Source organism: Cnephaeus nilssonii, assembly GCF_951640355.1.
Source record: "Cnephaeus nilssonii genome assembly, chromosome: 9".
NCBI lineage: Eukaryota > Metazoa > Chordata > Mammalia > Chiroptera > Vespertilionidae > Cnephaeus > Cnephaeus nilssonii.
The window spans coordinates 14674608-14808541 of NC_137080.1; the positions used below are offsets into that span (position 1 = coordinate 14674608).

General features: G+C 39.8%; 2 protein-coding genes across 3 annotated transcripts; both read left to right on the top strand.

The window, feature by feature from the left end:
• Positions 1–4756: 4756 nt before the first annotated feature.
• Positions 4757–79466, top strand: PKIB (cAMP-dependent protein kinase inhibitor beta). Of its 2 annotated transcripts, none has more exons than XM_079779658.1 (3): positions 4757–4937; positions 74986–75162; positions 78702–79466. In XM_079779658.1, the coding sequence occupies exons 2-3, from the start codon at positions 74994–74996 to the stop codon at positions 78767–78769; spliced, it is 237 nt and encodes a 78-aa protein (XP_079635784.1). In that variant the 5' UTR covers positions 4757–4937; positions 74986–74993; the 3' UTR covers positions 78770–79466. The 2 variants fall into 2 exon arrangements, with proteins under 2 accessions (XP_079635784.1, XP_079635785.1); XM_079779659.1 differs by lacking the exon at positions 4757–4937 and adding an exon at positions 18119–18225.
• Positions 79467–117924: 38458 nt separating this feature from the next.
• Positions 117925–121897, top strand: FABP7 (fatty acid binding protein 7; the record flags this gene model as incomplete). Its single annotated transcript, XM_079780646.1, has 4 exons — positions 117925–117997; positions 118422–118594; positions 119268–119369; positions 121847–121897. The coding sequence occupies 4 exons, from the start codon at positions 117925–117927 to the stop codon at positions 121895–121897; spliced, it is 399 nt and encodes a 132-aa protein (XP_079636772.1).
• Positions 121898–133934: the final 12037 nt, after the last annotated feature.

Below are 133934 nucleotides of genomic sequence, written 5' to 3' on the forward strand. Positions count from 1 at the left end.
GTGGTGACTTCATCACATGATTCCCAGAGCATGACATGGTATTAGATCCCTTGTTGATAATGAATAGCTTATAAAAGATAACATTCACAATTGTCAAGGTCCTTCAAAAGCAAGATAGATTTCCATTTAATCCTAATTAAGTCTGTCCTTGTTTGAATCTAATGTAAAAACATTTCTTAATTTTAGAGAAGAATGTCAACATCCAGTACCATTTTATATGAAAATTTAGGTGTAAAAAGTTAAGGCAATAGAAATTGTCACATCAGAGTTCCTCCACTAAGTTCTCCAGGCAAATTTTCCTCTGAGAAGAATGTAAGTGAAAAGAATTTCCCTTTTTTCTTTAAGATGTACTTCATGCAATCCAAAGTATTTATAAAATGTCCCTTATGTGCACTGAACTATTACTAAGTGTTTTTTGGAAAAGCATTTATATGAAAAATGAAACAAAACTAAAAGGCAAAAACAAATTACTAAATGGACTTCTGCTTCTAAGCAGGAAGGTGGAATAGGGACCAGATTTGATCTCCTGCCTGAAATTACTTAAAATCACCAGTACAAGGGGTCTCCACCCAGCTTCCCTTTTGTATGACACAAAATCAAAACAATGCCCCTTTGTGTGTACAATTAAAGCGAGGTTTCTGGCTTGTGTGGACACCAAAGAAAGGGTGTCACTACTATCACTACTTGCCCCCAGTAGAGGTGCAGAAAATGTAACTAAGACCTTGTCTATATAAAAAGAAATGAACAGCCAGTTTGAAAGGGAATTGCCATGGACTAGAACAAAGAATATCCTTACATGATATTATTCTACACTGTCATTAAATTTTTTCCCAGATTTGGATCACCCTCAGTACTTATAATAGTTCCTCGCACCCTTGGGGGGGAAAAAAATTATCTGTTTGGTGCTTGGAGACAAACTTAACACATCTCTTGATACTTTAGAATTACAACAGCATAATATACAATTATCCCAAGCAAACTTACTAATTCTTTGAATGTCTGGCAGCAAGTTAAAAAGGACATGTAAGGATTTAATCCTTTTCATTGTGTAGAGGGCCTCCTGGGAAGGCACCTGAGCATTCTATATTGGTCCCTCTTACCCTTTAGGCCAAGAGAGACCCTCTTCTCACAATTCAATTGCTCACAGCTGTTGCATGAGCTCTCTGTTCATGTCGAGATTGAAGTCTCGTGATGACTGGTGCCATGGATCTGTCTCTCACCTAGTGGGGCGAACTGAGCCCTCCCTGGAGAAGAAACCCGGGTTCCAAAAGATATGTGATCAGTGCTGGGGCCCCGCCAGCAGGCGAGGGGATCCCAAGGCAGGTGCTGGGCATGGAGGCCACGGGGACATAGGCTACCAAGGAGACAAAACTGAACCTCATGTCACCCTGCTTGGCCCCGGAGGATGGCTGGTTAGCCAGAGACGGGTAAGATTCCTCAAGGAAGGAACAACCTAAGACAGGCACAGTCACAGAGGGGCCATCAGGATAGAATTTGGGGATCAACAGAGGTGGGGCACAGACCCTCACCCCCCCCCAACATTGCAGGGGCCTGAATCCTAGCCCCTTCTGAGGGAGGTCTCCTGCCCCCATGGCTGCTTCGTGCTTCCCATGCCCAGCTCAGATCAGGACCCAGGTGACCGACAGAGACTTGGCCGACAGCAGCTGCCCTCTTACTCCAACAAGAATTGTTTGAGTTGTCTTGTACCCATGGTGTGGGGAAGTGGGTTTACGATATCTAAATCCAGCCTACCACCAGGAATGCTCAGGACCTACTCAAGAAGGCAAATAATCCCTTCCACTAATATTTACAGGGTAAAATAAGATTGTTGTTAGAGTAATAAATTTGACAGTAAAATAGTAATCAAGTTTTCAGGCAAATTTAAATTGGCTAGTTGAAACAAGCGAATATTCTAGAAAAATTAATTGTACTGGACAAAAAGGTGTTCCTAAAGTGTTAACTAAAATTTTTATTGGTACTTCATCTCATGATAAAATTGTGCACCATGTAATGAACCTAAAACAGTAATATTATAGTGCAAAAAATTAAAATGTAAAAGCCATCAAGACTACATTATAAAATTTTCAAAAGCCTCCTAACGTTTAAATAAAAAAAGGAGGGTATAGTAGAAGAATATCACGTAAGGAAAAATAACCTGTAAGTAAATTACATCTAGAAAATTAATACTTTAGAAAATTAACTATAAGGCTAAAAGCAAGACACCCATGAAAAACACACAAGGTGTCAAAACAAGCCAGAGGAAAATCATTTGGGCAAAAAATGAAATAGGATCCCAAGTCAAATTTATAGAAAATATTCCTTTATTAACTTTTGGTCGAGAATATGTTTGTATATTTTCAGAAAACAACTCCGAGACCATGTGGATTCCAGCAACAGAGAGGAATCGACAGGACTACTCCAGCCATGAAGACAGAAGAGAAGCAGTCCAGAGATGGAAGACGCTGACGTGGCCTTCCCATACTAGCAGTTAGCAGCTGTGCATCACTGCAGGTTGCCCAGGACCAAACCAGAGAGAGTCGGACCTGCATTACCACCATTTGTCCACCATCCAGAACTGTAATGTCAGTGCTGACATGTACACATAAGGAACTGTTGGACATTGAAATTGGGTCTCAAAAGAACTGTTGGCCCAGAAAGAAACTCACTACAGAAACTCACTACTCACTACATTTCCTGTCACCATAACCATTATTGCTTGTCTCATTTTCGGTTCTTATAAGTGTATTTCTAATAGCACATGATCTCACTCATCTAGTGGAAATAATGAACAACATAGACTGATAAACAAGAACAGACCCAGAAACAAGGAGGCACGGATCAGACTGTCGGGCCTCAGAGGGAGGGGAGGGGAGGGTGGGAGTAAAGGGGAGAGATCAACCAAAGGACTTGTGTGCAAGCATATGCGCCTAACCAGCAGTTGGGGACAACAGGGGGGTGGGGGCATGTGTGGGGAGGGGTGTGGGATGGAAATTGGGGGATGAGGACAAATATGTGATACCTTAATCAATAAAGAAATTAAAAAATAAATAAATAAAATAAAAAATTAAAATAAAATAAAATAAAGAACAAAGAAAAAAATAAAATAATAAAATCACCAGTACAAGAAAATCTTAACAGATAATAACTGTCATAGTTTGTACATAGGACAAAGTACAATAACTTTTTTAAAGTATTGAGGGGAAAATCCTTTCAACTTAGAATTCTGTATCAAAGTCCTCTTTTTTACTCAAAAGGTGTGCCGAGCCACCCCATCCATGGGTGAACCTGATGGGAGACGGTGAAGGATTAAAGAAGACAGACAAGATAATAAAGCTGGGCCTAGGTGGGATGCTGCTCTCTGGTTAGAGAGACAGCGCCGCGGCCTGCAAGCCGAGTCTTTATTTTATAGCCAGATTCCACGAGGCAAAGTAAGGGCATGGTCAATATGTTTACAATGTTCTCATGCGTTTTGAATCTACTCAATTACATGCACCTAAACTCTATCAAGCCCACATCACTAAGCCACGTGGGACCACATGTTCGGACCATAAGGTCAAGCTTACAACTATAGCCTTTGGCTATAATTGTGCTGGGACTTGCACGCGGCTTTGCCATGAGAGGACCGGGTGCCCGCTCATTAGTCCGAGGCTGGAACCTTTCCAAACACTGTGGCCGCTGTCCACAAAAAGGAATCTTTATTTTGGAATAAGTGAGGAAAGCATGGGCCTTGTCTGGTAAAGCTTCAGTCGTTCCCTCTTCTTTCCTTCCAAATCTCTCCCTTCCTTACCTTATCAATATCTTATGCATATGTATTAATTGGTAATGCTAAGGTCTGATTTGTAAAGGGCCTTTGAAGATGTAATGACCATCACGAGCTCCAGCTGAGACCACACTGAATGAATGGGGTGGATCCCAAATCCAACAAGTGTTTTTATAAGAGGAGGGTACAGACAATAGACAAGAAACACAGAGAATATGAGCAGGTGTAGCCGTTGCCTAAAAAGGAATTTGGGAGCAGTCAGTAGTAAATTGCAGCTCTCCGGGGCTCTGAATAGGAGGCCAGAGCACGGTATCAATGAGCTCACTGGTGTTAAGAAGACTTTGAACACTAAGAAGGACACCAGAGTTCTTGTGAGGGAGGACAAGCCACCTTCTCAGGCAGCAGAGAAGAGCACCTTAATGTTTGCAGCCGTATCTTAGCCATTTAATACGGGGTTTGAAGGACCTCCTTTTCCTTGTGAGAACTTGAAAGCGAAACTTGATAGGCATTGTTTTCTGCTTTGCCTTGCCCCAAAGTTGTCAGCACTGCATGTTGCTTCCCCATCTGTTGATTCCAGGTGCAGATGAGAAAATTATGCAATTCCCACCTTCTCCAAACAGCCACCGTTGGATCGAAGGGCAACCTTATGACTCCTGGAGAGCAAAAACCTCGGGGAGCGCGCGCATCGGTCGGAGGGTCCAGTTGCAGCGTCTGGGAGCAGGGAGCGAAGCGAAATTCCCGCAGTCACAACAAGCAACTTCTTGACAGAACCTGAACAATAATCACCCAGAGAAACTGAGCATGGCCGGCGGACGGGGGGGGAGGACTCGGGTTCTGCGAGGATCACGGCTGATGAGTTGTCTGTTGATGCGCTCGCAGGAAAAAGAGTCCTGCACGAGGCGCCCACAGGGAAGAGCTGCCGTTGCGCCGGCCGTGAGAGCTCCCGGCGACCCGGGCCGCAGGCAGAGCGCGACTCCGCGTGGGAAAGCGCGCTCGGAGCTCGGGGGCGGGTCCCTGCGGCCGCTCCCTCCGCCCCCGGAGTCATCGCCCCCGTCCGGCTGCGCCGCGGCCCCGCAGCTCAGACGTCGCCGCATCCCTCTCCCGGCTGTAGAGGCGGCAGCGAGCGGGAGCGCAGGACACCTGGCCCCGGCTCGGCGGGAAGCTCTGCGCGCAGCTGGTGCGTCCCCGGTGCGGGGCGGCGGGAGCGGGTGTCGCGGGTGCAGGTGGAGGGAAAGGGCTTGGGGAGTTGCGGGGAGACTGAGCCAGCGGAAAGGCGGTAAGTGCAACTTTCCCATTTTGCGCCCGTCGGCCTTGGCACGGGGTGGGGGTGGTGGGGGGGCGGGAGGGAGTTCATTGCCGATGCCCCTTTTGCTTCGGGGACCACACCATGCACATGCACTTTTAGGGCACTTTAGAGTGGAAGGGGGCGCTGGGGTCTAGGAACATAACTGGGGAGGTCTGGCCACCTGCTCTTTGCCCACTCTGACCTGAAGGGGGACACTGGTGACCTCCTGTCCTGAGTGGCTGAGCCCCTCGCCCCTCGCGCAGGCCGGGCCACGTCGTTTTCCTGGGGTTGCGCGTTCCCACCCCCCAGGCAGCTGCTCGCGACGGCGGGGGTCGCAGAGACCTGCGTGTCTTTAGCCAGGTCACCTCACCTCACCGGAGTGCGTTCATTCTTTGATAAGATATGGGGGTGATTAGACCGGATGGTCCCCAGGGTCCCCGGCAGCTGTGGGGTTTTACCGGAGCCCAGGACTCCGGCGGGCGCCAGGGAGACACGCGTCTGTAACGTGGCCGCAGAGGCTCAGGAGAGTGGGGGGCTTGGGTCCTGACAGCTGCTGCTCCTCCTCACTCCCCCCCCCCCCCCGCCCCAGGAAGCTCCTGAAAGTGCCTCCCGGGAGGGGGTGAGCGAGGGGGATGAGTGTTCTTTACCCGCTGCCCTGGCTGGGCGGCAGGTCCCTGCTGCGGGCGGCTGAGCCGGACCCGCCAGTCCCATCTCCCCGGAGCTGATCCCAGGAGCGCAGCCCAACCCGGTTCCTTTGGAAAGCGCTTGGCCCGAGTGGGGGCACACGGGAAACATTTAAAAATATATAAAGAGAGAAACCCCAACACGGCAGGTGTTGTTGTTAGAGTCCGTCCAGGACTGGAAGGCGGAGATTCGAGCCTGATGACCACTTAAACATTCACCTGGGGGGGGGGGGCGGGAAGGGGACCCCAAAACAAAAAACCCCGAAAACTTATATTAATGCTTCGGATACTGGAAGAGTATTGGATTAGATTGAGTATTGCATTTCGCTTTGTGTGCATGTAGATTCAAAATCCAAGATGCCTTCTTTATTGACATTGCTTGCTACACATTTAAAAAAAATTGTTCTGGGATTTACTATTCCAAAGCTCAGAATTCGGATTATTAAAATGAGATGTGATGGCCATAAACTGACAAGAAGTAAGGGGTAGGTTCTGAGTCAAGGTTGGTTAAGACCAGCATTGTGAAAACCCTGTTTGTTTTCTGTTAGTAAGTATGTCCCCTGCTGGTCAGTGATAATCAGAAATTTCAGAATCATATTAAGAAAATAAGTTCACCTATATTTATTTTCACCATTAATTATAAAATTCTTTGCTTTATCTGTAGTTTTTCTTAAAAACAAAAGTAATGTCATAGATATGCTTTATTTCCCAATTAAGAAATCATCTTAATATATCTTTCATAGAAAATCATACTTTTAATGGCTGTATGGTGTTCTATTAAATTTTTAACTTATCCCTTTTGGTAAGTATGCAAAATTTCTCCAAGTTTGGTTTTACAAACAATATCATAGTAGATAACTATTCATAATTTTATACACTGCACAGAACTATTTGATTATTTTCTTTAAGTAAATTTCCATAGAATTGCTATGTAAGAGCATATTCACTTTTTAAAGACTTGTGATACATTCTGCAAATTATTTTTCAGAAGTCCTATAGCTATTTCTACTCAAAATACCATTTTTATTAACATACTAATACTGTGTCAACATTTTAAAATTTAGAAATCAGTGAGAAAAGAAAGCTCTTATTTTTATTTATTTGGTTGCTAATGAGGCTGAATATTTTTAGTTGGCCAAAATGTTTAACAGATATTTTGGATTTACTTTTATGAATTGCTTTTCTATATTCTTTGCCTATTTTTTTAATCCTTTTTTGTTTATTTGTTTCAAGAGCTTTTTATTCATAAGGATATTAACTCTGTATATCTATTATGTTGCAATTTTTGAATCAGTTGATTTTTGCCATTAACTATTTGGTGCACATTGCTTTGCAGGATCCTTAAATTTGATCGATGTCAAAGCTGCTATCAATTTCTTCTCTCATTCTGATTTTGTTAAGCTTGAGAAGGACTTTCCCACTTGTAAAAATATTCATCTACACTTTTGAAAGTACTTTTGATGTCTTATTTAACATTTTTACCCTTTGGAAGTTAATTTAGTAGGTTATCTAACTTTATAATTGCTATTTTTTAATGGCTAGTCATCTCAAATACACTTGTTCCATAACTGATTCCTTCCCCACTAATCTATATATATAAAAGGCTAAGTGACCAACCGCCTGTCTGATCGTCCGACCCACTGACCACCGGTACATATGACGTGCACTGGCAATTTAAAAATACACGTTGACTTGCACATGCACCATATTTGTCCCTGTCTGACACTGGCCTCCCATTTAAATTAATTCGAAGACAGTTTTCCATGATGACAGCATTTGCGATGACTATTAATAAATCACAAGGACAAACTCTAGACAGAGTAGGGATATTCCTACCTGAACCCGTTTTGGGACATGGTCAGTTTTATGTTGCTTTCTCTTGAGTTCAAGAGCGTGTGATGTTAAAGTTAAAGTTGTAAATACTTCATCACAAGGGAAATTAGTCAAGCACTCTGAAAGTGTTTTCAACTCTTAATGTGGTATACAGGGAGATATTAGAATAAGTTTAATCAATTTATCAGTCATTGTTTTTATCAGTGTTGTTTTTATATCATGTTTTTGTTTTTATTCATGCCTTTGTTGTTATATCATGTTGTTATTGTTTATTAATTTATATATTATTTCTGTACACATTTTACTAATTTTCTTTCATCTCTGACACTTCTGCAGCATTATAGAGAAAGGGCGAATAGTGATATCAAAATATTTCTTCTAATTAATTTCCTTTCAGTGTGCACGAATCCGTGCACCTCCTGTGCCCCTCACCCCTGCACCTCCTTGAAGCCAAACTTCCTCATAGCTGCCCCTACCGTTGTGAAGTCCCACAGACTTTCCACTCATAAGCTTTCCTGGCTGCAGCCTCTTTGATCGTCTCCCTACGATGCCTTGACACGCATCTGTCACTCACACCTTACCCCAGAAGTAAAAAGTATGCCATGTCCCATACCATAGCTGGTGGCTCTCCCTAAATTCCCACATTACCAGTTTTGGAACATATCATCTTGTTAGCCCTAAAAAACCTAATTTTCTAATGATTAAAATCTGTTTTTATCATTTGTCTACTTATTTTTTCTCTTTGCCTTGAAATATTATTATCCGTTGTGCTGCCTCTTTCTGATCTAATTTCTGTTCTTTATTCTTCCTTTAAAATCATTCCATCATGCATTTTGGAACACCTATTCAATCACAGTAAACTCCTCTTAACCTCCACTTTTTTCCCCTAGTCCTGACACTTGACTTTCCCCTGAGCATCCCACTTCCCCCTCTTTCTTGGCGACTGTTTATTATTTCATAGTTCATGAATCTCCAGGTTGGTCAAATGCCCTTCATGCACCTATATCCCAACTCTAGATCATTATTTCTCCACCATTTTACTCATCCCTGTTCCTTTAAGCCATCTGACTACACTATCCTCTACCATTGCTCATTCCTATTGTCTACTCACCACTTGAACAAACCACTCCTTCATTGAGCACTCCAGGAATTGATATGCAGTTTTCTTCTCCTGTCCTCAATCTGCGGGACTCCATATCTACATCCAAAGCCACAACCTATCAGTCTTTGAACTCCATAGCTCAAGCAGTAATTTTCTCTTTACTGCTCACTCAACCACTTCTGTAGCCACACCTTGGGCTTGCTATCATGTGAAATTGTTCCTTCCTAAAATTTCAAATTCAGAAACTCTCTGGGCATAGCATCCTATATATATTTTAACACCAATCCAAAGATTTACACCTACACTTGTTCATTGGGTTGGCCAATACTTTGACCCACCCATGCTCTTATTTCTTGAAGTCAGATATTTCTCAGTGGATTCCATTTTCATTACCACAAGTCAATGGAGAACCTAAGAATTCTGTGTGCTTCTGGAGAGTCCCTTAACACCCTCTCTCTTACAACTACAGTAACCTACAGTAACCTCAGTCTCACCACCACCTGCCTTGATTCCTCTATGACCTCATGACCCCTATCTTCTTGTTTGTGCAAATTATTGCAAAATCCTTATACTTCCAAGTAGCATGATCAACTGTTTTTGTTTCCCTGGGACTGGGGTGTTTCCCAGGATGCCAGGTGGAATAAGTCCTTGACATAAAGACTTGAAATTTTTGAAATTCATTATTTTTTTACACATCGCCTTTCAAGCTATAAGTTATTAGTTCATCTACTGTAAAGTACAGAAGATCCTTGAATGATATTATTTTGTTATAACTTTGATGAGGTACTGTGGGAACTTAATTCTTACTTATATCAATTATTGTATGGTAAAATTAGTTTCATTGTACTGTATGTTGTTTTGCTTAGTCTCAGAACCTATCTATGATGTTAAGTGAGGATTTATTTATGTGATGGCTCTTACTGTTCCTCCTCTTAGGAATGCTATAGTTGCCTATGATAGAAAATCAGCATCAGATTGGCTTGAGGAGATAGGGAGAATTTATCAGATGTATGTAAACCAGACTTCAGTCACAGGTTGATCTAGAACTCAAATTATTTTGTAACGACCCAATTTCTTTTTACTTTTTGGCTCTACTCTCTTTCAATTTGGCTTTATTCTTGGGCCCTGCTTAGTGACAAAACTGCTATCACCAGCTCCAGGTCTAACTTCTCAAGTTTAAATTCAAAGAGAAAAAAGTATCTTTACTTAGTAGGTTTGGCACGAGTCCTAAGATAGAGTAACTTACATCATGAACCCACTCTTTAAGCATTTGCTGGGTTGGAAAAACGTCCTAAGCTTGCTGGGATAGGTTTGAGTCACACACCACCTCTGAACTGATCACTGTGGCTACGGGCAGATATGGAACTCTGATTTGTCAGGTCTGGCTCTCAACTTCATTCTGGGAAACAACTGAATCACATGGAGTGAAAATAGGAGGGTCGTCTCTTCAAAAGGGAAGTGGATGTCGGACAGGCAAACTTTTTTTTTTAATATATTTTTATTGATTTCAGAGAGGAAGGGGGAGAGAGAGAGATAAACATCAATGATGAGAGAAAATCATTGATGGGTTGCCTCCTGCACGCCCTCTACTGGGGATCGAGCCCGCAACCTGGGCATGTGCCCTAGACTGGAATTGAACCCAGGATCCTTCAGTCTGCAAGCTGACTCTCTATCCACTGAACCAAATAGCTAGGGGCTGGCAAACTTTACTACCCTCCAAACTGGTGACAAACAAGGTAAAAACAAAACAGAGGCATAAACAGGCTCTGACTAAACCTGTAGCAATGTCTTATGAGTAAACAAGGTGAACATGATTAGTGTATAGGTTTTATGACATTTATTGTAACTGAACAGCAGTATTTTTTAATATCCTGATTCTTGACTATATTCTTTGTAGTTAAGTTGAAAAATAAGTAAGCTCTATGTAATTAAATTTTGTTCAATATAATTCTGTTTAATCACTATTAATGGATTTTTGTTTTAAATTCTGGCTATTCAAATAATATTTTGAAGATAAATAATAAATAAAAAGTTAATCTTTCTTTTTTACATAAACAATTTTGGAGCTAACATTTATAAAAACATATCAACAGATGATTTGAGTGGTAATAGTGGAACAGATAACTAAAGTAGCAATTTAAAAACTTTGTCATGAGGCCAATTCAACTTTTAAGTAGTCATGTGAATCTGAAGAAGTTTCCTAATCTCTTGAGATTCCAGTTTTTTGTCAACATAGTTACACCAGTATTTCTGAATTTGATTTTAGTTCTTCATTGTTAAATCAGTATATTGAACAAAGTACTTGCATTATTCTAATTAGAGTCTACAACTCCATATTTTAGTGCTATGTGTGTTCATTTATTTTTAGGTTCATTTCTGTGGATGCTTATAGATGTCCTTTATTTAAGTTTTTAATGAATTTCAGAACTCTATACATACCTATCTGAGATGAATGGTTACCAAATTCAAATAAGCAAATATTTATTTAAAAACACCCTCCTGAAAAAGAAAAAAAGCACCTTCCTGGATTTGGGTACTCATGTTAGTGATATAGTGCATATAAGAATGATTGACACTCCATCCTTTCTATAGGAAGCTTAGAATTCTATCCATTTGGGGGAGATGAAGGAAGATAATACACATAATAACATTTCTGCCAGGCTGATTGTCACAGGTGCCACAAAAGAAGTAAAAGGTGCTGTGGAGTTTCAAAGGAAAGAGAGATAAACTTAGAAATTGATCAGAAAGATTTTATAGAGGATGTAGTAATGAGGATGGTCTTTGAAGGACTGATGGAATTTCAATGAGTGGGCGAAACATTCCTGATTAGAAGAACAGTATGAACAAAGGTACAAATACAGGAAAGGAGGAGGCAGAGTTGTGTAGAATTTTAGGAAGTGGGAGAAGATAAGGGTAGAATGGTACATTGGAGCTGTAGTGAAGAATCTGAAATGCTGGGATGAAGACTTTAATGTTAAATTTGTAGCTACTTTGCATCCTTGAATGATTCTGAGTAGGGAGTTATATAATCAGTGGTGTACTTTATGAGTCAAAAAGTATTTGGGGGAAAAAGTATTTTGACAGTTTATGTGTAAATAAATACAACAGTTGTATACGTTTTTTGCTGATCTTATTTATTGCATTATTTCCTATTTCATTAATTTCTCCTCCTCTATCTAGCAATTTATTCCTCCAGCTTTGTTTTTTAAATTTTATTTCTCATTTACAGTTTACACTTAATATTATTTTGTATTAGCTTCAGGTGTACAGCATAGTAGTTGGACAGTCATATACTTTACAAAGTGTTCCCCCCTGCTATTTCCAGTCCCCACCTGCCACCATGCATAGTTTTTCCGATATTATTGACTGTATCCCCTATGCTGTATGTTACATCATCATGACTACTGTGTCACTACCAATTTGTATTTCTTAATCCTTTCAACTTTTCTCACTTGTCAACGTCTCTAAAGATCCAAGGATAGAGTTTAAAGTAAGGATTCATTCAAGGGTATCCCTCAGGGTAGGAGCTAGCTCTGGTCTGACTTTTATTTAGTGACAGTTGGAGAGCATTCCGAGGAGAGATGTGTCTAAGTTATGTAACTAGTCACTTAGGGCCCTTGGCCTCCTGCTAGCCTGGCCCTCTTGAGAGGCAGTGCTCTGGGAGCAGCTGGGTCAGACTCAGGGCTGTTGCCTAGCAGTCCCTGAGGACCAGTCATAAGGGGTTGTTGCTGAGCAACCAGGGGCTCATGGTGGCACATCATCCCCCATGCGGCTTTACAGCAGTTTCGGGCCTGCCCCCATGGGAGAAGCAGTACAATCTGGCCGGGGGCCAAGCCTCCCTCAGAGGCACAAGGGTTGCTAGCAGTAAGTATTTGACCTCAGAATCTAAGTCAATAACTTATGCTCTATGAACCTGCAAGCCATGTATGAGATTATTGATGGAAATTCAATTAACCATGAACTTGGTGCAAGGCAGGTAGTGGTGGCAGCTGGAGTTCTCATTTCAGGTCCTTTTCTTCCAGTTTCTTTCTCCTTCAGGCTGAGTTGCAAGGTAAATTTTCCGGGTCAATGGAAAGTACTTTTTCTGTATGCCACATTAAATATGTAACGTTTCCTATTAACATTATTTAGCCAAAGCAAATATTTACATTTGAGAAAAGCCAGCAAGCTAACTCTGGCCTTGTCAAGTGGGCTTACAATGGCAAATTATTTGACTCAATATCAAGGCAAGCACTTGCTGCTAATATTTGAGATAACTGCTTTGATTTTTTTTTCTATATAGAAAAGTCAAATGATCACTCACCAGGACCACATCTTATTTTGTTTTTAATATTTAACCTAGTCCGTAAGTGAGTCTTTGGGAGAGTTGGTAACATGTCGAAACTAACCAGCTCTTGAAAGGGGCTTGAGCTCTGCCTTCAGGACTCGGAGCTGCCGGTGTTGAGCAATGGCTTCTCCTGAAGATCTAGGCACATATTTGAACAGCCACAATGGAGCTCTTTCAGTGTCTTGGGAATAGCACACAGCTGCATCTGAGGCTAAATTGTAAAGCAGAGAAGCCTGCAACTGTTAGATTTGAGCAATAATTAGCATTGGCCAGCTAGAGGGACGTGGTATGGACCTTTCTTACCTCCTTCCCTCCCACTACCTTTTCAGCCAGTACTTCTGGCCTTGGGCGGTGACTGTCCGCTGATCCAAAGGGTTTGGGAGCCACGACTTTGTGAGGGTACAAAGGGGAAGCTTCTTTGTTGGCACTGGATCTATACTCTTGTATAGGGACCTATATTCTCTAAAAAAGAAAAACTAAAATTCTTCTGAAGAAGTACATACAGGTTTTTGTTTCACACACACATGCGTGCATACCCACTCATGTGCCTAAGTCATTCAATTAGAGTACTCCTGAGAAATCTAATAGTAATGGAACATTTAAATGTTTCTCTAAGATGCCTTATTCAAAGCTACTTAATATTTAAAAGTGATTTCTTTACTAATTGAATTATATATATATAATATATATATATATATAATTGGTAGGAGCATCCTATTTACTGTTGTTATTTAAGAGTATGAATAAATCTAAAACATATTAAGTACAGTATGTGTCAGACATTATTCTGTTTGACAAAGTATGTCATTTAAGCCTCCCAACAACTCTATGTAATAGGTATTAGTATTTTACATATGGGGAAGTCTAGTCCTGCCCAGAAAAGTTCAGTAACTACACAGTAAAAGATTTATAATCAGAAAGTGGACATAAATCTCACTTTTTTGAGAAACAGGTTTCTATGTGCTAATGACATATATCTATATATCCTTCTATATATCATATATATTTTATATACAGGGTAGGCAAAAGTAGGTTTACAGTTGTGAATACACAAGGCAGTTTATTCTTGTATTATTATTTATTTGTAAATTATTATGTTATTTGTTATTATTATTAACCTACTTTTGCCCACCCCTGTATAAAAATGGCATATATGTGACAATGATATATATAAATGACATCCATTGTGGAGGTGAATATGAATATATATATATATTTCTGTTTATACTTACATGTGTATATACTACATATACTATATAGACTATATATATAGCATATATACAGGGTGGGGCTAATGTAGGTTTGCAGTTATTCATAGGGAAAATAATACAATGATACAAGAATAAGCTTTGTGTTTTGCAATACTCACAACTGCAACCCTACTTTTTTTGCCCCACCCTGTATATACACTTTATATTGTACATACAGTATATATCTGTGTGTTTATATAGACCTGAGGCTATATTCATGTAGCAGTCTTAATAATTCACAAAAATTGTATTATGTCGGTAGGATTTGTGTTTGAGGCCACCCCAACCCCTCAGGGCTGCGTTCTCCCGCCTGGAGTGGAAGACTTGCTCCCTTATTGCAGCTCAGATGAGATCAGGGGACACAGAGTAAGCCTCAGCCTGGGTAAAGGCACTGACTTCCTCCTCCCGCTGTCGGATTTCCCTGAGAACAAAGCTCCAAGGGGACAGGAAAGAGTGGAAGACGTTACATTTGCTGTAGGCTCATTGCCTGGTTTTCTCAAAACAGTACAACTTTCCTGTTGACCCGCTGTGGTTTCATTTAGACAACGGCAGTGGGTTCATTTCCATGTGCTAGCGGAGCATTTCCACTGTCACGTCAACTTTTACATTTATGTCACTAGAGAATGTCTTCATTGAAATCTATCTTTTATTGTGAAGCAATTTCACACAAATAATTTTATCAGCAACATTTATATTTCTACATAACTAAAATATCCATACTAAGGAAAAATAGCAAGTAAATGATAAACATTAATTTTGTATTTATGGAAAATAAAGGTATAAAATGATTCATTGAATCTATTGCAGGGGGAGTGTATAGTAATTTATAAACATAATCTCATGTAATCCTCATAATAACTTCGTGAAGACTGTAAGGTGTGGCTATTCCCTGGGATAAAAATGCACCTTGCCAAGTGCACACATTTAGCTAGAGCAGTGGTGGCAAACTCATTAGTCAGCAGAGCCAAATACCAACAGTACAACGATTGAAATTTCTTTTGAGAGCCAAATTTTTTCAACTTAAACTATATAGGTAGGTACATTGTTATTAACTTAATGAGGGTACTCCTAAGCTGGCCTTTGCTAAAAACTCAAGGGGCCAAAGAGCCGCATGTGGCTCTCGAGCCGCAGTTTGCCGACCACTGAGCTAGTGGGTGTGAAGTTAGGATTGGAGCCTAATTTTGTCTGTCTTTGGTCAGTTTGGATAGGAAGATTTGGCAGGAGCTGAAATACTCTGTTTAGATGAGCAAACTATCTTTGTTTTCATCAGGTATTTATAATTAGTGATTTAAAAAATATCTTTAAGGAACATATTATTCCATACTCTATAAACGCTACATAGAGATGGAACTTTTTTATGATTTATTTAATGAAAAGCATAATGCTAGCAAACAAGGAAAAAAACTAATAAAAGTAGCACAAAAAAGAAAATCACAAAAATTCATTGAAATACTAGATACAGGAATATAGAAATGAACGAAATAGAATAATACAAAAATTATGTATATTCTATAAATGTAAAAATGGTTCAATATTGGGAAATTTATTAAAATAATTGTATAGTCAAGACAAAAGAATAAAACTTCTATTTTTTACTTCCTAATAGATTTTAAATAATATTTAATAAAATGAAATTGTATTTCTTTCTGTTTTAAAAATATGTTGTATTGATTTCAGAGAGGAAAGAGAGATAGAAACATCAACAATCAGAGAGAGCCACTGATCCTCTGCCTCCTGCACGCCCCCCACTGGGGATCAAGCCTGCAACCCAGAATTGAACCTGGGACCCTTCAGTCCGCAGGCCGATGCTCTATTCACTGAGCCAAACTGGCTAGGGTGCAGTTGCATTTCTTTTAAGAAAAAACACACACAACATAGTAATTTAGGAATAGAGAAATGTTATGAAATTGTGAAAAATCAATTTCAAGAAAACAGAAAAATGTTAGAGGCTTACTATATGCCCAACTCCATCATTTACAGTTAACATTCTATAAATTTCAGCCAATGCTGTACATTTTTTAAAAAGACTAACATTTAAAAAATTCTTTATTATATATCCTAGAAACAGTTCTAAATACTTGACAAATATTAACTCACTTAATCTTCACAAGAATCCTGGAGATATGGACTATCATTATCATTTTACAAATTAGAAAGCTGAGTCCCAGAGAAGCTAATAAGTGGTAGAGCTGAATTAAAACTCAAGTGTCTTAACTTGTGAGTCTTTAATCTTTAATAGTATAATATGCTGCCTCTCAAAAGTTACAATTATTTGAAAAGAAGTCGCATCTTCTTTTTCTTAAAAAATGTATTTTTTACTACAAAATGTCAAGAAAATCAACTAAAGAATTATTAGAATAAGAGACTTTAGTTAAGTAGCCATACAAGAAAATAAATATATTTAAATCAATTGACTTTCCTATTACAGCTACAAATTGAAAACGATGAAGAAATCCCATTTATCATAGCAATGAAATATCACATATTATATGAATAAAATATGTAAGAAATGTACAAGAATAACTAAAATAAAACATTTTCCTGAGAAACACAAAAGATTAGCTGTAATGTAGATGTGTGTTGTATTCCTGGATGAGAATAATAAATATCGTAAAAATGTAGTGTCCCCAAATTAATTTATAAAGTTAATGAAAGTCAATTTGAAACCAAAAGAGATTTTTATGGAGAGGTTGGCAAAATGGCTATTAAGATTCACCTGGAATAATGGACATCCTGGGAAAATAAAATTTTGAAAATAAAGATTAATGGCCCTAGCCGGTTTGGCTCAGTGGAGAGTGTCGGCCTGCAGACCAAAGAGTCCCAGTTTCCATTCTGGTCAAGGACATGAACCTTGGTTGCAGGCTTCTCCCTGGCCCGGACTCTGGTTAGGGGCTCATGCAGGAGGCAACCAATCGATGTATTTCTCCCACATCAATATTTCTCTCTGTCTTTCCCTCTCTCTACTACTCTCCCTAAAAATCAATGAAACATATCCTTGGGTGAGGATTAACAAAAACAAATAAGCAAACAGAAAATAAAGATTAATGAAGAAGGAACTTCTAATTCTAAGTATTACAAATATTATAAAGTTACAATCACTAAGACAATATGGTACTTTTTACTAAAATAGAAACTTAGAGGAGCTAAATCAGCTTGAAAATTCCCAAAACAGATTTAAGCAAAATAAAGATAGCATTTTATTTTACAATTATCTGTATATGCATGTTATTCATATGATATACAAATACATATCAGATTAATTAAGAAATTAAACATAATGAAACAACTGAAGGAAAATATATATTGGTGACTAATTTTATAATCATGTCTAATATGACATTAAAGGCAGAAACCATAGGTGAAGATTGTTAGACTCGAATATGGACATATTAGAACTTCTTCTATACATATAAACAGAAAGGAAACTCAAGTTGCATGCCTAACAATGTGTTTGAAAGTCCTTTTCTTGATGTTTGGGGGGATAGAACTAATAAACCATAAATTTCTGACTTATATTCCAAATGCACTACATTTTGAAGGTTTACTAAGCAAAGTCCTTCCTGGGCTAGGACTCTTATGGTATTTATTGTACCTGCTGCAGGCACAGAGCATCGCAGAAATGTTTGTAGGGTGAATATGTAGTATGCCCTTGTTAAAAATAAAGGTAGAGTTAGAGAGAAGACAATGTCTTAGAAATTAGGATTGTTTCACCTAAAAAGGTCAACTAAATTTGAGTTATAACATCCAGGAGAGTAAGGGATTTCAACTAGAGTTTTATACTTCTGGCACGTGCCAGAGCATCTCATTTCAGTAGAAGTTCTTTACAACATCATTGAGTAATACCTGAATTTTTATAATGCCTTAAAACATGTTATCACTAATAAAAATGAAATAATTCCAGTTTTCTGTCTTCAATTATGCAGTGGATACTTGGAGAGGAGTGCCACAATGATAACATTTGGAGAGAAGTATTTCCCGTTTTAAGGTAGAGTATGGTGCAGGAAAGATTGTTTTCTTAATCTCCTAGTGTAGCTCTGCTTTTTTAATGCTGGGACCCCAGAACAAGTGGGACAGGAAAATGTATCATGGTCAATGAACAATGAAATGAAGAGAAAAAGGTGGTTTTGTGTGTGTGTGTGTGTGTGTGTGTGTGTGTGTGTGTGTGTGATATCAGCATGGACTTTGACAATCAATTCACATGAACCCTAACAAAACAGTGATTTTTTTTTTGTCTTGGATTCTATTAGGAAAATTACTAGACTCCAAGTCCCAAAATAGCTCACGAAAAGGGTAACCAGCAGGCCCATGAACTTCCTGGTCTTCTTGTTTATATCCATTCTATCTCCATGTCCATTGGCAATGGGTTGATTCGTGGCCACTGCTGTTCCTCCTGAGGCCCCTCACTCTGTTCCAGGTCTTTCTGCTAGTGGTCTCTTGGCTGACATGGGCCAACCCCACCCCTGCCTCTGTTTCATCTGTGGTGCCCTTTAGTTCCCACGATCAAATTACCCAATGTTCTGCATTCAGCCACGTTTCCCCTCCTTTCTAACCTGACCATTGTCCTTGGATCAGGTTTGTTTCTTCAACTCTCTTTACCCATCAACTCTAAAGAGGTTCTTCCCTCTCTGACACAAGGACTAGGACTGTTAATAGGTGGCATTTTATCACGAAACTTAGAGGTCTTGGTCCTGGGTGTTGGCTAACAGCCATCATCAATGCTCTTTTTATAAGAATTCATGAAGTTACATCCTCGGCAGATCTATCCTGCTGGCTCATGAGACATGCCTGGAAAGGTCTGAATCTAAATAATAATAATAAATATTATTATTATTATAGAGTTTAGACCCTAGCTTCAACACCCCCCCCCTAACAAATACTGGTTTAAGCATGACTCTTTATTTGTGCAATAGATATCTATTTAGTTTTTATATTATTGACCATCCTCAGAAAAAAGGCCTAGATGTAGCCAAAAGAAATGTATAAAATGTTTTCTTCTCATGAGTAATAAAAGCAAAAGACAGGCTTAGACATTTTGTGTTAAATAAGAATAACAAAGTCAAACAAGCACAAACCTAGAGGTAAAGAAAGAAATCTTGTTAATTTTCATGCTAGCCCGGCTGTCACTTTTTGAAGACTGTTAAAGAACTATTTGAAAGTGGTGAGTTCTAGAGGGTAAAATGGGTGACAAAACAAAGAAAACAACCAGCAAACAGAAGAGCAGAACAGACAGCCCTTGCAAAGGAGAGGAAAACACAGATACAAAGAATGAAGGTGGTCCTTGATAGTGTAGCAGTAATTGGTAGTGATCACAACAGAATCGCCATTTAATGTTCTCAGTGTCTGCAAACCCTTTCTCATTCCTTTGTTCAGTAAGTATTTATTGAGCCCTTCCCCCGTTTACCCTGTGCCGGCACCTTTGGGAGCACTGCGGATACAGCGTGTAGATGCTTTGCACTAACCCAGGGTTTGTGAACTGGAGATGCTGACCAAGGAAAAAACTGACTACAGGTCTGTGAGGGACTGAAGAGAGCGTCATGTCAGGAGTGGCTGACTGATGGTTAGCACTTGGGGAAATCTTAGGGATGATATGCTAACTTTGTTCAATTATATGAGGAATATCACCTGTTCTGTGTGATTGAGAAGGCGAAGCTTGGTTGAGTGGATGGGAATGAGAGGAAGACACATTTTTGTTTAATCAGAGAAATGGCTGCCTGTAATTATAAGAAGCTACCTCTGGTAACAGAGATGGTTCCAGAAGCTTGGTACCGCTAGGAAGGAATGTGGCACAGGGGATTTATCTACGGGGGTGGGGGTGGTGACAGGTTGAGGATGGAAGGTTGGAAATGAACTCATCCCTGAGGACAAAGGTTCCAGGATATGTTATTGAGCTCATTCATGGGAGGGACTCCCCTGATGACAATATAATGAAGGACTCTCAGGCTGCTTTGGAGTCAAGCTGACCAGCTTTGCACTTCACTCTTAGACCTTGGCTAACTTTCTCATCTCTGAGTCTTAGTCCCTGCATCAGAAAAATGGGGATAGTAATAGTATATGTCTCACAGGACTGCAGTGAGAATTGAATAAAATAATGAGTGTAAATGAACTAATTTAAAATGTTTAGCCTATAATAGGCATGCAATAAATGGGACTGTTATGGGGACCTGGAGTCTCGTCTTGGGAAACACCTAGACTGCCTCAAACAATCCAGAAAGTTAAAATGATACCCATTAATGTAGTAAGGCCCTCTCTCCCTGTCTTGGGGTTTGTAAAAACAAAATATTTCTAAAATGTGCAGTGAGAAACAGTAAACACATGACATTAAAAAACAAATTGGGCCGCCTGGCCGGCGTGGCTCAGTGGTTGAGGGTAAACCTATGAACCAGAAGGTCACGGTTCGATTCCCAGTCAGGGCATGTGCTCAGGTTGTGGGATGGATCCCCAATGTGGGGTTGCAGGGGGTGCAGGAGGCATCCAATCAATGATTCTCTCTCATCATTGATGTTTCTATCTCTCTCTTTCTCTTCATCTCTGAAATCAATAAAAATATATTTAAAAACCCCAAAACAATTTGGGCCAATTGTTGCATTTTGTTAGTATTTGCTTATTATTTGTCTGTTGAAAGATTCCCTTTTTGCTCAGTCTATAGCTCTTTGAATTATGCTAGGGGACCTATATTGTCACCTTCCATTTGTTATATTGGAAAGGATTTGGGACAGTGTGCAAGGACCTGTTCAAAGAAAGCCTGCTCATGCACTTGGATGAATTTGAGTTGCTAGGGCTTTGGCTGTAACCAAGTATCTGTGTTGCAATCCGTTTCTGTGTTTTAGTCATGTTGTTGGTATTGGCCATTGAAGAATTTGAATTAGCCATTAAGAAAGCCAAAAGGGCCTCCATTGGTTGTGCTATATCCTGGTTATGCCAACACGAGCCAATGAAACAATTTGTGATTGCCTGTAGCCTCAACTCAAAGGACTGGCTGACTGCAAGTTGTGTTTACCAGCTGCAATAAATGAGCCATTTCCATACTCTGCTCACTTTCCCAGGTCTTTCTTGATTGGCTCCACCTTCTCTTTGATTCACTAGTCCATGTTCTGTTTTATATTATTGTATTTATATGTCAGACATTTAAGTCAGAGAAGAACAAGGAATAAAATCAACTCCCACCTCTCAGAACTGACACTCATTTTATTTTATAATATTTGCTTAAAGTATTTTTAAAGAAACAAAATCTTACAATTAGTTAAGTCTCCTTTCAGAAGCATCTATAAATTAGTGTACATTGTTCCAATCCATTTTATACTTTTGCCCATGTGTTTATGCAATCATTTGAATGTTTAGTCCTGGTTGTGTTTTTAAATTTTACAAAAATAATATCACATTGCTTTTTAACGACACGATGTTTTTGAGATCTGTGTAGTTATATATAGTTCCAGCTCTGTTCTCCCTGGTGAAATGTCTGTTTTCCTTGATAAGACATTTGCTATTCACATCTGGTGATCATGGATGACAGGATGTTATTGCTGGAAGAGTTAGGAGAAAACATCATTCTAATTTATGTCTTTATGTATTGTCAGCACTGAGAACTTTTGAAAATGACAAAAACTAAGCCAAATGGGAAGTTGGGAAAATGGAAGTAAACTAGGACTCTCCCAGGCAAGTCACAATGGAGGATTAGCCTGCATCTGAAGAAAACAAGGTTGTGGGAGTGAAATGACTTTCTGAGTAGCACAGTTGGTTTAATGCAGTCCTTGAAATACTCAGCCCAAGTCTCCAAAGCAAACAATTGCTTGGGGTAACATCCCGAAGATATATACCTTTCCAGCCCATTGTTTTTTTCATCATGCTCTTTCTTATGTTTAAAAATGATGTAGAATATGCATAGCCCATGGACATGAGCAGTAGGGTAGTGAAGACCTGGTTGGTGGGGGGGGGGGGGAGGGGGAGGAGGGCGTAGAAGCTAGGAGGAGGGGGGTAAAAGGGGGAAATTGGAGATATCTGTAATACTATCAACAATTAAATAAAATATTTAAATCACCCCCCCAAATAAAATACTAAAATATATATATATGCAGAGAAGTAAGATAATGGATTCTTAAGGCCACCTCATCAAGGAAATGTCTAATATCCTGCCTTCAGAATGGCTAGTTACAGTATGGCTTTAACCCATCATATTTTTCCTTATGCCTGCTTTCTCCCTGCTCAGATAAATCTAATTACTGCCTCTTTCCACTGGATCAAGTCCCATTTGTTGCAATAGGTAGCAAAGTGTGGCCAGGTAAGTCAGGTTTCCTTGGTGATCAGAAGTCATCTTTTTTCCACTGATTTGTCAGCTTGGCTTTGCCCTAGTTGTCTTGATAACAGCTGGCTAGCTGATGAATGTGACATATCTGTTTCTGCAAGGTTTGGGTGTGCCAAGATCGTATGGGAGACAGAGAACTGACTCATTCATTAACCAGGGGTTTCGGTTCCAACTCGGGTCTGCAGTTTCCTTCACCAGGTGTTTTTCATAGCAGGGTGATATTGTAATTATGTCATTGATAGTACATGGAGTTAGGGCAAATCAGTCATCATTTCATTTTTATTTTAAATTTCTAATACAACTCCTAGGATCAAAAGTCTTGCAAATAATTTTTAAACTTCACTAATTTCAAATTTGTTATTATTTTTAAAAGTTGTTTTATACATTTATAAGATAAACGAAACCAGTATTCTTGACTACCTGCTGGAAATGTAATTTAATTGCTAAAGTACTCTATGTAAGATACATCATACATTGAAAGTAAAGATTTAGCATGGGTTAAGTATCAAGTACCTAATTATGTACTTATAAAATTGGGGTAATTTGATTTCTTTACAAATAAATTCAGCCTGTAAAACCCTAATGTACAGAGGGTTGAGAACACATGCTATTTTTGATTGATGTCAACCTTTGATTCTACATTGTACATAGCATAGAAATTGTTAACTATAGTCATAAAAAATAAAAATCTGTCGGTGGGGGAGTATCCGTGCTTGTGGTTATTTTAAACACAACCCTGAAAGTCAAGAATATAACATTTGAAAAGATGAAACCACTGTCCAAAAGCTGCACATGAGCTGATTTTTGTTATTTGTCTCTGATGATGCATCTTTAAATTTCTGGAAGACATCATGGATACTTCAGCCGCTGATTATTATCAAAGCCATTCGTGTATAACAGTTCCATATGCGGAGGCCCGGCTGCTGCGGCGGGGCTGAAAGGACGATGTCCCTCAAAGTCATATAACCATTGTCTGTGTGTGAAGGCTCCTCTTTCGTTTAGTTTAGTTCGTGGTTGTATGTTATTTTTTAAAAAAATATATTTTATTGATTTTTTACAGAGAGGAAGAGAGAGGGATAGAGAGTTAGAAACATCGATGAGAGAGAAACATCGATCAGCTGCCTCCTGCACACCCCCAACTGGGGATGTGCCCGCAACCAAGGCACATGCCCTCGACTGGAATCAAACCTGGGACCCTTGAGTCCGTAGGCCGACGCTCTATCCACTGAGCCAAACCGGTTTCGGCTGGTTGTATGTTCTTTGTGTGTCATGTGCAACATGGCTTCACTTTGTGAGCTGACTGCTAGGGGGTCACTGAAAATGAGCCACTTCACTTAAAATGTATCCTTCATATTAGCTTTTGGTGTTTAAGTATTTAAATGCAAAATATAGCTTAATCACATCACATCAATTTGTAATTTCAACAAGTTCACTATTATAGTTCTTTGACTGTTTCTCTTACGGCAGTTTACGAGCCCATTATATGGGAGTTTATAGTCTTTCTGACACTAGGTGAATGTTTGAATGACACAAAAGATTTTGTTGAAAGAGCACCGGACGATGTAAGTTTAATCTCTGTTCTATACCTTGCTTCACCACCATCTAGCTACGTGAGTCTTAGGAAGTCATCCAGAGGTACAGAACGATGCACTGGATTGAATCACTGGTTGCCAAATTTGAGTCCCACTTATTAGCTGTTTAATAAGTGCCATTTATTAACTGTTGGTCCTCGGGCAAATTACTTCACCTCTCTGTCTCCAGGTTCCCATCTATAAAATAGAACTGACAATAGTACCTACCTTATAAAGTTATTAAGAAGATTAAATCAGTCTCTATTTGTAAAGCACTTAGCATAGTGCCTATATGACTGTTCAATAAAACTTTAATGTGATGGGATTTCATTGGATTTGATGTTTCTAAGAGTCCAGTTTGAAGATTCCATTATTTTAAGTTTCTGTTTCTTGCCTTTGTTTTGAACACACCTTTAACTTACTGAACTTATGCTGGTGAAGACATTGTTTCTCTGTAGAGTGGTAGTGGCTATATGTTTAACCATTGATCACTTTTTGTCATTTGTTTTAACTTAAGGCCTACGTGTAACTAAAAAAATTGCTTGGCAATGTAGGCAAAAATCTACATACAGTATCTCATAGTTGTGTAGATGTGAGAGCCCCGTAACTGTGCTTGGAACTTGTTTTCACGTTGTGTGGACATTTTGTTTACCTTCTAAAGGGTTAATGTCACTTATTTCATTTTTCAATTTCTGACTTTATAAATATCCTTTTGGGTGGCAGTCTGTTTGGAAAACAATGCTATGATTGCTTTTCACCCCTGTAGTGTCAGTGAAAATATTTCACTGTTTATCAGTTTTCTTTAGTACAGGTTGGTACACGACGTCTATCTTTTTGCCTTGTCACACACCCATAACTCTTTGTGATACAATCCACAGTCTCTTTTAATTGAGCTTGATACCTGTGAAGTTGAAATATTTCGTAGGACATATAGCAGTCTTCAGAATAAGAGATTGGTGGTAGATGGATGGATTCGTTTGTTTGTCAAAGACAGGACGTGCCCACCAGCGTGAAAGAGACCATTGAAACTGGAACTCATTTCAGCTGATGGGAGAAAGTCCAGCCAAGATAGTGGGCTTATTATTTAGAGAGAATGATGACGGCAACAGGAGGAGGCGGTCCTGGCAGGCAGGGGGTAGGAATCCAGGAAAGCCAGCAAGGTGTAACAGATGGTGTCCCAGCTTGTGGGCAGGCCCTGGTGACACAGAGTCTGGAAGCAGGCGTAGATATCCAGGCAGATAAACAGAGAGTCTGATCACAGATAGTGGGAGTCCAGGGTTGGGGCTGGGGCTGGGGCCTGATACTCAGAGGCCCATTTTGGAGGGAGTTGGAGAACATGGTAATCCCAGTGAACGAGCACTGACTTAATTTGGTGCGAAGTGAGCCCTTTGATCAGAGGCAATGCTGTGTGGAATACCATGATGATGAATTTTGGTATTCTGTAAATGTGTGGATAGCAGTTTTGGCAGCAGTAAAGAAAATTGATATCCAGAGTGTCCATTGCAGTACGAATAAAACTTCTCCCTTTCCATGATGGAAGCAGTCCAGGATAATCAATCTGCTACCAGATAGCTGGCTGATCATCCTTGTGCCATATTGGGAACTCAGTGTTGTATCTGCTGCTAGCAGATTGTACACTCAGCGGTGGCTGTGGCCAGGTCCACCTTGAGGAGAGCAATTCTGCGTTACTGAGCCCACGTATGATCTTCACCTCGGCCTTGATGACTATTATTCATATGCCCACTGGGCAATGACAGCAGTGTCTGGGGAAAAGTCACAGTATGCACAAAATAGGTCATCCTATCCATTTAATTATTAAAATCCTCCTGTGCTGAGGTGACCATTTGGTGAGCATCCACATAGGACACATATATGTTTATATTCTTTTCCCATTAAGAGTGGTCTATTCATATCTACACAATGGAATACTACGCCGCTATAAAAAAGAAGGAACTTTTACCACTTGCAACAGCAAGGATGGAACTGGAGAGCATTATGCTAAGCGAAATAAGCCAGTCAGAGAAAGATAAATATCATATGATCTCACTCATATGTGGGATATAATGACCAACATAAACTGATGAACGAAATTAGATCCAGAGACAAAATGGCAGGGGAGGTGGGGGGGGGGGCGGTTAAAAAGCAACCAAAGGATTTGTATGCATGTATATTAGCATAACCAATGGACACAGACACTGGGGTGGTGGGGGCTTGCCCAGGGTGGGAATGGCTGGGGGTGGGGATCAATCGGGAAAAAAGAAACATATGTAAAACTTTTGACAATAAAAAAAGAGTGGTCTATTTATATACCTCGTCCCCAAATTTTCTTTTCACCAAATTTCCAATTATTTTCTTTCCAAATTACTGACTATCCAGTCATGTCGTTGGCCACAGCCTGTAAGTTAGTACAGTTTTGTACCTCTGGCCATTTCTCTCTCCAATCAAATGAATACCTAGAATCATTGTTCAAAGTTCTCCCTGGGAGGATTTCCCTTCACCATTGTCCTTCAGGATGTCTGACAAAGGGGCTGGAATGCAACAACTGTCCACTTTCAGATGGTGCCCACACATTGTACAGAACCGGGCTCAAGTTTTCTCTTCCTCAGTCAACTAGTTTTGGGGAACTCCCCATGAGGCAATAGGAATGGGCTGATAGAGAGAAGGCAATGTAGTAGGAGAAGGAGCCATGGGCATTTGGGCCACTTTGATCATTTTCCTTTCTCCAATGCATAGTTACCTTAGTACAGCGGTCGGCAAACTCATTAGTCAACAGAGCGGCAAACCGCGCCTCGCGAGCCGCAGTTTGCCGACCACTGCCTTAATAAATAGTTGTTGCAGGCTCTTTTGGAGAAGGCTATAAGTAAGGTCAACAATGTGAATTTTTGACGGTATAGCAGGGTTTCAAAGGGAGCCAGCTTTCCCTTCATTTAAGGGGCTCTGGGTCTATAAATTAGGTCAGGTCTATGAATTGACTGAGAGGTTGTGACTCTGTTTTGATCATTCAAAATAGGCATCTGTTCAGTTGTCCTGAAACTCATATGCTTATACAGATCAAGTAAGAATTTTTTAAATTGCCCATCTGATTATTTTCTAGGGACACCATAATCAATTAGCCATACCCTTGGTCTCTCTTTGCAAGTCAGATTATTCTGATTATTGCTTTGACTCTGCTGTCCATTATAGTAACCACATCTACCTTGTCTTTGGTGATTAAGGGCTGCACCTTGGCCCCTGCCACCCAATTATCCCTATTGCATTCAGAAATCCAAGTTCAAGGGCAGCAGTTTTTACTGTAATTTCTGATCTGTAGAGAAGTGTGACCACAGAGATCCTCAAGGATGCTGGGGCTCTCTTCACAAATTCATTTCTTTCAGGATACTCTGGTCTAACATGATAAAGCCACTTTAGCATTTATTTTACAGTATACCAACGTGCTGAGTTTTGGCATTTTGACTTCCACAGTGATCCAACACCCTCACTATCCATGTACACACTTATTCCCCAGGTAGGTTTCTGTCTGTATAAATTGGAAAAACTATGCAGGTCTTCTGGCATTAAGCCCACTTCCTCATGGACCATGTATCTCACTCTTTGGGGTCTACTAGACAGAGTCTAGCTGTAATTCTAAAAGCAAAGAGGGGTGGCCCTGTTAGCTCCCAAGGAGACTCAGCATTGTCTTTCAGGTAGGGAGAGGCTAGTACAAGTTCTTCAGGCAAAGCAGGGGTCAACCTCCTCAGACAGAAGTGAAAAGGTGCCTTTTACTGGCAAAGATGACTCTCAGCAGAATTTAGGGGTTTGATATCTTCAGCTTCTTTGGGATTTTTCAGATGTCTCTATTCCAATTTTCAGATCCAGTTCTTTCCCACCCAATGCCCTCACTTTAACAAAAGCTGTTCTGCAAGATTGGGAATTCAGTTTGTGTTGTAATTCAACAATTTAGAGGATAAGTTTGGGGGTTTGAAATCTCAATCCTGCAGCTACAGGAAATACAGGCTTCTTTCTAGTTGGACATAGAAGCTTTCAGTCATTTATGTAGAGCTTGAGCTGAGAATGTCAAGTCCTGAGCTCATTGTTTTAGTTCCCCTTTTCTATAGAATGGTTAGGAGCAACAGGCCAAGGAAGAGATGATATGATTATGGTTTATGTGATTATGGAGGCTGGTTAGGCAAGTCCAAAATCCACAGGACTGGTTAGCAGGATGGAAAAATTCTGGCAGGAACTGAAGCCACAGTTGATAGGTGGCATTTCTTCTTCCTCAGGGAAACCACTGCTCTGTTCTTTCAACTGATTGGGTTAGGCCCACCCAGATTATTGAGGATAATCTCCCCTATTTAAACCAATTAATTATAGATGATAATCACATCTGTAAAATTTTTTTATAGCACCATCTAGATTAGTGTTTGAATAACTGGGGACTAGAGCCTAGCTGAGCTGACCAATCCAATAGCTAATCTTGTGACAACCAGCACCGCCCTCTTGCACTAGGTGCCTTTCCCTGCTTCCATTTGTGATCACCTCTGTCTTATTTTAGACCAAATAATCTTGGTGCCTGCGGCCAAATTCCTTCTGCTGCCTCTCCCAGGCTTTCCCAAGCTCTAATCCCGAAGATCTGAGGATATGGAACAAAAACGGAAATGGTACTTGCTGTCATGGGAGTTAATAGTCTAGTAGAGAAGACATATAATAAACATAGAAATAGCTGCTAATTGTCATGAATATTATGGGGGGAGGGGTAATGTGGATTGTTTGAAAGCATAAACTTACTACTTATAGTGCTAACAAAAGTAACTTAATTTTTTTTAAAAAATTGGATAACCGATATAAGAAAATTCATAGGAAAATAGTCATTTTAGGTTTTACTCTTCTATTTATAAAACATTGAGAAACATTTATGTTCTGTCCAGCTATAAGGCTTTGAAACTTAGAAACTAAAGAAGGTGCTTGAAATTGCAAAATTTGAGCTCAATGACAATAGTATTATATTTTTGTATTTTTGGTCTTCCCTTGATAGTAATTTATCTTATATGGCATTGTGAGTTTTTTGTTTGCCTGGGTTTGTAATATTCTTAGGAATTGGGTTTTTTCTTTCTTTTTAAATAAGAATTTCTGGTTTAGCACCTGCAAATGTTTACACCTAAAAACAATTGGTTATTGAGCTATTGTCTGTGCCAGCAGAATCTGACCAGTGTAAGGCTAATCGCCATTAAAGATAACAGATCCAGTAAGTCTGTTGCATAAAAGAATATTGTGTTGCAGAAATCATATCATCAAACTTTAAATGATCTTTTTAAAAATAGCAACAATAGCATAAATCTCATTTTTATTTTCAGTAAACCAAATACTAAGACTTTAAGCATATTTTTGAATAATTGGCAAGTATCAGTTCATAGGGAATTCAGTGAAATTTGTTTACTTAAATACATTTTAAATATAGTACTTGAATTTGAGAAAAATAAACTTGCCTAGCTATTGTGGTAAGAAATTGTTCCTATAACATCACAGAAAGCTCCTTAGACAAACTGATTTATCAGTGCTGAGATTTGTTCCTACGTATGTCAGCTGGCTGGTCTCACTCCTCTGACCCTGGCCATATGATGCAGCAGGACCACCAAGTTACAGCTTTATTTTTTTAAATTACTTTATTGATTAAGGTATCACATATTTGTCCTCATCCCCCCCATTCCCATCCAAACCCCACCCCACGCATGCCCCCACCCCCCTGTTGTCCGTGATCACTGGTTAGGCTCATATGGAAGCACACAAGTCCTTTGGTTGATCTATCTCCCTTATCCCCACCCTCCCCTACCTTCCCTCTGAGGTCTGACAGTCTGATCGATGCTGTTCTTGTTCATCAGTCTATGTTGTTCATCATTTCCCCTAGATGAGTGAGCTCATGTGATACTAGAAATACACTTATAAGAACCGAAAATGAGACAAGTTACAGCTTTAGACATGCAGCCCGCCAACCAGAAATCCAGCTGGGAGGAACGAGGGAGTAAGGAGGTTGATGGAGAAGTTGGGACTCTTGCTGGTGGAAGAGAAGGTAAACAAGAGCATCCCAACATTGTAAAATGTGATATTGAGAATGTAGAGGTAGAAATGGCATGTGGGTAAAAAAATATCATTTATCAATGAGGACAAGGTCACCAGCGATCCACATGTTTGCTCTAAGGCGCACAATATATTTGCCATGTATAGCTTCACTTGGTTCACCTCTTCAGAGAGGCTGTCTCTGATCTCTTCCCCTAATTTAGATTGTTCTTGAGTTCTCATTATTCTCTAGCAACTGATTTACCCCCTTAACAGCCTTCATGAAAACTGTAAAATATGTATTGGATCACTTATATATGTTCTATAATCTCCCTTAGTCTTTAGGTTCTTGTCTTTTTTGTTTACCACATTACCCTCTCTCCCCCATCCCCCCCCCCCCCACCCACACTAGCTTCTAGTTGTTCAGTACATATTTGTTAAATAAATAAATGACAATGAAAGCTTTCAATTGGTTGCTCTTGGCTTTTCCCTTTATCCAACTTACGTTTAACATTGCTGCTCTTGGCTACTTATTTCTTTGGAGCTCTCATAAAGGTCACCCAAATGTTCAGAAATGCTTGTGTTTGTTTTGTTTTCTGGAGTGGTTATTCAGTTGACTTGCAATAGATGTTGGTGATTGTTTACAGCCAAAATGAACCTATTCTTCATAATTTAGTATCGTGATTTATGTTCGTGTCAATAGTTACTTTTTATTGATAGCAATGACGGACGTTAAGATGATATTTTGGAGCTAATTTAGCTTTAGTTTTCAGGGTAATGTGTAGAATGAATAATGAGGGGAATTTATGAGAGGATGATTACGGAAAGTATTTGGATTGTCTCTTGCTTTGGGGATGTCTGCAGGCTGCTTCCTTTTCCATCAGAGTTAAGCAAGGACTGCATGGGATCTTCCTTACATTGATGTTTCCAGCAAACTGTATTGATATTTTATTGAGCTCTCTTCAGCTGTGTGTTTCTAAGCTTTGAAAGATTAAGGAGTAATTAAATTTAAACATTGGCTCTCACCCACATCTTAAAGTATTTATGCAACCAATAAAAGTCCTCTCACTACAGGCTCACAGATGCAGAAACCATGCAGCTCTTGCTAGAGCAATTAAAGGACATAACTAAAGATAAGGGCTTTGTCAAATGTCCAATATGTGCTGGTGTACATGTTAACCTTAAAAAAACACTCACAGATTCTAGTTCTCTGCTATTGTCCCAAATCTCTAGATTAAGCTCTTTACCTAATGTTGATTAGGATATGTATTAAAATTAAATTTAATAATCTTTCAGACAAATTTTAAAGAAAAACCTGCCAGGACCCTTAGTTTACTAATTGGGAATAATTAGAAATATTGTGTGCTTTTTATCTTCTAAAGGTCTCTAAATGTTTTTGGAATACATTGGTTTTGTGCTATGCTGGAGTACTTAGTAGGATATTAGACATAATATTAGATATTATGTGTGCAAAAGTGTTTTGGGTGAAGTCATTTATTATTATGCCGTGACAACATCTGCACATATGGGAGTTGGATTAGTTACTATATAATTATGGTAATTGAATGATCCTTACTAAATGATGAGTCAAATTCAATTTATAAATTCAGAAAAGTAATGATATGTATGATATTTATAACTTTTGGCTACTTATTACTCTAAAATGGAGTAGGAAATATATTGGCTTGGCTGAGTGCTTTAAAATTATGACTTAAATATTATCCCTTGAGGTACAATAAATCCAGTCACCCAACTTTTATGTTTCACTAATTGCCTTCATTCATTTGTACACTCATTTCACCTTTTTATCAAGCTTACAGTTATTGTTCTCATGATGTAATGTGGACATCACTATGGAAGTTTAATGAAGTTGAGCTCCTTAGTGCTAGGGGCCTTCTGTGTGAAGCACTCTTTATAAATGAACTAGAGGCTCAGTGCACAAAATTCATGCACTTGGGGGCAGAGGGAGGGCTCAGCCCAGATTGTAAGAGGGCGCAGGCCAGGCTAAGGAACCCCATTGGTGCACGATCGAGGCTGGGGAGGGACATGGGAGGTTGGCCAGCTGGGGAGGGACCACGGGAGGGCTCCAGGGCATGTCTGGCCCATCTCACTCAGTCCCAATCGGCCAGAACCCAGCAGCAAACTAACCCACTGGTCAGAGAGCCTGCCCCCTGGTGGTCAGTTCATGTCAAAGCAACTGGTCAACCGGTTGACTATCTGTCCCCTGGTGCTCAGTGCACGTCACAGCAACTGGTTGACCAGTCAACTGCCTGCCCCTGGTGGTCAGTGCACGTCATAGCGAGTGGTTGAGTGGCCTTAGCATATCATTAGCATATTATGCTTTGATTGGTTGAATGGATGACCGGACACTTAGCATATTAGGTTTTTATTATACAGGATGCCAGGGGAGGGCCTCATGTTCTTGGCAAGAGCAGACCTGACTCAGGACCATGGCTGGCTGTTACATCTTCTTACCTTTAATCTGAACCAGGGGTCACTAACAACAAGGTGTCTGGAGGAAACAGGAGTCTCTTCAATAGGGAAGCTTCAGCATTCATTCTAATTGTGCCTTTGCCTCTTCACAGTTCATCACAAAATAAAGAAAGGATATAGTGTAATCTCAGAAAAGTTGTGGGAATTAAGGAGATATTCTCATGAATGGATTTGGTCAACTTTGGATATGATAAAACAAGAACAGTGCAGTATCAGAACCATAAGGCACAAACATGACTAAAGGCAAATGGGAGGGTTTATATTCTATGAGGAGATGGAGTGAAAATAAATCAGATAACCATGAATGGATTTCTTATCCAGGAACCATTATTGAAACGGTCCCGGTGCTGTGTGCCCCTTCTTTCTTTGTTGCCTTGACGTGCTATTGAAATCACAGTCGCAAGGCTCAGAGAGAAAAGGCTGCTTTGGGGGAGTAGTTTCAGGAAAGCATCAATTCTAGTTTGCCAAGCTCTAGGAAAATCCTTATCTCCAGAAAGCAAGAAGTAGCAGTAATACTTGGTTTGTGTGTTTGAATTGGACTCAACACCTGAATTTGAGTCTTGACCCTAGCACTAACCAGCTTGTGGCTTGGCAACCTCTCCCAGCTTTAGCTTCTCATCAATGAAATGAGGACAGTCATATCTGCCTTGAGAATGTTATTATTATTACTATATTGTTGCTAGTACTAATAGTACTATTATTGTTCCTGTAAAACAGGGATTAAGCTCAGGCGCTGCAGTCAGGGAGAACTGGGGTTAAATCCCCAAACTTTCTAAATGGGCAACCTTGGGTATTTACTTAGCCTCTATGAATTTAGTTTCATGCATAAAATGGAGATGACATTGGTTCCTCCCCAATAGAGCTGTTTGAGGATAAAAGACAACAAAATAGAGAGTTTCTGGCTCATTTGAGGCACTTGGTAATGCTAGATATTTATATTAAAATGGCAGTTATTAATTTATTTAATATTCATTTGATGAAGTTTTATTAAGCACCTATTTACCATCTGCTTGGCACTCTTCTAGATACTGGAGACATAGTATTAAGTACAACAGAATCATGGCCTAATGGAACTAACATTTTATAAAAATAAACAGTAGGCTTGAATTTTTTAATCAAAACTATTTTTTATGAAGAATAAAAGCTAGACTTTGCCAAATAGAAGCCAGATGGACTTTTCAAATGAATAAAGATGTTTTATTTGTATATTATTTACATGGAAATGGATGCGCTTCTAAATACTTTAAAATAATTTTTTCTTGATGTTTGAAGATCTCTACCTCTCAGAATTTTATTTACTCTATTAATTTAAATAACAAAATTATTGAGGCTTTATATACACACATAAAATACATCTGTATATTTTTAAATTTCTAGCCAGAGAGTTAGTACACATTTTCAAAATCATTGGCATCGGAATATTGAGCCCTTATCATGCTGTTTCCCTCAGGGAAACATTGGGAATGATGAATCTATTAATAAATCAAACTAAGTACAAAATCATCCTGCAAGGCCCTTTGGATATTACATGATTTATCTTTAGGTACTTGATTTATTTCCCCACACAAGCATGGGATAAGCTTTAAGGATTATTCTGCCATCACTAAGGCTCATGGCAAGGATTTCACTTTAAAAAAAAATTAAAAATATATATATATAATTGATTTTTTTACAGAGAGGAAGGGAGAGGGAGAGAGAGTTAGAAACATCAATGAGAGAGAAACATCAATCAGCTGCCTCCTGCACACCCCACTACTGGGGATGTGCCCACAACCAAGGTATATGCCCTTGACCGGAATTGAACCTGGGACCCTTGAGTCTGCAGGCCGACGCTCTATCCACTGAGCCAAACCGGTTAGGGCAAGGATTTCACTTTTTGAAGGAAGACATTCTTAATTAGCATTTGAATTTCTAATTTAGTAAACTCAAGTCTCAAACCTTTTTGCCATAACGTTGTCTATGTATGTGACTAATTTTGATTTAATGAAGTAGCAAGAGGGGAATTTGTAAATGCAAAAGTAGAGTAACTGGCAAACCTATTAGCCGAGATATTTCTGCTTATGCTATCTTGAGAAGACACAAATAAAGAAAAAAGTAAAAACCAAGAACCTTTTACATAGAAAGACACAGAGAATGACAGTCAACAACAGAAAGAAAAAATGAAAAACAAGAAAGAATGAAAAACATTTATCCTGTGCAGCAAGATATTAAAATATTCTAAAGAACATGAAAATTAATCACCTTCAATTTTCCATGACAAATGAGTTGGAAATGTCAAACAAATTTCTGGATGAGTGAGAAGACTAAGCACTTACTCTTATTTAATTCCAAAATATTCATGCCTTTTAGGGATTCTAGTGATTACCATTCTGAACATATAATAAACTCTCTTGGCCATGAAGTCTAAGCAAAGAGGACATGACTGTGTCTGTGGAAGGGACGGCATTTGTAGAATTGATACTTAGTCCAGATTGATGAACTGAAATCAACAATATGAAATTTGTCAAGCCTTAAAAGTAAATAACTATATTTAGCTTCAATATTTTAACTGCTTAACAACAGATTGGAAAAGGTTTTGAAAATACCAAATTATGGGTAGTCAATATTTATTTTAGTTTGAGAAGCATGGAGGTGAGTGGAATCACTCTGCTGAAAATCAGGCTCTTTGCATTAAGCGTGAATGCTCCTTTCATCACTTCTCTCACCCAGGGTTGTATTGTCATGATTGCGTGGATTTCCTCATACGTGAAGGTCCACAAGATGATGTTATTTCAGCTAGCGCAGTCTGCTATGACAGCAGTAATCCTGCAATCCAAATATCGGCAACCACAAAATCAACCACCCGAGCAGAGGATGTGACTGAGCTAGCTGCGGCAATCAGCAAGTGATTGATGTGTGTAGCAGAGCTTCAGCAGCAGCTGCTTCGCTGAGAGCTGGTTTCTGTGAATCACCCCCGCAGCTGCCATTTCTCTCGGAGCCAGATAAATCCTGACACGAACAAGCTGCTGTTATAGGAGGTGTAAATTCAACTAGTAATTGCAAGTCACTGGCGTGTGAGACATGTAGTCATTCTCAAATTCAAAGAAGATCATTTTGGCATTCAATCTATTTTTGTTGAGTTTTTGTCCTGTCCATCATCTTTCTGTCTTGACGTAAAGTACATCTAAATAAATTAAATCATCTCTAAAAAGCAAATCTATTTAGTGTAAAGAACTTAGCGTGCCTAATAAACAGCACTCTAGGGAAAAAGACATCCTTGTAAAAAGTATGTTAAGACTTCCTTTCGTTCTAAATTTAGACTTTAATGACGTGAATAGTTTTTAAGTTCAGCTATGAGTGAGTGTCCCTTGGCCGACAATGTGGATGGCAGTTGTGAAGTGCGCAGTCTGTACGGCCTAAAGCAGTGGCCTGCTATAATTGCCTCTTCGGCTCTAAATGGACATGGATTAGAAAAGCGAACCCTCCCCCCCCCCCACCTTTTTTTTAGTTGACCCATTTGCCCAGATTTTTAAAAAAATCCTCAAAATGACTATGATGACAACAATAACAACGACAAGAAGAAACAAGGTTGGGCTGCATAACTAATGAAGACAAACAGGAAAACGAGGAATGAGCATTTCTGCCTGAGCCTCTGTTGATGAGCTCAGTATGAAATCTTAACTCCGTTTGCTTCTCAGAGAGTGTGCTTACAGATAGTGCCCAACACTCACTCTTCAACAGGCCCTTTAAAATGCATTGATCTCTAAATGCTATTTCAGATTATTTCTTTATGTGATTCAAAATCTGAAACTAACAGTCTGTACCTTATTTACAGAGACACATCTATATACACAGCATGTTAAATAGTTAGCAAGGAAACATGCCCCTAAATAAGATTCCTCCAATACCTTTCTCTCTCATGTCTGCTTTCTTTAGAGTACAGGAGAAAGAAATAGCAGTGACAGAATGTCAGGCAAAGTAGATTCAAGAGCCTTCAGTCAAAAACACACAGGAATTCAGAGTTAGTTTAGAAAGGAAGTGGAGGTCAGGAAAAGTGGAAAAAGTTGGCTGTAAAGTCAGTTCTATTAATGAACAACAACAACAAAAAAAGCATTGCAGAGCATTTGAAAATTTCACAGACCTACCTCTTCTGGTCCTGTGTTGGTAACATTATTTAGAGGCAATCTGGTTTCAGATGAAGCTGAGTTGGGACTCCCTATTCCCCAATAGCGAAATGGCCTGTGATCCCATTTAATCTTCTGAAGTGCAGTTTCTCCTTTAGTACAAAGAACATCCTCATAATGATTATTGTTTATTAAGCACCATGTTAGGCATTATACTAAGTGCTTTTCAGGCATTGTCTCATTTAATCTTTATAACGCTGTGAGGCTGAAGTTTTATTCCCACATTATAAATAAGGGAAGTTGGGCTGAAATTGCCCAAGTTATAGCTGTTACGCTCTAGCGCCAATCTGGGCCCAAAGCTCATGTGTACAGCATCACACGATCTTCAGTGTTAGAATCTCAACCAGTTTTAGCCTTCTCTGACAAGACCCTAAGGACTGTCTGACTTCCTTTACCCAGTGTTGTCACCGTTGACCCTGCCTCTTAACCAGACTCAAGAAAGTTAACCTTGCAAAAGCCCTTACAGCTCCTACAGGCCATCTGTGAAGGGACGGAAATTAAAGTCCAAAGAGTTTAATATTTTGTGAAAAAGTCATTATGTCCATTTTCTAAGAGCATCTTGCCCTAGTCTAGAGGGCACCACACTGTAATAATCTTTATTTTGAACACAATTTTAAAAATTGGGGATCTAAGTTATCTTTGTACTCCTCCCCACTGCCACCTCTGTTCCTCTAGGAGTATGTCAGACAACTTTCTGGAAAATATGCAAGATGACAGCACATTTAATGCTAGTCCTGAACTGCCAGCCTTCAAGGACGTGTCTGTACTTTTTAAACAATCCTGCAATTGAACAGGTTTCTGTTCTTATCGAGGTGGGTGGGGATGGAACATCGGGTGTTAAAATATAATGCTAATAGGAAGTCTTGTAAAAAATGACTCAGAAAAAAATGGGGCATGTCCAAGGTGACCTCTAAAGTAGAGTCATCAACTCTACTTTCCCTCGTGTCTGCTCTTTGCTGCTCTTATGGGTTGACTTATCGAGTACCACTACCATTACTGAGTCAGTATGACTGTGTCAGGCAGACCTGGGTTCTGCCTGGGCACTGGCTCTATGAAAACCTCAGGCTTCCTCAGGCATCCCATGCTATGGTATTACTGTTTACTTCTTAGGGCTTTTGTAAGGATTCAGTGAGAGAATAAGACATCTGGAAAATCAGGAGCACCCAGCAAAGTGTTTGCTCCCCCTACCCCCCTCACACACACAAGTTGGTATAGTCACTTTATTGTGTAGCAGTTTTCATTGGCTTTCTTTGGTGAGCATAAATGTTGGAACACCAGATCTAAATCTGCTAGTAGGAATATACCAGCCTGAGGGTTAGTACTTGAAACCCAACTCTATTTTATAATTAACATAAAAATTCCTTTATTAACTGTGATGCCTAACAGTTTTCTCTTTAGCCCCAGATATACCTGTTAAACTGTTCTGAGTCACATGGAACATATCTGAGGCATATGAGCTGATTTCCTGGTGTTTGAGGATTATGATATAAGCAAGAAAGGAATAAAGGCTAAGAAGTTTAATAGTGTTGGAAAAATTTTAAAGTTACTTCCTTTATTGAAGCCTTGCAAACAAACATTAAGAAGCAATGAGTAGTTTATAATAAATGTTCATTTGGTGCTTGGTGCTGTGGTTTTTATATGAAACATAGTAAGAGGGTAGAGAAAGGGGCTTTCCTGAGTGATGAGAGTGGCTTTCAAATTATATGTTAAATGCCAGGAATTTTAGAACCACACTAACTTTAAAAAAAAAGCTTTTTGTTTTTCCTTTCTCAAGCTAGTTTGATGGTGTACTGTAGCCTCTGTTAAGGTATGTTACAAACATTATAAAGGGAGGTCATTTTATTTTTATTTTTAAAAATATATTTTATTGATTTTTTACAGAGAGGAAGAGAGGGAGAGTTAGAAACATTGATCACCCCCTACTGGGGATGTGCCCGTAACCAAGGTACATGCCCTTGACCGGAATCGAACCTGGGACCCTTGAGTCTGCAGGCCGTTGGTCTGTCCACTGAGCCAAACCGGTCAGGACAAGGGAAGGTCATTTTAGAGCAGAACTTCCCACCCTGATTTACTTGGAGGAATGGATAGTGATTTCTGGTCATTATGTTAAAAAAAAAAAGGGGGGGTGGAATTCTAAAATTCAAGTCAGTATTAATAACTTAAAAAAGGAGGGATTAGGAAACTCAAGTATAACACTCAAAACAAGGACAAAAATTATCTCCAAAGCAGCTTAAAGACCATGGGTAATGCAATCACTCTGTGAAGAGGAAAAGGCAATTACTAGTACTAACAGACTTTTCTTCAAAGGAAAGGAGGGGAATATCAATTTCTCATACAAACGAATTACTATGATTGGTTTCAATGAGTATGTAATGGTAAAGAATCCTAGAATTTTCCCTGATGTCCGTAGGATGGCTCTAATGTACATTCTGCAGGCTAAAGCTAGAGAGAAAATAATCTTGAGAAAAAGCGAATATGGTAGGCTTCATCAATCTGTAGTGGACAGTGGGATGAAAAACAAATCTTTGGTCTGACTTTGTCCTAAAAAATGCCCTCCTGGTTGGGTGGGTGAGGCCAGGGGGAACAAGGACTGTTGGAGGGCATGGTACAGCATTGTTACCTGAGTATTATGGGATGCTGGAGACCTTACAGTATTAGTGATACAGGTGAATGCATCTGGCAAGTGATACAGATTTCCAAACTCTTGCTGCTGCTTTTTTTAAAAGTCTCTTATTTAATAATGGTTGTTTTAACTCATTTAAATACATGAAATGTAGGCACCAAATTGAAGCTGATCTAGAAAGATCACAAGATGTTCTGTGGATTATTGAAATTTCCATTTCTCCAAAACCATACCCTTAAATGGTCTTAATTGTACAAATTTAAGTGTTAAGAAAATGTCTAAATAATAAGTACAGTTAAAATAAAATGTTTATCTGTAAATTATATACAGAATACATTTTATTTTACAACAAGAAAATGGGAAGAAGAGCCATTACCGCTCTCTCTGTTGGAGATGGCCACCTTTCTCTGAATCAGAAGTACAAACCAGTTCAGATTTCCTATGTTGGAAAGGGAGAATTTGTAGCTAAATTAAAAGTGTTGTTACATTATTAGTTCACTTGGATACTGGCCATCTGCTAAAGAGTCATTTAAAAAAATTCCTCAGCTAAAATATCTATAATAATAAAAGTATAATATGCTAATTAGACCAGACGTCCTTCCAGACGACCTTCCGGAAGAAGCCAGGGCTGCCAGGGCCACGGTGGCTGCCACGGCAGGTGGGAGGCGAGGCAGAGGCGGTCGCTGCAGCAGCAGGGGCTGAGCCCCTTGCACAAATTTCGTGCATCAAGCCTCTAATATATACTATATATATATATATATATATATATATATATATATATATATATATATAGTGAGTGAAAATCACTGGACTAGATGATTTTCAAGATCTCTGTTAATTCACAACTCCAAGTGTGCATGTGTTTCTGATACGATGGATTTCTACTGATCCACCCACACCTTGCAAGGCACGCACCATCCTTTGGTGAGACCATTGGCCTTTTAACCTTGCTGTCTTGTAGCTGTCATAAAGAGAAACCAGGTTTTCTCTAGATTTAATTGTAGTTCCAAGATAATGGAGAGAGAATTAGACGTTGTGAAGTAGCAACATCTTGCAAATTCTGCATTCTGTATTAAAGTTCAGAAAGAACATATTAGAGCACTTAGTTATATTTATTGCATTTTAAGTTTCTGTTAATGTATTTAACATATATGACAATTATAATGTAACAAATTATATTAGTCTATTAGTATATTAATACTTATATAAAAATAAATATTCATATATAGGAGATGTGTGCCCGAAATGTCATTTTTTTAAAAAATATATTTTATTGATTTTTTACAGAGAGGAAGGGAGAGGGATAGAGAGTTAGAAACATTGATCAGCTGCCTCCTGCACACCCCCCACTGGGGATGTGCCCGCAACCAAGGTACATGCCCTTGACCGGAATCGAACCTGGGACCTTTCAGTCCGCAGGCTGACGCTCTATCCACTGAGCCAAACCGGTTTTGGCCGAAATGTCATTTTTTGTTTTAGAGGCATGCCACTGCTGAAAAACTTTTTCAGAAATTACTTGTTGTCAGTAAAATTTTCGGTAACTGATCATTTAAAAACTGAGTAGACTCTCTGTCTTTTAATCTTTAGCATATTTGGGTTTAGCATATCTAAATCTAAACTTTGATGTATGTGAGTAATCAAAATTATGTATGGAATATTATTTTCAAAGTCCATTGCATAAGTATATTTGGGTATAATATAAGTACGAAGAAGTGGAGAGGGAAAATATGTTATTCTATTTTTTGTTTTTTTTTTTCTATTTCTATGAGCAGAGTTAGGTGGAAATTTATAAAAGCAAAATGAATTTAATCATAGACTAGGTACCACAATTGTAGGGATTTATTTTTAAACACGCATTTTAAAGACACAAATAGCAATGCTTAGTTTTATCTAACTAACTTTAAACTAGATTCCTCTTGGTTGTCTCTACTATAGCTTTGATAAGAGTTGTATGCAAATGTGAAAAAAATTAGGACTATAAAATGTTTTCTTAATGTTGTTTCTTAGGGGTGCATATTTGCATTATATCACATAAACTTTGAAGTTTATAAATTTTTATTTTTGCTACTTCCCATGTGATTTTTTTTTTCATTTTTTTTTCTCTTCCTCTTTTCAGTTCCTTATATTCGGCCTGAACAAATAGAACTAAATTTAAGGGAAACAGAGTGAGAGGAACAGCGAAAACCATATGGGAAGCTGGGTAGGAATAAGGTTAAAAAAATATCTGCTTTTGATTTTAAATTCTCCCAAGATGATAGAGTGTGCATTCAGGCAGCTCAGAGTCTGAAAAGCACCTTGAAACTCAAACAGATATTTATTGCCTTCCTCCCACCGTGTGCAAAACACTGTGCAAGGTGAATGAGTCATGATCCATGCCCTCAAAAGGCTTAACAAAAACTTATGTGAGGTGGGGCCAGAAGGTGCAGGCAATGATCAGAAACTTATAATATATGTGATAACTTCAATAGTAGAGATACATTAGAGTATTTTAGAACCCAGAGGAGGGTACCTACCTAGCCTGTGGGGGCAGAGAAGGCTTCTGGGAAAGGGATGCCCAAGTGAACCCCGAATGGATGAGTAGATGTTAGCCAGGGGATGAGAAGGGGGGTGAGGGGGAAGAACTGCAGCCACAGAGACAATATAAACAAGCACCCGGGTGCCATTGACTGGGTGTGACTGCAGAGCTCTAGGATTCGTGCGGGTCGGGCCGAGGTGAAGATGAAGAGGGGTAGATGGGGTGGGGGCAACTCCTGGCACCATGCACCCTGTGAAGGAGTTTGGGATTGACCCTGGGATGGGGAGGCTGTGAAGGATTGATCATAGAATGATCATGAGTATATTTACTTTGCAATAATTCCACCTGCAATCTGTGGAAAGAAGGATTTATAGGAAGCAAGAATGAGTGCAAGAAAATCATTTTAGGATGTTGTTCAGTAGTCCAGGAAGAATGACTGGCGGGCGAAACCAGGGCGGTGGGAGTGTGGGGGAGGGAATTTGGGAAGTGCCCTATTTCCCTGAGTGGCTAATGTGAATACTTACTGATGGTTCATACTCCTAGTATTTTTCATCCTTCTTGTGTCGAGTGCTAAGCCCTGAGACACAGGGTTCATTCTGTGAACAAGAATTATATCTGTTCAGTTTATTTTGGTTTCCAGGAGCAAGATGATTGGATTTTTTTCCACGTGGTGGTTGTGGGTGCCGGGAATATTGGCAAAATGCCTCAGGGCATTGAAGGAAGATGCAACAAATGCAGAAATTCTCTATAGTCGAATTCCAAAAGTGGGATGTGTTTCTACAACCTTCCACATGTGTAGTCATGTCAAGTATTTTCTTTTTTTATATAGTATAGAATTACAAAATTTTATTTTCAGTAGACAAAATATCTGTTGAGCCCAGTATTTTCTTAGAGTCATTCTTCTATACCTATAAATGTTTGCTGTAATGGTCAGTCATTTTTAGGGAATGACTTTCTCAACTTACCATTAATCCCTAAAAGGATTGATGAAGTAATTATCCACTGCATTTTGTAGTTGGTAATTCTAGGTACTAACACCTGTGGCTTGAAATGAAGCCCTTTCGACTTTGTAAAACACTCGACAGGATATAACTATACAATCTTGAGTTGACATGCAAATTTTTTCTTGAGGATAAAACATACAAAAATCAGTCATTCAAAAGCAAAACAAAGAAATCAAAGCTGAGTCAGAAAACCTTCCATATCGCTCTTCAGCTAGTGAAGGATTGATTTATTTTTTGGCACGTTCTCTTCTTGATGTCATTTTCAATACTTCTTTCTCTTCGTGAAAATATCTTTGTGTCCACATATTTCAGAAAGCCTGTAACATCAATGGGGAGAAAGAGGAAAAGGGCAGGGTGTGAACACAGGAAAGGAAAACATTTGTATTCTGCTAAAAGTTATATGGCTTTGGGCAGCTTTGTATTTTCCATTAACACTTTCAGTGATTTTTTTTTTAAATTAATGCTTGGTCTCATAGCTAAGGTCCATTCAGTTTCATCATATTTGTGAAATACCTATTACTATGCTAAATCCCCAAATGGTCAACTCAGTAATAGGGACTCTGGGAGGCCCTTTCTATTTCAACTTAGCAAGAGATCAAGGCAAGGATCTTTCCACAAACAGGCATTTTATTAGATGAGTTGAGGAGAACCAGTGAGGGGAAGAAGAAAGGTTTGTTCTAAAAGTATATCTGGTAAAATGATTTGTTTTATGATTTATCCTCCATATCCAGTTTGGTTAGCCTGTTATGCAATATAAGTGAACTATCAGGTTTTTACTCTTGTGCCTTTTTATCATTAAAATTAACACAAGAATTGCAAATAACTAAATAAATAAAATAAAAATATATCTGTAGTAATAGCATTTTTATATTTTATTCCTTGAAACACATTTCAGGTAGAACGTAGTCCTCTTCTAGCACTAAGCAGAGGCAGTACATTGAGTTGAAGAGCGTGGAGTCTAAGACCCATGATATAAAGACAGATTAGGGAAGCAGAGTTAGGTAACTAAAGTCTGGAATTGGGTAGTTCCTCACAAGATGAGTAAGAGCTTAGACAGTTCTGGGCTTCTCAACTATCTTACCTAATAATAGAAAAACATGTAAATTAACCATACCTCCACTCCGCCCACAGCCAATCATGAGTGAATATGCAAATTAACCCAACAAAGATGGAGGGTTAATTTGAATATGCAGGCACGGAGCAGCCTGGAGGGGCGGGATGCCTGCTATGAGGGGGTGGGGGTGGCGGAGGGAGCTACAGGAGCAGTGCTCCGGCCAGGAGTGAGGACTTGCCGGCTCCCAGGCAGCCGGGAGCGAAGCCAGGGGAAGGAAGGCCTATTCTTGCACGAATATCGTGCAACAGGCCTCTAGTAATTAATATTTGTGTTTGAAAGTTGTTGACTAGAAATGATGACTCCCTTAGATGATTTTATGATTCCAGGAAGTCCCCAAAACATGGTTGCTTAGTAGTTAATAGTTATTTTATCTTGTTTAATATGGGATTACTGTAATGATATTAATATTTGTGTAGTAGCTAATAAAACCAACCAACAGGAACTCAGGCAGGATTCTAATATGCTTCATCAGATAAGATCTCAGAAAATTGTTTATTTGGAAGGTGTACTGAACTCTTAAGTACACATTCTATCAATATACTAGTAGGCTGTTTCTTAGCTATGTGGCATTAATTTTTTGTTCCAATGCATTTGCTTGTGAATCTTGTAGTTTTGAGCAAGTTATCCAATTCTCTAATACTTCAGTTTGTTGCAAAATGAGGGTAAAAGTGCCTATGGTATCAGGCATTTTTGTTACTGTGTTAACAGGTTTGTTATGGGGATTAAATAAAATGATGAAACAATATAATGTAATAATAATGAAATAAACCTATGCTACAATCATAATTTTTTCTCTTTAGTATATTGTTTCATAGATGTAACGTTTTGTCCACATGATGATCTCACTTGTCAGCATACATAAGCTATTTTATGGGTGAAATTGATGTTTATTAAAATGCAGATTCTTGGCCATATTACCAGATATTTTTAACAAACATCTTAGATAATTAACATGAAAGTGATCTACAGGTTACCCATTAAGAGACACTCATTTTTCTTTAAAAATGATCCCCCTGCCCTAGCTGGTTTGTCTCAGTGGATAGAGCGTCGGCCTGTGGACTGAAGGGTCCCAGGTTCGATTCCGGTCAAGGGCACATGCCTGGGTTGTGGGCTCGATCCCCAGTGGGGGGCGTGCAGGAGGCAGCCAATCAATGATCTCTCTCATCATTGATGTTTCTGTCTCTCTCTCCCTCTCCCTTCCTCTCTGAAATCAATAAAAATATATTTAAAAAAAAGAAATTACAAGGTTTAAAAAAATGATCCCCCAATTGCAGTAGTTGATTATCAAAATCACACACACACACACACACACACACACACACACATCCCTAGGGCTTCTCCTTGGAGATTCTGATTTGGTAGGCTTTGGAACTTGTGTTTTCAAAAAATTACCAGGCTGATTTTGATATTTGCAAACCACTGCTTTGCAGCCTCACTGAACCTCTAACATTCTATTGAGAAAGCTTTGACTGTACTTACCGTATATGGATGAGGGGAAATCATTATGGGTATGTGTTTTAGCTAGTCCAGATGAAGTTTACAGGAGTCCAAAGGGTGAGTTTGAATATCTGCAGACTGAGTTTTCTCACCCTTGGTTGTGTCACAGCTTTAAGGAAATATAAGTGCCAAGCCCATAAATTGAAGAACTCTTGAATAAGAAAGGGCTCTGAGAGACCATCTCTTTCAAACCTCTTCCTTCACGGAGGAGGAAAGAGTGGCTCCTAGATTTGCCCAAGACCACAGGACAAAACCTGGGATTATACTGGATTTCTGTCCCTAGCTCAGTTCCATTTTAGTACAATTGTTTGGCTTTAGTTCTGACATTTCAAGCACCTGCAGCACCTGTGAAACCAGCTTTTCCAGTGCTGGCTGTATTTTCCAGGCAGGCGTAGAGCTTCCCTACTTCATTGTCTAGCTGTCTGCCTGTGAGAGCTCTTTCCTTTCCACCTCCATCCAGTTCTCTGCCACGAAGGAAAAGAGGCAGGCAGGCCTCCGAGGGGGCGAAGGTACTAACCAGGAGAGGCAGCCTGTTCAAGCAGTGGCACCATCTTCTTCCTCACCTTCTTGATTCTTTTTCTTAGCCAGAGCTGTCCATGCCTTTTCTCCAAATTCCATGTTTCTCCATGACAAAGCCATCTTCATTTTAGTCTGTCTTCTTATTCTTACATAGTTTTTTTCATGGTGTTCCTTATATCACTTTACTTGCTCTTATTTTATTTTGTTTATTTTATATTTTTATTGATTTCAGAAAGGGAGAGAGAGATAGAAACATCAATGATGAGAGAAAATCATTGGTCAGCTGCCTTCTGCAGGCCCCCCACTGTGGATTGAGCCCGCAACCCAGGCATGTGCCCTGACCAGGAATCGAACCCGGGACCCTTCAGTCTGCAGGCCGATGCTTTATCCACTGAGCCAAACCAGCTAGGGATTGCCCTTATTTAGACACTATTCATCTTTGAGTACCATTGAGTTCAACAAATATTATGTACTATATCATCCCAAGAATGGTCTTGGGTACCAGAGATATCAAATGAATCCAGCATGGTCCTAGTTTCTGAAGAGTTCACAGTATCATGGGGAGGGAGACTGGTATGGAAAATGCTGCAGGAGCACTTGGTCCCCGGGAGCCTTGAGCCACTTCTTAGGGGAGTCCAAGAAGGCTTTGGCGAGAAGGCAACAAATGGTCTGTTCTGGGTTCTGAAGTCAAAACCCACAGTATACCTGGTCAATGTGTAACATGTTGAAACCATGCAGAACATGTTTCTAAGGCTTGATGAAGGCACCTGATGCAACTGAGATCTATAAGGCAGGTATCACCCTGATGGAGAGAGACACCGCAACGTGTGTCATGAGACTGGGTCTTCTCCTCATGCTTCCACCTCCAAGCTAGGTGACTGTCGGCAATCGGTCAGACTTTCCAGGCCTCATTCGGCTATTCATTCAATGTATTCAAATAGTGAAATTCATGTTATAGGTTGTCCTATATACAGAGTCAGGTGGAGGAAAAGTGCCTCCCAGATAAAGTGCTGTCTGGACAGAGGCCTCCGTTTTGAGAACTTGTTGACCTGGGGAAGAGAAGGTTCGAAAGGAGAGTGCTCCAGCCAGGAGGAGCTGCAGCCACCCATTGGCCTGAACCTGGAGGTGAACAGGTAGCAGTTTCCTTCAATTACTGCATCAGAAGGGAGTGAAGAAGGCGAGCCTGGGAAGCAAGCAGAGTGCAGATCATGTAGGAGTTGTTAGGCTAAGGAACTGGGTGACTTTTTCTGGCATATGGGGAGTGAACGAAAAACCAAATAGTGAAATTGCTCGGTTGTGTGAAATACGGCCTGGAGGGCAACAAGACTGAGGCAGGGTCATCAGTGAAGAGGATAATCTGATGCAGAGAGGCTGGTGACTTTAACTAGGAGAGAGAAAGAGGGTGAGCGGAGCAGTTGGCCCATCCGTTGAAGAGCTGTTTAGAGAAGAAAGTTTGTATGACTTGGTAACTATAAGGAGTGAGGGAGAAGCATACCTCCAGGGCTTTTGACTTGTGCATCGGGGTGGATTATACTGCTGTACACGGAGAAAGAAAACCAGGAGGAGGACCAGGTTTCAAAAGGAAGATGAAGATCTCTGACATGAGTGGATGAGACCAGCTGATCTCTCCTGGGGTTGTTCGATATTAACTCGCCTTCCACATGCTGAGAATATCACATGTTGTCATCCTTAATCTTCTCAACTGTGGGAGGTATTATTATGTGGCCTCAAAAGACGTGGAAGCTGAGACTCAGAGAGCTTAATGCCTTGCCTAAGGTCTCTTAGCTAATAAGTAGTGGAGCCAAAATTTCAGGCCAGTGTGCTGAGCCAGGTGTATTTCCTTCTACTGCACCTATACCTTTTATTATATCACTTTGCCTTCCGTTTAGCCCTGGCACATATAATTCTGTGAAAATAGGTCACTTGTAGAACACAGATAACTTCAGACTTTCTGGAGTGTTAAAATGAGGGCATAAACTCTAATTTCTAATTTTTCATTCTCTCTCACTTGGAATACTGCAATTGCCTCCAAACTCATCTTTTGAATCCTCTCTTCTTATTTTCCAAGGCTATCCCATTTGTTGCAGCCAAAGTGATCTTTTTAAAATTCAATTTTGATTGTCACGCCACAGCTTAAAAACCTTCCATGTCTTCCCAGCTACTATTAGGATAGACCAACTCCTTAGCACACCTTGGTGATGTGGCCCCTGCTAACTGATCTGCCCCATCTTGTGCCATGTTCTACCTTCTCTGTGCTCACAACACACTAGTCTTCCTTCAGTTCCTGGTCTGTCCTATGCTCTGTTTCTGTCTCTATACTAGCTAATGTCTTTTCTTGCTTTCTATCTCAGCTCCTATTGTCAATGAGTCAGGTTCTGATACACTCACACAACACTTTGTAATTTCTCATCTAAGACTTACCACAGTTTGTATTTATATGTGGATTCGTGCCAGGCACATAATTGGTACTCAGTAGATATATTTCAAGTAAATTAATACATTTATAAATGAATAAAAGTGACTTGGGATTAACTAATTTATATCTGACTGTTTATTTGGTAAATTCCTGTTTAGAATTGAAAATGGAATATTTTCTTTTATTCCTGTAAGATAAACTGACTTTCAGTCGTACACAATATTGTTTTTTAATACCTCAATGATATAGTATTTCCCCTGGTATTATGTTGTAATTGTTTTCCCTTTCTGAAGTCAATTTTGTTTTGCTCGATAAATGAAGCTAATTCCAACACCATAAGGGTAATTACCGAATTGACATTTTTTGAATTAAACCAAAGCAATTAAAAGTTGGAAATGGCAACTATAAAAGAACAATATGTCATCATTTAGTGTACCAATGAAGGGTGGAAATGTGTTCTAATTTGTTTTTAAATGTCACATCTTTATTACACTTGCTAATTAAATGAGACTTTTCTATCCTAGCCTTACTGAAAATAATTTATAATTAAATCAGGAGTGATATTTTGTGTTTTCTTTTTCAAGAATGGTTCTCTGTCATGTGACTATCAGAGTCTAACAAATGATGCTTGGATAAGGCCTAGGGAAGGATGCCACTAATGTGGCAGCCCAACCCCTAAAGTGAAGGTGGGCTGTCAGTGCTTAAAATTGGCTCCCAGGACTGTGGACTGAACAAATCATTGGACTGTGGGATGGAATTCAGCATGACAGATATTTGTATTCTATTCTCCAAGTAATATTGCGGACACCCTCTTGGAACTGTCTATGAACATTGACCATCATAATTACCTAGTCTTCCAATCTCTAAGAGCCAACAGAGAGAACTAAGCAATTTTTTTAGCTTGAATAATTTCTAATTCTAAATGGATAATGGGGTGAATTAAAAGTAGGTGGAAGAAGGCTTACATATTAGAGGTTAAAGTTATGGTTGTTACAGGGGACAGGATGCTGGCCACTAGGACCACGGTTTATGCTATAGTCCAGTGTTTGCCAACATGGGAATCCTGGTCTTCTAGGATTTTGTGCAATTATTAAAGGGGTCCACAAAGCCATGTATCTGTCTAAATAAAGATGGTCACATATCATATATACTAGCATTTTAAAAATACAGATTATTACTATAAAATAATAACTAATTTTAAAAAATATTTACTTCATAGTAACTTTTCACTTGTTATATATATTCTCAATCAACAGATATATTAAAAAAATAGGTTCTTGAAACTTGAGGGGTCATCTTGTGATTAAATCTTAATAAACATAGTTATGAATTCCATATCAGAATGTACATATTTTTTATCTTCTCCACACCTAGTATTTCTGAGAATCCCCAGATTATAATGCAGAAATGAGAAACCTAGAATTGGATATTCAACAGCATTACTACTAGTGTCTGTTAATTGTGCCTGTGCACAGGGACCCCCTACTGGTTGGCTCTCTCTTTAGCATCCAGCCTATCACCTTGTTTCATGTATCTTCCCACCTTCCATAGGCAGGGTGGCTTCAATTTTGTCATGTCTCCCTGGAATGTAGGCTAAAATTCCTCTCCTTGCACATAAATAAATCAGTATCTGTTAATCACTATTATATTCTGACAGTTATGCAATTCAGATTCCAATGAGCACAACTTTTAAATCACAACAGTAAGTAACTCTTTTTGTCTGAATTGCATCATTACAAAGTGGGATTCTCATTTCACCAAGACTCCTCCACCTCAACAATCTACTCCTAAATAAAAAAGCTTTGCCCTGCAAAGGAGTGACTTTTTTCATAAAACTTTAGAACACTGGTTGACTTCTTAGCAAGGCTCAAGGTCAAGATATGGACATGTCTTTCCCTAGTAGATCTCACAATCAGAAACCTTCCCCTAAGCACATGAAGGCCTGGCAGGACTACCCTTCCCCCTCCACCATCAGAAACTGGGCCTTTTCCCTTTACAAATTATATCCACCATGTCCACATAAGTGATCTGCTGTTAAAAAAGTGATTTTTAGCCTTAAAAAAATTATAACCATTATTGTGTGGGAAGTCCCGACCCAAATATCCAGTGACATGATGTTTAAACTTGATTCAGAAGTTAAGCAGATCTCTAGTGAAGCAGCAGTCTGGTCTCCTTTTCCTTATCTTTAAAATCAGGGTTGCTTTGTTTGTTTATTTATTAATATGTTGATGAGTAAAGTATTTTCTAGCTCCAAAATTCTCAGATATCTCCAAGTTACTTATGGATTGTCAATTGTTTTGTTTTTCTCTTGACTGTGTGTGTGTGTGTGTGTGTGTGTGTGTGTGTGTGTGTGTGAATTCTAGTGGTTTCAAAGACTTGTTTAATGTGCATTTGCTTTATTTCAAGGATTTCCTGCATTGTTCAAGACACTTTATATACTATATACTGAAAGTCTTTTGCACATGTTCTCTAACAATTCTCTCCTATTTACTGTTATTTCCTCAAAATTATTAGTTGTTTCTTGCAGTGTCCTATGATTGGCTTTCTGCTCTACTTACGGGACTTCCCCATATTGTACAAACAACTTTCTACACTCTGCTATGAAGTTGAGAAGCTATATACCCTTGTCTCCCAACTACATTTCTCTTGACTGTTTTTAATGGCATTGATTATTTTGACTTTGCATTAATTCCATTAAATTGTAAAATAGGAAAAAGAAACTGGATTAGGCATGCCTTGGTCAAGGACAAATAGACATTTGAGTTGTGCAAAACATTACATCTCAATCTTAAAAATTAGTCTATTAAAATATTTCTATGCAATTTTTTCTTAATCTGTTCACCTTTTCTACTCAGCCCCCCAATCCCCTCCCTCTGAGAGCTATCAGTCTGTTCTCTCTATCTATGAGCCTGTTTCTATTTTGTTAGTTTATTTTGTCCATTAGATTCCACATATAAGTGAAATCATATGGTACTTGTCTTTTTCTGACTGGCTTATTTCACTTAGCATAATACTCTCCAGGTTCATCCATGCTGTCACAAAGGGTAGTACAGGGGGGGATAAATGGTGATGGAATAAGACTTGTCTTGGGGTGATGAACACACAAGACAATATACAGATTATATATTATAGAACTGTACACCTGAAACCTATATAGTTTTATTAACCAATGTCACCCCAATAAATTCAACTTTAAAAATAAAATAAAAATAAATAAATACAAATATTTCTATATCTTTTTAAATTCAGAAAACATATTTGTTAATCTTCACCCAGCTACTGAACTTCACAGGTCATTAAAAATGTGTTATGAATAGCTAGTGACTTGCCCCCAGTTATAGATGGTGTTAGGAGCTGAATCATATGTTTCTGTCACTATCCTTAATTTAAAAAATGGAAGTCACCACTAAAATAAATTAGAGGGAGAGATTGTGCCAGAGTGCAGACAGTAATTTAAAATTGCAGTTTTTAAAAAGACTAAGAGATTCTATTTGTAGTTGTGGTTACTACTATGTATATGAAAAATAGAGATGAGAATGATTCAACATATGTTTCCCAGACATATGTTTCCCAGATAAATCCGGAGGCAATGTATAGATAGGACTAAAAGAAAGAGATGATTCTTAGGTTCAAAAAGTTTACCTCGTGTATAAACACTGCAGCGAAATGGCCAATCTGTGTGGCCTCAGTAGAACAAATGTTTACCAAAAAAATACTCAGTGAAAACATTCTGCTAAGCTCATATTAAATTAATAGTGCATCAAGGGAACATGGTGTTTTAGACTACAGAAAGCCTTCTGACTTACAATTTACTGGAAAACTGGGTTTGAATTTGAATCTTGGCAATTAATAATACTTTAAAATATAGAGGCTATTCAAGTTAACAGAAGATAGGCATCTTTGCTCTCTCTCCATGCTCCACTGAGATTTCCTGAGTAAATCAACACAAATAGGTAAAAACAAAACCTAGGAACATCTGTATCATTTTAAAATTATTTCCGCACCCATAATAGAGGCTTCTGAAAGTGCCAAAATGCTCCCCTCTCTGGACCCTGTGATGTATGATGATTGCTCAGAGTTTTTAATGCAAGTAAAACTTTTTTTTTTTAGTAATTTTTACTCATCTAGCCAAGGAAATTCAAAGTTTTGAGGTTATTGTAATGAATACACATAGTCCATAAGTCTTAAAATTGTGAATCCAGTAGGCTTTTAAATACTTACAGATGAATTAGAATATGCTTGGATTTACTACTTTCCTCCTTAGTTTCTGGCTATTTTTGAGGAATGATTGGGAAATTTAGATGGGGTTGATTTAAGCAGATTTGTGTGTACGGTAAGAGGAGTGAAAGAGGTTCAAAGCTGTTAGTCTGGGAATCTGCAATCGACCAGCGGCTGAGCCTGTTGTTGTAATGAAATTGTGCTCTAAAATGTGTTCTAGAGTGATCACGCTGTGTTGTCTCCCTTATTTCAATGCCTTTGTTATACTCATTCTCAGTATTTGTCCTATTACCAATAGCTGTTGTACAGTGATGGCATTTCAAAAAATTGCTTCGTATTTTTTATTCAGAAGATGAACATCTATCAATGATGACCCCAAATATTAGTTGAATTAAATGAGATTTTCAATCCTGCCTTTTTCTTAGTTCTTTTTTTTTTTTTTTAACAATCTCTGAGATACCCAGAGAGGTCTTAGATAATATCACTCAGGCTATTCTGGCCTCTCAGGCCCACTCTCCCGGGTAAAAAAAAAAAAAAAAAAAAAAAAAAAAAAAGCCTGAGTGAGCAATCCTTTCTGCTTTTTTCAGTGTATCCATGCTTACTTTTCTCCTCACCTACCCCTGCTAGTGAGTATCCCTGAGAATGTCTGCAATTATACTACATTTTTATTATTACAAACAGAATCAGTGTTTTAGTATTTTCTTCAGTTATTTTAATTATGATGGATTTGGGAGAGTTTTTCCAGCTGATGTTCTTCAGCATCCTTAATCAAATGGCAAAGAATAACAATGAGAAATTTGATGTGACATGACTAAGAATGGCAGGATGACTTGTAAGGTCTTTCCTCATTCAGGCATACTGCCAACTTAGGGTATTTGCTTAAAATAACAGACCTCTTTTATCCAGTTTGATAACATAAGCTTCCTATCCACACAGACAGGATCTGCAAATGATGTGGATGGCACGCTCAGTTCCACATGAAGTTTATTCAGAAAGCACTCATTGAACACCTACTGCCCATTGTCCACGCCTAGAGCCTATTAGCTCTTGCCTCCGAGGAGATATAGCCTTTGGGGAGGGGGGTGTTTAAAACAAGTCACATACATAGAATGTTTAGTGAACAACATATTAAACTCTTTTAGCGGTGAACTTCAGGGTTGGTTATCAGAGTGAGAGGAGAAAGAACCCAGGGATGACTGATGTAGCCAAGGCCATCAGTATATGTCCTGCTGGAGCAGGTCTGGACAGAACTAGTTTATAATTCATTTAATTTTTAATCTGCTCCAAGGAATTTTTTAATAAGGTCTGAAACTGGATGAGTAGATCTCCAGGGCTGTGTGTGTGTGCATTGATATTCTTTGCTAAAACGACCAGTTTATGGTTTATTCTTTCAGGTGATACATACTGTTAGACCATGAAGCAACATCATTTATGGTTTTATGTTTTTTAAAGTATATTAGAGGGAGATGGATGGAGGAGAACCTGACCTAACTTTTACTCTAATTCAGTTATTGTCAAACTTGTGTAGCTTCCTAGGGTACTTGCAATACATATGGTGCAAACACGCTGAATTGAAGGCTCTAGGGAAGGCACTAGGAGTCTGTATTGTTAACAGATGTCCTAGGTGAGCCTTTGAGCAGGCAATTTTGGGAAACACTGCTCTAGATCACCTGGAATAAGATTATAGGCTTTTTATCCACCCCTGCTCACTTTTTCTATTTCTCTCCTACTCCACTAAGATTTTAAAAAAATCTTTGGAAGCTAATTTGCTTTAAAGCTAATTTGCTTTAAATTCACTCTGTTAGACTGCAGGTGGACAAAGGTGAGAACTTTTTCCAGAGACCTCACTTTTTTGTCTTGTGCTTTCCACATTTTAATCAAGTGTTAAGGTGAAAAATCTAGTTTCTCTCGGTAGCATGGCTCATAAGACAGAAGAGGAATTAATTTACACTGCCTGGTGTCAGGATGTAATATGATTATGTTGGCAAAGCTATAAAAAGAAAATTCCAAAGCTTATAAAAAATTCGAAGGAGGTCACCGTTAGAGCAGATGGATGAAGCTGAGTGCCTGATCATGTAGCAGCTACTGAGCTAAAAGGATATTCGGGCCAAGATGTACATAGCTAGGGCAGCTTGGAGAAGGTCACCAAATTGTAATAGCTTTCAAAGGGAAGGTGCAAAATTTTATAGTAAAACTAGAGGCCTGATGCACAAAATTTGTGCAAGAGTAGGCCTTTGCAGCCTACAGATTCATGCACTGGTAGGATCCCTTGGCCTAGCCTGGTCCCTCTTGCAATCCAGGACCCCTCAGGGGATATCGGATAGCCAGTTTCAGCCTGATCCCCGCAGGCCTGATCCAGACAGGAGGGAGCCCGATCCTGTGCATTGAGCATCTGTCCCCTGGTGGTCAGTGTGCATCATAGCGACTGGTCAACCAGTCATTTGGTCATTTGGTCACTTTGGCTTTTATATATATAAATGCGAATTTATTTCTCTTACTCTATAAAAATAACTAAATGGTATGGCAAATACAATGCAACTGTCAATTACCTCCAGGGAGTCTAATAGTGGGTTTCCCTTGCTGCATTCTTTGGGGTCTTTTCTCCTTTGTTATTAGATACAGGGGTGTTCCTCAGCCCAGCCTGCACCCTCTCCAATCTGGGACCCCTCAGGGAATGTCCGACTGCTGGTTTAGGCCCACAGGGATCGGGCCTAAACTGGCAGTCAGACATCCCTCTCACAATATGGGACCACTGGCTCCCAACCGCTCGCCTGCCTGCCAGCCTGATCACCCTCTAACCACTCCCCTGCCAGCCTGATCGATGCCTAACTGCTCCCCTGCCGGCCCGATTGCCCCCAACTGCCCTCCCCTGCCAGCCTGGTTGCCCCTAACTGCCCTCCCCTGCTGGCCTATTCACCCACAACTACCCTTCCCTGCCGGCCATCTTGTGGTGGTCATCTTTGACCACATGGGGGCAGCCATCTTGTGTGAGGGTGTGAGGGTAAATTTGCATATTACTTTATTATATAGGATGTCTTTCCATCAAATGCAAACTTCTATCTATATAAAAGCCTAATATGCAAAGTGTCCCCTTGGGAGTTCGACCAACTGGGAGTTTGATCACTCGCTATGATGTGCGCTGACCACCAGGGGGCTGTGCAGAATGAAGGAAGGCCCCAGCCGGCAGCCAACAGCCACTAGGGACCCTACCCGTGCACAAATTTTGTGCACTGGGCCTCTAGTATTTTCATATTTAACAAAAAAACTACAAAGATAAAATTTAGCAATAAATAAAGTCTAAAATTAAACCAAAAAAATCTTTAAATATTTATTTAAACAATAGTTTATATTGACATCTTAAATATTTTCAATTCTAACTTCTGTGTCATTGCAGATAAGTTAGAAATTAAAACTATCATACCTGAAAATATCCATAGTTAAATTACACATCAAATTATACCACCAGCAATAGGACTTTGCTTCCATGTTATTCTGTGAAAGAATTTTAAGGCATGTTAATGTATGTTTTCACAGATTATATAGTTATACTGTCTATGTATTTTATATAATAGTTAATGAGAATTGTAAAGAAAACAAAAAATAATTTGTATTCAAAGTTATACTCATTATTTTATTCAGATGCTCTTCATTTTTAAGATTCAAAATTGAATATTTTGAGTTGGTTCAACATCATGGAGACTATGTGGTTCAATGAAAGAAAATATTCTTGCTGGAGTGATTCATGCATATGGTAGATGGCATAGTAAGTAAGTTTTAGGTGGCTTCTGAGTCCCTAAGTTTACACATAGGTATTTCTATGGTATTGTAATCTCTTCTAAATTTATAAGTGTCTATGACTCTAGAAGAGAGTCAATGTAATGAAATGATTAAAATCCCATGTATTGAAATCACATGTAGCAGGTCTTAAATCCTAATTAAGAGCATGTTCCTAAAACCTGGAAGACTTAATTTGTCATCTCACTTGAATTATGGAGAAAATCCCCCTCCCCCCCCCCCACCTTGTGTCTCTGACATTTGTGGTAAGGATTAAATAAAAAAAACTAATGTATCTAAAACAAGTGTACTACTTAGCTAAGTAAGGGCTCTATTAAAAGTAGCTTTTAAAATGTGTATAGATGATGAATATTTTCATTATCAGCTAAGAGTTAGTTTTATGTTTCTGGGAGGGAACTGAGTCATTGACTAGCTAGTGGGAGTAGAATTCAACCTGTGATGAGGCCCAAGCTTTGTTTGAGTCTCTGGGAAGGTGCCCAGGACCCAGGTTCATTGGATTGAGCCAGAGGGAGAGTAAATACTAGAAATTTGAATGGGATTAGGAAATTCAAGTGTAGAGAGGACTATGCCTTAATTCCAAGGAAAATGAGCATCTTAAAGAACTTCCATGTCTGATACAGCACTAGGAAGATAGAGAAGCAATGGTGAGGAGAAGTCCTTGGCACATGGGCCTGAGTGATGGATGCCTCAGGGGCTCCCAGGCCCTCAAAGGAGTGCAGGCAGGTGACTGAAATGACCCCAACAAGAGCAAAGAGTGGTTTATATAGACCATGGACCCTAAATATTCTAGAGTTGTAACAAATAAGATGCAGATGCACATACCTGAGGTTATACCTGAAACAATAGCAGTGAATCCCAGCGCACGAAGATGAAACAGAACAACCCTCCTTGCATCTCACCGGACACAGGACATATGTAAACCTAATGCTTGTCCTCCCTATACTTAAGCTCCCTTTCCGGAGAGAAAGGTAAGGAGTACTGGTAGTAGGATGTTTTAATTGCCTCCTATTTGCCTCATTGATGAAGGAGGGATTTGCAGCCTAGGGTTATGAGGAGGCATGACACCTGACACTGGACAGGTGAGATCAGATGAGATTGACAGCAATTTATTAGTCATGTATACTCACAGCCTTGGGGAGGAGGACCCCATGCAGGGCCAAGCAGGGGCTGCAGTTGGGAACAACCAGGGCTATGGGAAACATAGTATTAAGAGGGTGGGGCATGTCTTGGTTCCCGTGGGAGAATATGATTGGCTTGTTTAAATAACTCTGCATGCAGGCTGGGAACTGAACCCTGCTACTCAGCAATGAGCAGGAACTCGGCCTGGTGACTTTGGTGAGGAGGGTTGTTTGCTAAGGGACCTTATCCAAGAGGGGAAAAGTTGGGGTATGCCATTCAAGGCTTGTTTTACCAAATGTCAGGGTACCACATAATCCTTAATTTGTGGCCTTCTGCCACAGCTGACCCCTTGAAACATCAGTTTAAACTGAGAAGACTGAGACTTTTAGGGGTCAAAGTAGGCACTTGACCAGGAGGGAGAGGGCTACAGGGAGAAGTGGTTGTCAAAAATATGAACTGTAGCCCTAGCTGGTTTGGCTCAGTGGATAAAGCGTCAGCCTGCAGACTGAAGGGTCCCAGGTTCGATTCCAGTCAAGGGCATATGCCTGGTTTTGGGCTTGATTCCCAGTAGGGGGCATGCAGGAGGCAGCCGATCAATAATTCTCTCTCATCGTTGATGTTTCTCTCTCTCCCTTCCTCTATGAATCAATAAAAATATATTAAAAAATATATAAACTTTTTAAACTTTAGAAGTGTCCCAATTTACAGCCAGTAAAGACAATTGAGAGATCTGTGTGACATTGCTGTAGGAAGTGGGTATCCCCAGGATGTGGGCACTGGGGCCGCCAGGGGAAGTTTGATTGAATGCCTTCTTCAAGAGCCCAGCACCACACATTCTGAGAAGCAAAGTGAGCACATTGGTCACTATTAGTAGTGTCTAGAACTCCAAAAGGGATACAGGGAGTCCTAGAGAGGCCATGTGTTGTGGCCTTACCATATATAGAGAAATCCGTTACCTTGATTTATATTTTGGGTATCTGTAAAGCAAGAGATTCCCAGAGTTTTTTACCCTAAAGGGGGCAGCTCTTAGGTAATGGCCTAAGAATTTGTAATAATATACCGATGAGGCCAGTTGTTGATTGAAGTGTGCCAATTGTGCTGATCCTCGTATTCCAGGGATAGCCTTGTGTGTGTACCTTGAGTAATAAAGGCAAAGTGTTCCTGAGAGGTGATTGAAAATAGGCATAGAACAGAACATATTAGCCAAATTTGTAGAAGCAAAATATTTACCAGTTGCTCCTTGGATGGGATCGGCAATTTCAGTAATTAAGTTGTTGGGTGTAAAGCCCTTATGGGATAGGACCATGGTGTTAGGTTGCAGCAGTTCACTATGGGGCACCACTGATTTGTTTAAGAACAGGCCCAAATGGGCTGTAGAAACAGTAGGGTTAATTACCCTTCACACATTGCGTGTTATATAACACTTTTTAATCCTTGAAGAACCTGTTTTAAATTACACTGAGTCATGTTACTAGTTTAACCTATTTTAATGAGAGAAGGAGGAGTGTCATATCATTTTGTCAAGCCAAAAATGTGTCAAAGGCTTAATTTAATTACTTTTTTTTTATTGGGTCAGCGCGTCCATGCCCACTATAGGATATTTTAGGGCAATGAGAGCTATAACCATGGGTAATTTAAGCAAGAAGCATTCTCATGGTTAAAGTAAGGCATACCTATTTGTCCTCTATTCAGTAGTTCCCATTATGGAGAATGCCACGTTTAAATATGGTAGGATCCCTGATATAACTGTAATTTTAGCCCTAGTATCGGTTAAGGCCATGGTGGTTTGACCGTTGGTGGATTTTAGCAGGTATTAAAGTTAATTCAGAGCCTATGTTGTAGATGCACAAGAGACAATCAGTATTCTTTCTTTGTTTGCTGTATAAATTATTTTAGTAAATTTTGGATTTCCAATTAGGTCAAATTATGAGCATTTGTTTAAAGTGTTATTTGTTGGTTTTCCCTCTTTATATCCAGCCTTCTTTCTTTTCGTGTTTTATCTTGCTATTGTTTTTGGTCACTAGATATACTTGGTGGGGGGTGGGGGTGGGGAGGGGGTCTTTCTACTGCTATCATATTTATAACTTTCTTCCTCAGAGAACCTCAGATCAATATTATCAGAGTTAGGGTTCCCTCCCTTACCAATGGCTGATTTATAAAGTTTAAAGACCCTGAGCCTAAGCCATGTTTTAATTAACCTCTTCCTGGTGCCACCATGCGCCATGGGCGTTCCCCTGTAATCCTGAAGATCAGGATCTTTGTTGCAACAGAGGCGTAGATAGCAGAGTGGTGCAAGGGAAGAGAGCAGGGCCCACCACCAGCCTTGACGGATCAAAACCATCCTCCCGCTACGGACCCACCTTTTCTGTCATGTAGTCTTCCTTTTATCCCCCCTCTCTGCACAAATCCCTGCGAGTATTTAGGGCTTCTAGCCAGAGTGGCAGCTTTCAGTCTCTGTCTGCACAATCACCTGTGACTGTGTATATGGGGAAAGGTTCGGGAGCTTGGTAGCCCCTCTTGTAGGAGGCAGCCTCTTCCTCTAGGGAATGCCAGTCTCCCGGGGTCAGGGTCCACACTCAGTAACTCATTTTGTCTGTGGCCTGGGTGGAGGCCGCAGACAAACGATGGCAAGGTTAGCGCGTTAGTGGGCAGGGAAGCAGCCGTACTGAGCAGAGCTTAGGTGCATTGGCTATGGAATCTGCCTCAGGAGAGCAGTTGAGTACCAAATGCTCCTTCCTCCCCCTACCCTTTTTGTTTCCATCAGCCCCTGGGCCACAGGCCACCATGGATGTGCACCTCGGGGGTCAGGAGAGCGCAAGCAAGAGCAGCAAGGGAAGCGGCAGCACAGGAGATCAGCAAGGTCACTACCCTTGCGTGAAAAGCAACCACTGGGATGTCATGCTTAATTCTCGATGGGTTGGCGGTCTCCTTTTTCCCCCCCATTAGCCTCACAAAGAACTGTCTCTGGGCCCATTCCAAAGGGGCACAGTTACAGACAATGTCTGTACAGCTTCCCCAGGCAGCCAGTGATGGTCACCAGGCTAGATGCAGTGACTTAACCTAACCCTCGGTAAGCGGGACTGAAGCTCTGACTGGTCAAGTCACTGTGTTTTCACTGCCTTTGCCTGTGTGAGCCTCAAAGACCACCTGGCAAACACAGGCTAAACCTGACAGCACCCGGTTAGGCCAGGGAATATCAAATAACAACCATTCTTGTCTTGGGGACACGCGGGTTTTAGGGTGGAAGGAGATAGCAGTGGCTGACAAAGACAACAGAAGACCACACAGGACATAGCTCAAGTCCGCACAGCAATTAGTGGTTCCATCTCAGGCAGCCTCCACCATAGCACAAAAACCTGTTAAATTAGCCAAGGGCTGTTAATTAAAGCTGACCAGGTGTCCTTGTTCATGGCTGGGCGTGTCATGTGGTTTGTGACACCAGTGATTTTTATTGGCCCCTATTCACCCTGTTGGTGAGGGAGAGATTCCTGCCCTGGGGATACGGAGTTGGCTAAACACACAACACTTGACACTGGACAGATGAGATGACAGCAGTTTATTAGCCACAAATATTCACAGCCCAGGAAAGACAACATCGATCATGCAGGGCCACACGGGGATTGTACTCAGGAGCAGCGTAAATAACCAAGGGCTGTGGAAGGCAAATTGCATAGTAACAAGAGGGTGTGGTGCCTCCTGGTTCCCACAAGAAGATGTGATAGGCTCATTTGAATAATTCCACAGGCTGGCATGGAACTGAAAACCACTGCTCAGAAATAAGCAGGGACTGTGCCTGATGCCTTGGATACAAAAGGGGTTATTTAGCTAGGGTAAGTTATTCATGGGAGCAGAGCGAAGAGGGAACTTTTATTATTATTAAGATATGTGCTTTTTAAAAATGTATTTTGATTGATTTCAGAGAGGAAGGGAGAGAGAGAGAGAGAAAGATAAAAACATCAATAATAAGAGAGAATCATTGATCGGCTGCCTCCTGCACACCTCCTGGGATTCAAGCCCACAACCCCGGCATGTGTCCTAACCGGGAATTGAACCTTGACATCCTGGTTTATAGGTCAATGCTCAACCGCTGAGCCACACCGGCCGGGCTGGAGAGGGAATGTTTGAAGCACTCTCAATTTTACTAGATGTCAGGGCAGCATGTAATATTGCCCCCTAATTGGAGGCCGTACTCTACATGTGAGGAATGACTCTTGTGGATTAATGTGGAAGTGAATGATTTTGCTTTGAATCACAAGACTGCTTTTTGCTATGAAGGAAAAATGGGGCTCTGTGAGTTGAAGTAAGTTCTGTTAAAGAATAATGCAGTTACATTATTGCACATTGTTTTCTGTGACTCAAGGAAATGGATATCTTGAGTCTTATATACAAAAGTGTTGAACCTAGCTAGAACTTCCTTTTCTGGCACTATGGAAAACTTAATGTCCTTTAAAAAGCTCTAGTACACAACACACTAAAATGCAGAATAACATATTTTCTTTTTTAAAAAAAATATATTTTATTGATTTTTTACAGAGAGGAAGGGAGAGGGATAGAGAATTAGAAACATCGATGAGAGAGAAACATCGATCAGCTGCCTCCTGCACACCCCCTACTGGGGATGTGCCCACAACCAAGGTACATGCCTTTGACTGGAATCGAACCTGGGATCCTTCAGTCCGCAGGCCAATGTTCTATCCACTGAGCCAAACTGGTTAAGGAAGGATAACATATTTTCAAAACTCTTTTTATATGAATGTCTGTATTGGCAAATAACTAAGAAAATAACTGCATAAATCCAGGACAACAAGAAATCCAAAATCTAGAGGCTGGTGAGTGCTATACTCAGAGGCTTCCCTGAGTTCCCTAATGTCTCAGAACTGCTGTCTTAAAGAGTCATGTTCTTGGGACAAGGGAAGAAACTTAGGACCCACTCAAGATAGGGAATCAGCAAAAGACAGAATGCTGATGAGTGACATATTCAGCAAAGGATAATATGGCAAAACCTTAACCTTCAAAGAAAAACAGCAAGTTTTTATTTTTGCTATTTTGGCCTTGCCTTGGATAGAAAAGGTGGGGAAAAGCTCTACTCATCATTTATTACCACAGATAGAACCTCAAATGTTTAAAACTACAGTCTGTGTAGTCTGAATAATTTCATGTTAAGAATTTAAAGCTAACCAATTTGGTAGTGGCCCCAGACACCCAGTAGAGGCAAATTTGGAGCTCATGTAGAGGAAAACACTTTATCTCAGATCTCAAGTAACTTCAAGGAAGTTTAAAAAAAAAATAAGCTCACAACCCAAAATATATTTTTTAAAAATGCAAGGAAATAAGCTACCATGAGAGAGATTTTACAGAAACAATAAACAAGAGAATCAGACTATAAAGAATTTACATGTTGGAATTATATGAAATTTAAAAATATAGGCTTAATATATTTGGAAAGAATAAGTGAGGGTATTTTAATTATGTATGAATAAAGAATTAGATACTATAATACAATGAGGTAGACTTGAAAAAGAGCCAAATTGTCTAGAAATGAAAAATATAATTAGAAATAAAAACTTGATGTATACCTTATGGAGCAGATTAGACACAGATGAAGAAAGAACTAGAGAACAGGGAGATAGATCGGAAGACATTATACACAATGCAGTACAGAGGGACAAAGAAAATATGAAAGAAAGGTGTAAAGACATGGTCAATAGAATGAGAGTATTTATCTCATATGTCTAATTGGAATTTCCAATGAAATAATAGCAGAAAGGATAGAAAGTAATATTCAAAGAAATAATACCTGAGAATTTTCCAGAATTGATTAAAGTCTCAAATTTAGGAATCCTACCAAATACTAAGAAGAAGAAAAAAAAGGTATCCAGGTACCTTGTAATGACATTCAGAAACACCAAATATATTAAATCCTCAAAATATACCAGAAAAAAAACCCTCTATAAACCACAAAAACGACAATTGTATCTCAGTGTATTAGGGTGCTCCAGAGAAACAGAACCAATAGGATATATATTTATCTACTATAAGGAATTAGCTCAAGCTATGAATGAGACTAAGAAGTCCCAAGATCTGCAATCAGCAAGCTGGAGACCCAGGAGAGCCAATAGTATAATTTGGTTCCAAGTCTAAAGGCCTGAGAAACAGGACATCTGGTGATATTGTTTGAGTCTAAAGGCACCAGAAGACCAATGCTCTAGTTCTAAGACAGGCAGAGAGAGCAAATTCTCCCTTACTCAACTTTTTCTTCTATTCAGGACTTCATTGGATTGGATGATGCCCATCCACATTTGGATGTATAAATCTAACTTGTATAACTCCCTTGCAAATATTAAGGCCCAATATGTGTTCTATGGCTTCTGTGAAGTCGCTCTTAATTGCTCCCAAATTCAATAACGCCTACATTTTATAGCATTTTTGTTTATAGTACTTATTTGAGTATATCATATGTTGATTCCTATTTTTAGACTTCCTTTAATATGCATGTATTTAATTTGTACAATTGGGTCACACAATTTTGTGTTTCCCTACTATGTCCATCATATGTTTAGTCTTATTTGGCATTATTTCTTTATTATCTGGCAGAGTGAAAGATGTAGTAGAGCTACTAAAAATTAGTTGAATAAAGACTGAGTCTTTTTTCAACAGATATTTGGTGAGATATGCCAGAAAGAGCAATTAATGAGATCAGATGAAATGGGTTTTGGTCACGTCTCTGTCACTTGCTAACTGGGTTGCTTTAGCCAAACCATTTCTTATTGATCATCCTCAGTTTCCTCACGTTTAAAATGAAGATAGTAATGACTTCCCCAGTGTGAAGAACCACATGAGCTAATTCTCATTAAAGTGCTTTAAACAGTATGTACTCAACACATGTTAATGCTATTTTTATGTGTAAAAGTCTTTATTATAGAAATTTGGAAGACACAATAAAGGTCAGAGAAGAAAATAAAAATAATCTATAATAACACTACCAAGAAAGAACTACTGTTAAAATTTTGGTATATTCCCCTTACCATGTTTTTCTTTTCATATATTTTTAAAATTAATATTATATGTATACTCTTATTTTGAACTTTTTTTTATCTGTTATGTCTGTTGAATATATTTTATATATCATTTTTATTGTGTCTCTTTTTTTCTATTCAATTTATGTAATAGTAAATAAACACAGTAACAGAATTTATTTTTACAATAGGAATTTGTAAAAGGTAAATGCATTCATATCAACAATTTCACTTTGATTAACTTAATTATAGGTTAATACCAATATACATCATTTGCTGAACAAAAATATTTCAATGTCTTTTCTCTCTGAAGTTATTTTTTATTTGGTTGGGAATATTTTTACCTATATGACCCAGAAGAACCTCAAAACAACCTTAAAATTTTTGCTACTATAATTTTAATTGAATTTTGTGCTTGACGAAACACTAAAATGATTTCTTTTCTTCAAAGGAAAATAAAGTACTGAAGAGAATTTAGAAAACAAATCAGCGCTTGAAAGGCTCAATCATTTCCCCCCTTTTCTCGGCTGAAAGAAAAAAAAAAGATGAAAATTAAATCCACTCAAAAGAGGGACTAAGGGATATCCTAAAGAATTTTTCTTTAAATTAATGAAATAGAAGGAAAAAAAGACATTACTGGAACTTTTTAAGGGGTACACAGTCTTTTGTGTTCCTCCTGCATCTTACCTGTATATTAACTTTATCCAATTTAACTCAGGAAAGGTTTGTGGATTATTTCAGTTCTCAGCCATGTCCCTTACTTTTGTCATTGCATTTGGCCTTTGGCTGTGTATATTTTACATAGTATTTTACCCTGAAATATTAGCTTTCTCTATTTTTTTTTCAAAGCTTTCATTTAAAATTTAGAATTACCTTGGTCTGGAAAAGATTGTATTTTGAAGATATAATGAAATGATAGCAAATAAATATGACTTAGCTTCAAAATATGTATGTGTAAGATAAGTATGTGATAAACTTGTATATGTGAGCACTGAAAAAATTCTGGAAGTATATGCACCAGGATGATAGCAGTGCTGTCACTAAATAATGAGATATGAGGCAATTTGATTGTTTTCTTCATTAAGCCTTTCGGAATTGTCATTTCTTTTTCAACAGCGAGCATATGTTACTTTCATATGCAATCAGAAAGGGATTCATTTTGAAAAAGAAAAGTGGAACAGTAATTGTTTCATCCAGCAAACACCTTCTGTGGATTACCTGCTGAGGGGGTGCCAGGCTTGGCTTTTAATGCAACGAATACATCAGTGAAACAGAAACCTCTGCTTCTGCGGAGCTTACATTCTAGTGGAGGGAGACAGCTAGTAAGCAAACAGCAAATGCAGTCATAGTAAGTTATACGTGTTGAAGCTACTAAGTCCTGGGGGCAGGTAGAGCCAGGTGAGGGGGATCAAGAGCTCAGGGAGGAAACACTATTTTAAATGGGGTGGTCAGGGAGAGCCTCACTGAGAAAGCAGAGCTCTCTAGAAAATTCTGTGACCCTTCTTTCCTCACCATAGCATGTCATTACGTTATTATTCGAACTAAGAATTGTTGTTCAGGAATCATGAAGAAATTGAGAATTTTAATCCCATTTTAACTATGCGAGGAACACTTAAATATGTTTTTTGTGCAAAGGTTCGTGTTTAGGGAGAAACTCTGATGAGTGTTCAGGAAGATGCAGTCTTCCATGAGTTGCAGAAAGGCAGCCAAGTTTGTGGAGTGTGTGTGTGTGTTTGTGTGTGTGTGTGTGTGTGTGTGTGTGTGTGTGGTGGGGGGATTGTAAATGATTTTTAATGCTCTTCCCCCGCCCCCACCCTGAACACAAAATTTCCAGCACTGTCTCTTTGTGAATCTATTTTTGTCTTTATAACTCTTAAGCCACATCAACATCAGAATTTAACAAGATAATTGATGTTCATAACGATCACCTATTATGGTGCCTATAAATTAATATGACTGATTTCTAAACAAATTTCATTTGTGTGGTTGTTAACTAAGCACATTTATATCTGTTAGTTTGCTTGGTTTCAAGGTAGGAAAATAGGTAATGTTAGTGTAATATTAATCTCACTTTTGATAAATGTGGAACTTCACCAACAGAGAGATCTCAATGGAAGTCACAAGTCTGTTAGGAGGCAGGGCAGGGTCCAACTTCAGGAACGTTCGCTTTCAGTCAACCAGACTACCTGTTGCTCCATCCATGTAGACTGTTGAACACACACGAGGACGAGTTTAAAGGCCGTCATCTCAGGCTGTGTTCATGTAGTTCAGTAATCTCACTGCTCAACTCTCTGCTTTGACCTCTTCACTTGAAAACTTTTCTTCTGAATATACCCAAGTCTAAATTACTTATGGAAGCTTTGAAAAGAGCCTGAAGTTATACTTAGCTCAAAGAGATGGTGGTCAAATGAAACATACAGTTTTTTAAAAAAAATTATTATTTTTCCAGTACAGTTGACAATAAAATACAGCATTTTATTACTTTCAGGTGTAAAACAGTGATTAGACATAAAACAGTGATTAGACATTTATATAACAAAGTGGTCACCCCAGTAAGTCTAGTACCCACCTGACACCATGCATGACACCATCCATGGTGATAACGATGTATGGTGTTGGGACATAGAGTTTTTAATTAAAAACAGCTTAGTGTAAAATATAATGTTACATTTTAAATATAGTGTTACTCTTCCATTATGTTATCTATGAATATAAAGTCCATGTACCAGACAGAGACATTTCTAGCGTGACCACGTTGGTCAGAATTAACTTCCCCTTCTCTCCTTCCTACTGATGTCATTTTAAAACCACCGTCTCATGAAAGAAGGAACCGACCGCTCAGGTCTTGTGTCTAAACCCCCCTGCATAGGCAGGCTGTGTTCATTGTGAGACGGGAAGGGTGCAAGCAAACCACATGAGCCTCAAAATTGTAGCATTTTCTCACTAGTGCAAACTCAGTTCTTGGGCTTTTGTGAGCTTGGGGAATATTTGAGTTTCTTTGAACTCTAGGAGCACTGTGTCCTAAACAGTTGGCAAAGGGCAGAGATGAGAGAAATGGATGGTTTGAGAGCAGTTCTCCCTGGAATTTGCTTACTCCTTCTCTGGGACCCACTCGAATGCCATGTTCCCTGGGCAGCTCTGCTCCATTTCCCCGTGGAATTAACCACTCCCTCCTCTGTGCTGCGAGGAACCGCCTGGCACATAGCTTCCCAGCTGTGCAGTTGAGGCAGGGAAGTCCTTTCTTATTGTGGCTAATTCCATAGTAACTAGCACCATGTTGTGCACAGAGTTGGTGTTAAGTACTTTTTGAGTTGAATCCTAATACTTCCTTTCTTAAGCTCCAGGAGTTAATAAAATAAGAACACAGGGTAAATGGAGTCAGTGATGGGAAAGGATACTGTGAGAAATAAATGAGACTGGAGGAACATTCTCAAGCAGGAAGGGCTTGAGGTAGGTGGGGGGAAAATAAGAATGGCTCCTTCTAATCCATGCCAACTCCTCTCAATTCTGATGACTCAAAAAGATAGAAATGAAAAGGTGGAGGGTGGAAGGACAAAACTATGTAAGATGTAAGTAGGAAGGATGCTTTCTATGGCTTATAGCCATTTAGAATTATGCTCATTTAAAGGAAAACTGAAAATATTACTCTGTATCCTGGAGACCACCCACTACACACACACACACACACACACACACACACACACACACACACGCACGCACACACACAAATATAATGTACTAATAAATAGGGAAAGCTGTTTTGGAGATTGAGCAGAACGAGCCATGCTCATGGCAGAAAGAGTACTGTGGGAACTTAGGAGAAACTTGGACACAAACTGGCTGTGCTGCGTTAATGTATCCCTTAAGTATTAGGGTCTGGAAGGTTGCACTATAGGGTCCTTTCACATTAAAAATCCTGCAATAATGGGAAAAGTTTTATGGTCCTTTAAGGGAGTTGCAAAAGGTCAAGGAAGCCCCGTGACAGCCTAACTGCCAACAATCCTTTATGGAGGGTGTGGATTAAAGAAGTTTTTCTGGCAGGAAATTAAAGTAGAATGACCAGTTAAGTGTGGCCCTCATACTCAACGGGGTTACATAGCGTAATGCAATTAATCTTTTCCTCGTCTTTATTCACATCAGTCCATACTATTATTCTGAGTGCCATATCTTAGTATAGCAAGTGTCATTGTGCTGGGAAGATATTCAGATTTGTTCATTACTTTACCTGGAAGATTATGGGAAAAATCAATTGGCTTTGCATTTTGAATTTTATAAATTTAACCTGTCAAAAACTTTCTGTGGTAAAAATAACCTCCTTGTATCTACCAATTATCTGTTGAGGGGTCTGTTTAAGTTATCAAGCAAGAACCTAAGCATGAAAAAAAGAATAGGTGGGTCAACAGTAAAAAGGTAGGATTTCCTTTGGCTTATGCTTGAAGCACAGCAATGCCATATATGAAGGGATTTTTAAAAAGGGGAAGGTATCCATATTAAAAAATAATTTGTATGGATGTACACACATTCTATGTAAGTTCCATCTAGCCTAAAATGGCCTCACTACTTTTTAGTGAATAAGAGTTATGTTCAAGGACTCTCATTTTAGAGTGGATGCTTTTACTTGATTTGCAAAGAATAGGTTTTGAGTTCAAGAAAGGTCACAATGTGTTTGATCCTCACCAGACTGTGGGTTCCTCTTTGTAGCTTGGGAGCCTAGCACAGGGCCTGGCACTTAATTTCGTAGGAGCTCGATAGATGGTGACTAGGTAAGTAAGTAATTATCTGTTTCTGTCAGTATTAAGAGGCAGTTATTACAGTTTTTGTTTTGTTTTTTTTAAGAGGTTTGTATATTGCAAAGAGAAGATCATTCAGGAGAATGATCTGTAGGCAGAGAACTAAAAAAAAAATATCATATAATATTAAGATGTTAAAAGCTGGAGAAGCAGTTATCAGCTGAGACCAGTGTATGTCTATTCTTTCTGTCTTTTGGCCACGAGGAACACTGACTTTCCAAGATGCATGTTCTTTTTTCTTTATTTGTTACTTTAGTGTGTTTTTCAGATAGCCTGACTCATACCCCCAGAGACATAATTTAGCAGGTCAGAAGTTTATTTCCAGTTCTACATGCAGAATAAGTATTGATTTCACTGTGGGAGATGGGATATGTGATATGGATCCAGAGACTAGGAAAAGACCTCCTTGCAGGCTTGGCTTCAAGTAAGAAAGCTTCAGAAAAGAATGGGTGTGAGCCGAAAGGATGGGCTGTCTCCGTGGGGAAGGAAAGAGCTTGCAAATCCTTCTGTTTGTTTATAAGTGTGCTTATCACCTAATAACATACGCTTTTCTTAGCAGGCTCTTTCGAGCCCACTGAGAGCTGACTAGTGATTTTAAAAATATCTATGTTCCTCTAGTGCTCCATTGAGCTTAACCATCTTTGTCTGCTTCAGTGGTGCAGCCGTAGCGTTTTCAATATTTCGGATACTGAGAAGATGCTGGAATGTGTGTGTAAACATGCCTGGGTAGCGGTGTTTTGTTAAGCCATTCTAAAATTTGTGTATTTCAAATTTGCAAGATGGAAGTTTGTCCCAGGTGATGTAAACCACATTACCTTGCTATGGGCGTCCGAGGACTTCTGCAAAATCTCCAAATGTCCAAGTGGTTTCAGCTCCTGCAATCAGCCACAGTTGACAAAGCAGAACTCATCCAAATGTCTCTGCTAATTCTGTAGAAGAAAAAGGAAGAGTTGTTAGTGAGTCAGCTGCCTTGGTTAGCAAACAAACATAGCTTTTTAAGCCCAGAAAATTACAAGAACCCGAAAGTTATCTCTGTTTTTTTTTTTTTCTTATCAGTGCTTCCTCACCTTTCTATACGCTATATACTTTTTCAATGTCACAAAGCACTTGAATAGAGCAATTCTCATACACATATATAATCCCTTTAAAAATAAAGTCAAACATAGGCAATTACTGTTGCATAGGATAATAACAGACATGTAAGATGAGTATTTGGAGGACAGAGAAGCTGTTAGTTAGAGATACGCTATTTTTTGTTAAATTGCCAAAATGTTATTTATAGAACCTTTCTGTGCTAGAATATCTGTGTATTCATAATTTTGCCAGGTGAATGTTTTAATTCTTTGAAATACAAAAAGTAACATATGCTCATTATTACAAGCTAAAATATGTAAGGAGGTACTGAAAAATTGTAAATATTTGCCTTGCTCTCACATTTCCAACTAGGATTTTTATTCTTTTTACAAAGTTGAAATTACAGTATATTCAAGATCCCCCCTCCCCCATGCCACACACACACACACACACACACACACACACACACTGTAAATACTACTTTTAAAATTTGCTTTGTTTTACAAGGTGTCAAAGACACATCTCCATGGGTGGATCTAGTTGGATTTAATACATTCCTTACAATGGCAGGTAATAGAATCCGTACAGCTTTTTCAGACTTATTTTTCCTTCATGGGCTTTCGGATTATTTTCGATGCCGCGATAAGCCTCCTTGTAATGGAAAGAGCTCAGTTTAGAATCACCCTGTGGGTTCCAATGCTCCTGCCAGCGACCTCTAAATCACAGATACGTTCTGTCAGGAAGGCCAAGTGGCTGTCACTGTAGCGAGCTTCCTCCCCATAGCCCTGTGGGACCGGGCTGGCGGAAGTGCTCGTCTTGTGGTAGAGCATGGCATCCTGGCCGCTCAGTTTGGGTGATGAGCTTATTTTCTAGCATCTACCTAATAAAAGAGTAACATGCTAATTGACCGTACCTTTGTGACACCCACCAGGCAATCAGGAGTGTGTATGCAAATTAACCCAACAAAGATGGTGGGTTAATTTGCATATGCAGGCGCCCAGCCGCTCCAGGCCTCTGGTCAGCGTGGGAAGGCAGAAAGGTGGCTCCAGGCTGGTGCAGAAAGGCTGCTCAGGCCAGAGCGAAGGTGGTGCCAGCAGCCAGGGGAAGGAAGGCCCATTCTTGCACGAATCTTCGTGCATCGGGCCTCTAGTCAATTTATAAAAAAGGACTAATTTAGAAAAATAATAAAGGCAAAAGCAAAAACTTCCAAAATAGCAGCCAGTAGCAAAGAAACCTTGACATAAACTTGGAGACCAGAATCCCTTCTTCCATGTGGATGGCCTATTCCCAGCCACCTTTTAGAAGTTTTCTTTCAATGCACAAATGCTAACTCAGTACTCTTTTAACATATCCCCTTTTGCTGAAAAGAGTTTTCCCATTTTTATTTAACATAAATTATATAGTATATAATTATTCATCTTAATTGTTTATATTTGTCATTCTCTTCAATTTTTTAAATATATATTTTTCTTGATTTCAGAGAGGAAGGGAGAGGGAGAGATAGAAACATCAATGATGAGAGAGAATCATTGCTCGGCTGCCTTCTGTACACCCCCTGCTGGGGATCGAGCCCAAAACCTGGGCATGTGCCCTTGACCGGAATTGAACCCAGGACCCTTCAGTCCACAAGCTGACGCTCTATCCACTGAGGCAAACCAGCTAGGGCTTATCTTCAGTTTTAAGATTGGGACTACCAGGCCAGTAAGAATTAAGGTGTTCGAGCTCAGCATAGTTCATTTATTTCTAGTGATGCAGGAAGATGTTTCACAGAAATACTAGTACACATTCAATCATGGTCATGGCTTCTGATGTGATGGGAATTGGCTGAGGACAGAGTGGAGGGAGGCCTGCAAATGGTCTGTTTCCAAACTGGTGTCAGGTGCCACTCACAAGCTAGAGATCTCACAGGTAGAGAAGACATCTCTAATTGAAATTCACGCATCATAGGGGTGGTCACAAGGTAACTAAACATTTATATATATACTAGAGGCCTGATGCACGAAATCTGTGCAAGAGTAGGCCTTCCTTCCCCCGGCCGCCGGCACCGGCTTCCCTCTGGCACCTGGGACCCGGGCTTCCCTCTCAGCCCCGGCTTCATCTGGAAGGTCGTCCAGAAGGACATCTGGAAGGATGTCTGGTCTAATTAGCATATTGTGCTTTTATTATTATAGATTTTTCCTATTTAAAAGTAATGAAGGGCAGAATCTAAAGTAGCTGTTGTGTGGCTGTTTATATATATCTCCGAGACTTGGAAAGCTAATTTTGTGGTAACCTACATTGTCTTGTTTTCAGAGTAAGCTGAAACTAGATGCTAGATTAGCAGCTGTGCAACTCTAAGTAAGTCACTTAACGTTCCTGCGCCCCAGTTTCCATATCCACAGAGTGAGGGTGATTCCTCACTACCTCATAGGGTTAGTGGAAGGTTTAAGTGAGAATAATAGACATGAAAATGTTCATGCAGTGTTGAATGAATGCTGGTTTCTCTCTTAGAAAACTTAGGAGGTTTTCCAGGCGTAAGATATTTCTTGTTAGGATTAAAGTGGACACACAGGAGAATGGTAGAGTAAATAAAACTTAGTGAGACATGAGCAATAATGCCAGTAATCAACCATATAGTTTTATAGTTTCAAAGAGTTTCTATACGCTTTATCTTGTTAGTTTTTCTGCAAGAATTCTCTGAATCAGTCAGGCCATTTTTTTTAAATAGTGACTCAGATAAATTAAATGGATTAACCAATATAACCTTGTAAGCCTGGAATGTTCTGTTTGAATAATAGTCCAGTGCTCTTTACATTAATCTGTACTGTCTTTCAATGCCAGACAGTTGGTGAATATTAAACAATTAGAAGTCTAATTGAGCTCAAAATTATGTCTTAAATTTTAGCATTGTTCTCAAATTTTTCCTAATTCCTAGAAAAATGAAACTATCTGGAGAAGTAGCCTAGTTACTCCTGGATTCCTCAGGCCAACACTAAACTCAATGCGCATGCTCTGGGCCAAAAAGAGTTGCATTTTTAATATCAAATGCACATATTTTGTGACTGTTTCCCTTCATTTTCAGCATTTCCTGAATTGAAGCTCGCTGATTGGAAAGGGCTCTCCTCATGAACAGTTGGATTTGCTTTGTGTATATAGGCCAATGTTCACAAATTTCTATCCTCAAGTGCCACAAATGATTATCTCCATCCTTTGGTTGATACTCAGCACATTCTGTGTTGTTATCTGTGCTTGCATGTTTACCTTCTTTCTTCCCTTTGAGAGTGCAAGTCCCCTAAAAAGAGAGAATGTATCATTCCTCTGTCCTCTCGATGCCCAGCTGAGAGCCTAACACTTAATAGCTTCTCAATAAATTGTTCCTGCTCCTGCTGCGTTTGCGATACTGTTCGTTGTTGACTTCTTAGGAAAGATTCATTAGGATGCATCATATGAGAACATTTTAACGGTTGCCAGATGGGAGGAGAGTTGCGGGGGGGGGGGGGGGTGAAAAAGGAGAAGGGATTAAGAAGTACAAATTATAGTTACAAAATAGTCATGGGGATGTAATGTACACCATAGGAAATATAGTCAATATTGTAATAACTATATATGATGTCAGATGAATACTGGACTTACCAGGGGGGGATCACATTATAAATATATAATCATGTGGTTGTACACCATGAACTAATATGTTACTGTATGTTAACTGTTAATTAAACATTTTTTTAAAGGTGAAAAAAGAAAACATCATATGAAATAGTTTTAGAACAAGCAATATCTGCTACCTCTCTCCCTGTATAGTGAGTGATCTCTTGAGAATCTTTTTGTAGAGACCAACGATTGCTGGGAAGATGAAGGATGCTTTAGGAAAGCACTAGGAATTACCGTATCCATTTGAAGGCAAGAAAAGATAAAACGAGTCCTCCTCTCCCCAACAGAACATGCGGCATTGAAAATTAGGTCTGAGAAGAGCACAGAGAGAAATACACAGCTGTCACTGAGGGTGGGGGGTGGGGGGGAGCCTTTGAGATAAAGTTGAATTCCTTATTTCTAAAGAGCAGGAACAGCATGTATTTTGTTTGCTCCTCACAGATTATAGTGATTTGGTTTTAGGCTGAACAAACACTCAAAGCAAATCCTGGCAGGCAGAGTCTGTTTGGGAGTGGCCAAACAAGTCAGTGTTCATTTCCTTCCCAGCCCCCTTGGGCTGATCCTTCCATAGAAAAGCAGAACAAAAGGCAAGAGATTGCTGCACCCTAAAACATCCAAGTGGCTCTTTTGGCTCGGGGTTATTTTTAGCAATCTGGCTCGCTCTGAGAACTTCCTGCTCTATTCTGTGCAGATGGAAACTCTGGGACCAGAACAGTAGACATAGATGCAGAGTGGGAGCAGTGATTAGATTCCCCAAGCCGGTTGTGTTTTTGAGCAAGCCATGCCTTTCAGTCACCATTGTGAGTGTTTACCTCGGAACAGGCGCATCCTCTCCTTCACGTGCACATTCTATTTGTAGATGTGGCTATGAGGACAGATTCACCGGAAATGACTGATGTGGAGCTCGGGGTCGACAATTTTGCATCTTCAGCAAGGGCAGGCCGCCGGAATGCCGTCCCAGACATCCAGGGTTCAGCTGGGACAGGTGGGACTTCCGAGTTGCCCCTCAAACTGGAGACCCTCTCCATAAAGGAAGGTAACAGTAAATTTCTCTTAAAATCAGCAGCACTTCTCTCTGAACCAATTCTTTCCTCTGCAAGTCTCCCTGTTAAGTGCTGGTTTCTCCTACTGTTTACTAACACCTTTCATCTTTTGTGTTTATGGTCAAGTAGATTTTTCAGGCTTTCCGAAAGTGGACAATTTCATCTTTTTGCCTCATGGTGTTTTGTATGTGGAAACTGAGCATTTATGTATTCATTGGATGTGTATTGTCATACACAGTGCTGGTGATTGGGAGTAAAAGGACAGCACATATTATCCTTTCCCTCAAGGAGCTTACAAAATTGATTGAGATGTACTCAGAAAGAACATAATTTCTCTTCTGCCACCCACTGACAAATCACTTTAGGAGCCTCTGCTTCACGGCACTAATTTTTTAAAATATATTTTTATTGATTTCAGAGAGGAAGGGAGAGGGAGAGAGGGATGGAAACATCGATGATGACAGAGAATCATTGATTGGCTACCTCCCGCACACCCCACACTAGGGATCCAGCCCGCAACCAGGGCATGTGCCTGACTGGGAATAGAACCTTGACCTCCTGGCTCATAGGTCAAAACTCAACCACTGAGTGAGTCACGTCGGCCAGGCTCACTGCAGTATTCCATAAGCTTAGCTATTTCTCTTAGAGGAAGTTTATTATCAACTAGAGATGAGATCTTTAAGGCATTTGTATAAAAGGTGATCAGACTTCAACCAGTAGTTGAATTAAGAAAAAAAAAAAAGAGCTGTCAAGCAAATGAAGGAAAATTTTGGGTCTTTCTCCCCATGGATTACATATAGCCCATATAGCTTTTGCAGAGTTTAGTTTTCTGGGACTAAATGTAATAATAATTTCAATAAAGGTCTTTAAAAGTCCCTTCATTTGAAAACATTCAAAGTGGTTAAAGATAATTTCAGTTCCAAGTCTTTACCAAAATGCCTGTGCCATGTGCCCCATTTTATTTTTTTATTCCTTTTTTGTATTGAATTTATTGGGGTGACATTGTTTAATAAAACCATGTAGGTTTCAAGTGTACAATTCTATAGCACATCATCTGCATACGGCATTGGCGCTCACTACTCAAATCAAAATCTCTTTCCGCCACCATTTGTTTCCCCCATACCCTCTCCCGCCTCCCTCACCCCACTTTCCCTCTGGCTATCACCACACTGTGGTCTGTGTCTATATGTGTGTTTTTTTCTTCTTCTTAATCTCTTCACCTTTTTTTACCCAGCCTCCCAACCATCCCCCCTCTGACAGCTGTCAGTATGTTCTCTATATCTATGCTTCTGTTTCCATTTTGTTGGTTAGTTTAATTTTGTTCATTACATTCCACATATGAATGAAATCATATGGTACTTGTCTTTCTCTGACTAGCTTATTTCACTTAGCATAATGCTCTCCAGGCCCATCTATGCTATCACAAAAGGTAAGATTTCTTTCTTTTCACAGCCATGTAGTATTCCACTGTGCAAATGTGCCACAACTTTTGTACCCAATCATCTATTGCTTCCAAATCCTCACTATTGTTAATAGCACTGCAATGAACATAAATGTGCATATATTATTTCAAATTAGTGTTTCAGGTTTCTTCGGATATATTTCCAGAAGTGGAATCCCTGGGTCGTCCCATTTTAGATGTCAAGGTAGACTTCTGTGTGTGTGTGTGTGTGTGTGTGTGTGTGTGTGTGTGTGTGTGTGTGTAAAAATGTATTCCCGGTGAGAGTGAAGAATGAGAGAGCTAGAAGCTTCTTCACCTCTACCCCATTAATGGGAGCCCCAGAGAAGGCTCTTAGTTCTTTCCCTCAGGAGGTTATTTACTACCTGGTAAAGTTACAAATGTTCCTGCTTTGATTCCCATGAAATAAACATGCCATTGTTAGGCCAGGGGCCGTAGACAGATCCTGGAGTCCCATGGCTACCTCACTTTTTTCCAAAGGTCATTGCATTTCTCAAATGGGACACTATAAGTAAAAGTTACAAAGTATAAACATAAGCCCTGGCCAGTGTGGCTCAGTTGGTTGGGTGTCATTCTGTACATGGGAAGGTTGCTGGTTGCACATTCCCTGGTTTTCGGCTCAATCAGGAGGCAGCCGATTGATGTTTCTCTCCTACATGGATGTTTCTCTCTCTGCCTCTTCCTTCCTCTCTCTCTCTGAAACTAAATAAAAAAATCTTTTTTAAAAAAGTATACACATAAACAAAAAGTATACACATAAGATGAAAAAAAGATGAAAGAAATAAAAATAAAAGAAATAAAGCATATATAATGTTTTTTGGCTTTTTAAGTTTGAAAATGCCATATATAATAGACCTCCCTTATCCACAGGGGATATGTTCTAAGACTCCCAATAGATGCCTGAAACCGCAGATATTACCAAACCCTGCATATACTATGTTTTCTCCTATATATACATACCTACAGTAAAGTTTAATTTATAAATTAGGCACAGTAACAGAATAACAACAATGATAATAATAAAATAAAACAATTATAACAATATACTGGAATAAAATTATGTGGATGGCTTTGGGGCCATTTTAAGTAAAATAAGGGTCACTTAAACACAAACACTGCAAAATTGCAACAGTCCATCTGATAACCAAGACAGCTACCACATAACCAACGGGTGGGAAGTGTATGTGTACAGCCTGGAGACATTGGACAAAGGGATGACTCATGTCCCAGGTGGAACGGAGCAGGATGGCATGAGATTTCATCACAATTACTCAGAACAGTGTGCAATTTAAAACTTATGAATGTTTATATCTGGAATTTTCCATTTAATATTTTTGGACCATGGTAACTAAAACCGCAGAAAGTGAAACCATGGATAAGGGGGGACAACTGTATGATTATCAGAACATGATGTAGCTGTTGAATGGCCATCCCCAACTAATGAGGTAGAAAAGTTACTTGTTAATATAAAAGGTCTAATTAAAGTTTATAAACACACACACACACACACACACACACACACACACACACACACACCAAAATACATGTTGATATTACTCAGTTAAGGAAAAGAAAGCTAATATACTGGAAGAGAGTTAGTAGTCTTCATCATTTTATATTCTGATCACCAGAGAAGCTATTATCTGAAAGAATATTGCTACTATTTTTATATGATTCGTTAAATCGTTTTGAAATAAAGTCAAGGGCATCAACTAAGAAACTTAAAAGTACTAAAAATACAGTCAACATGTAACACCAGGTATTAAAGAATACTCAAAAGGAAACGCATTTACAGAGGTAGATGGCATAGACAATGTTTTATTAACAGAGCTATAAATAAGTGGATTTAAGGCCTATTTTCTTTTTAATTATCTAAGTACAAATATTATTGTTTAAAAAGTAATAGTTTCCAATTGCTAATCAAAAAAAAAGTTGGGGTCTGACTTTTCTTTGTGTAGTTTTCATGTCTGGACTGATGGCAAAGTATGTCGTAATCAAGTAGAAAATGACTAGGGTGCATAAAGGGAAATCTTAATATATTACACATATGAATGAAAATTATTTATTTTTTAGATGTAAAAAAGAAAGATGAAGGAAAAACACAAGACCAATCGGAAAAGCCCCCAAATGAAGGAAAATGAAGGCTCACAACCTATCAAGAGTGCTGAATTTCTGCAAGGTGAAAGACTTTAGTGGTTCTGCTTTCCTGAGATGTTCGATCCGGTAGTAACCATGGTAACACTGCAGCCCTAAGCAACATGTGTGTACTAGATAATTTTGTTGTGATGCTACTCACTTGGATTGCAACCATGAGGTCCCATGTAGGTCATTAAAAGGCAGATTACATCCAAATTGCACCCAAGGAAAAGATTAAGAATGTATGGTCATTTAAATACATATCATTGTCTATAAACCCAATAAAAACCCACTATTCTCTTTTAGACTTATTTAGCCAGATGTGTTTTTAATTCTGTTTTTATGGTAGTAGATAAAACATTTAAACCAAACACTACTAATGTATGGAATTTGGAGGAATTTGTTGGGTTTTGTTTTTTTTTGGTTTGGATGTTTGCTTTGGTAAGAAGGAATAATAGGTCAAAACCACAAGGATAGAATGTTTGTTTTTAACTAAAATTTTTTGGTCCCAAACCCTAAAAAGATTTGGAGGAAAAGTATAAACCTGACAACCTAAATATCTCCAGGATGTTTTTGTCTGATATACATTGCTTCTAGTCTATGTATACTGTGATTTTTCATGTGGACTCTTAAGATGCAAAATTTGTGATAAATTGTTTATATGTAATATGCCTATTAAATGAATTTTATTATCTTCCTTAACTTGGGTGTGTGTATGTGTATGTTTTTATTTAATGTGAATTATGCAAAAATACTTTATTAGTTGCTTTATAGTCTTTTCTTATTCTTAGGGCTTTTGTGTATATATGACTTGTTTCTAAAGTAATTTTCTCAGGAATGCAGACTTTAATTTTTATATCTGTCCTAAAATAGGTAACATAAGAGTAGGCATTTAAATATTTGAAGAATGAGGTGGGTATAAATAGCAAAATACTTGCTTTTAATATATATTTAAGTATGTTTTAAAATAAACAAAACCAAAGCCTTAGTAAATGTTGATTTATTAGACATTTTAGGAAAAGAATAGAATTCTGAATTTTAAAAAATTTACCAATAAATTATTTTTATTTTCAGACATATATGCATGATGTTTTACCTTATTTGATTGTAACTTAGGCCATGTCTGTATACAGTAATCAAATAAACTCTTTCACTCTTAAATCTGTTACCCACACAAGTCTCCTTCATTTTTATCTTCTAAAGTATACCAGGTGAAAAATGACAATACATTTTTTAAATTTTTTGACAACATATTTTAAAAGAGGAAATTAATAGTCTTTGTGATATAAAACACCTACTGATTATTATTTATGAAGTTTATATTTATACTAGAAGCCTGATGCACGAAGATTCGTGCTAGAATGGGCTTTCCTTTCCCTGGCTGCCGGCACCGCCTTTCCACTCCGGCCCAGCCCCTTTCCGCTCAGGCCTGGGAGCTGCCTCTTTCTGCTTTGGCCCCTCCTTCCCACACTGCCAGAGGCCCTCAGAGACTGGGAGTGGGGCAGATTAACCGCCATCTTTGTTGGGTTAATTTGCATATCACTCCTGATTGGCTGGTGGCGTAGTGGAGGTATGGTCAATTTACATGTTTGTCTATTATTAGGTAAGATCTAAAATACACCAAAAGGGTAGATTTCAAAGAACCTGATTGTTTTAAATTCTCAAATACAATTTTTTCTTTATAAATTAATTAAAAGTACTATTTTAGGTGTAGCACTTATTTAATATTCAATAAAACATATTTTAGCCATTAAAATTATATTTCTGAGTTGTTTAATAACACAATATTATATAAGGTACTCCAAACAATTTATACTTGGTACACATTTTAAATGATTATAAAGTCAGTGTTTATTAAGATACAGTTCACTTTCAAAATTTAGAAGAATCTACAGAAATGGATACATTTTTTTATCAATGCCTGTTTTCAAACTGATGACTGTTCTGGTCCAGGCACTGCTGAAAACAGGAAGCAATGGAATCACAAACATCAAGAATCATTTCTTGTGGTATTTGTGCACTCTCACTTCGTCAACGGTGGCCAGTTTTATACTGTAAACTTTATCTTTTATGTATCCCCATAAAAAAGTCTAGTGCATACATTTTCTTTGCTCAAAGCTTAGTCTGGCTTCAGCCTTTATTTCAAATCAGTTAAACCCGAAAAGGAGTGAAAATTAAGTGAGTTATCAGCTGTTAAAGTGTGTATGCATGTTTTTGGGACACCCTGTGTAGCCATTATAAAGATGGGTGAGAGTAGAACAGTGGTTTTCATCCTGGGGGAAGGGGCACTTTTGCCTCCTCAAGGACATTGGGCAGTGCCTGGATACATTTGGGGCTGCCATCAGCAGGAGAGTGGGCTGGGGAGAGAGGGTGCTACTGGCATCTAGTGGGCAGAGGCCAGGGGTGCTGCTAAACTGCTAAGCATCCTCAGTCCTACAGGGCAGACTCTTAAAGCAAAGAATGATCTGGCCATGTGTGTCCGTGGTGCTGTGGCTGGGAAACCCCGGAGTACAGTTTCACCAGTAAGCACATGAATTTTGGATTCAGATGGTCGGGGTTTGAATTCTAGCTCCGCTGCTCACAACCTGTGTGATCTTGGTCAGTTTACATCATGTCTCTCTGTCTCAGTGTACTCCTCTTGGAATGGCATTAACAATAGTGCGTATGTATGTATAGGGCTAGTGGAAGTAGTAAACAAGACAGTACAGCAGGACCTCAAATAAGGTGGTTTTGTTGCAATGTTGGTGAAGAGAAAAAGAATTCAATTCCAGGCCAGGGCCACTGCCTGTGTGGAGTTTTCTCTGGGTACTCCCGCTTCCTCCCACCCCCCGAAGGAAAGCACATTAGGTGAATTGAGTGTCTACCTTGTCCCACTCTGAGTGTGTGTGCCTGGCCCTGCGATGGGGCGTGTTGTCTAGGGTTGGTTCCCACCTTGTGCCCTGAGCTGCTGGGATAGGCTCCAGCCACCTGCAACCCTGACCTAGAACAAGCGAGTTGGAAAATAATTCTTACTTGTTTCAATTACTATTGGTTAGGTTTACGTATCACTCACATTTATTTCAATGTTTAATGTGAAAAGTGTTTTGGGTCTTGATATAGAAGTTTGGTGATATGTTTGTGACCAGAAATATGCCATTAAGAACGTTACTCTTGTTTCTATCAATTAGCCTAGGCCCTAGGGGTTTTGGTGGTGTTACACAGTTTCACTTAAAATTGCGGTTTCCTAGAATCTATTGATGGATGATGTTAAGTGGGGACTTACTGTGTATGTAAAACACTCGACTAATTCCGGGCAAAGAACAATTCAATAAATATTAGCTGTCATCACCATCATTTTTTATTCCAGATGCTTTTGCCATTATTCTCTGATAGTGAAGGTGGTGGGCAGCTGAATTTGTCCATTTGGCTGTCTTCTACCTTCCTCTGCAGTTTCACAAACATTCCCAATTCTTGGTGCTGGGAGAGGACACTATGATAGAAATCGACAATTCATGGTAATTACTACATTAGTGCCAATTCAGTCATGCTAATGAGCTGCTGACATCCTTTAACGATGAGTCACTCACTAGTGTTATGACAGTTACTGCAACAAAACAATTTTGTGTCAGTATCTAAATGAGTAACTTCTTCCATGAAAATGTGAAGAAAAAAAAGCAACCCATCTCTTGGGTCACAGTATTATTGGGTGCTTATCTCTCGTTTAGAAGCCAGAAATGAAGCCATGTTCTTCCTCATTATTGCTAGTGATGACATACATTCTGAGAGCTGTATATGCTAAATCACTTATTCATCACAATGCACACATAAATGCCCCATCATATACATATTTATAAGTATTTGTACAATACAGAGGGTATCAAGCTTGTTGAATATTTGCCAACAGATTTTTTTTTTCTGAGAAGGAATTCAGACAAAGAACAAGAGATCAATAGTTGAAAGACAAAGTTGAATCCATCTATCAATTTTTTAAAAATCAAGCTCTTTGGGGGAATGCATAGTAAAGTATTTTGTCATAGCAAGTAGACACTTTCAACAAAGCTACCCAGGTGGGGCTCATTAAGGAAAGTCTCCATGCCCATTTCTCCATTTTCTTTTTACAAACCTCTTGCTGTATTTAGTGGCTGTAAAGTCTTAATTAGTACTGTAAGATAAACCAAGACAAAAGGGGACAATTACACAGCTGTCTGGAAACTTGATGCTATGCAAAAGAGAAGAGAGAAGAAACAAAAAGAAACTGGTTTGTGTCATGTGCCCAAAGATATTTTTGTGATCTGGCTGCAAAGATTTGAACCTCTTTAGAATGTGAGTGACTGCAGGGGGAGGCAAAAGGAAATGGTGCATTTGCTTCAGTTTTGCTAGCTCAGGGGATTGGGCAGCTTGGGTAGGTGATGAAGAAAGAGAGAACAAGAGGAAGAATTACCAAAGCACACTAACCTGATGCCTTATCGGTGGAAACTGACTCCTCAAGTTCAAATTACAGCTTTGCCCTTTGCTCTCATGACTTTGGTTATTTTACTCTATGCTTCAACTTCTTCAATGTGCAAAATGGTGAATTGCTACGGAAATTAAATTAGTGAACACTGATAAATTGCTAAGGAAAGTGCCTGATACATAGCAAAAGTTATTATTATTAATTTTCTGAGAATAAAGGGTGGTGATGACTTTAAGGTGAATGTCCTACATTTGTTGATTTTTTTCCATGTTATTTGCCAATAACGTTTTCTGTGTCATTTTTCTATGGATTTTCCTTCTATTCCTTTTCTTTCTTTTCTTTCCACAAGCAGCAACTGCTTAGCTAAAACTAGGATTGATTAATGAGAGTGGGTTTTTCTCCCCGAGTTATTGATGACAACTCTAAGAACGAAAATCTGCAGCTATTTAAAATATAACAAAGGGCTAAGGCAAGGTTCTGTTGCTACCTGTTAAAAACCTAGAATGGATTTCTTACTGAGCACACCAATAGGAATAATTTTATTATTATAGCCACACTTTGTGTGACTGGTGATTACTCAGCACCCTCGTGGATCCTTTGAAGCTTCATAATAATAATCATACAAGATAGTTGTTAATGTTTCTCATTTTGTTAGGGGCAAAAATAGGATATTGGGGGACTAGCTTTGGTTATGGGAAATATTAATCATGCTCTGTTAACCATGATTGCCTTGTGTTGGTTAAAGAAAGGACATTCTGACCTGGCTGGGAGTTTACGCCCCCAGGACCTGGGAGTCATTCTTGTACCTGGGAGTCAACCTTGGACCTAGGAATCAACCTTGGAACCATTCTCATTGAAGAACTGCCTATTATCATGGAAAGATTAACAACCTTGTTGCCCAAACAATGGAGTCCCACCCCAGCCTCCTACTTTCCCATGTAATCCCTACTTCCCCATGTAATCCTTGTCCTACCCTATATAAGCAGCTGGCTTATGGGGGGCTGCAGAGCAGATTTTTGTGAATGACCTAATGATCTCCCATAATGCCAGCAGTATTGGAATAAATACTCATATATGATTCAACTGTGTCTCTGCTTAATTGGCTCAAGTAGTGACCGGCAGCACGAACCCATTGATTGTCCAGTTACAACTTTACAGTTGAAGAAAATGGATTTAGGTATCGCCTTTCAGAATTCACTCAAGAAAGTGGCAACCGTCATCTGAGACAGGGTCCTCAGATCCAGGACATGCTCTGCCTCACCTGCACCAAAAGGCCCTCTGCCCCAAACCATCACATCTATGAGCTTTGTTTTTGTAGATTTTTAATATTTCAATTTTTATTGAATTTATTAGGGTGGCATCCTATCTAATAAAAGAGCAATATGCAAATTAACCATCACTCTGCTACACCCACAAGCCACGCCTGCCAGCCAATCAGGAGCAAGTATGAAAATTAACCCAACCAAGATGGCTACAGCCACAGAGCAAGCAGGAGGCTTGGGTTTCCTTAGCAATGGAGGAAGCCAAGCTTTTCGCCTGCCCTGGCCTGCCTTGGCCTCCGCTTAAGGCTACAAAGTTTCAATCATAGAAGATTAATAAATCCCAGATACCAAGGCCTCCCTTTGGGTCCTCGGGGGGTGTGGCCAACCTGCAAACCACCACAGGCCCCTCACGCTGGCTGCCCCATGCCCCAAGGGAACCCCCACCCTGATCTGGGACACCCTTCAGGGCAAACCAGCCAGCCCCCACTAGGCCTCTAGCCTCTCCAATAAAAGAGCAATATGCAAATTGACCATCACTCCAACACACAAGATGATTGCCCCCATGTGGTCAAAGATGGCTGCTCCCATGTGGACACAAGATGGGCACCACAAGATGGCCAGCAGGAGAGAGCAGTTGGGAGGGACCAGGCCTGCAAGGGAGGGCAGTTGGGGCAATCAAGCCTGCAGGGGAGGGCAGTTAGGGGTGACCAGGCTGGCAGAGAAGGGAAGTTGGGGACGACTGGCCCTGTAAGGAAGGGCACTTGAGGGGGACCCAGGCCTGCAGGGGAGGGCAGCTGGGGGGAGGGGGGCAGGACTGCAGGGGAGGGCAGTTAGGGGTGACCAGGTTGGCAGGGGAGCAGTTAGGCATCAATCAGGCTGGCAGGAGAGTGGTTAGGGGGTGATCAGGCTGGCAGGCAGAAGCAGTTAGGGGCAATCAGGAAGGCAGGCAGGCGAGCAGTTGGGAGCCAGCAGTCCTGGATTGTGAGAGGGATGTCCGACTGCCTGATCCTACTGGGATCAGGCCTAAATGGGCAGTCAGACATCCCTCGAGGGGTCCCAGATTGGAGAGGGTGCAGGTGGGCTGAGGGACACCCCCCACCATGCACGAATTTTGTGCACTGAGCCTCTAGTTGTTTAATAAAATTATATATATTTCAGGTGTACAATTCTATAATACATCATCTATATATGGTATTGTGTGTTTGTTAGGGGCAAAAATAGAATATTGGGGGCTAGATATGGTTATGGAAAATATTAATCATGCTCTGTTAACCATGATTGAACTTGTGTTGGTTAAAGAAAGAACATTCTAACCTGGCTGGGAGTTGTACGCCCCCGGGACCTGGGAGTCAACCTTGGACCTGGGAGGCAATCTGGGACCCGGGAGTCCACCTTGGAATGTGGTCCAGCCTTATTCAAGATTGATTATCATGGAAAGATTAACATCCTATTTGCCCAAACAGTGGAGTCCCACCCTGGCCTGCTTTGCCTACTTCCCATGCCTATAATCCCTACTTCCCCATGTAATCTTTGTCCTCCCCTGTATTAGCAGCTGGTTTATGGGGGCCTACAGAGCAGATTTTTGTGGATGACTGCTCTCCCATACTGCCAGCAGTATTGGAATAAATGCTCATATATGATTCAACCCTGTCTCTGCTGAATTGTCTCAAGTAGTGACAGGCAGCCCGGACCCATTAGTTGTTCCATTTCATGTTCACTATCCGAAGTCAAGTTTCCTTCCGTCACCATTTACCCCCCTTTACCCTCTTCTACTAGCCCTTTCTGTTTCCCTCTGATAAATCACCATACTGTACTATTGTCTATGTCTATACAGTTCTTTTTTTTTTTAATTAATCCCTTCATTTTTTTCTCCCAGGCCTCCAACCCCCTCCCCTCTAACAGTTGTCAGTCTGTTTTATCTATGATTCTGTTTCTATTTTGTTTGTTAGTTTATTTTGTTCACTAGATTTCACATATGAGTGAAATTATGCTACTTGTCTTTTTCTGACTGGCTTATTTCAGTTGTTAAATTTGTCTGGATTCCACGGAAAATAAAGTTTTATATAGGCAGGATACCATATAAGCTATTACAAGGCATTTGTATCTTTGCAGAGCAATTTTATTTGTTTGTTTGTGTTTTTTTTTCATTCATTCACTCATATTTTTACCTTATTCCAGAAAAGATTTTCTCTGGTGAGTACAATTTGCCATTAACTTGCAGGACCCTGAAGGAATGGCAAAGTGGTGGGAGCCCGTGGATCCCCTGGGTGGGAGACGGTATCCAGAAGTGAGGCAAAGGGGATGGAAGCTGAACTGGAAAGAAGAGATGCCACCCCCAAGCTTGACTCCTTTCACATCGGTCCGGGTCCTGGCCGTGGCTGTGAAAAGGGCTCACTGACATTCTGTGGGAAACACGAAATGAATTAACTATAAATACCTTAAAAGGAGGGTCACATAGGCAAACATAATACCTTTTGTTCCATGTACTACAGAGGTCGAATATTACAGAGGTCAATACTGTTTGGCAGTACTGATTAGCAGAGAAGTACCGGAAGTACTAGATGGAGATTGCCTCTTCTTCTCAAAGCAAGAAACCAGAAAACAGTCTTGCCCCCCACTTACAGTATATGAAGTTGACTTCGGCACCTCTGTGAAGGCTCTCATAGTGCTTTAGACACACTAGACATTCAAATATTCCTGTTTTATAATAAAATTCCCACCTAAGTTAAATTTCTATTAGTAGAAGGGATTTGCTTTTTAAATATTTCCTTAATTGGATATTGTAGAGAATAATAATAATAATAATAATAATAATAATAATAATAATAATAAAACACCAGGAGACTCTCAGTCAATAAATGTGGATTTTGGCCTAAATTTAACCTAACCTGACTATGTGCCTTTGGGTAAATTGTTTCCCTCTTTAGTTTTCATTTTCGAGATTTACTCAAAATCGACACTAGGTGGTGCTGGCATTACACTTCTTACTGACATCCCCCAAAGTCAAATTTAATCAGATTTCTTGTTTCCAATTTGTTTGTTTTTTCAAACTTTATTGTTGAAAGTATTACATATGTCCGCTTTTCCCCCCATTGACTTCTTCTAATATGCCCCCACGTTCGCCCCAGGCCTTCACCACCCTATTGCTGTGTCCATGGTTATGCATCTATGCATACAAGTTCTTTGGTTGATCTCTTCCCACCCACCCACCCTCCCCTATCTTCCCTCTGAGATTCCACAGTCTGTTTTGCTTTACCAGTTCTGCTAGATGTGTTGACCAGGGTTATTGTAAAAAACAAATAAAAGAAACACAAACTATAGTATTTCAAGCACAATTTTTCTGAGAGGCTACTGTATGGAAAGGAAATTGTAATAGAAAGTGATAAAAAGTGTGTTAATCTTTGGCTTTTGATTATTTAGAATACCCTAGACTCTTAGGCCAGAAAAGAGAGTGCTCTAATGCATTTTTAAAATACATTTCTTAGGAATGCAAAGATAGAATGTTTACTTCCATGTGACAAAGAGTTCTTTTTTCTGTATAGCAGGGTCGACCGAATTTCTTTCCTATTTTAATTTAAAATAGTCATGCGCAAATCATTAAAATCAAGTTAAAAACAATTCTGAACTTTCTACAATCTTAGATTTAAAATTGGCCTTTGATGGTTCTCAGTTTAAAAGTACTCTTTTCCATTGTGACCTTGAGACTTTGAAAAGCCCCCTCCCCCCCCTGCACCTTGAGCCCAAGTAAATGGTATGTGAATGTATAGCTTTATTCTTGATTTAATTTAAATACCTCCGATCATTTAACAGTTTCCCCTTTCACTTTGGAGAAAGACGGGTCTCATGAAAACAGAATGGGGGTTAGCTAAGTGATTATTCCTGGTCTTCCAAGGGCAGGAATATAAAATAGGGAAAACGGTTCCCACAAATCCTGCTGTTCGTTGTGTGGGAAAGTGGAGTACACAAAGGAGATGCCGGCCAAGTAGTCTTGGCAAAGTACCTGTTGGGGGCAAGAGGTCCTGAGCACAGCTTCTCCTATCTCTGGAGTGCTGTCACTGGACAAGAAGTCCTGTATTCAGTGATGGACCACATGTGGGTGAGTAGGGAGGGGGAGGGAATAATGCTTAATATGCACTAATGGCTAACACTTAATATGCATTAAAGACGGTTCAGTGCTGAATGTGTTATTTATTTAGCCTCACAAAAGCCCTACACATGGGAACACAGGCCCAGAGAAGTCTTTGCCCAAGATTGAATCAAGAATCTGTGCTTTTAACCATTAACCTATATTATCCTATCTAATAAAGAGGGAATATGCTAATTTACTGTCACGCCCTCACAAAGATGGAAGGGCCCACAGCCAATAAGGAGGGAATATGTGAATTGACTGCCATGCCCTCAAAGATGGTGGCGCCCAGTCCCCTCAGCCCCGCCAGGGTGGCAGGTGCACGGCACAGCCGGGCCCGCCCCCAGGTGGGTCCAGGAGCTCCGCGCGCCTGCCTCTGGAGTCCCCCAGTCCCTTCAGCCCCCCCCAGCCATCCAGGGCCGGCTTGAGGCGCAGGCAAGCCTCGGATGGCAGCTGCCCAGCTACCCAGGGCCGCCCAAGGCTCAGGTAACCAGGGCCGGCCGAGGCTTGTGCTGCCAGCAGTGGCCCCAGCAGAGGTGTGATGGGGTGTCGCCTTCCCCTGATCTCCGGGTCGCCTCCCACCCCCGAGGGCTCCCAGACTGTGAGAGGGGGCAGGCCAAGCTGAGGGACCTCCCCCCTCCAGTGTATGAATTTTCATGCACTGGGCCTCTAGTCTCCCTAAATAAGAGCAAATGCTTCTACAGTGACTACTGGATACCAGATACTGATACTGTGATATGTGTTTTACCCATATTAATTCTTTTAATTCTCACAACCCCATGAGGTAGGTATTATTGTCCTCATTTTACAGCTGAGAAAACTGAGGTACAGATCAGTTAAAAGGTTAAGGGTGATGGAAGTTGAGTGTGTAATTAAAGATAAGACTGAAATAAAGTCCATTTGAAAGATACACAGCAGGTGTGGGTTTCAGCTCTGACCTCCTCCCCTTCTCCTTTTCCTGGAGGTTCTCTTACTTCCATTGATGGCCCCCTCCAGACTGCCCCGAGCCTCACTGCCTCTCTTTGGTGGCTTTGGTCTAAGCAGGAATGAGCTTCTTCTCTTGGTGCTTCTTGTCAAGGGTGGGATTTAAACAACAAAAAAAGAACAACAAGGCACGAAATACAGAGGGAGAACAGGAAACTAACTTCCTCTGCACTGAGCCCTAAACCCTGAGATACGGCCACTTTAGCAACAAGGTTCTGGGGCAAATTCACTGAAGCCTGCCTGCTTCTCAGCACCATCCTGCCCTCCAGGGGTGCATCTCTCTACCTCTCTTCAGCCCCTCCAACCCCCCCCCCCCCCCAGCCACGGCCTTGGACTCCTCAGTAAATGTTTGTTCCCTCTCCTTTAATTAACAACGTGAAGTCCACTCTTCCAGTGACAACACCTGCCTCCCTACAGCAATGGGTATTTAGATGCTTGGTCAGGAGATAGTGTGAGAGGGAGGTTGCTCCACCAAAGGTCAAAGACCCAGGGAGATAACGTGTTAGCTCACCTGTTAGCAGGAAACAAGGCCAAGTGGCCTGATGGTTCTGTCACTAGTGGTGACAGAAAACCCAAAAGAAGAAAGAGTGTTGTTGGTTATTTCCCCCATTTACAGGATCTTTTAAAATAAAAGGCATTTTTTTTTATTTCTTGGGACTTTGGTTTTCTGATGTGTAGAATGACATTACTGAAAAATCCTCTTAAATCTACCTGATTCTGATAGTCTCTGATTTTTGGACTAATTTTAAGAGATACTTTGAGAGAATAAAATTGAGAGAATAAAACTAGTAGCATAGGTACAAATTCTTATTTTATTTTGTTTGTTTTGTTTTTAATATATTTTTATTGATTTCAGAGAGGAAGGGAGAGGGAGAGAGAGATAGGAACATCAAAGATGAGAGAGAATCGTTGATTAACTGTCACCTGCATGCCCCTTACTGGGGATCGAGCCCGAAACCCAGGCATGTGCCCCTGACTGGAATCAAACCCAGGACCCTTCAGTCTGCAGGCCAATGTTCTACTCACTAAGCCAAATCGGCTAGGGTAAACAACTTTAAAACAAACAAAACAGCCCTAGCCGGTTTGGTTCGGTGGATAGAGTGTCAGCCTGCAGACTGAAGGGTCCCAGGTTTGATTCCCATTTAAGGGCACATGCCAGGGTTATGGGCTCAATCCCCAGTGGGGGGCCTGCAGGAGGTGGCCAATCAATGATTCTCTCTCATCTTTGATGTTCCCATCTCTCTCTCCCTCTCCCTTCCTCTCTGAAATCAATATAAAAAAAAAAAGTTTAAAAAAAATTTTTTTAAAAAGTTGTTTTCTGTGCTACTTATTTCAGTTTCCCAGCTAAGAAGAAACAGACTGGACATTGTGTGTGCAGTCTTCACAAATGCATCATCAACAAGTGGGTGGCAATATAAATTCTCAGTATTAAGTTGAAGAAATGATCAGAATCTGTACGGCAAGTAATGCAATATAAACCTTTCACTTACTCAACTTAATTAAAGTGTGTTGTCTCCTAATGCTGTCCTCACTCTCCTCTCCCTGCTTCTCCAAGAGGTAGAAATAGGCAGCTCTGCCTGACCGGTTTGGCTCAGTGGATAGAGCGTCAGCCTGCGGACTGAAGGGTCCTGGGTTCGATTCCGGTCAAGGGCATGTACCTTGGTTGCGGGCACATCCCCAGTTGGGGGTGTGCAGGAGGCAGCTGATCGATGTTTCTCTCATTGATGTTTCTAACTCTATCCCTTCCTCTCTGTAAAAAAATCAATAAAATATATTTTTAAAAAAAAGAAAAGAAAGAAATAGGCAGCTCCACCCTGACACCTGTCCGACCCCCAAATGTCCTGAAACACCATGTTATACTTGGTAAGGAGTCACCCCATCTCAGTGGTCAGTGACCATAAGGACATTTCTCTCCCGTATGAGTCTCATCCCTCGAAATAATCTTCTTGTTCCTCTCCATCTCATCATGTCCTTATTCTTAGTGGCTCTGGAGTTACCACATTTGAGGTCTTCTGGAAACAATGGTCAGAAAAGGGAGGAAGGGAAACTACCGTGGCTGCCTCTCTGGGTGCTCTCGCAGAGTATCTGCTTCCTCCCTGAATACAGGCCCAGCCGCAGGTGATGGACTATTAGTGAGACCGAGGAAGCATTTCAGATTGGACTAAGGGGCTGAGAGGAGGCAGATAGGCCCCAGGCATATTCGGAAAGAAATGGGCTGGTGTGGTTGGCATTAAGGTGCTGAGAGAAGTAGAGGGAGATATGGCAAGTAAGACAGAAATGAGATTCAGAATAGATTCTAGAGACTTGGGAAAGGTAGGGGAAGGCATCTGGACCTCATCTGTAGGCAATAAGAAGGCTTGAAAAAAATGGTTTTGAGTAGTGAAGCAATGAGATTCAGTCCATCCAACATCTATAGATTTTTAAGTTATATAAATGAAAATATTTCATATCTTAATCATAGTCAATAAATGAGAAATGGGTGGCACCTAACAAAAATTAGCCAACTCCATCAAAAAGATCTTCACATCAGAGAACAAGGTCTGGATGCTGTGAGAAAGCCCAATCCATACAAATGACTGGTCAACATTCACACATTCCCCTTCCAGAACACTTGATGTGTTTCTTGCATATCTGACTGACCTTTGTTGGTAATCTGCTAACAAAAATGGTCTTGCCTCAGATAAACTTTCTTCACTCTTTCTGTTTTGTTTGTTTTAGTGTTGTTTAAGAAATAACATTTCAAATGCCTTCAGTGTTCAGAGAAGCAGGTGGATGTGGAAATTAGAATTTGAACCACTTTGTCTCTATCACTAAGACATCTGCATTTTAATAAGCTAGTTTTTAACCATTTTAACAACAATGCTCTGGTAGCATAAATGAGCAGAATTTCCACAGTCACCAAGGATTGCCTGTTGATTTTTTAAGAAGGGACAAATCAGTAACCAGGGAGTAGCTGACAGGCCAACTTTAAAGGCAAGTATTTGTTTTGATACCTTTCCTAAGGGGAAAAAATAATTAATAGAAGAAAAGATGCTAACGGCGAACGGCACCAGATGTTACTGGTTGAGTTAGACCTCGGTCCTTGAGTTCAGCTAAGAAAGAATTCAGAATCAAGAACTCAAATACAAGCAAAAGTTTATTTAGAAGGTCACAGGTGTGGAAGAAGTGAGCCAGCTGGGCTGTGTAGACTCAGGATTCAAGTTACAGAGGCGAAAGAAGGGCCCTTGGAGCTTAGAAAAAAACAAAGGCACACACCTTTCGGGAATAAAGGGGGAGAAAAGGCCCAGGCATGCTCAAGAGAGGGAGGGAGAGAGGGAGTGCACTGGGTCCTTGTCTTAAGGATTTCCAAAGGCGGGGACTTTAGGGGAGGATTCAGGGAAGGATTGAGATGCAATAGCCATCAGCTTTCCAGGTGTGTCCTGCCGGAGTCCTGGTCTCTATGATGGGTTGGTGATAGGGGAGAGGGTCGTTAGTTATTGCACCTGATGTCTGTCAGCTGTGGTGTTGCTTCATTTGGTTTTACTGTGTTTTTTTTCTGGGCTTGGAGCTAAAACACAACTAAGGCCTAGATGTTAACTTTAGTTTGACCAAAACACTGTCTCTGTGGTCAGCAGACCCAAGGCTTTGTTCTTAAGATTGTTTGATGTGGGCCAGAACCTCACTGTCCTGAGGGCTTAATGCTTAAGGAAGTGGTTGTCCAAGGGCTTGTATGGGAGTCATATGATGCTATTCTCTGGCCCCCTTGCTCCTCCTCTGAGGGGGTCTACCACATGCCTAGCAACACGCCAGGGAAGAAAGGTAAGGGCAGGGTCTGAACTGCATGACCAGCAATATGAAAGGTCTGGGGGTCTAAACCATATGAGTAATGATATGCTAGGGGAGGAAAGGTCACCCTGGGGGTGAGGTCCCACCTTACAATATTTGTTTTCCCAGTTTTGCTCATTGCTAGGCACCCAAAACTTTCCACTCTGGTGACCTTCTGTACTTGGCTTATCATTTCTACTCTGCTTATATCTGTCTAACTGCCCTACAACAAGCATGTCAAACTTGCGGCCCGTGGGCCACATGCGGCCCACAACGAATATTTTTTTCGTCCCAGAAAAAATGACTGATTACTATAACTGTGTTGCATTCATTTCCCTGACGTGCCTTAGGCGCAGGCACAACATTTCTCTCCACTAATACTGGCAGCAAATATTCTAGCAGCCGATTGCCACGTCATTAGTCTTGGACTGACTTGTTTGGTGTGAGCAACAGGAAATATTTCACTTTCGGAGAACAAGAAAAATAGGTTTATTTGCATTATGCTTATTAATTTGTGCAGTTATTCAATGTCTGGTAAGTTAATGTTCAAGAAAAAATATTAATTTTTATTAAAATGTTCTATTATTTTATGTTAACCATTACTCATTTACTTCAGCCCTTTGTATTCAGCATGTCTCTATCAAAATAAATCTATGTTTCTATGAAAATTGAAGCTTTTGATTTTTTTTGCGGCCCACATAAACCTAAACCTTGTTTATTTGGCCCGTGTTAGCCTTTGAGTTTGACATGCTTGGCCTACACTAACAAAGAGACTAAGAGAGAAAAGCAAAAGGAGAAGAAATACTAAAGATAATGTATAGAGATAAATGTGAGGAGGAATGGGTATTAGAAAATAAGGGGAACATATTAGCCAATCTAGAAAAATAGAAAGTGAGAGAAAAAATACAACTACAGATTTTTCACCAAATGGTTGCCTAGTAAACTTGACTAGGAGTAGTTCTCTCTCTCTACTGAACCGTTGTTGAAGAACACTGTATTAGAGTCTGCTGGCTCTACCACTATCAACTGTTTCAGACATATTGGTTGTGAGCACCATATTTTCCATATCACGCTTTTCCCCTCACAGTAGAAGTGTTTGATTTCACCAATTTTGGAGAGTTAATAGGAGTGGATCAGTAAGATTGAAACAGGCATGCTGAAGTTTTTGAAAAGTCAAATTAGTCTAGGGTGGCACATTAGTATGTGCAATATTGAGTAACAAACCGTGGAAAGAGTAAATTAGGAAGCAGCTCAAAGTCCATTTGGCAATGTGAGACCATCTTTACAGTGTGACAATATGCCATTGAAAACCATTTTTCCGACATTAAGTTGGAGGGAACCAAGATGGCGGCATAGTTAAACAACTAATCTGCTGCCTCACACAACAATTTCAAAAATACAACTAAAAGACAAAACTTCTACCACCCAGAACCACGGGAAAGCTGGCTGAGTGGTAGATTTACAACTAAGGAGAGAAAGGAGCACAAACGCTGAAAAGCTGAGGTATGAAGGCACGCGAAGCGGGCTGGCGGCGGGCGACTGGGTGCGCGGCTTTTCTTCAACCCAAAGGGAGACAAGCTCCCGATCACTCTGAAATCCAGTTTCTGGGGACACGCGGGGGACCCAGACTCCTACGGGGTGAAGCTGGACTCTCGGCCATCGGGTCGGAAAGTGAGAGTGACTTTTTTGCAGAGGTGCGCCCAGCAATCATTGTTTTACAGCGCTGGAGCGCGGGGCGCAGGGACTTGGAAACGTGGAAAGGCAGAGACGGCTGACGCCAGCCATCGCCGTTGGCCACGCCCTAGCCTAGTGACGCCCTGAGACCCCGCCCAGCCCTGAGACCCCGCCCAGCCCTGAGACCCCGCCCCGCACATTCTACAAACCCGCCCAGGCTCCACACAGCGGCTTTTGCATATAAATGGCCTGTTCTGTGGCAGCTCAACCAAATTAACTGCAGCTCCAGTCAGACTGCTCCAAAACCGCCCAAGCAAAGGAGGAGAAAACTAGTTCTTGCTGTAGCTCCTGCTGGGGGACACACAGTACACAAGGGTACACCAAGAGTGTCCACCTCAAGTAACTGGGAGGCTGACCCATTGAACCAATAGGACATCTAGTACACAAAACTACCCTACCAATTCAGGGAAGCAGAGAAAATGAGAAGGCAAGGAAACAGATCACAAACCAAAGAAATGGAGGAGAACAAGCGACTGGACATAGAGTTCAAAACCACGGTTATAAGGTTTTTCAAGAATTTCATGGAAAAGGCCGATAAATTCAATGAGACCCTCGAGGATATGAAAAAGGACCAACTAGAAATTAAACATACACTGACTGAGATAAAAAATATTATACAGAGACCCAACAGCAGACTAGAGGATCGCAAGAATCAACTCAAAGATTTGGAATACAAAGAGGCCAAGGACACTCCTCCAGAGAAGCATGAAGAGAAAAGAATTCAGAAAGTTGAAGATAGTGTAAGAAGCCTCTGGGACAACTTCAAGCGAACCAACATCAGAATTATGGGGGTACTAGAAGAAGAGAGAGAGCAAGATGCTGAAAACCTATTTGAAGAAATAATGAACGAAAACTTCCCCCACCTGATGAAAGAAATAGACTTACAAGTCCAGGAAGCGCACAGAACCCCAAACAAAAGGAATCCAAAGAGGACCACACCAAGACACATCATAATTAAAATGCCAAGGGCAAAAGACAAAGAGAGAATCTTACAAGCAGCAAGAGAAAAACAGTTAGTTACCTACAAGGGAGCTCCCATACGATTATCAGCTAATTTCTCAACAGAAACCATGCAGGCCAGACGGGAGTGGCAAGAAATATTCAAAGTGATGAATAGCAACAACCTACAACCAAGACTACTCTACCCAGCAAAGCTATCATTCAGAATTGAAGGTCAGATAAAGAGCTTCACAGATAAGAAAAAGCTAAAGGAGTTCATCACCACCAAACCAGTATTATATGAAATGCTGAAAGGTATTCTTTAAAAAGAGGAAAAAGAAGAAGAAAGATAAAAATTATGAACAACAAATACATATCTATCAACAAGTGAATCTAAAAGTCAAGTGAATTAAAAATCTGAGGAACAGAATAAACTGGTGAACTTAATAGAATCAGAGGCATAGAATGGGAGTGGATTGATAATTCTGAGGGGGAAAGGGGTGTCTGTGTGGGGAGTATGGGAAGAGACTGGACAAAAATCATATACCTATGGATAAGGACAGCGGGGGGGGAGGTAAGGGCAGAGGGGGGGGTGGGAACTGGGTGGTGGGGAGATATGGGGGGAAAAAGGAGAAACAATTGTAATCTGAACAATAAAGATTCATTAAAAAAAAAAACATTTTTCCACGTAAAGAGCTTGTACACTTGGGGTCATGTAGTGCAGAGGCAAAAGAAATTTTACATTACAAAGCAATTTTTTTATCTTCCATTTTCATGCAGTTCCTGTGGATTCTATTATCACTGTTTTCCCTTTAATCAAAGAATTTTAAAGAACAAAGAACATTAAAAAATGCTTGACTGCTCCCATTTGAATTTGTCTTTCTTATAATTTTCTGATTTTATAGAAAATTATAATATTACATTTTTATAAATAAACCTATTTCTATGCACATCTTTGGCAAAATTCTTGTTCTGTGAGTGTGTGTGTGTGTGTGTGTGTGTGTGTTTAAAGTGGTGTGGAAGGGGGAGGGGACGGGGGCAACAGGATTTAGAGAGATTATTATTCAGAATGAGTAGTAAAGCAATGAGATGATAGCTATCAAACTCCATTATTTTTCTCATACCATCTCTTTTTCCTTAAAAAAAAAAAAAAAGTAAGTTAAGCGTGTGAGAATTTGTGCCATTGTTTGGAAACATACTTTGGTTATAGCACTCTATTTTCCTTTCACATTAACACAGACTTTCTATAAGGGAAAACCATATTCTAATCTGTGGGATAGGATGAATCATAAATCATAAATATTTATGCTTATAGATAACAAATTAGAAAGGCATAGCATAAGACAACAACAACAAAATCTTTACCCTTTGGCAAATGTTTGGATTTCCTCCTTTGAATTCATTTTGTCAATCATTTACTACTCCTTACTTTCATCTAGCATAGAACAAAATAAAATCTAAGAAGTTCACAGCAAGACTAGTAGCAAAGCAAATATAATACTCAACCTTTGGCCACCTATCTGGACTAAGGCCAAGATTTTTTCCAAAATAGGAATAGGGCAGAGAAAGCCAAGAAACGTATGGTGGATTTTTGTCCTGGTTATATTTATTTATTTTACTGGATCTAAGTAACATTGAAAAAAAAGTCAAGTATACATATTATAGCTCATATATTTTAAACCACTTAGGCATAGTTTATGTATGTATGTATATATTTTATAGGTCTTGATGTTTTAATTGAGCAAGACAATCACACATTTTAATTCTAATAACTCTTACAAAAGAGCAAAAAAAAATAATCTAGTTCAAGAATAAAGATTATAATAAAACAAATAATTTTTAAAATTCCAATCGAATTTTTATTATAATAGACAAATATGCAAATCGACCGCACCTTCGCTACGCCAAGCCACGCCCATCAACCACGCCCACCAGGAAACCGTTGCAGGGACGCTGGGTTCGGCCAAGCCCAAGGCCAGGAAAGCCGCCCGAGGCTTTCCCGGCCTTGGGCACCAGCGGGGAGCCTGCATGGATCGCAGGAAACCACTGGGGGTCGGCTCCTGCGATCCTTAGCAGGGATGTTGGGTGCGGCTGAGCCCAAGGCCACCGCCCGGGGCCAAGCCCCGACCCTGAAAGAAGGCAGAAGGCTACGGCCACAGCCAAGGCCTGGGTCCCCGGTGCCGGCAGAAAACTGGTGCAGGCAGCCAGGTGAATGAAGGTCTATTGCACGAATCTTCGTGCAAACGGGCTACTAGTGTTAATATAATATATTTCGTAGCTACTGCCTTCCCAGTTATATCTGGAGATTAGCAATTAGCTGAGTTTGTGACCTTGATTCTACTCAAATATTACATGAGGAAACTGACCAAAATGCTCTTCTAATCATTTTATTCCAAAAAAATTCTGTATGCACTACTATGTAAAAAAGAATTTCTTATATAAAAACAAAGGAAAGATCAAAATTGAGGGAAATATTGACAATTGCTTAGACAAATAAAACAATAAGAATAGCATTAGTATTTAGATCAAAAAGTAAATACGGGACAACACCAGACAATAGTTCACAAAGGAGGAAAAACAAATGTTTGAAAAAATAATAAGAGAATGTGAACAAAATACAAATTTAATTTTTGACTGTTGAATTAGCCAAGATAAAGTAATACGCATGTACGTTAAGAGCATGAGCTCTGCAGCAGACAAATTTGATGGGAATTGCAGTATCTCTCACAGACTGCAAGCCTTGGGCAAGCCTCCACTTTCCCAGTGTAGACTGGGAATAACCTTAGCATTTAGCCATAGGGTGATTAATGATGATTTAAACAAGATTACTTTAATGTGCTTAGCACAGTGCCTAGCACAGATTAAGAGTTTAATCTTAACAAATTATTGTTGCTCTCATGCTGGTGAAAATGTACAGTGACACACATCTTAATAAGCAATTTGGCTAATGTATTGATGAAATATTAAGTAGTCCTTACCATGCTTTCAATCGTTTTTAATAACACTGGAAAATGGATCTAGCAGTCCCAGTTTGGAAACCACAATGAATCCAGTGTTCTAGATTGTCCCTTTAGCAAAAGCTGTTAACATCAATGTTCGTTAAAGGATATGTTTTCTATCACCATCGCATAATAAATTCTGCATGTAATTTTGAAAATTTGAACATGAGATCCTATTCATGGAAATAAAGAAATGTATTTTTCAGAGGTATAACAATTTTTTTAAATTGTGTCTAAAACTCCTAGCTATATAGTTTCAAAAGCACAACTACTTGAAAATTAATGCTTAAATTCAATAAACTTATTTATTTGCAAAAATATTAATATTTTCCACTAGTCAAATAACTATTATTTAACCACATTGCTTTTTAAATATGGAATTCTTAGAGAATCTTCTAGTGTATTTAATACTAGAGGCCTGGTGCACAAAATTTGTGAACTCGGGGGTCCCTCAGCCCGGCCTGCGCCCTCTCACAGTCTGGGAGCCCTTGGGGAATGTCCAACTGACAGCTTAGGCCCACTCCAGTGGGAGCGGGCCTAAGCCATCAGTTGGACATCCTTAGTGCTGCTGCAGAGGTAAGAGAGGCTCCCACCACCGCCACTGCACTTGCCAGCCATGAGCCCAGCTCAGGGCTTCTGGATGAGCAGCACTTCCCCTGTGGAAGCGCACTGACCACCAGGGGGCAGCTCCTGCATTGAATGTCTGCCCCCTGGTGGTCAGTGTGCATCATAGCGACCGTTCCTTCTGCCATTCGGTCGATTTGCATATTAGCCTTTTATTATATAGGATGTTTACAATAAGCCTATAGCTACTTATATAGCACCTAATCTTCAAGAAATATAGAGATATTAGGCATAAAGCATTTTTAATCAAGAAAATACTTTTATACTTGAAAGCTTTTTAAATAAAAAGATAAGAATGACAGCATACTTATAAAAAGCTGGTTATCATAATGCCTTCTTACGTAAAACCCTTCCTATGGTAGTTCTTAATTCCTTTCAAACAGTAAAAAGACTTAATCTTGATTTCCAATATAGTGTCACAAAACACTTTAATTTTATCAAATTAGTGTTTTCCTCTGGCTTTTAGATAATGAACTCATTCCACTTTGTTGTTGGAATTACATGGTCTTTTAGGCAACTGATTATCAGGTTTTAAAATTTTATCACTTATTATTCTAAACTTGCTGCTTGTGGTCTGAAAAGGAAAACTGACTTCTCATTTAGGTGTTTGCCCCTGTCTGTAATCAAAAGGGTGAGGACCAGTTTTCTATACAGAATTTATTTCACAAGAGGAGTAACTTTCTTGTTACGCAATCAACGAAGCTGACATTTGCTAGTCCTCTCCAGGGTTAAGCCTTAACAATAGGCTCCATACGAAACTTCCTTGTCTAGAATTGCCTTTAATTGCTGGTCTAGGTCTCTCCCATCCTTCCTTACCCTCCTCTGGGCACATTGGCCACGATGCAGGCTAAAGCTTCCCTGAACGATCCCTGATGAATCCTCTTGCACAAGTGGTGAGGAGTTGGCTTTGCTTATAGATAGGGTGCTTTGTATCCTTTGTCTTAGTTTCTGACACTTTTGAGGGTGAAAGGAGACACTGTCAATTATTATGCCAGAACAATAAGTGTGATTTGGGATATTCTCCTCTCTCCCACCTGACTAACCAAGTTTTATAGCATTCAGAGTTTACAGACAGCCTATCTGGTTTAGCAGCCCAAGGTTCTAACCATATCTACTCGGTCCTTATGGTGACTGCCTAGTCTTTTATCATCAATTGTCCACTTCAAGAAAATATTGGCTGAGCTTAGGCTACATAAAGTCAGTGGCCCTCTCTGACTTGTTGAGTCCTCCTAAGACTGTGTGGTCTCTGTTGTTTTTAGCTTTGGTTTCTTTTTAAGAGTCAACTAAGAACAAAATGCCGTTTTTATAAAGGAAAAAAAAAAATGCTTACTCCAGACTAAATGTCTTGTCCCGGCTGGGTGTGGCTCAGTGGTTGAGCATTGACCTACGAACTAGGAGGTCAGGGTTTGATTCCCAGTCAGGGCACATGCCTGGGTTGCTGGCTTGATCCCCATTGTGGGACGTGCAGGAGGCAGCTGATCTATGATTCTCTCTCATCCTTGATGTTTCTATCTCTCCCTCTCCCTTCCTCTCTGAAATCAATAAAAATATATTTTAAAAAATGCTTAGCAGCTGGATATCTAGAACAGTTCTCTTTCTTGGACTAAGTGGTTCTCTCTGGCTTTCCCACAAGTGCAAACTCTCCTTCGTATGCACCCTCTGTCTCCCAAAGCAGACCCCAGGCCACTGCTTGAAGTTAGCTCTACAAGGTAGCTGGGGCTCTTTGTCTTGCTGTGCTTTCATAGACAGCTTTTTAAAGAAATTAGGAATCTAAGGAATGGGTTCTAAATATAACTTTCACTCCTTCCTAGGTGCTGTCCAAGGATTTAGAGAATTGAGGATCAGTAGCAGCATTTCATAAGATTTGGTTGACTCTTGTTTCTTCCCTTGTAGAGATCCCTATGCATCTACCTGGAAAATTTAAAGTATTCAGTAATTTGCTCACACACAGTGATTTATCTGAAATTAGTATTGACTTTGGAGCCTGCCTTATCCCCACATAAAAATCCCCTCCCATCAGTCACCTTGAGATGATTCGTTTCTGCAGTATACGTGTTTGTTATTGAAAGGCTCCTACATACAGTATCTACCACTAATAGCCCACAAGACTCAGCTGTATAAAAAAATGTAACTTTATTTTTCTAATTTCAAATTTAGTTTCTTTTGATGTAAGAAATGTTCAAACATGTAGAGATTTTTTTTTAGAGTTTATTTGAGCCAAACTGATGACATATGCCAGGGAACAGGATCTCAAATGCTTCAGAGAAGTACAGTTAGCGGTTTGTTTTATCCATTTGAAAAATTTTTAAATTGAATTTATTGGGGTGACATTGGCTAATAAAATTATATAAGTTTCTTGTATACAACACTACAATGCATCACCTATATGTTGTATTGTGTGTGTACCACTCCAATCCAGTTTGAAATTAAGGTGAGAATGCAAAGAGGATTACATAAAGGTGGGAGAAAATAAGGTGGGGATTGGATTACAGGATAGTTAAGATTGTATGAGAATAGACACCTTAAATGTTTTGTAATTCTCATTACATGAGAATGAAAAGGGGCATTTCAAAGATGCGTTAATATAGACGCACAGAAACAGGGCTTGCTTTAGACAAAGACTTCCCCTTGCAGACAGTCACTAGGAATAGTCTTACTGCTCATGATGTCCTAACCTCCCTGGTCATCTTTCATAACTCAGATTCTTATCCTTTATGGCTCTTCTCCAGTCCCCTAAAACATCACTGTGCCAGCCTGCAGGAATTCACAGTCCATCATCAGGAAAACCGTGATAAACTCCACCCTCTTATCTAACAACCATTTATTTTCTTTCTAGTTCATTACTTCTAATACTGCTGACCCAACAATCCCTTGAGCCTCCAGGGATCTCCAATCAATTCACTCTTCCATTTCTGTGCCTTATCCCTCTCGCTTCCTTACTTCTATCAATACCTGCCTTATGCTCCATGATTTATTGCTATACTTCCTATTATATATCATAAACTATGTCCCTGGTCCTACGTTCTCTTGCTTACCTAAGTGCTTTGTTCCTACAACCATTCCCTATCTTCTGCACAATTCTCATTAGCACACCAACATGCTGTAATATCACTCATATTAAAAACAAAACAAAACAAATAACAGTTCCCATAACTCCACATAACCTTCCAACCACTTCCCCAATGTGGGTTCTTCTTTATGAAAAACTTTCTAGAACACTTCTCTGTACTCACTGAACTCAACTTCGCTCTTGGTTTCTCTTGAGCCCCTTGTCATCCAGTCTACAGAAATCTCTCTATCAAAAGCATCCATGACCTCCAGGTTACCCAATTGAAAGATAAGCTCTGTCTTTATCTCTCCAGATTTCTCATCCACATTTACAAACTTAATCAGTTCCTCATTCATGAAGTGCTTCCTCCCTTGGCTTCTGATACATGACACTGCCCTCGTTTTCCTCCCGTTTCACTGGCCACTTCTCAGTTTTCTTGTCTGGAACTTCTGCTGATTTATTAATGAATCACTTATCTATGTTTCCACATTCATTCCTTGGAGCCTAAAAGTTAGATGATCCAATTCAGTCCCATGATTTAAAGATCAATTATATGTGTCTGGTGCTCCTAAATCTATATCTTAACCATAAATCTCTCTTCTGAGCACTAGACTGCCATATTCAAAAGTCTACTTGATGTTTGCCTTGAATGCACAATAGACACCTTAACCGTACCATTTCTAAAATATAAATGCTAATTACTCCTTCTAAACCAGTTTTTCCCTTAGTTTCCTTAATGCACTAACTGGAATCACAAGTCAATAAGGTGCTCCAGCCAAATGTTTTGCCAACTTTCTGGACCTGTGCTTTCTCTCGTGTGGGACAGGAAATATCAGCATCATAAATGCCATATTCAAAAAAGATGACTGAGGACCAGATGTTGTGGTACCATCATAAGAGCCAGTGTCTTTCTGGTCCCTGGCCATTTCATCTCATCCTCTATCTTTAGATCTTAGATGACATCTCATGAAGGAGAAACTGAGAATCCTGAATTGACCTAGTGAAAACTTAAAATGACTCAATAATCACAAATTTCACCAGAAAAGGCGACTATATAAAATTTTTTTCTATTAGTAAAATATGGGAAGTTGAGTTAACAATCAAGTTCATTTACAGAAAAACAAAGATATACATTATGATATGTAGGTCTGGACTGCAAGTCCATACCCACTATCCTTGAGGTTTCTCTTTTTCTTATGTGGCTTGTGGGCCTTCTTTTCTCATTGTTTTCTGAAAGAGGGCACACGAATCCCAGTGAGTCTGCAAAGTGATCCACTGAGGTTCCGGAAGAAAATACTTCATTCGTATTTAATTTTATATAAATGAGATATGAATTAATTTACATATGGATTGACATTGGTAATTTACTCAGGCATATGTCAGACAGTCACTTGTCATGAATTGTCTTGAGGAAAGTGTACACGATAGTCAGTGGCAGTCTCATTTTTCATCCTATTTCAGCTTATTATGACTTGCTCTCTTGTATATGGACCCAATGAACCGAATTCATAAATAGTGTTATAAAATGAGATAAAAAGATTGAAAAAATGTCTTTACAAAACTGACGATTTAGAATAATGCTAATAATGTACAACCTAACAACAAAAAGTGAGTGCTAATATGTGTTCTATTCTTAGTGTAAGTTGTCAGCCACATTCTAATGTGTAAATTGGGAACATAAAAATAATTTTAACAGAAAAACGTTGGCTAAGGTTCATAAAGTTTACAAGAAGACTACTTGAAATGTGAATTTACATCTATTATTATGAGAAATAATCCTCAACCCAAAGTATATACAGTATGTTTATATTTGACCTCAGAATAATAGTTAACAGTAATATGGGGCAAGGCACTATATAAAAATATTATCATTTTATCCTCATCTCATTGTCTTCAATTTCATTTTATACATTTTGTAATATTCATGATATATTAATAGGATTATATTTGCATATAAGTTATGAATAAATAAATACATATATATAAGGTAGATAAACACTTTATTGATGGGGCACAAAATAAAATATATTTAGTGATCATCACTCAATATGACAGCAGTTAGATCAGCAGAGGTGCTTCTAAATTTTATAGTGGAAAAATATTAGTGCTGCAGAGTGCTTTAAGAAGTTTCTTAAAGAAACAAACTTCGTTGGAACCAATATCATATTTTGTTCTCTCCTTGGAGTTTTCCTTTGTAAAGTTATAAAGCAGGGCCACTAGTGTCACATACTCAGAATTATTCCCACACCCTCTCATTCATTAATTTATGCAAACAGACATATTAAGCACATCCTATGTGTAGAGTGTGACAAGACAGAGCCCATGGGTTCCTCCTGAGAGTTTCTAAATCAAGTAACAAGAATTCTTGGCAACAATTTTAAGTTGTATTTGGTTGCCATCTTTCCTCATAAGGGTGTGTGCCAATTATGCAAAACAAAATTACAAGAAGAGGGCTGTCATTGCTCAAGCTAAAAAATCTGGGCATGCAAATTAATTCCAGTTAATTCCTAGTTTAAAAACTGATTTCCAATAAAGAGGTACTTTTCTTACTCCTCCCTCTGTTTTCCTTCTTTCTCTGCATTAAAACAATGTTACAGATTGTCAGAAGTCTCCACTGCCAATCAGGATTAAGCAGAGGATACAGAATAGGATAATAGTTAACATCTACCGAGTACTTGCTGTGACACTATTATAAACACTTTATTTATATCAACTTGTATAATCATTCTACTGACCAATTAATTACAACAATGCTCATTTTAAAGAGAAACTGAGGCACAAAATTTTTTTTAGCTATGCCACCTCATTTTTTGACTACAAAAATATGACTGTTGACTAATTTACATTAATTATTAAATTGGTCAATGGAATAATTAATATTTTATAAGTGACCCTTTTTTAATAATAATGAATAGCTTAATTTATTATAACATTATATTGAAATAACTTTATCTAAATGAAATAACATTGTTATGTTATGGTTGACATAATGGATATAATAAAAGCAACAAAATACAAGAAATGAAAAGATGGATTTTCTTTTGAAAGATGAATCTGTAAGTGTGGCTTCCTTAATGTACTACTTTTTTCAAAATTGATGTGAACAATAAAATTAGTCTTTGATGAGCATTTTCTTAATGTTGACTAGGGCCAATTTGTTAATCATAATACTTATGATTAGAAAAGAGTGAATTGAGCAGATATCTATGACAACTAAAAATGAATCTTTTTGTAGTTTTGCAAATGATTAGTATACAATTCCTTATTAACTAAATAATCAGATTTTTAATAAAACTCACATTGAAGCAAAAGTTATGATATTTCCAGGTTAAATCTAGCTTGATTTACCCAAGAAAATAAAACATAGCTATTTAGTTTCTTTTCTCTTTCCCAATTCCACCCTCATATAAACATTTAAAGTGTTTTCTGTCTCAGAGTATTACTTCAGTAGAATTGTTTTGTTTGTCCTGAATTAGAATTAGATTACTTCATGAGGTAGGAGTGGGTGACTATTAATATCTGAAAACAGACCAACATAATGTAGAAACACCAAAATGCCCTAGGACACTACAGAAGAAGGAACATAAGTGATGATCCAGAGTAGCAACCATCATTTCCAGACTATGATTCAAATGCTAAAGTGATTAGATAATTTAATGATAAATATATAGACAGTCGGTGGAAGAAACACTGTGTTTTGAACCTAACTAGTGATCTTTAAAAGTTAAAACAAGAAAATCTTCTCATAGTAGTTTTATAATATAGGGCAGCCAAAGATTATTGTATTAATTTATTTAAGTATTGGATTTGAACAGATTTAAGATTAAGAATGCTAATCCCTTTGTTTTTAATTTTTTTTGAAACCTAAGGCTATGTTGAAGAGAGTCTAAGGATTAAGAACACAGAATTATATATAGGAAATAAACAAATTACTGAAAAAAAATCACACTTTTGAATGATTGGAGCTAAAACCTATGATCTCTAAATTGAAAGACTACTGTAATAATGAGTCAGTCCTCTCTGAAAATAGTCATAAATTTTAACTCAATTCTGATCTGTTAAAGTTTAGAGAGAAAGATGTTCAAAGAAACAGGACAAACCTCTCTTGAAGGATTCCCCAAGAAATGCTGAATTGAGGCATTACTTCAAACTTTACAACCTATTCTCTTTTTTATAAAAACTGCCTGCTTTTGCCAGCTGGCATGGCTCAGTGGCTGAGTGTTGACCTTTGAACCAGGAGGTCACGTTTCAATTCTGGTCAGGGCACATTCCCTGGTTGTGGGCTAGATCCGCAGTGTGGGGCATGCACGAGGCAGCTGATCGATGACACTGTCATCATTGATGTTTCTGTCTCTTTTTCTTCTCTGAAGTCAATAAAAAATACATATATTTTTTTAAAACCTGCGTGTTTTCCCTTGACATTGTAAGTCAAAACAATAGCAATTTTGACCATGGTTTCTTAAACTGAACACGTCCACCCATCCTGCACCCAAGATCTCCCCTCAGGGAAGGGATGTGCATGTGTATCTTTCCTATGAGTTGAAAATCAGGAGCTTAAAGTGCTTGTTATTGTTCACAATCTGTACTTGATCCTGAGGATTTTGAAACATGATTTGACTGCAAAGTTTGATCTCGTCTCAGCGGCAGATACAAGGCTGTTAAGACTGAATATGCAATCAGAATTTACTAACTTGCAAGAGAAATATCATTGTAGACTAAATTTGGTTCTCAGGTCCATTGCTGAATGTATTCTCTTTCTGCAGACAAGCAACATATAAAAACAATATCATGAGAATGCTGGTTCATTTTCAAAGAGCACATCTCTTCTACATTTACATATAACAAAAAAACATTGAGTCACGGTTTGGTGTGTGTGTGTGTGTGTGTGTGTGTGTGTGTGTGTGTGTGGTTCCCCCAAAAAACTCTGTAGCATTGCTCTATATTTAGTTGATATCTAAATGCTACAATGGTCAGCCATACTTCTTATAACATTTTATGCATCTTTTTCTGACTGAATGCTTATTTATTTTTTCCTTGTTTTTAGATTTATTTCTTTGAATTACATTTGACTCAAAACTATCACTAGAATTAGAGAGTTTGGCTCTCTTTTCATTCATTGTATTAAATGGTGTGGCGTTTTGGTCCAGGTACTAATACCTATTTTCAGCTGCAGAAAGTTTTCCTCAATTATAGTTTTGTTTATTACATATCTTATTTCAATATTTTTCTTAGTAATAGCTATATCAGGCAGTATTTCCAATCTCTTCATGTCTAACATTTTTACTTTCACTATTCATAATATCTCTGCATTCTGAAAATTCTCTTCAAACAATATCTTGTTATTTATTACTGTCTCCTTGGTTGATCTAATTCCTTCTATTTACTTATTTCCTTGAGTCTTTTGATCACATCCAGTTTATTTTTGAATCTCAGCCTTTTAAAAAATGTTCATCTGGATCATCTTTTTATTTCAATCTATTTTATTCTTATAGCTTTTTGCACCTATTGATATGCCAAATAGATATTTTTTCATTTTTTTCTTCTATCTGCTTTGATAAGTCATTTTTCAAGGTTATACTCTTATTATTTATTTTCAGATAATGGTTCTCTACTTTTTTAGTAGATATGCCCACAGATTTCATTCTGCATGTGGTTATTATTTTCTGCCTCCCCTGTTTAAATGAAGAGAAGTATTTATACAGACTTGGGATTTGTTACAAACAATGGTAGTATTTTTATTTTTTTATAAAAACTTCTAAACTTCTTGCCTAGATGATAACTGGTAGAACCCTTCATCTCCCTGGCTGCACCCAGCCTCAGGCGCTGGCGCCTGACTTCTCTGACACCCACAGGCCCAGAGCGGTGGGGGCAGGAGAGAGGGGGGGAGATGAAGAAGCCGCCTGCCCCATGATCCCAGCCCGCAGCCAGCCGTAGAAGTCTCCCACACTGCATCCCAGGGAAGACGGAGAAGCCACCCGCCTGTGGTCCAGGCGCCAGCACCTGTGGCTGGCTACAGCCTAGCAGTTGGAGAAGCCGCTCACCCCACAGTCCTGGGCACCAGTACCTGCTGCTGGCTGTGGCCTGGGAGACGGAGAAGCCGCCCACCCTGCCGGGCGCCAGCACTTGCGGTTGCAGCCCAGGCGAAGCCACTGCCCACCATCCCCTGTGGCTGCAGCCAGCCTGGGCACCTATGGCTGACCAGAGGGAGGGAAGCCCGTATCCCAGGTGCCTGTGGTCGGCTGGAGGAGGGAATCCTGGGTCCTGGATGCAGGGCCGAGGCAGAGGTGGTTAGGGGCAATCAAGCCAGCAGGGGAGCAGTTAGGGACAATCAGGCTGGCAGGCAGAAGCAGTTAGGGGCAGTCAGGCAGACAGGTGAGCAGTTAGGAGCCAGCAGTTCTGGATTGTGAGAGGGATGTCCGACTTCCGGTTATCCCCTGAGGGGTCCCAGATTGGAGAGGGTGCAGGCCAGGCTGAGGGACACCCTCCCCCACCCCCATGCACGAATTACGTGCACCAGGCCACTAGTTAGTTATATAACTTATAAAGTAAAAGCAAATTGGCCCTGTATAGACAAATGATAATATTCTGACATTAACCAAGGAGTATAATTAAACAAACTCAGTATTCCAGATAACCATATTGCATCAGATTTTTCTCTTAAGGAAGGACCTATCTTTTGTTGGAGAATAATTTAGTAATTAACACTGTAGTATGGATTGACAGGTGTCAAGGAAATAAAAGAGGTGGCTAATGTCAACCTAATAAGTTGCATTAAAAACGTTAATGAACATGATAAAAAGAGAAATGAATAGAAATTTGGTTGTAGGGGGGAAATGGAGGAAGGACTAGGGAAAGGAGTAGGTGGAAATACAGGTTTTTGCTGTTTTTGCAATGTAAACGTTGTCTTCTCAAAACTTTAGGAAAATGTGCCAAATTTGCAAATTTCCTCTTTCAGTTGGTTTCTCTATGTAAATGATGGAAAGACAGTTCCCCCACCCATGTGACACCATACAAAACACGCTGAGCACATGAGGATTGCAAGGCCATACCCTGAAATTTCCCATTGCTGGCAGCAACAGGAATCTGGAAGTGACCCATGAAAACTCTTCTCGGGACATTTGAAGACATGATGATGATGTGGACTTCCACAGGACATGGAAAGGCTGTCCAGATAATGTTATCTAGCCACCTTCAATTTTGTTTTAAATATTAACAGATTAGGGACATGAGCAGCATATACTCCCCAAGATTCAATAGTCTTTCAAAATTGCTGCTTTTTATAATTTATAAATTATATTTATAAGAAAAATTATAATGTATAATTTATATAATTACATTATTTTGTAAGCCCTATTTGTAAATGACACATCAATGTCTATGTAAAATGTTATTATATATGTTTTACATAGACATTTCAGTTTCTTCAGTAATGAGCACTTTTCATATGTAGCAAAATGGGAGAAATAAGATATATTAGGTGAGTGTATTTAGGTTGCAGAAACAAACTTATTGCAATTTCTCCATAGAGCCCTTTATATTTATTTATGTCACAACATTATTATTTTTAAAATATTAAATGTTTCCCAAGTGGATAAAAAGTTAACATAGAAAGCATTAAATTGATGAAATTCTGGCATATTTATAAACAATCTCAAATGAAGTCTCATGTTTCACTAAATTGATGAGCACTAACATTTGTAAAGTACTTCTATGTGCTTAAAACAATAATAAAATAATGTAATCATAATAATGGTTTCAATAGACATTTCCAGCTTAAAAATTTGTTTTGGAAAGGAAAAAAATAGGAATTAGTTCCTCAATTTTATTTTATTTTAATTGTATATCACTAGCATTAAAGATATGCTTATAACACTATGCTTTCCAATAAACTATTGGGTGAAAAATACCACAAATCTCAATAGCCCATTTATAATTTGTAATGATGTTATTTATTACACTGTGTCAAGAGCTCCAGCCCTGGCCGATAGCTCGGTTGATTTGAGTGTCATCCTGAAACGGCAAGGTTTCTGGTTCAATCTCCAGTCAGGGCACATGCAAGAAGCAACCAATGAACACATCAATAAGTGGATCAACAAATCCATGTTTCTCTCTCTCTCTTTCTCAAATAAATAAACAAAAATTTTTTTAAAAAGCTGCTCCAATAAATTATTTTGAAAATAATATGTTGCAAAGAGTTAAAATTTAGGTGGAAAACACTTGTTTAAGGATTGTGTTTCTTCTATAAAATGAGTATGAAAATACCTTATTTATCTGAAGGTGCAGGTTGACCATATGCTCTCTTGAGATAAGACTTTTCTATGTTCTCAGAAATGTCTCAGTATAAGTGAACAGAGAACTGATTAAATTTATGAATCCTAAAAATGTGTATTATCATTGAGGATATGTTCCATTGCAACACAGAACTTTACATGTTAGATTGGCTTAACATACTTTACGCTTAAGATAATTGGGTCATGTTTCTTCTTTGCTGAGTATCATATAATACATTATTTTTACTGTAGAGGCACCCTAGGTAGGAGTCACACACCATTTCTGGAATCATGGGTAGGGTCAAGGAACTAGTCGCATTACTGGTCTTTTATACTTAATTTGTATTTAGCATTGAATTCAAATTTACTCATATGATTCTGACAGGCTGGAATGTACTATTTGTTTTGTAACTCATAAGTCATTGAATGCATAGGATTTTAATTTAAGATTTTGTTTTTCACCATAAATTCTAGCCTTACCCCAGAACACCTATTTCAAAATCTCTTGGATAACCTTGAAGTCTGCATTATTATGACTCTCCCCAGGTGATTCTAATGATCATTCAGTTTTAGAAACTACTACTCTAGAATGCTTTCAGACATAGGCGGTCTGTCTTTTTTTTTTTTTTTTTCTTCCTTAAAAAGAAAATGCCCTTATTAAAGCATCTCCAATCATCTCTGAGTAGTGGATGGGGTGTGGTGAATTGACTCACCTGACCTCTGCTCCCACTAGCTTCTGTGGTCCTCTCTGCTTTGCAGAGATAGCAGAGAGTAAAACATTTCCCAAACTTCCTCCCTTAACTTGATTTAGGTCGTGCCTGTCATATGTACTTGTGTAGGACTTGAAATCAGGATTCAGTTAAGTGGTGAAAGAAAATGTCCCCAAGACATCCATTTTGCTATTGAGATCTGGCCCAGGTGGCTTGGCTCTGGAATCCATATTGCTTGGCTCTGGAATCCAAATAGCTTCCTCACTCCTGGATGACAGTTAAGGCAGGGTATTCCTGGAACCAGCAGCTTTGAAATTATAGTAGAGATAACTGTTTCATTCACAGCTCAGTTTCTGTGGTGTGGTGGTGTATTTGGGAGTACAGCTCTGTATAAAACCTAGTCCTTCAACTCTTCTAAGAATTTTGTAAGGATTGAGTTCCCTGTTCAAAATAGCTAGAGCAGTTTCCTTAATCTTCAACTAATCCCAGATTAATGCCTTCCTTTTATAGCTGCCTGTCTGGTAATCCTTACTCAAAGCTTATTTTGACATTTCATATGCAGAGTTAACAACAGAGATCTTCAAAGATTTTAAGGCTCTCACTCCTCCCAAAAAAGAAAATCTTATAAATATTTGATTTATAAATTATAATTACCCTTAATAAGCCAACTGGAGGGTCCATTGAAAGAACAATTTGCATGCATATTAATTGGCACTGGGTTTCTATATATGGCATGTCACAAAAGTCTACTACTCTTGCATTTAGTAAATATATCATGCATTTGGATGTTTTCTGAGACTATTTACTCTATGTGCTTTTATTTCAAAGAAAAAACAATGAGCCTTTCTCCCAAAATTAACATGACAAATGAGAAAGAGGTTTAGATATCCTTACTGGGGAATTATATATGTTGCAAAGGGATAGAAACTTGAAAAAGACCATATGTACAATAGTTTAAATTCCTACCTTTTAAAAAAGTCATCTGATTCTGTGTGTGCACTCTATCTATTGGTTCATACCTTTAACATTTGTTGAACAAACACTGTGCACTTTATACTGTGCTAGACAATAGAGATAAAGCACAATAGAGAATAAAGAACATAGATACTAAAATAGATGCCACAGGAAACTTATGTTATAATGAGGGAGAAAGATATTATACAACTAATTACAAAAGTATTTAATTAAAACAGCAGTATATTTAAAAAGACATAAAACCATGGGATGACATCATTGGGATTCTGATCCAGTCTTCCTTGAGGGAGTAATATTTGAGATAACTTATGAAAAGCAAGTATAAATGAACTAGGGGGCTGGAGAGGGGTGTTTTCTTGGTAGAGTTGTGGAATATAAATGGCTTGAAGAGAGCAAGTCAAGGACTTTCTCTACATTTTATGCCCAAGAAAATATGGTGAGTGGAATACCTAGCCAATGGGAGATAAAAGGAGGACAAACTGCAGAAGACAATGAGAAGGACATAGGAAAGATAGTCAGTACTTCATCTTACTGTCTTCATTAGCTTTTCATTCTCCAGTAGACAAGTACAACACCTCTTTTTAAGAGTGTGCCACTCGGGAGGTGCACATTCTCTCTGCTCTACTCCACATTTGAAAAAGTGCAATAGCCCTGGAGTGTCATCCTGATACTCCAAGGTTATGGGTTTGATCTCTGATCAAGGCACATACAAGAAACAACAATAAGCGCATAAATAGGTGGAACCACAAATTGATGTCTCTCTCTCTGTCTAAAAAAAAAAATTAAGTGCAATAATATAAAAAATTTACAACACCAAGAGACATATCATTCACAGAATTCCTCCCCACATACACACTTTCATCAAATTCTATGACTAATATCACATTACCCTCTGTCTGCTTGAAGGTTGGAATCTTCTTCTCTCCTGGCACCTGAAGCTGGTTTAGCTGGTTGATTGTTTGGGGGGTGGCGGTATGATAACTGTGCACATGACAGACAGCTGAGCACATAGGTAACTTTGTACCTCTGTTTCAGAAAAGAGGGCTGTCTGATCTTACCTATTGCCTATCACGAGAGAGTTGCAATCACATTGTGTAATTACCTATTTCCAGCTATGGAAATGTTCTATTACCATTTTTATTGTGTAATTTAGTAAGAAAAAGAACCTCAGGCAAGTACTTTGAATGTCGTTCAACCTCTCTTGGTACAGAACCTTGCATATTTTATAAGAAATAGTGTTGTGGCCTTGTTTGGCTTAGTTTGCTCAAGAGCAGTGATACAAATTTATTAATACCCTCTGTTTTCCTAAAAAGTAAAAATTGCCTTAAAGCAGGTGCCAAGAGATTCAGCCTCATATGGAAATTTTGCCAAGATCTGCCAAAGCAACTTCTCTTTATTTATTACTTTTATTTCACTATTAGAACATATTTATAATGGATTACTTAGAGTCCTTATTTCTATTATATCATAATCTCTCCTTTTTTAAGCCTGTAGATACATTTATATTATAAAAGCCACAGAAAAATCATAAATTGCTCCTAGATTTAGAAAAATTGGGGGGGGGGGGAATTATTAGTTTAATTCTTTTTAGCACAGCACAGTCTCTTCTCTATTATTTCACTTGTTCTTTTATTAAAATCTTCAATAATCAGAACAACCTACAATTTGAAAGCAACCATTTTAGGTATGAATCTATTGCCTCATAAATAATTAAAAATAGTAAGGTTAAATGTGTCAATTCAGAGAATTACAAAATAGTTAAGTGGCTTTTCCTAAAATTTCTACTATAGAAATCTGTATAGCAAAAATTTCTTCCACTTATTCCTAAATTAACATACAACAAAAAACTGTCTCTGAATTGCTGGGGTTTTACATTTTATATAAAATATGAAAGAATCAGAATTATAGAAACATATGCTTTAAGTTAGGGTAAATATATCATCAGCTCATGTTTCTTATCTAAAGAGTAAAAGAAAGAAATGAATATGAACAAATATTTCAGCACCACACTCTATAAGGAGCTAAGATGAAAATTTCTATCAGATGGGTCCTATTCTTGACAATCTTACATTTTTGGACTATGAAAAATAAATAATTTATTATATTTTAGAATAATGCTTAAATATTCTACAGTTTAAATGTGTTATATTAAATAGAACATGTAAGAATACTTTGATGTAACAAAATGAATTGGTCTGAGAACCTCTGGCATAGAGAGTGGGCTGTATAAATGAATTAGTTAGTCATCTAGATTTAGCCAAAAAGGGAATTTATAAAAAGTTCATAGCTTCAGGGACTTGGTTCAAAGGCTTGAATAATGCCGGTTTGAAGAGTTTTAGGCTTTTCATGGCGGATTCTGGCATCTTCAGACTCATGTCAGCATAAATCCAAGTCCCAATGCTAGGTTTAGTGGCCTTCCAGGTACTGACTGGAAACCCTGGATTCCAGTCACGCTCCTGCGTGCCCTCCTCCCCCGCCACCAGGTCTGTATTAATGCTCAGTCCTGCAGGCAGCCACAGCGTGGCCTGTTGGAAGGGGTGAAGGGATTGAAGGGGTGAAGGGATTGAAGGGATAGGCTTTGAGTCCCGGCTGGGACACCAGGCCAGTCCTCAGTATCCTTTGATCTATAGCTTTTACTGTTTAAACATATGGCATGTGAACCTCTGTTTGGATTCTTACTCCAAGTCCTTCAAATGTTAGGGGCAGGCCTGGGTTAGGCAACATTCGAAATTTTGTTTTTTTAACTGAGAGCAGGAAAAAGTCATTTTGAGCTGAAGCAGGAGAAGGACAAGATAAAATTTAGAACTTTAAAAATACCTTGACTGTGGTATTTAATGCATACACCTGATAAATTTTGGCACACCAATGAAAGAAACCATTATCACAATTGAGAAAATGAAAAGAAAAAAAATTTTTGAAGAACACATATTCAACAAATTACTTTTATAAAAAAATAAAATAAAGGAATCTGAAAATTCAGTAAGGAGACAAATAACCCAATTAAAGATAAACAAGGTATCTGAACAGTCACTTCACCAAAGAAGATATACACTCATCAGAGAAGCACATGACAAGGTGCTCAGCACCATTAGTCACCAGGAAACTGTCGATTTGTATTTTCCAAGGTCCCGTAGACCTCCGTGCCCTGGAAGGACTGGGGATCAGGAGTGGCTGCAGAGAGAACAGGTCAGAGGCTATTGCCATAGGACTAGTAAAAGAGTGTGGTTGCTTGAATTGAGATGGTGGTTGTGGGGACAGGGGGAGAACTACAAATTAGGGAAATAGTCAGGAAGCAAAATGGATAGGCCTTGACATTGACTTTGGTTTCAGAGGGTAAAGTGTTGGAAATGATTCCAAGTTTTCTGGTTTATGCAGTTGGGTGGATGACGATGCCATTCACAAACATGGGGAAGCCGGGAGGAAGACCAGGTGTGGTGGAAGATTGAGTTTATGTTACACTAGAGGCCTGGTGCATGAAAATTCATGCACTGGAGGGGGGCTCCCTCAGCCTGGCCTGCCTCCTCTCACAGTCTGGGAGCCCTCAGGGGTGAGAGGCCACCTGGTGATCAGGGGAAGGTGATGCCCCATCACACCTCGGCTGCTGCCACTCCGGCAACACAAGCCTTGGCCAGCCCCGGTTACGTGAGACTCGGGTGGCCCTGGGCGGCTGTTCAGCTGCCATCCAAGGCTTGCCTGTGCCTCAGGTCGGCCCTGGATGGCTGGGGGGCTGAGGGGACTGGGTGCCGCCATCTTTGAGGGTGTGGCAGTCAATTACCATATTCCCTCCTTATTGGCTGTGGGTGCCACCATCTTTGCGATGGCGTGAAGGTCAATTAGCATATTGCCTCTTTATTAGATAGGATGAGCACCTTTGAAGTACCTTTGAGGCACCAAAGTAGAATCCTGGAGCTGGCCGTTGGGGTAAGATGTGTTCTGGGCCTTGTCTTGTATTTGGTGTGGACAGAGTTTAAATGGGAGCAAAGGGAGGAACAGGGACTGCCAAATCAGATTCCCCTGTCCTGAAAAGCAGGAGGGAGCCTGCTGTTTATCCACGGTCGACACTAGTAAAGCAGGAAGAACTTCTGGTGAAGAGGAGGTTCTGAGAACTTCTTTAAATATTCTGCTTGGAATCCTTGAGGCATTTTTGTCAATCTTGGGGTACCCTGAGCCAGGACAAAGTGAGGCCAAAGCTCTTCTGAGTCTCCCTGCTCCTCCATTCCTACCCTCCCTATTGCTAACTCCCAGCTTAGATGTAGATCGCATGCATGTAATTGTAGCCTCAGAGAAATAAAAAGTTCTGTAGTGCAGGCTACTTAAAAATCTTACTAAATGGTCTTCAGTCCAGTTTTTCCATGTGGATTATATAATCTGTTGCAAGAAGAAAAAAACACACATCATTTTCTTTATTTTTATACCTCATTAGTGAATCCAAACCATACTGTTCCATCTCAGTCTGGTTCTCACATTCTTAGAAAGAACAATGGGATCTTTAAATTCATTCAGTTTGGGTTGGGAAGAGGCCAAAACTAGTTAGCGTCCCACTGATCCTCAGAATGGCCTTCTAGCTGCACAATCTAGGAAGGCATTTACAACCTTCCCCCTCTTCTTTTCCTCGTTTGGCATAGTCTAGCTGGTATTCTGCTCTTCCTGTAAATATGCGAGAGAGTAAAAGACACTATTCAGCCTCCTTTGTCTGCCAAGTCTGGCATTGCAGCGGTTTTCTCTGAGGGGTCCTCATTTTTGGAACCCGCTTTGCCATTAACGGAAATCAATCTGAATGTTCTATTGTGCATCTTCTTTCTTTCCTCCCAGTCTGCAGTTGCCATTGCCAAGTTTTCGAGCCGAACCTGAAAGACCCTCTCTCATCCCCCCTGTGCCCTGCTTCCAGCCCCATTGAATCCTCGCAGAGCTTTCTCAGGCAGGAGGGCAGCAGCGTGAGGACTGGGAGGACCTCGACCTACTCCGCTAACCTAGTGGCCTGAGCCAATCGCAGAGAGGATTGGAGCCTCACTTGAGCCTCCCCCCACCCCACCCACCCTCCCCCTGCAACAGCCTCCTGGGAAGGACACTGGAGGGGTGCATTTGCAATTTAAGTCCTTGGCTTTCTGCCCGCCTCTTTTCCAAATAAGAAGGCAGGAGCTGCTAAGAGGTGAGGCGCAAGGGCGTCTTCTGAGTTGCAGTGGCCCTGGGATTCACAAATCCTCGCTCGGGTCTCTTCCATCTGTTTTCAGAGCTAACGGGAAAGGGCAAGGATGGTGGAGGCGTTCTGTGCTACCTGGAAGCTGACGGACAGCCAGAACTTTGATGAGTACATGAAGGCTCTAGGTGGGTACAAATATGTTCTCCTCTTAACCTGCAGCTTCAGACACTTGCATATTTTTTTTTCACCCACTAGATTGGCAAGTGACAAAGGCAGATCACATTGCAATAAAATAGCCATTCCCTAGGCTGTGCATATCCCAGGGAATGGTTTTTTCATGTGGAAGTTGCCTGCTTTCTCGCCCAGGGCCCAGTCATGGTGGCTCTGATGGTCTGCAGTGTCGTTTTCTCTTAAGCAGCCACTTCTTTGTGCATCTCTATATTATTCCAGCGCAGTAGCTGTGCTGCGTGATGAACGGGCTAACCCTAAACGTGCTCCGATGAAACCTGTGCTTTAGGACCTGGATTCCAAACTAGGAAAGCGGTTGTCTGCTTTGGGAGCTATTTTGGAAGCTGCTGCGGTCTGTATTGCTCGCCTTTGCTATTTCAGGTGTGGGCTTTGCCACTCGGCAAGTGGGAAATGTGACAAAACCAACAGTAATCATCAGTCAGGAGGGGGACAAGGTGGTGATCCGGACCCAGAGCACATTCAAGAACACGGAGATTAGTTTCCACCTGGGAGAAGAGTTTGATGAAACGACTGCAGATGACAGAAACTGTAAGGTAAGAAGCCACTTGTCCAGGGGGGAGGATAAAAAAATCCTTTAAGCAGTAATAAAGCAGAAGCAATAAACAAGAGGATAAAAAAGAGATTCCTGATTCCTTGTTTTTAGATGTTGGAAAGTGAAGAATGTTCTCAGTATTTCTGTTCACAGAGAAGGATATCAGGGTTGATTTTGCATTCTCGCGGGCATAGGTTATGTTCTGAAAAATGGGTACTTGCTGTAACTCAAAACTTGAATTAATTCTTTTACCACATGTTTTCACATTATACATTAAACCTGTTTTCCAAAAAGTATTTGATAGCATTTGTTTGAAAGAATGATTGCGTTTTATTTGCTCGCTCTGATTGCTTCAGATTGAATAAACAGCTTACCTCATCCCGAGGCTTTGCTCAAAGGAGGGTGACTAGCCCGAAAGCACCTGCTCACAATTTTTATTTCTAACATGTAAGGTTTTTGCATCCAGGTGTACACGTTTCAATCAAATGATGAATTATTAGAGTGTGCATAGTAACGACTCCAGAAGCAACACAAGATGTGGTACTAACTTAATAATTAGTTGGACACAATTTATTCAGTTCTACAACTCTTTCACAAATCACTTCCTTTGACTTTTATATCAGCAATTGGATCTGTAACGGTCTCTTTGTTCTGCTCTTTGTGATTGCTCTCAGTCTGTTGTTAGCCTGGATGGAGACAAGCTCGTTCATGTACAGAAATGGGATGGCAAAGAAACAAATTTTGTAAGAGAAATTAAGGATGGCAAAATGGTTATGGTGAGTAATGTCAGTTCTCCCCTCCTTCTTCCTGGTGTTTTCCCCTCCCCCTTTTCTCATCTCCTGTCCTCTTCCTCCCTCCGCTCTGTCTCTCTCCTCCTCCCCTTCCCCCTTCTCTCTTCCCTCCCTCCTTCTTCTTTAATAACATTAAGGGATTAGCAAGGTTCTTTAAGCAGTGATAAAGCAGAAGCAATAAACAGATCCTAGCTAATTGTTTCCTCAGCTCTGCCTCTTTCATGATAGAAAAAGAAAAAATATGTGTGTGAAAAGAATTTTTGTAGGATTACTATGAATGCCTAATCCTCAAATAAAATCTCTATATAAAACCAACAATCATAAAAATATATAAAGATGATTGATATTCCTATAAGAATATCAACCTTACTGAATCTAAAAAAATTGCTCTATAATTCCTGTAATAAATAAGAGATCTGCAAAAACTTTATATTTTAGTTTGTAAAAGTTATATGAGTTCAGTGCAGATAACTTTAGAATATAACACAAAAGCATAACAAAAATATAAAAATCCTTTCTAATTTTCCCTCAGAGAGAACCATTTTGATGTTACTTCCAGTCTTATAAAAGGTACCTTTTACAAGTACCTATTCAAAACTGGTAGTTATGTAAAAATTATAAAATTAGAAAATAGTTAAAAAATAATTAATGATGTATAACAACATAAACTGGGGAAAATGTTATGCCTTAATCTAGCATCCCAGACACCTGTGTGTGTGTGTGTGCGCGTGCACGCACGTGTGTGAACTGAGTAATGGTATTTCGATCACATTGGAATAGTCAATGTGTCGTTTTGCTTTTTTTGGAGGGATGAGGTTGCTTTACATATTTTTGGTTTTATTATTTAAGACAAGTGACTGTCGTTTTTACTCTCTTTCCCTTGACTGCAATGATTGCTGTTCTAGATTGAGATACAGGGTTTGCATACTCACACTTCTTTTCATAGGTGGGAGTGGGGAGCCGAGGGACAGTTTTTCTTTCATGCTAACAACTATTTGCCCACATTTTTCTGCAGTGATCACCAAAAGAAAGGATTCATTTCTGAAAAATTCCATCTGAATTTTCCTTTCTGCTTTTATCTCCATTCCCCCCCCCCCCCCCCCCCGCGCCCCCCGATACAGAAAAGTGGATAGCTTAGCTTTGGCTGTCTGACTGTGATCAGGCAAGATCAAGTTCCAAAAAAGTGATTAAGACAATGGATGATAAATAAGGGCATACTCTACCCTTAAAAATCACATCAATACATGAAAATAATGAACATTTAAAAACCCTAAATTTTGTAAAGAGGTTTTATAGAAATTCTTCAAGTTGGATTTGACACGTGTGACCCACTTAATCACCAAGGTTCACACAGGCTAAAGCATGACAGCCAATCAAAGAGAATGTTTGCACATTTACCTTTTTCTGCTGATTTTGGAACGAATACCATTTGCCCAAATGATTTGGATTTTCTAAAAACTCTTTAAAAGTTATCTAGGTCATGAATTGAAAATTATTATGAAAACCTACTATAGCCCTAGCCGGTTTGGCTCAGTGGATAGAGCTTCGGCCTGTGGACTGAAGGGTCCCAGATTCAATTCCAGTCAAGAGCATATGTCTGGGTTGTGGGCTCCATCCCCAGTAGGGGGCGTTCAGGAGGCAGCCGGTCAATGATTCTCTCTCATCATTGATATTTCTATTTCTTTCTCCCTCTTCCTTCTTCTCTGAAATCAATAATATATATATTGTAAATGTTTGTAAATGCCACTATTCTTTTGCATGATACATATTTATTTTTTGAGGTGATATATATATATATATATATACATATATATATATATATATATATATATATATATATATATATATATAAAACACCTCAAAAAATAAAATAATCAATAAAAACATATTAAAGAAAAAGAAAATCTACTATAAATTCCATTCTCTTTCATAGCAGGTAGCAAATTTGCTCCAATTACTCTGATAATTTAAGGCAAAAGAAATTCTTTTGACCTGAATCTGGATAGTTAATCTTAGTTTTTGTTTCATTTTCCTTTTAGAGACATGAACTATATGTACATATTATTTACTCACTAAACATAAGGGTTTGATTTCATTTTAAGAAAGAAAAAGCTTATGTAGCACTTAATGTTTCTAAATGCCACTATTCTTTTGCATGATACATACATAATAATCTTTTAAAAATAGGTTTTTATTGACTGTAGAGAGAGAGGAAGGGACAGGAAGAGAAAGATACAAACGTCAATGAGAGAGAAACATCAACATCCCTCAGCTGCCTCCTGCATGCCCCCTGCTGGGGACTGAGCCTGACACCAGGGCATGTGCCCTGACCAGAATGGAACTGGCAACCATGGGTTGACACTCAACCACTGAGCCACACTGGCCAGGCTGTAAGATAATCTTTGAAAATTTCAGCTACTGAAGTTCCTGTAAAATGATCTGGCTAACTTTTGATCTTTCAGACTCTTACTTTTGGTGATGTGGTTGCTGTTCGCCACTATGAGAAGGCATAGGCGGGTTCCTGATCTGGGCCTGGAGGAACTCCACAATTTTTCTGTTACTCAAGTCGCAGTGCTATCCTGCTATTACAGCGCGGCTCATCACATATTAGAAGGTTATCCTTGGCGTGGAGGTAGACAATGGTGGTTTAAAAACTTCTTTAAAAATGTGTTACTTCAAGCAACTAGCCCAATTTTAATCTGCAAATCTATCATGTGTAATAGTTTGCATTCAGATTTTAAGCCACATTTTAAAAATAAAGAGGTGAATATGTTTTGATATTTCTATTGGAATGTAAATCAAATTGGAATAAAAATCTAATACCCAAGAGAGATTTTGTTGTTTTTAATATCACTAATCTGTCTGGGAATTGTATATTAGAGTTTTAAGTGAAACAGTCTTTCTATGGCATAAAGTATGGCTAGAAAAGTTAGCACTTTGTTTAAAATACCAATTAAAAAAATAAGCCTAGGGATATGGGGGCATGCCACTGTTTAGGTTGAGACTTCCATAGAGAATTTGGGATGATTCAATTCTTTTGGCCAGGATGCAAAGAATTGTTATGGTGGGTTGGGTTCACAAATAACCTCTTGCTATTAGAAACAGGCAGTTTGAAGAAGCAAAATGATGTTCATGGAAATGTCTTAGTAAAAGGTAAATATAATAAAATATTTAATCAAAATGTCATATAATTCAAATATTTTATTGAAAAGTAAGTAAGAAAAGGAAGTGAATTTCACGCTGGATTATGAAGATGTATCTCCAGACAAGTACAGTGAGCTGCACTAAGTCATCGAGAATGTGAAAATGGAATGTGCAGGGTGGGCATAAAGGCATGTACATTGCTTTGTGTGGGAGCTGTTGGAACTGAGTTGACCAAAAGAAAGAAAGTAAATATATATCTGTTTGGAACTGGCCAGGGTTTACATTCTAAAGTACAAACAAATGTTACTTTTACAATTTATAAAATTCTTTCTATACATTTCCTCAAAGCCATGATGTGAAGCAGGTAAGGCTGATAGTATTTTTACTTTGCCAATGAGGTCATTGAAGATTAGATTTCAAGCATTTCTTAGGTTTCAAGTACATTTCTAGTACATGTCCCAGTTTTCATGACTAGTAAAAAATAACAAGAACTGGACACTTTGAAAATTTCCCCTTTATTTCCTCTCAAAAATTAATATTTCAGCTAACTTTTTTTTTTCTGAAACAAAAATGCAAGATTTTATATTCTGGGATCACTCCTTAGGAAATCTTTTCTCTGGTAGCCTTTTGGGGGTAAGGGGTGAGGAACGGGTAAATATTTTTCAGGATAAATATGCAATATTCATTTTTAATCAACCCAGTGATTTCAGTAAGTTTCTGTAAGTTAATTCAAGGTCTGATTAACTTACAGATAAATTAAGTATGAGGAAACTTCCTTTAACTTACACAATTTACCACAATGATATTATTACCTGACTATTGTATTCCTTGAATCACCACAATGATGAGTAGAAAACTCTAACGTGCAGCTATAGGATTTAACATTTGAATGTACAGTTATTACTGAATGTCAAGATAAGATGGTCTGGCTAAGATTACCATTGCTAAAACTACAGTTTACCTCTGTCTGTCTGTCTATCTATCTATCTATCTATCTATCTATCTATCTATCTACCTATCTATCAATCTATCTTTTTTTATTTTTTGTCTTTTCAACACAGGACTTCTTTATTGGTGGTAATCAGCAACACACGTTTGAAGAGCAAAGGTAGCATGTTTGTGGTGGGGGTGGGGGTGCGGGTGGGGGGGGGTCCATGAACCCTGGCCCGCCCCCTTACCTCTGTCTTTAAAAGCATGAACCAGAGCATTGAGAGGCTTTTGCTCCAAATAACATCCTTCTGGCATTTATTTCCATAACAACTGTCTCACAGAATGGGGAATGGAAAGGTTTCTGGGTGCCCTAAATAGGGAAAAAGTGACACTGGACTCAAAGATCAAGAGTTGCAGTGATGGACCAAATGCATTTTGGGGGAAGATAATTAACATATTTTTTGCTTCCTAAATGTGTGCAAGGTGCTTGCAAATCACTTTTCTTCAAGCCGTATTCTATCTCATATACCTGTCAATGTACTAACTTCTCTGGTTTGTCCGTAGGAAAAAACGAAACCATAGTTAACAGAAAAGAAAGAATTAGCAAGCCCAAAGACAACTTGACCAAGAGGCCCTGGAAGGACATTTTTGAAACCAAGATCCCAAATATAGAAACTGGGTTAAAGGCTATCTTGTGAAATCCAACCATGAAACCTTGACAATGAGCAAGCAGCGGCTTCCTCGCGGTTCCCTCTCACCCAGATATACACCCTCCTAACAACACACACCGACACCCAGAACATAAGGACCTACAAATACCCAGGATTGAGATATCTAACCAGAGATCCTAAGGCACTATGCTTCTTAGAGAGTGGGGATAAAGGAAAGCAAAAGAAAGTAGAGGGAGGAGAAAGGATAATGGTTTCTACCCTTTAATTTCAATATATTGTCCTTTTTCAAGCATTTCTTAGGTTTCAAAATGTGTAAACCAGATTTTATGCTTAAGAATTATTTCACAACCAATTTACTTCCTGACTTATTAAAAATGACAATTGCTATTTTTTCCATTAAAAAAAAAATACTTTTCCTGTCTTTTAAAATGTTTAGACTAGAACCACTAAGTTATTTCATTGTCCTTTAAGTTGTTTGCTCTCATCCATTCACCATTATTTTCCTGCTCCATTTTCTTCCATACTCATGGTTGTGGACTGAGAAACGCCATGTGTTACCAAGCAAGGTCTTGCTGCCCAATGTACATAGAAGGCATCCTATTGTTATCGGTAGAAGTGAAGTTCTTGGGGTACCAAGAGGAAAAGAATTCCCAGAGGCCCCCACAAGAGGATGGGGTTTTGTGGAAAGCTTTACTAATAATGTAAAATTAAGGGGTTCCCCTCCAAGTTCCCATCGATGGAAGAAGTCCAGTCTTGTGTTCAACAGGGCCAGAATTAAGGCCACTGCCCATAGCTTCTGCTCCATATTAAAGTCTAGTCCAGTCCAGTGTGTGGCTAGCTTAGCTTGTGTTCCCAGAGGCAGTCCATTGCAAGTGGGGTCCACACGGCCATGGGCCATATGACTGCTAAAGACCATATACACTGAGTGGCCAGATGATTATGATCTCTGAATGCATAATAATCTGGCCACTCAATATACATATATATATATTAGAGGTCCAGTGCATGAATTTGTGCATGGGTGGGGTCTGGCCAGCCTGGCCAGGGGGAGGGGACATGGGCATTTGGCTGGCCTGCCTGCTGGTTGAACTCCTGGTCAAGGGGACAATTTGCATATTAGCCTTTTATTATATAGGATATACACTGAGTGGCCAGATTATTATGCGGTTAAAGATCATAAAAATCTGGCCACTCAGTGTATATGGCTATGGAGAGAGAACAGGTGAGCACACGGGCAAGTGTGGGTCATGGAGCAAGAGTTAACAAGACTAAGAGAACTTGGGATTTTAACCAAGAGCTTCTTCAGATTGACCAATTAACTTTTCAAGATTTTGTGTGCTTCTGATGGGGTCCACCCCCTAGCCAATCCATTGCTCCCCAGGCTAGATTGATAGGCAAGCACCTCTCCTGTGCCACCCCAACTTCTACTGCCCATGTGCCTATGATGAGGAAAATAAAACTTTTTTTTAGGTACAGAGTTAGCAGCCTAACTCTGTACCTAGTTAATCAGTATCCCTAATGTACATTCTTGCTAGCCGATAATTAACTCACTGCCCCTTCCTTAATCATCTGGATTGCAAGACCTATTTACCTAAACTAGAGGCCCGGTGTACAAAATTCGTGCACTGGGAGGGGGGGTATGTCCCTCAGCCCAGCCTGCACCCTCTCCAATCTGGGACCCCTTGGGGGATGTCCGACGGCCAGTTTAAGCCCGATCCCTAAACCGGCAGTCAGATATCCCTCTCACAATCCGGGACTGCTGGCTCCCAACCACTCGCCTGTCTGCCTGCCTGCCTGATTGCCCCTAAACTGCTTCTGCCTGCCAGCCTGATCACCCCCTAAAAACCCCCCTTCCAGCCTGATTGATGCCTAACTGCTCATCTACCGACCCGATCACCCCCAACTATCCTCCCCTGCTGGCCTGATCGCCCACAACTGCCCTCCCCTGCCAGCCTGGTCGCCCCCAACTGCCCTCCCCTGCAGGCCTGGTCGCCCCCAACTTCCCTCCCTTGCCGGTGTGGTCATCTCTATCTGCCCTCCCCTGCAGGCCTGGTCCCCCTGAGCTTCCCTCCTCTGCAGGACCGGTCGCCCCTAACTGCCCTCCCTGGCCAGCCTGGTCACCCCCAAATGCCCTCCCCTGCTGGCCCAATTGCACCCAACTGCCCTCCCTTGCTGGCCATCTTGTGGCAGCCATCTTGTGACCACATGGAGCAGCCATCTTGTGAGGGTGTGATGGTAAATTTGTATATTACCTCTTTATTATATAGGATACTCACATTTTATAGAGGCCATAAACCATGAAGCATACACAACCTCAAGAGGGAGTTATCAGCACTGGCACCAGGCCAAGCCTTTAGGTGTGGTCTCACGACCCCCATCCCAACACTCAGGGCTTTTTGCAAAGCCTGTGAAAGGTCCAGAAGTCTGATCCTTTCTTGGGGGACAAAGAAACCAAAGGGTATGAAGAGAAAGCTTCCTCCATATTGGTTTGCTCAGGATTTAGAAATAGGCTCCCCTGAGTCACGGTACTAGTACATCTGAAAATAAATGGGTTTTTCCTGTATCTCCAGGTACTCCTATGTATTTTTTGGTCTCCTGGTAAATTCTGTCACACCTATAACAATCCAGTCCTGGGTGGGGGAACAGAGGGGTGTTAATCCCCTTAGAGGGACAATGCTATGTGAAGCTGTAGTTTCTGGGTGAAGCTTCCCAGGCGACCATGCTTACAATGCCTGGCTTCCTTTTGCTTTCTTTCCTTTATTTATATGAACTAGTTAATTATGATAACACCATGGCACTGGCTTTTGAGAAAAGAAAATGCTTTATTGTAAGGTTGACCAGCAAGACAGGAAGTAAGGCTCAAATCTGTCTCCTAGATCCAGGGTTCAGGGAGAGTTTTAAGGGGTTACGGGGAACAGGCTGGTATGTTGAAGTGCTGGCGGGGCAGGTTTCAATAGGAGGCTTTTGGAATTGGGCCATTTATGGTAACCAGATCTTTCTAGACACCCATCCCTTTGCTTCTGAAAGGGTTCCTGTGTTCCACCTCCTGGTCATGTTCTGGTCTTTTGGCTCCATGGAGGATGTGGGGCCGTGAGGGGGTAACTTTGGTTCCAGGTACAAGTGTAGGTTGAAATTCTCTCCAATGTATATACATGCTTTGGTTTTGGCATGACTTACAGGTTTGGTCTGTCCTCTGAAAAGCAACAACTCAGCATCTTCTTAGAAACAGGATAGGACCAGTTTGAGCTGGTTCTGTGAGTATACAAGGACCATTTTGTCCACCACTAGAAAGTACTTTGGTTTTCAAGAGGCCTTTGAATCAACCTAAAGCTGAGGCAGGACTTGAACTGAGCTGGCAGGACATGAAACAGGAATGGAGGTGTCTTGATTCCACTTCAAAGTCCCTTTCATGAGACACATTCCCATTTTATTACATAGACTACAAAATAAGGTTCTCGCTGATGCGAAACAAACACACTTTACAAATCTTCCATAAGGTTAGTTATTTTGTTAGTTAGTAATCTTCTTCTCCAAAGGAATTCCAGACCCTACAAATGTAAACTATGTGCTTCTTTATCTTAAAGGGGTCAGCATCCTCATAAATGGTATTGGAAGGAACACAGAACCCAAGGCAATTTGGGGATCTTGGCTTTTTTTTTTTTTTTTCAGACTAAATATTGTTGAAAAAAAAAACAAACAAAACAAAAACAAATTACAACTGAGTAAATTTGAATATCTAGTTAGCTATATTAAGGGATTCATAAATTGGACAACATCTCACCTAGCTGCCAGAAGGCCTCCAAGGAGTAGTACAAAATGGAAGGTATTTATAGGAATAAGGGTGGGGCAAGGAACTAGTAACAAAACAAAATAAAGGACTATTTTGGCTCAGACAGACATCTTTTCTTTGGAGGAAGAGAATGAAAAGTGTTTTTATCACACACATTGCTGCTTCTTTCTAGGCAGGATGTAGAGGGCCCAGGTGACTGGTTATTTTACTGGTGCTTCACCAGAAAACTTCATACTGGTTGATTAAGGTGACGTTTCTGGGAGAGACTGAAACAGCAATGAGTCAGGTATTAAATATAGGTTTGGTATCATGAGCTTTGGCACAAGTGAGGCTATTTGGGACCTGTGATTTTCTTTTTAACAGTTTGCTTATTCTTAACAACTGAGTTAGAAAAATGTCTCAGAACCATACTTTATGCATTCCAGACATGCATGAAAATCATAAGTGAGCTGGTTTATTTTACTCTTCTGAAAGGAGTTTTTAGGGGTAAAGTAGGCAGGTTTAGGAAATTTTAGAAATTAAGGGGTCCATGGAACAAAGCACAGGTCTACAGAGCTGCAAAGGGCACATTTCTATAGAATAAGGGAGCTGGGAGCTGCAGAAGGTAGACATTTAGAGAATAAAGGGAAGGAAACCCCTAATTCAGAGCGGGGAGAAGAAACCCCAGAGGGAATAGGAAAACGATAAGGGAGAAGAAGAGGAGGACCTCACCTACCTCTGTTACAGAAGACCTGAGAAAAACCAAGCCACACTTAGTGAAAGGGAGTTACATTTTATTATAGGCAGGCCAGAGAAAAATGTGTCTTTCAAATTCTGGGCCCCCACAACATGGAGGAAACTTGCATTATTTATACTTTTTCCAGTCCTTTGTCTCCCAAATTTGGAATGAGACTTCTGAGCCTTCTGAGAAAGAAGGCCTGCGTGCTGGGAAGGGGCCATGAGACCATATTTCAAGGCCTGGCCTGGTGCCAGCACTGACAACTCTGTCTGGGGCATAGTTTATGGCCTCCCTGGATTGGGTGTAGTCTTATTTTCCTTACTAGCGTTCCCGTTGCAGGAAAAATCCTGCAATAGGGTTTCCTGCTGCACTCTACCCCACCCTGCCTGCTCTCCTCCCTTGTCCCCCGCCCCACATCTCCGCCAGCCCCCCTGCTTTTCTAACTTCTCCGCCAGCCCACTCTCCTTCCTTCTCCCCTGGCCCCGCCTCCGCTCCTCTCTTCTCCCCCGGCCCGCCTTCTCTGCCAGCCCGCCTGCTGTTCCCTTCTCCCCATCCCCACCTCTGCTCCTCCCTTCTCCCCCGCCCCGCCTTCTCCACCAGCCCGCTCTCCTCCCTTCTCCCCCGGCCCCGCCTGCTCAACTTCCTTCTCCCCCGGCCCCGCCTCCGCTCCTCCCTTCTCCTCCCCCCCGGCTTGCTTGCTTCTCTGCAGCTTTGCTCCCTTCTGCAGCTCTTGGCTTCTTTCTACGCTGTCACGATATGCAAATTAGCCGCCATATTTGTTTGGATAATTTGCATATTTGTCCTGATTGGTTGGGGGCGTGGCTTGGCTGGTGGGCGTGGCTTGGGCGTAGCGAAGGTGCGGTCAATTTGCATTTTTGTCTATTATTAGATTAGATTATTTAAGCAAGCAAGCGTTCACAGAAGCCAAAATAGCAGGATTATAATTTCAAACAGCAGTTTTTGTATAAGATGGATGCTTTACCTCAAGTGAGGGTTGAGCTCTGAAGTTGCTATAGTGACCAAATCAGAGGGGATAGTGACCAATCAGAGGGGATGTCAAGGCACAAAGAACTGCAGTCTTTATAAACCGTGGACAAAAGGGACTCAGTGGTACTCTTTCCCCCTCCCCACGTGGGAGTCTGTGCTTGTTTCTCAATAAATTTCCACCTTTTACTATATCATGGTTTCATTCTTCAACTCCACCGCACAAGAGCCCGGGAACCATCCTGTCCAGAGCAACACCACACGTTCCAGTCCAATTTTCCTGTTTCACTTCCAAGGAATTTTTTTTTATATGTAAAGGTGGAAATTTATTGAAGACCAAGTATAGACTCCCATGTGGGGAGGGGGCAAGAGTCCCCCCAAGGAATTTGTGAAGATACTGTTAAGGAAAAAACCACAGACCCAAAATGGGTCTAAAAGTCCTACATAATGCCAAACCTACACTTAATATCTGATCTAATTGCAGTTTTAACCTCTCCCAGAAATATAATCTTTTTTTAATATTTATTGTTCAGATTATTACAGATGTCCCTCTTTTTTCCCCCTCCACCCGGTTCATACCCCATAGCTTCCCTCCACCCGGTTCATACCCCACCCCAGGCCCTCACCACCCCACTGTTCACGTCCATAGGTACTGCATACATGCATATAAGATCTTTGTCCCATCTCTTCCCACAGCCTCCCGACACCCCCTTTCCCCCAAGAATTGTCAGTCCGCTCCCTTTCCATGCCCCTAATTCTATTATATTCACCAGTTGATTCTGTTCATCAGATTTTTTATTCATTTGATTTTTAGGTTCACTTGTTGATAGATATGTATTTGTTGTCACTTTGTTGTTCATAATTTTTTATCTTTACCTTTTTCTTCTTCTTCTTCCTCTTCTTAGAGAATAACCTTCAGCATTTCATATAATACTGGTTTGGTGGTGATGAACTCCTTTAGCTTTTTCTTGTCTGTGAAGCTCTTTCTCTGACCTTCAATTCTGAATGATAGCTTTGCTGGGTAGAGTAATCTTGGTTGTAGGTTCTTGCTATTCATCACTTTGAATATTTCTTGCCACTCCCTTCTGGCCTGCATAGTTTCTGTTGAGAAATCAGCTGACAGTCATATAGGTACTCCCTTGTAGGTAACTAACTGTTTTTCTCTTGCTGCTTTTAAGATTCTCTCTTTGTCTTTTGCCCTTGGCATTTTAATTATGATGTGTCTTGGTGTGGTCCTCTTTGGATTCCCCTTGTTTGGGGTTCTCTGTGCTTCCTGGACTTGTAAGTCTATTTCTTTCACCAGGCGGGGGAAGTTTTCTGTCATTATTTCTTCAAATAGGTTTTCAATATCTTGCTCTCTCTCTTCTTCTGGCAACCCCATAATTCGGATGTTGGTATACTTGAAGTTGTACCAGAGGTTCCTTACACTATCTTCATATTTTTGTATTCTTTTTTCTTTTTGCTCTTCCAGTTGGGTGTTTTTTGCTTCCTTGTATTTCAAATCTTTGACTTGATTCTTGGGATTCTCTAGTCTACTGTTGAATCTCTGTATATTATTTTTTATTTCAGTAAGTGTATGCTTAATTTCTGACTGATCCTTTTCCATTATTTTGGCATTCTCACTAAGATCCTTAAAGGTCTCACTAAGTTCCTTAAAGGTTTCTAGAAGATTCTTTTTAAAAAAATATATATTTTAATGATTTCAGAGAGGAAGGGAGAGGGAGAGAGAGATAGAAACATCAATGATGAGAGAATCATGAATTGGCTGCCTCCTGCCTCCCCCCCAATGTGGAGTGAGCCCAAAATATGAGCATGTGCCCTTGACCAGAACCGAACCTGTGACCCTTCAGTCCACAGGCCGATGCTCTATCCACTGAGCCAAACCAGCTAGGGCTGGAGAAGATTCTTTAGTAACCTTATAACTGTGGTTTTGAACTCTATATCCAGTAGTTTGCTTTCTTCCATTTCTTTCATGTGTGACATGTTTCTTTGTCTCTGCATTTTGGCTGCTTCCCTGTGTTTGTTTCTATGTATTGGGTAGCTTCTAAGTCTCCTTGAGTTGATAGAGTGGCCTTGTATAGTAGGTGTCCTATAGGGCCCAGTGGCTCAGCCTCCCCAATCACCTGAGGCGGACACTCTTGATGCACCCCTTCGTGGGCTATGTGCACAGTCTTGTTGTAGTTGAGCCTTGATTGCTCTTGGTATCACTGGGAGGAATTGACCTCCCGTCCAATTGGCTGTGAGGTTCAGCTGTGTCTACAATGGAAGAGCTGCTATGTAAAAGACATCCTTATGGGGCAGGACTTTCTTCAGTGGGGCTTTGGTGCTCACTGAGTCTGCCCCTTGATGTGTCACTTATGGATGTGAAGAGTTGTAATCTGGTATGGTCTCGCATTGACCACTGGGTACACTGGATCTTGTATCTCCAAGGAGGTACAAAGTCAGCCACTGCCTGAGGCCACCCAGCAGGAGCTACAGAGAGATCCTCCTCTTTGTATCAGGTTTGGAAGTACCCTTTGTATCAGGCAGGCTGGTGCTGGTGTGGCCTTAGGCTTTCTTTTGATAGCTTTGGGGCTCCCTGACCCAGCTGTAGTTCCTTTGACAGATTTTAGGCTAAGAAAGGCCAGGCCATTCGTATGCAAAAGCCTCTGCACACAGCTTGGGTGGGGTTGTAAATTGGGTAGGACGGAGTCTCATGGAATCTCCAGGGCAGAGCAAACAATAATGGCTGCCAGTCAGCCCTTCACTGGGGAGGTTCCAGTGCTGGGAACCAATTCCAGCATGTAATAATTACCAGAGTTTCATCAAAAGGTTGGTGAAGCTTGGGGAGCTCAACAAGGGTTGAGTCAAATGTAGTTTACCTGTTGTAAATAGCTAAACAGCACTTTCCCAAACCTGAATAGGATTGCCTGCTGCCAGACAGCTCAGGGCATTTTATTGCCTCCTGTTAGCCAAACACCTGAACAGCTGTAGGCTATTCCCCAATCTGACAATGCTTCTGTAAATTCTACCCTTTGAAACCTTACCCTTTGAAGTGTATATCTCCACTTTGCCTTAGGACAAATTGTGTTAATAAAAGCAAGGGTCCTAGACAAGGAGGTAGTCTTCTAGCTCCTTTAGCTGAAGATCCTCTGACCCCCAATGCCTTTCAAAATTATCTTTCGTCTTTGGACTCCTCTTGAATCTATGCATAAGCCCCTTTCTCCAGATTGCAGAACCCTTTGTAAAGCTGGGACAAGAACCCTGGCATCCCAGCATGAGAACAATGACTGCTGTGAGCACCTCTTTCTGGAAGAAAGCCACCCCCACATTCCTGCCCCAATGCCAGACAGCAGTTTCTCCTCATATGTGTCTGGGTCCCCCTGAGTCTCGGCTGGCACTGGAGCTCAGAGAAAGTGGGAGCTTGTATCTCCCTCCCAATTAAAAAAGTGGCACACCCAGGTGCCAGCCCGTTCCACGCCTCTGCACCTCCTACCAGTCTCAATTCGTTTTCTTCTTGACCTCTCTAGTTGTAGTACTTCCACTCAGCCAGCTTTCCTGTGGTTCTGGATGATAGTTGTTATATATTTTAGTTGTGGTTGTGGGAGGCAGCAAGTACAGGTGTTTACCTATGCCGCCATCTTGGTTTTCCCTCCAGAAATATAATCTGAATGAACAAGTCTAAAATTTTCTGTTAACACCAATGAGGTAATTCAGCAATTTTCAATTGGTGTGCTGTGAGAATTTTTGAGACATGTAAAACCTGACTAGTCAGGGGCATGGATCTCTTTTTCCTTAGATTGTCACATAAAAAAATGACAAGAGCCTGGCCAGTGTGGCTCACTGGTTGACCTATGAACCAGGAGATTACAGTTGGATTCCTGGTCAGGACACATGGCTGGGTTGCTGGCTTGATCCCCAGTAGGGGGTATGCAGGAGGCAACTGATCGATGATTCTCTCATCATTGATGTTTCTGTCTCTCCCTCTCCCTTCCTCTCAGAAGTCAATAAAAATATACCAAAAAAAAAAAAAATGCAGTCCTACTCCTGAAGAGCTTGCAAAATAGTAGGAGTGCTGAGATCTGAACACAAATAAAAACCAAAAATAAACTTTAGCCCTGACCAGTTTGGCTCAGTGGATAGAGCGTTGGCCTGAAGACTGAAGGGTCCCAGGTTCGATTCCGGTCAAGAGCGTGTACCTTGGTTGCAGGCACATCCTGAGTAGGGGGTGTGCAGGAGGCAGCTGATCAATGTTTCTCATGGATGTTTCTAACTCTCTATCCCTCTCCCTTCCTCTCTGTAAAAAATCAATAAAATATATTTTAAAAAACACA

What these genes read in the sequence shown, in the direction of transcription:
- PKIB (XM_079779658.1), top strand. Translation starts at nt 74,994, where the DNA reads ATGAGGACAGATTCACCGGAAATGACTGATGTGGAGCTCGGGGTCGAC. An exon ending in GACCCTCTCCATAAAGGAAG is followed by an intron (nt 75,163 to 78,701) that starts GTAACAGTAAAT and finishes TTTATTTTTTAG; the next exon opens with ATGTAAAAAAGAAAGATGAA.